The sequence below is a fragment of the Phoenix dactylifera genome, unplaced genomic scaffold, assembly GCF_009389715.1.
Source record: "Phoenix dactylifera cultivar Barhee BC4 unplaced genomic scaffold, palm_55x_up_171113_PBpolish2nd_filt_p 000089F, whole genome shotgun sequence".
Taxonomy (NCBI): Eukaryota; Viridiplantae; Streptophyta; class Magnoliopsida; order Arecales; family Arecaceae; genus Phoenix; species Phoenix dactylifera.
The window spans coordinates 555,625-699,803 of record NW_024067678.1 but is presented as its reverse complement, the minus strand read 5'-3'; the positions used below and the strand labels follow the sequence as shown (position 1 = coordinate 699,803).

General features: G+C 44.4%; 1 protein-coding gene across 10 annotated transcripts; it reads left to right on the top strand.

Annotated features, from left to right (window-relative positions):
• Positions 1 to 28,209: 28,209 nt before the first annotated feature.
• Positions 28,210 to 135,146, top strand: LOC103713540 (D-lactate dehydrogenase [cytochrome], mitochondrial). 10 transcript variants are annotated; one of them, XM_039116363.1, is made up of 20 exons: positions 28,212 to 28,616; positions 29,136 to 29,229; positions 29,317 to 29,417; positions 34,886 to 34,934; positions 35,188 to 35,280; positions 38,002 to 38,116; positions 39,462 to 39,522; positions 39,621 to 39,657; positions 39,732 to 39,793; positions 40,156 to 40,252; positions 41,971 to 42,045; positions 50,051 to 50,159; positions 68,028 to 68,137; positions 77,248 to 77,289; positions 77,470 to 77,532; positions 78,359 to 78,438; positions 78,596 to 78,726; positions 108,620 to 108,763; positions 109,364 to 109,406; positions 134,710 to 135,146. In XM_039116363.1, exons 1-20 carry the CDS (start codon positions 28,375 to 28,377, stop codon positions 134,717 to 134,719), a joined length of 1,758 nt encoding a protein of 585 aa, XP_038972291.1. In that variant the 5' UTR covers positions 28,212 to 28,374; the 3' UTR covers positions 134,720 to 135,146. The 10 variants fall into 10 exon arrangements, with proteins under 10 accessions (XP_038972292.1, XP_038972300.1, XP_038972291.1 ...); XM_039116364.1 differs by lacking the exon at positions 39,621 to 39,657 and having other exon boundaries at positions 28,210 to 28,616; positions 39,713 to 39,793; XM_039116366.1 differs by lacking the exon at positions 77,248 to 77,289 and having other exon boundaries at positions 28,213 to 28,616; positions 77,452 to 77,532.
• The last annotated feature ends 9,033 nt before the right edge of the window (positions 135,147 to 144,179 follow it).

Genomic DNA, 144,179 nt, shown 5'->3' with positions numbered 1-144,179 from the left:
TGCTTAAGGCAAGATGATAGTTAGAGAATAGAGGAGGTTCTCAATGGCCTATTAAGGCACGCAATTACTTACCTGAAAGGTCCCCAAGAGAGCGGATTATATAAATGAAGGCAAGCATCTATCGTCTACATATCGATTGGTCAGGATTGGTAGGCCTATGCACATTTCGAAATCAGGTGCGAGCATTTTTGCACAGGGATCATATTTTGTCCATCTGGGTGGCATAATTTTAGAGACCGTTCGAGATTATGACCGAGGTATCGTCGCCTGTAAGTAATTTTTAAAATTCGAAGTTAGCTGCGCGGTTTGGGGCTTGCCATATTGAGAGCTTGAATCAATTCCGAGGTTCTATGATAGGTGTTGGGGGAAAAACCCCAAATCATACCGCCACGGAGGCGCTCGGCCAAAGAGCGCCGACCGGAAAGGCGCTCGGCCAAAGAGCACCGACCAGAAAGATGTTCGGCCAAAAAGCGCCGACCAGGAAGGCGCCTGACCAGAGAGCACCGACCAGAGAGAGTGCCAAGAAGAGGCGCTCGACCAAAGGGCACCAACCAGAAGGGTGCTCGGCTAGAGAGCGCCGATCCGAAAAGGACCAACCAAAGCACCAGGTAGGGACGCTCGGCTAAGAAAAGGCCGACCAAAGGACGCCAATCAGGAAGACGCTCGCCCAAAGGGCACCGACCAGAAATACTGACTAGAAGCGACCCCGCCACAGGGCGCCCCGTCGGGCGACCGGCTCGGCTCGGCACCCCTGCCGAGCCGATGCCTTAACCAAATATTCAACTTCCGCCTAACCCTCTAAGCCTGAGGGACCTGACAACTCCACTACAACCTGCCGCTATCTCCAAGCCATCAAGGCATAAGATCTCCGCAGGTATTCGGCACGACCTGCCATTAATGCATGAGACCCCCCAAGTCTCCGATGCACTCAGTCATTTAATGAACACGGCTCAAGGCGATCTCCGGATCACTGAACCATCAAAGCGTATGGCTCTCTCTGACCGCCGGTTCACTCGGTAATAAATGGACTTACCATCCACGGACCCCAGGCCCACCACGGCCGGCGGTTCAACCACTCCAACAGGTCTGATCGACCGTGACAACTCCCTGGTTCCGGTCTGATTCGGCCTTATTCTCCACTACGCCATTAATGGGCCAAATCGTGCCCAATTATCACAAAAGAGGACAAAATTCCCCTGTCACCTCCCAGGTAACACAATATCCCTCTATAAAAGGGAACCTGGGGGAAAGGAGGGAGGGGACCGGAGGATGAAAAAGAAACAGCACAGACACAATTGAGCTTAATATTCTCTTCATCTTCTCCACATATCTCTTGCTTGCTCTTTCCACATACTAGCCCCCTCTGACTTAAGCATCGGAGGGCCGGCGCCGGAAAGCCCGGCCACCGGCTTTTTTGCAGGACTCACACCCTCCAGGAGGACGCCACCAGCCGGCGCACCGCCGACCACCGTCCCTGCGGCGGAGCTCCTCCCACGGAGGACAGGACAGGACGCACTCTTCTCCGCTCTCTCATCCCCACGGAGGACGCAGTCTGCCGGCGCACCGCCGTCCGCCCTCCCGGCAGCGGAGCTCCTCCTCCCCTGGTTTCGCGGCGGCCCCCGGGTCCAATTTCCAGTAACAGTTGGCGCTAGAGGAAGGGTCCGAGTTGCTGCCATGAAGCTAAGAAGTAAAGGGGCTTCCAACGCCTCTCGACGTCCTCCACTCAGTCCAGAACATTCTGTCCGAAACTCACCACCTCCGGCCGAGTCAGCACCTCAAGTTCGGCCGGAGCAGTTTGATGCCCTGGTGCAACAGGTGCAGGCCTTGGCCACCGCTGTCCAAAGCCTGCAACCCAGGGGCATCCCAACGGCACCACCTCCCCCGGCTCCAGTTCAACCGGAGCCTCCTACAAGCGGACTTCCCCTTCGAGGTCAGGACTCTCAAGTCCAGGCCTCCCTCTGGAGAGAGCACCCAGTCAGAGGCCACGGAGGCTGGCCTCAGCCTTCAGAAGCCGAGTCGGTTCCAGGGCAACCTGCGCCCGAACGAACCGCTGCAGCGATCCTCCAGAATGACGAACTCGACAAGAAGGTCGAGAAGCTGGAGCGCCAAATCCAGGCACTCTACGGAAGAAAATCAGGACGTGATGGCGACTTCGAGTTCACTACGAAGTCACCCTTCTCCCCGGAGATTGAAGATGAACCGGTTCCACTACGGTTCAAGATGCCTCAGGTGGAGCCTTACAACGGCAAGGCTGATCCCCTTGACCACCTGGAAAGTTACCGGGTCTTAATGGCCCTACAAGGAGCCTCGGAGGCCATGATGTGCAAGGCTTTTCCGGCGACACTCCGAGGACCAGCCCGGCTGTGGTTTGCTGGGCTGAAGCCGAGTACTGTCTCTTCCTTCGAGCAGCTCGGTAGACAATTTGCCGGCAACTTCGCCGCCAGCCAGCCCCAGCGACGGACATCCGACTCCCTCCTAGATATTAAGCAGAAGGAGGGAGAATCCTTCAAGGAGTATTTGGACCGGTTTACCGCTGCAACATGGGAGGTCCGGGAGCTTGACCAGTCCATCGCCATGTCAGCGCTAAAGACTGGGGCCCGGTCTTACAGGTTCCTCTTCTCCATCGAGAAGAATTTTCCCGCGGACCTCACCGAAATGCTCGCTCGGGCGCGGAAGTATGCCAAGGCTGAGGAAGCCGTGGCTGTTAGGCGGGGCGGGACCGAGCAGAACCCCAAGAAGAGACGCCGCGAGGAGCGCGGCCAGCCCAGAAGCCCGTCCCCACGACGAGCTAAGAATCCGCCCCGTCCGAAGAGTCCACCCCGGTTGAGGGGACCGCCGCAGCAGAGGTCACCACTCCGCCCGAGGTTCCCACTATGGGCCCGTGCACCCAAGGAGAGGTATGAAAAATACACTCCCCTCAATACTCCTCGAGCTGAAATCCTCATGGAGATCGAGGGTCGGGATCGCATCCGGCTCCCACCTCCGAAACAAGATACCAGAATCCGGCGTGATTTCCGGAAGTACTGCCGCTTCCACCGGGATCACGGCCATGATACTGAGGATTGTTATCAGCTCCGAAACGAGATCGAAGCACTCATCCGTCGAGGGGTGCTCGATCGGTTCGTGCAAGGCCGGCGTGAAGAAAAAAAGCCAGCCGAAAAAGCCGCCCAGCCTGAAGGTTCAAATGCCAACAGGCCCATTGCCGGCATCATCAACACCATCCGAGGCGGGGCCTCAGCTGGAGAAGCTTCAGGAGAAGAAACCTCCTCGAAGCGCCTGCGCGCCCCTGAAGCCATCTCCTTTTCAGATGATGATCTAGAGGGAGTCGAAACTCCCCATGATGATGCCGTGGTCATCTCCATGATCATAAATAAATTTGATGTAAAACGCATCTTGGTCGATAATGGAAGCTCGGCGAATGTTTTGTATTTTGGTGCATATTGTAAAATGGGGATGACAAATGAGCAGCTACGGAGGATGAATGCTCCGTTAGTTGGATTTACTGGGGATTCAGTCCCAGTAGAAGGCGAAATCGACCTCCTGGTCACAGCCGGGCTCGCCCCCCGTGAAAGTACCGTGGGGATGAGCTTTCTTGTAATACGCCTGCCCTCAGTCTACAATGCCATTCTCGGAAGGCCGGGTCTCAACGCCCTCCGAGTAGTGGTCTCGACCCGCCACCTGCTCATGCGATTCCCCACCAGCCAGGGAGTCGGCGAAGTTCGAGGGGACCAAATGGTGGCAAGGCGATGCTACCTGGTGACCCATGAGGCAAAACGGCCAGCCGAGGTGCCTACCCCAGCAACTGGCCAGCCCTCGACTAAGGTCATGGAGGCACGGGTCAACCCTCAGAAAGAGCGGGTAGAGCCTGGTGAGTTACTAATTCAAGTTCCTTTATGAGAGAACACTCCCAAGCTAACCGTGCAGGTCGGCTCTGGCCTCAACGAGCATGAGAGGGGTCGCCTCGTCAATTTTCTACGAGACAACATGGACGTCTTCGCATGGTCGCCTGCGGACATGCCGGGGATAGATCCAGAGATCATGGTCCACCGGCTCCAAGTGAAGCCAACCAGCAAGCCCGTGCGACAAAAGAAACGAGGCGCTGCCCCTGAACGACAGCGAGTAGCAGCCGAGGAGGTCAGCAATCTCCTTGAAGCTGGCTTCATCCGGGAGATAGCCTACCCGGAGTGGCTCGCCAACGTGGTCCTCGTCAAGAAAGCCAGCGGGAAGTGGCGTATGTGCGTGGACTACACCGACCTGAATAAAATCTGCCCAAAGGACAGCTTCCCACTCCCCAGCATCGACCAGCTCGTGGACTCCACCTCGGGTCATGAGCTGCTGGCATTCATGGACGCCTTTTCCGGATACAACCAGATCCGCATGGCGCCGGAAGATGAGGAAAAAACAGCCTTCATCACCGACGGAGGAACCTACTGCTACAGAGTGATGCCATTCGGCTTAAAAAAATGCCGGGGCAACTTATCAAAGGCTGGTCAGCCGGATCTTCAAAGACCAAATAGGCCGAAACATGGAGGTTTATGTAAATGACATGCTGGTGAAAAGCAAGATGGCGCGAGACCATATAGCCGACCTCAATGAAGCATTCTCCACACTCCGAAGGTACCGGATGAAGCTCAATCCAGCCAAATGTGCATTCGGAGTCACCTCCGGCAAATTCCTCGGCTTCATCATTACGCAACGGGGAATCGAGGCCAATCCTGAAAAGATCCGAGCCCTTCAAGAAATGACGCCTCCCAGGACGGTCAAGGAGGTACAATGGCTCACAGGCCGAGTTGCAGCTCTCGGGAGATTCATCTCCCGCTCGGCCGAGTGCTGCCTTCCATTTTTCGCAGCCCTCAAGAAGCCGAAGAACTTTTTGTGGTCGGACGAGTGCCAGCAATCTTTTGAGGAGCTCAAGCATCTCCTGGCTTCCTCTCTCCTGCTCACAAAGCCTCAGCAGGGTGAGCTCCTCTACCTGTATCTAGCTGTCTCCCCTGTAGCAGTAAGCTCGGTCCTGGTCTGAGAGGAGGGTAAGCTCCAAAAGCCAGTATATTACACCAGCCGGGTCTTGAGGGATGCCGAGACCCGATACTCCAAACTGGAGAAGACTGTCTATGCTCTGGTCATCTCAGCTCGGAGGCTCCGACCCTACTTCCAAGCCCACACAGTGGCCGTACTGACCGACCAGCCGGTCAAGCAAATCCTGCAAAGATCAGACCGTGCGGGCCGGATCACGAAATGGGCCATCGAGCTCGGAGAATTCAACCTCGAGTACCGACCCAGACCGGCGATCAAAGCACAAGCGCTCGCAGACTTTATAGTCGAGTGCACTATACCGGACGAGGTCGAGCCCGAACCTGAGCCACCAACGGAGCCGACCCCGAGTTTGACATGGACACTGCATGTCGATGGCTCTTCAAACTCGGGGGGTAGCGGAGCAGGACTTATCCTCACCGGCCCGGAGGGGGTGGTCGCCGAGCAAGCCTTGCGCCTCGAATTTCCTGCTTCCAATAACATGGCGGAGTACGAAGCGCTTGTCGCCGGGCTCAAGCTAGCCAAAGAGCTAGGAGTGAAGGACTTGAAGGCCTTCAGTGATTCTCAGCTCGTCGTCAACCAAATCATGGGCGACTTTGAAGCCAGAGACCCGACCATGCAGAGGTATCTTCAGAAGGTACGGGATCTCGCCTCGACCCTGGACTCTTTTCACATTGAACATGTTACCAGGTCGGAGAATCTCAGGGCCGACCAGCTATCAAAGCTGGCGTCCTCTCGCATGAGCGAGCTCCCCAAAGCGGCCGTACTGGAGTATCTCCAAAAGCCCAGTACAGACGAGCCCGAGCAGACCCTCTGCACTGAGTTCGAGCCAAGCTGGATGGATGAACTCATCAGCTACTTGCAAGACGAAGTCCTCCCCATTGATGAACGAGAAGCTCGCCGAATAAAGCGCTCCGCCGCCCGGTACATACTGCATGAGGGAAAGCTTTATCAGAGATCTTTCACATTGATGCCTTCGCCCAACGGAGGCTGATTACGCCATGCGCGAGGTCCATGAAGGAATTTATGGAAATCATCTGGGAGGACGAGCATTGGCCCATAAAATTCTACGCCAAGGATACTATTGGCCGACACTCCAGAAGGATGCTGTGGACTTCGTCCAAAAATGTGACCGGTGCCAGAGGAACGCCAACGTTCAACGCCGGCCCTCGGCTCTCTTAACTTCAATCAGCTCCCCTTGGCCTTTTGCCCAGTGGGGAATTGACATCCTAGGGCCATTTCCACTGGCCACCGGGCAAAGGAAGTTCCTGGTAGTTTTCATCGACTATTTCACAAAGTGGGTGGAAGCCGAGCCCCTTGCCCGAATCACCGAGCAGAAGATGCGGAATTTTGTCTGGAAGTCCATAATCTGTAGATTCGGGCTCCCCCGCATCCTTATCTCTGACAACGGTCGCCAGTTTGACAACATTCACTTCAGAGAATTCTGCTCCGAGCTTGGCATTGACCACCGCTTCACCTCGGTCGTGCACCCTCAGACGAACGGAGAAACAGAGGTAACAAACCGTACTATTTTGCAGGGGCTCAAAGCCAGGCTCGACAAATCTAAAGGACAATGGGTCGAAGACCTATACAATGTCCTGTGGGCTTACCGGACGACGTTCCGCGTCCCCACCGGCGAGACTCCCTTCAACCTAACATATGGGACGGAGGCTGTCATTCCACTAGAGATCGGACTTCCTTCTCCAAGAGTTGAGTATCACGATGCCAGCTCCAACTCTTCGCAACTCAGAAGCAACCTCGACCTAATCGAGGAAACAAGGGAGGCCGCCCGAGTTCGTATGGCGAGGTACCAGCAAAAGACAGCTCAGTACTACAACGCCAGGGTCAAAGTCAAATCTTTTAGACCAGGAGACCTTGTCCTTAGAAGAGCTGAAGCCTTCCGACCAACTGAGCAAGGGAAGCTGGCCCCGAACTGGGAAGGACCCTTACCGAGTCACGCGCATCCGCAGGCTCGGAACTTACAAACTGGAGTCTCTAAATGGGACTCCCATTCCACGAAGCTGGAGCTCTGAAAATCTCCGCGTGTACCACCAGTAGGACCCCAAGGGGTCCTCCATTATTATTCAACTATTGAATTTCATTCTATGAATTTCATTTTATAATAAGCTTATGGTCTGCATACTTATTTCAAGCTCACCCATTCTCCTGGTTATCTCATGATACCAGGTTTATTCTCCTCCCCTAACCACGGTTGGGATGCCCCCGATGTCTCGGGATGATGGAGCACTTACGAGGACTCCCTGAAGATGTTCGTGAGTTCGTGACGCGTTCTCCATCGACCAACGAGCTCGGCTCGTTCTCCTACCCCGACCACGGTCGGGATGCCCCGACACAACGGGATGCCCCGATCCGTCGGGATGGCTCGAGACGTCGAGATGCGGTCTTAAGTGACCAGACGAGCTCGGCTCGTTCTCCATCAACTTCCACCGACGAGCTCGGCTCGTGCTCCGTCGGCCAACGAGCTCGGCTCGTTCTCCTACCCCGACCACGGTCGGGATGCCTCGAGACGTCGAGATGTCCCGATCCGTCGGGATGCCCTGAGACGTCAGGATGCCCCAATATATTGGGATGCCCCGACACAACGGGATGCCCCGATCCGTCGGGATGGCTCGAGACGTCGAGATGCGGTCTTAAGTGACCAGACGAGCTCGGCTCGTTCTCCATCGACTTCCACCGACAAGCTCGACCCGATCTCCATCGGCCAACGAGCTCGGCTCGTTCTCCTACCCTGACCACGGTCGGGATGCCCCGAGACGTCGGGATGCCCCGAGACGTCGGGATGCCCCGGCTATAGGGATGCTCGAGACGTCGAGATGCGGTCTTAAGTGACCAGACGAGCTCGGCTCGTTCTCCATCAACTTCCACCGACGAGCTCGGCTCATGCTCCATCGGCCAACGAGCTTGGCTCGTTCTCCTACCCTGACCACGGTCAGGATGCCCCGAGACGTCGGGATGCCCCGATCCGTCGGGATGGCTCGAGACGTCGAGATGCCGGTCTTAAGTGACCAGACGAGCTCGGCTCGTTCTCCATCGACTTCCACCGACGAGCTCGGCTCGTGCTCCATCGACCAACGAGCTCGGCTCGTTCTCCTACCCCGACCTCGGCCGGGATGCCTCGAGACGTCGAGATGCCCCGATTCATCGAGATGCCCCGATACGTTGGGATGCGGTCTTCACTGACCAAGACGAGCTCGGCTCGTTCTCCATCGGCTTCAGCCAACGAGCTCGGCTCGTTCTCCATCGCTGGATCTCTGCCGACGTCCTCAAAGAACGGACCCCGAGCAGAGGAGCGTCTTCAGTCGCCTCGGCGTAGGAACGCTCACGGTACGAGGTACCCATTTATTTAATGTTTTTACATTATCTTACCTATTCTTGGATCTCTCTGCCGACGTCCTCAAAGAACGGACCCCGAGCAGATGAGCGTCTTCAGTCGCCTCGGCGTAGGAACGCTCACGGTACGAGGTACCCATTTATTTAATGTTTTTACATTATCTTACCCATTCTTGGATCTCTCTGCCGACGTCCTCAAAGAACGGACACCGAGCAGAGGAGCGTCTTCAGTCGCCTCGGCGTAGGAACGCTCACGGTACGAGGTACCCATTTATTTAATGTTTTTACATTATCTTACCTATTCTTGGATCTCTCTGCCGACGTCCTCAAAGAACGGACCCCGAGCAGAGGAGCGTCTTCAGTCGCCTCGGCGTAGGAACGCTCACGGTACGAGGTACCCATTTATTTAATGTTTTTACATTATCTTACCTATTCTTGGATCTCTCTGCCGACGTCCTCAAAGAACGGACCCCGAGCAGAGGAGCGTCTTCAGTCGGCCTCGGCGTAGGAACGCTCACGGTACGAGGTACCCATTTATTTAATGTTTTTACATTATCTTACCTATTCTTGGATCTCTCATGCCGACGTCCTCAAAGAACGGACCCCGAGCAGAGGAGCGTCTTCAGTCGCCCCGGCGTAGGAACGCTCACGGTACGAGGTACCCATTTATTTAATATTTTTACATTATCTTACCTATTCTTGGATCTCTCTGCCGACGTCCTCAAAGAACGTGTTTAGATGTATACCCTAGAAGCCAATCTGGCTGACACATTATTAATTCTAGGACATAATTTTTGTACTTGACCTATTTATTATTGAATAAATAAAAGGCATCTTTTCATTCATATTATTTATGTGTCTATGAATCGTCCAAGAAATTAATAAGATGATGATGCATATTCTCAAGAGTTGAGAATTTGAGCCATGCATCATTGGTGATTAATTTCTAAATGCTCCTGATCAATAGATCATCACGAGGACGGTGATCGATCTGATCAGTGCACAGATCACTTTCCTTCTGGATGGACGAGACTTGAGTCCACAGTGTAGGGGACACTGAAGTGATAGTGCAGGTGCTTGTTAGAGAACAAGGGTACTGAGCGTGACCAAAACAAGAAGTCACTTGGATGTCTATCCACTCGTCAGTGACTTGCTTGATGTTGCAGTTGTGTGACTGGTCCTTTGACCTGCGGTGCTTCGGCTACTCACAGTGAGGTTATTGTAGTTTGATTGCACACATACATGGTCTCTTAGCCATATGGGTCCATGCAGTGTAGATTGGCTGCAGTAGGTACACTGTAGGAGTAGAGTATGCACCTACAAGGAATCTATCGACCTTGATAGAAGAGGAGTGATCCTATGTGATTTGTTAAGACTGAGTTCTAAGACCTTGGCCAGGGCAGTAATATAAAGTGGAGAAAGAGTTTTTTCTACTATCGAACTCGAGTCGAAATAAATCTTGACATATGACAGACGAAGGGTTTGACGAGTTATCCATGACCTCCGTCCTGTAGGGATCCACGATAGTAGAACTGTATCACACATTAACTGCACCTAGAGGTTCATCTTTCTATTCTACTGGGTAGACCCTACACATGCTGCTAGGTGTCACTGGGTGGATGGTGGGACTCACAGGGATTATCTCGATGCATCGATAACCCTAAGAGTTGAGTTGGAATCGTTCCAACCATTGAAGGAGTTTTCAATGATATAGTGATAGAGATCACAATATATCTCACTACCAGTCAGAATAGAACCTATGGGGTCACACACACTAGAAGTATTGACGGATTCGATGGTTGAAAAGTGATTATGAATCACGAGTAATCAATTCGATTGATAAGCAAGTTGAAGAGGAACAAAGGAACATTAATTAATTGGACTTGAAACAAGAGTCCTACTTCGAGTAGGATTCCTAGAGTCCTACTTCGAGTAGGATTCCTAGAGTCCTAATTGGATTAGGACTGGGAATCCTAGTTGGAGTAGGACTGGGATTCCTACTTGGAATAGGATTCCTGCAATCCTAATGAGATTATGAGTTTTGAATCAAAATTAGATTCCTACTTGGAGTAGGATTCCTAGAGTCCTAATCGGATTAGGACTTCGGATTCAAATAGAGTCCTAATTGGATTAGGACTAAAATTAAATATGTCCTAATTTGGATTAGGGTTTCTTAAGTCACAATTAATTATTAATCTAATAAATCAATAAGACTCCTAATTGGATTAGGATTGAAGAGTTCAATTGAGTCAAAATTGATTTAAGTTCTAATTGGATTAGGACTTACCTAGATTGGATCCTAATTGGTTCACCCTTGGACTAAGCCTAATTGGATTAAGGCTTGACCACATTAGGGCATTTCAAATCCTACTTAATGTGGATTAGGGTTTACCATGAGGAGGGGGATATGCCCCTCCCTTTTCCATATGGAGAAGTGATGACCCAAAGATTGATTCATAAATTGATTTTGATGATCACAAAACCTTGAAGTATAGATACTAATGCTTATGTTGCAAGGAGAAAGATATTTATTTTGCAAGGAACATAGCAAGTTGGGAGAACACAAGAAGGCCTCCAAAGCTCTCAAGTTGGAAGAAAGCTACAATTTATTGGCCCAAAGTTTAAAGTTCAAAGGATTCAAATTGGAGGAGTAAAATCAAAAGAAAAATTCAAAAGAACAGTCTTCGAGTCGACTCCAGTGGAATTCGAGTCGACTCCGGAGAAGTATGAGTCGACTCCGGAGAAGTATGAGTCGACTCCTAGGAGTCACAGGCAGAAAAGTCAGAGAGCAGTTTTCGGGTCTGAGATTCGAGTCGACTCCAGTGGAACGCGAGTCGACTCCGATGGTTGGTAGGTCGACTCCAAAGAAAGCAAGAGTCGACTCTCAGCGGAACACAAGGAAAAAGTCAGGAGAGCATTTTTGGGACTCTGAGATTCGAGTCGACTCCCGCATTGCACGAGTCGACTCCGAGACTCCGCGACCATCAACAGACAGAAAACCAAAGTTACTGCCTCTGAGATTTCGAGTCGACTCCCAGACAGCTCGAGTCGACTCCAAGGCAGCGCTACACCAAGATGGCAGAAGGCCTGTGTTTCGCAAACTGACGAGCCGAGTCGGACTCCAAGGAAGTTCGAGTCGACTCCAAGACTGGACAAGCCAAAAGACAAAGGATCGGGAGTTCGGGCTCTGAGATTCGAGTCGACCTCCCAGGACAGTCGCGGTCGAACTCGAGAGGACAAAATTCAAAATTGGATCCACGGACTTCAGTGGATGAGCCGACTCCGAAATTGCCAAAGTCAGCTCCAGAAGTTGGCGAGTCGACTCCAGGTTAAGACGAGTCGACTCCCAGTCGAGGCAAGCACATTAATTCAAATTGGAACAGTGGCCGAGTCGACTCCCGGAAAAGCTCGAGTCACTCCTGCTACAGCCGAGCCGACTCCTGATCGCGCGAGTCGACTCCAAACCCAACGGTCATATTGTCAGGAGCTGCAGACTGGTTCCAACGGCTCTATTTTTGTCTCTAACGGCTATATTCTTGTTTCCACTCCATCTAAAGCTATAAAAACAAGAAGAGAGCTAGGGGAGAATGCATGGAAGTGGGAGAGAACTTTTAGGGAAGAGATTCCAAACAGATTACAAGGGAAATCTCCCAAAAGCACAAAAGGGCCATTCAAAGTGAAATAGAGGGAAGAAGAGCATCCAAGTGAATCCCAAAGCTTCCTCTCCATCCGTGTGCTGCCTCAGTGATCCTCCACTTCGTGCCAAATCAGAAGAGGGTCAAGTAAAGAAGAAGTCGAGCTCCTTCATCTTCCAAACTCGTTTGAGGACTTCACTTTACTCTATTTGCTTATAGTGTTATATTTGCTTGTTTAAGAAGCTTTGATTTATCTTAAACTTTGTTATAATATCTTGTAACTTGATTCAATCACGGGATTGAATCAAGGGGTAAAGGTTTGTTGGTGAGCCAAAGGGAAAACCAACGGTGTAAGGTTTGTTGGTGAGCCAAAGGGAAAACCAACGGGGTTTAGGTTTGTTGGTGAGCCGAGGGTAAAACCAACGTGTAAGGGTTTGATTGTGAGCCCGGGAAAACAATCGGAGTGGTTCTAGTCGGTGAGCCTGGGAAAACCGACCGAGTTCGTTGTGCGCTCGTAAAACAACAAGTTGGGTTGTGAGCTTGTAAAACAACCGGCTGTAATCGCTAGGATTATAGTGAAATTCCCAAGAGGTCTTGGGGAGTGGATGTAGGTGCTGGGGTGCACCGAACCACTATATTTTTGTTGTGTTTGTGATGCTCTTTGTTGACTGACCTCCTCACTCACTTACTTAGATATTAAGCTTGCTTAACTCTTCTTCGTGCATCCTTTAGTTGCAAGCATAATCAATTTACTCAATCATTAAATTGAATAGCATACTAGGGCAAAATTAGACTAATCTTTTATTGAACCCACTGCTTAATAGTTGATTAGATTAGAATCATACTCTTGCTAAGGTTAAGCTTCACTAAGCATCCATACAACTTAGCATAATTAATCTAAAAGATTAGAAGTAGTTTAAAAGGTTTTAAAAGACCCAATTCACCCCCCCCTCTTGGGTTGTCACCTTGGGCAACAAGTGGTATCAGAGCAGGTGCTCAAATATTATTTGTAGTCTTAACCGACTAGAGCCAAAGATCATGACAACTCAAATAGATAGTTTTCTAGGAGAAGGACAATCAATTGATACACCACCACTATTTAATGGCATAAACTATACACATTGGAAAATACGCATGCGCATCTTTATTCAATCACAAAACTATTATTTATGGAAAATCATAATAAATGATCTTCACACACTCTCTCAAACTTTTAATGAAAAGGATTAGCACAATTGAATGCTGATGCCATGAACCTTTTATATTGTGCATTAGATAGGAATGAGTTTAATTGCATATCTTCTTGCATGACTGCTAAAGAAATATGGAATATGCTTGAAGACAAATATGAATGCACTAACAAATCTGAAATATCATGTGTAGAAGGAGAGCAGTATCATATTGAAAATCTATGCTTGGTGGCACAAGAGGTACATGCTGAAACTGAAAGCAATTTTACATTTGATGAACTCCATGATGCCTTTTCTGATTTGTATTTAGAATATAAGAAACTTATTTGTAAGAACAAAAACTTGAAGATTGAAAATCAAATTCTAATAGATGAAAAACTGAAACTAACCAGTAAAACTGAAATCTTAATTAAAGAAAATCAAGAACTAAATCAAAGAGATCAACTTCTCACTGAAAGTCATGATAAACTTAAGAAAAACAATGAGTTACTTTCAGAAGATAACAGAAGATTAACTAAAGAAGTTGACAGATTAAAACCTGTTGTTGAAAGATTTACCCTCAGCTCTGAAAAATTGAACCTAATGATAAATGATCAAGGAGCTGAATTTGATAAAGTTACATTAGGATATCAACCTTGGTACACCCAAAAACCTTTTAAGAATATGTTTGTTAAAACAGTTTTTAATTACTCTAAAACAGATTCTCATAAACAAAAGCTAAGTAAAATCTCTTCTGTTGTCCCTAAATCTATACATTACAAATTTAATGAACCAAAAAGGGAGAAACAGAAAATTAAAAGTTTCCTACTACTCATGTTCGATCTAAGTTTGTTAAATTCAACAAGAGGATACAGAAATACATCCCTTGTAATCCTAAAATCTGTAAATTCATGGACAAAATAGCTATTAAGAGAATATGGGTTCCAAAAGGAACAATTATAGCTAACCTACAAGGACCCAAAAGAGCTTGGGTTCCTAAGTTGAAAATATGATTATTCTTTCAGCAAGCATGTCTAGCTATCCAAGGTTCTAATGAAAGATGTTATCTAAACAATGGGTGCTCTAGACATGTGTTAAAGAATTGAATTTAAAATGTAATTAAAAAGAATGATTTAAATGAAAGAAAGGATGAAATAAGTAATTCTTACATCTTCTCGTATTGAAATTACTTTATTAGTTGATTAAAACATAACTTGAAAGTATTAATCATTTTTGTGATATAAGTGATATTTGTCTTTTTGGGTATGAAAAGAAAATATATTCAAATCACTTCATTTTTTTTGTATGCTCCACTCACTATTGGATAAGTTGCTAAATGATTAATTAATTCATTAAAAATAACTCTATAACCCTCTATATGCTTGATTAAGAATTTTGTCTATGGCATTATTTTATTGATCATCAATATGATAATGTGTACTTGGTATGCTTTTGAATACCAAGATTAAAGAAACCATCCTTGGCACATAGAATCAACTCATGCTAGTATGTACTTAATATCAAAAGACCTTGCCATAGGCTTGTTTAGATTATCTACTTAAAGGTCAAAGTTTTGCTATGCATGCTAACTAAGGAAACAAACAAAAATCATTTCTAAATCTAAAGATGTTGTTTCCATCTCTAAGTCTTCAAAAGCTTACATTGGACTTGTTCTTGGAGAATAAAACTGAAGTATTTTTTCTGTATTTACTAAATCTGTAGAAGCGTTTCAAATGAAAAAGGTTTCCAAACTGTGAAGATCATGGCACAGTGTTGAAAACCAAAATCCAGATTAAGGTTATACAGAAAATAGTATTAAATTCAATTATTTCAGCTCCATGGACATCATAAGTAAAAAGGGGTTAATAGAATTCTTGAAGAAATGAAAAAGACAATTATGTATGATAGTCATCTACTTAAATAATTTTTAAAAGGACTATCAATCACTGCTTGTCATACATATGATTTCTATTAGATCTATTTCTGATGAAAATTTTGATCTTCTGAAAAAAAAATGAAAAATGAACCATTGCATATCTTTCATATTTTTCAGTCGTACATGTTATGCTTGATATGCTCTATGAAAAATAATGCCAAAATCTGATAGAGATATGTCTATCCTTGGATATCATTCATCAAGCAATGCATATAGAGTATTCAATGAAAAGTTTTTAGTTCAAAAATATCAAGGTATTTTATTCTTTATGAGACTAATGATTTATTATCAAGATACTAAAATTAAATTATGTATGTATATGGTTAATCTTTACATATAACAATCTGAAAAAACTTGTTAATAATTAGAACCAACTTGGATTTTCAGATATGCTCTTAATGAAGAAAAAGTGATGACTACTAAAAGACTAAATTAAGAAAAATGAAATAGATCTTGATGAAATTTTGCATGATTAGAAGTAAAGATCACCATCATCATTTGCTTGCTTTATGAGCTTTATAGTCCATCAATGAGTGTGTAGAATGGACTCCTATGTGCTTACTTTATAAAGAAGATATATGTTAAATAACCACCATATTTGAAAACACTCATTACAAATATGATAAAGCAATATATGATTTGATACAAGCATCAAGAGCATATATAAAAGCTTAAATAACCTTTTTGATAGAAGGTAATAGTGATAATTCTTTGCATCAAAAAATGTGTGACACCTCACTTGCTCAAAAGTATACATTAATGACATCATTCTGTTCTACTAATGAAGATTATTGCAAGTGAGTTTGAAATATGTATGATGAATGAATTAACATCTTCTCTCAAACTCCAAATTAAGACAAACAGAAAGGGGATCTTCATTGACCAATGTTAGTCCACAAGAAAACTCTCATAGAAGATTGGCATGAAGAAGGTATGTCATACCCCATCTTGTAGAATTTGAAAGAATGAGCAAAATAGATCTACTGTTTAAAGCTGTATTAAGCATGATAGAATAATTATTTTATCATACAGCTAGTAGACCAGGTTGTATGCTCATTATGTGACCTTGTGCAAGACATCAATCAACTTTAATGAATCATATTTATTGATAAACAAATAAATCATAATCTGAATTGTGATAGAAATAACTGTTTAAATAAGTTGATTAAAACTTAGCTAGCGTGCCTTATGAATAAAATCTAAACTAAATTGATTTTGAAAATAAGAAATTGATTTGACCTTGATAAATCTACCTATTGCCTCACATGCTTGTCCTTGAACATCTGATTTAATGAAACTTCTCTTTAGTTCAAGTGATATGTGCTGCTATATTTTAGGGAATCTCTGAGTAAAGTGATCAACATGCAACTATTGTCATATCTTATATTGAGTCATCTAGTTAAAAAAAATATATATGTGGATGAATGCTTGTATCTTAAAGAAACTAATGACCTTCCTCAAGAAAGAAAATGAGAAATTTCAACTTGAAGGATATCTTCATGTAAGATACACTAAACATTCACATGCAAACAAGAGAGAGGATCTTCTTCAGCCAAAATTCACACATAAGAAATCGAGTTTGCTGAAGAACATATAATGAATAGGTAATTTAGATACCTTCTCACAAATTAATTGAGCAAAGTCAATAACTTAAATCTTATTATGGATGATTAAGGTCTTTAATTATTAATTTTGATATCATGTCTATATATACATATATTGATTGACTTATACTTTTAGAAATTGTTTCATGGTTTGCCAAAACTATAATATATCTTTGCCTATGTCATAATCATAAATACACAATTTATGCATAAAATTTTGATTTAAAAATAACTTGTGAGAAGTTATGAATCCTTGAGCACAATGAAAATATTGTTTCATGATATACATCTATATGATACATAAGATTATTTCATTATTCTGTTCTTTCATGTAATTACTTGAGAATAATGAGAGAGAGAGATAAAGAAAAGAAAATGATATTACTCAAGAGATGAAAAATCTAAGCAAAGCAAGTACTCCAATCTTAAGGAAAAGCAAAACAAGCATAATAATTCGGCATATTTGGAAGTGATAAATCCATAATTAATTACACTTAAACAGGAGAGTATGAAGTGAACATTTTAACCTTTCTATATTGCTCATCATAGGGATGGTGCCAATGGGGAGCTAGTGTAGTATCCGGCACTATTTGACCCCAACTATTCGTGTAGGGCATATTAGGGACGGCACAAGAGGGAGGCTAGTGGTAGTACCTCGTGCCCCTTCCCAACTCCACCGGATAGGGAGCAAATAGAGTATAGAGCATAAGAAAGTAAAATGAAAAAAACAAAGAAAATAAAAGAATAAGTCAAATTTTTAATCACTTGAAAACACACTTTAAGGATGAAATCAGTGCAAGATTATATTTAAATAGGGGGAGTTTATTTGAAAAAATGATTTTGATCCTTGACATGCTTGTTCTTAATATTTTAATGCATGACTTAACACATATATTTTGCATATGGTATGATGTCTTGATTTATGGGTTCTCAATATTTTGTAATGCTCATACTTGGACAATTGATTGAATGTTTGAATTGCTACATAACATCTTTTGTTTGATTATTGAAAAGAAATTTCAGATTTGTCATTCACAATCATTGTTAAAATCTGAAAGCTAAATAAATTTTAAATTGTAAAAGGAGAAGAGAAGATATCTCTATTTAGGAAAAATAAATTGATTTTGATCTATCTTTCTACTGCCTAACTTGATACATAATGTCCTAATACTTGTTAAAATATCCTATTTGTATCAAAACTCAAAATTAAACACAAAGATTCTGAAAGTGCTTAATGTTATTGAAATATGTATTTTTCAATCGTAATAATTTAAGATGAGCTACAATGTGAAGATACATATCTCAAATTATGACTTGAAAGCTCTATTGAAAATCTTTATGAAATTCAGAATCTGATTTTGTATAAAAGCTTAAACTCAATATGATTCTAAATAAAATGTTAATGTAAGAAAAACAGAATTTGATTTTGATTGCTCCGATACGCATCCGAAACATATCATTTCTTATCTTCAAAGTATACTAATATTGGTCCAAATGATGTGTCTTTCGATGATCTTGATTGCAAACAAAAATTTCTAAATATATGATTTTATTTTGATATTAAAAAGATTTATTGTGTTCATGTATACATTGCTGAAAAACTATGATTAAGAAATTGAGTTCTATAAATATATATACCTCAATGATCATCTATATGTTTTTCTCCCTACATTATTAAAGACTTCCATCAATAGAGTGAATGATCTTAAAACTAGAAATATTTCAGCTCACTCAAATGATTCTAAAAGAAAGAAAATGTAAATGTTGAAAGAAACTAAGCTTCAATGAATCATTTTCTGATTGATATTTCTATACATTTTCTCTAAGATTAGAGAAAGCATAACTTGTTCTTAAAGGATTAGAAAGAGTAATTACTAAATTTTGAATAATCTAGATACTCTACATTCTCGATATTACAGAATTTCAGTGTTATTCACGTTTATCACTAATCTGAAATTCAACAATTTAAAATGATTAAAGAAGAATGCATCTTTTGAGGGGGAGCTTTAGATATTCAGTATCCTATCCCAAAGACACTTTATTTTGATGCATTTTGAATTTTATGGATTGATTTTGATGAACCTCCTTATATTGCAAGACATGCTTTAATTACCTTGAGATGAGTTCTATAAAGGTTGTCTTATCTCAAACCTTGAGTCTTATGAAAATAAGCTGAAACTTATAGAAAATATATTTTTGAGATTGACAATTTTATTGAACATTATCTTAGGATTCTAAACTCTTAAATGGAATGATCAATTGAGGGGGAGAAAGAAAATTTCAGAAGGAGAGGTCTTATGGAACTTAATTACATAAATCTATAGGAGAGGGAAAGAATACTAAATGAAAAGTGATCCTAATACTCTCCAATATGTATCATCTGAAATTTAAATCTGAAAATCTTTATGATACACCTTGAGGCGTGTTATTTGGTTAGTATATCTTATGCATCACTCATGAACCAAATTACAAATCTTAAGAGCCTCTAATTTAATAAAACAGGGGGAGAACAATGTATTAAATTTTCTTGAGTATCTCTTAGAAAATCTATTTTGAACCTCACTAATGAGTTTTAATTGGCTTGCTCTTTAGAACTTCTATTTTGTGCCAATTCATTATTTTATGTATCAAATTGTGCTTATTTTCTAAAGGAATAAAAGAAAGTCTTTAAAAGAGCTCAAAGATGTATCAAAAATTGCATAAACTCATATTTTGGTATTTGTGCCCCAATGCTCTTATTATCATAAAAGAACTTTGAAGTCATTAAGAATTAATGATCCAACATGATGATATGTTTTTCCAAATATATAAGTTTTGATCTTTTACTCTGAAAATTAATTAAATTGCTCTCATGTTGATAAAATACTTAATAGATTGGGCAAAAGGTCTTAAATGAACAAGCTTTCATACTTAGTGAAGAGAGGTTAGATTTCCACTCATATTTTTCCTTGAATATCATTTGTGGTACTTCTTGAATTAACCTAAGGAAGATTCCACCTACACTTGATTAGAAAACTATCTGTGGTATCAAATTAAAAAACCTCTTGAATTCACACTCGATGTGTTCTGCTCTGATCTTTGTACTTAATGTTTCACTATCTTTTTGATGTTGTCAAAAAGGGGGAGAAATATCTAAGTATATGCTATATACTCAGAATGCTTTATTACTTTGAATTGAATACAAATCAGCTTAAAATTTAAATATGTTGATTGTGTTAAGCTGATTAAATCTAAAGCATTATCATGAAGTATGTTTTTAAATATATATGTTTTCTACTTCATGCAACTTAGCTATGTATTACTTCTAGAAATCAATATCTTTTATATTGCATATACTCCAAGTTTTGTCATCATCAAAAAGGGGGAGATTGATGACCCAAAGATTGATTCATAGATTGATTTTGATGATCACAAAACCTTGAAGTATAGATACTAATGTTTATGTTGCAAGGAGAAAGATATTTATTTTGCAAGGAACATAGCAAGTTGGAAGAACACAAGAAGGCCTCCAAAGCTCTCAAGTTGGAAGAAAGCTACAATTTATTGGCCCAAGTTTAAAGTTCAAAGGATTCAAATTGGAGGAGTAAAATCAAAAGAAAAATTCAAAAGAACAGTCTTCGAGTCGACTCCAGTGGAATTCGAGTCGACTCCGGAGAAGTATGAGTCGACTCCGGAGAAGTATGAGTCGACTCCTAGGAGTCACAGGCAGAAAAGTCAGAGAGCAGTTTTCGGGTCTGAGATTCGAGTCGACTCCAGTGGAACGCGAGTCGACTCCGATGGTTGGTAGGTCGACTCCAAAGAAAGCAAGAGTCGACTCTCCAGCGGAACACAAGGAAAAAGTCAGAGAGCATTTTTGGGACTCTGAGATTCGAGTCGACTCCCGCATTGCACGAGTCGACTCCGGAGACTCCGCGACCATCAACAGACAGAAAACCAAGTTACTGCCTCTGAGATTCGAGTCGACTCCCAGACAGCTCGAGTCGACTCCAAGCAGCGCTACACCAAGATGGCAGAAGGCTGTGTTTCGCAAACTGAGAGCCGAGTCGACTCCAAGGAAGTTCGAGTCGACTCCAAGACTGGACAAGCCAAAAGACAAAGGATCGGGAGTTCGGGCTCTGAGATTCGATCGACTCCCCAGGACAGTCGAGTCGACTCGAGAGGACAAAATTCAAAATTGGATCCACGGACTTCAGTGGATGAGCCGACTCCGAAATTGCCAAGTCAGCTCCAGAAGTTGGCGAGTCGACTCCAGGTTAAGACGAGTCGACTCCCAGTCGAGGCAAGCACATTAATTCAAATTTGGAACAGTGGCCGAGTCGACTCCCGGAAAAGCTCGAGTCGACTCCTGCTACACCGAGCGACTCCTGATCGCGCGAGTCGACTCCAAACCCAACGGTCATATTGTCAGGAGCTGCAGACTGGTTCCAACGGCTCTATTTTGTCTCTAACGGCTATATTCTTGTTTCCACTCCATCTAAAGCTATAAAACAAGAAGAGAGCTAGGGGAGAATGCATGGAAGTGGGAGAGAACTTTTAGGGAAGAGATTCCAAACAGATTACAAGGAAATCTCCCAAAAGCACAAAAGGGCCATTCAAAGTGAAATAGAGGGAAGAAGAGCATCCAAGTGAATCCCAAAGCTCCTCTCCATCCGTGTGCTGCCTCAGTGATCCTCCACTTCGTGCCAAATCAGAAGAGGGTCAAGTAAAGAAGAAGTCGAGCTCCTTCATCTTCCAAACTCGTTTGAGGACTTCACTTTACTCTATTTGCTTATAGTGTTATATTTGCTTGTTTAAGAAGCTTTGATTTATCTTAAACTTTGTTATAATATCTTGTAACTTGATTCAATCACGGGATTGAATCAAGGGGTAAAGGTTTGTTGGTGAGCCAAAGGAAAACCAACGTGTAAAGGTTTGTTGGTGAGCCAAGGGAAAACCAACGGGGTTTAGGTTTGTTGGTGAGCCGAGGGTAAAACCAACGTGTAAGGGTTTGATTGTGAGCCCGGGAAAACAATCGGAGTGGTTCTAGTCGGTGAGCCTGGGAAAACCGACCGAGTTCGTTGTGCGCTCGTAAAACAACAAGTTGGGTGTGAGCTTGTAAAACAACCGGCTGTAATCGCTAGATTATAGTGAAATTCCCAAGAGGTCTTGGGGAGTGGATGTAGGTGCTGGGGTGCACCGAACCACTATATTTTGTTGTGTTTGTGATGCTCTTTGTTGACTGACCTCCTCACTCACTACTTAGATATTAAGCTTGCTTAACTCTTCTTCGTGCATCCTTTAGTTGCAAGCATAATCAATTTACTCAATCATTAAATGAATAGCATACTAGGGCAAAATTAGACTAATCTTTTATTGAACCCACTGCTTAATAGTTGATTAGATTAGAATCATACTCTTGCTAAGGTTAAGCTTCACTAAGCATCCATACAACTTAGCATAATTAATCTAAAAGATTAGAAGTAGTTAAAAGGTTTTAAAAGACCCAATTCACCCCCCCCTCTTGGGTTGTCACCTTGGGCAACAAGAAGGGAGAAGAGAGCCCCTCTTAGGAAATTACTCTAGGCTCCTAGATTGTAGGAGCCTAGATGGCTTTAAAAAGGGGAGCAAGGCCGGCGCCCTAAACTTGACCTCCTCCTCTTCCAACCGTGGCCACCCCTCTCCCTTCCTTGGTTCAGCCGCCATCAGCAAGGGGAAAAGAAGAAGAGGCGTGCACCTCTCCTTGGCCTCCTTCCTTGGTTCCAACGCAGGGAAGAAAAGAAGGCTGCGTGGGGATTCTTCTTCTTCCTCTTCTTCATCCTTCTCTTCCTCCTCTCAAGCACAATCAAGGGTTGATTGAAAGAGAGGAAATCAGCCATCAAAAGAAGTCTTTGCAAGGAAGCTAGCACCTCGGGAAGACAAGAGAGCTTGATCGGATCACTGCTTCGTGTGGATACCCGAAGAGGCCGGGCACTGAACGGCTTCAAGCGAACTTCATTCTAGACCACGAACTTCAGTTTGCGGTGATAATCTACCCGCACAAGGTGAAGATCTGATCTTCCTAAAGGTTAAAAAGTTTTAATTCTTATCTAACTATGAACGGTTCATAAAACAACGTTCATGCGATGAACGTCGATCCCGCTTATGCCGATTCCGCGCCATCTGATTTTTTTGAAATATCAGCGGCATGGGCGGGTTCCCAACAGAACGGACCCCGAGCAGAGGAGCGTCTTCAGTCGCCTCGGCGTAGGAACGCTCACGGTACAAGGTACCCATTTATTTAATGTTTTTACATTATCTTACCTATTCTTGGATCTCTCTGTCGACGTCCTCAAAGAACGGACCCCGAGCAGAGGAGCGTCTTCAGTCGCCTCGGCGCAAGGACGCACACGGTACAAGTACCCATTTATTTAATGTTTACATTATCTTATCTATTCTTGGATCTCTGCCGACGTCCTCAAAGAACGGACCCCGAGCAGAGGAGCGTCTTCAGTCGCCTCGGCGCAAGGACGCACACGGTACAAGGTACCCATTTATTAATATTTTTACATATCTTATCTATTCTTGGATCTCTGCCGACGTCCTCAAGAACGGACGCCCGAGCAGAGAAGCATTTTTAATCGCCTCGGCGCGAAAACGATCACGATTACCAACCAACTTGTATAAACCAAATCTGTTGAATCCCCGTCATGAGCTGACGAGCATTCGACCCATTCGTTGGAAAGGAATCCGGTCCGCCCCGGCAACGCGAGGCCCGAAGTTCACTAACTTCGCTGAGGTTCAAGTCCTAGTGACCACCTTAGAGCTCGGTCGAATTCTGGACTAGGCTCGGAAAAATTCTCCGAGCCCGAATCCCCTTAGAATAAGTATAAGCGTCGCTATACCACTGGTCGAAGGCCGAGCAATGAGCTCGGCGAGCCAAACCTAAAACCAAACCCCTGTGGCGGGCAAAGCTGAGGGCCCTAGAGCCCATATCCTCGGAACCCTAAATGGATCGAGCAGAGAAACTTGGACTACAAAGACGAGTTTCCAAAAAAGTATATTCATTTCAAAAAGCCCTGAGCTAAGTACAAAAAATTCGGGCTGGCCCTTACAAATGTGGGGACCATCCCGACTAAACAAAAAAACAACAAAAAATTTACACTCAAGCTCGAGCTCGACCACTTCGGCTTCGGCAGTGTCGGGAGCGGCGGGCTCAGTAGTCGGGACCTCCTCAATGGCCTCAGCAGCAACAGGAGCAGCCTCGGAGGCGACCTCGGTCACTTCGGGGAGGCAACGGCCTGCCTCGGCCAGACCTCCCTGGTCGGCCCCCCGGAGTTTCTGCCTCCGCCTCCGGCCTCTCGACGCCCTGCTCCCGGTTGGAGCAGGTTTACACAAAATCCGGGAGGAAGCCGCCGCATTGGTTGCGGAAATCCCGGAAGCCCTGAATCAGCCCGTTCACACCCTCCTCTGCTAGGAGGTCGTGAAACTCCTCCGATCGCGGAAAAGCTTCATCGCGGCTCTGGGCCTGCTCCCGAGCCTCGAGCTCCCGAGCCTCATGATATGCGGCCTTCCGCTCGAGGTTTTCTTAATTCCCGCTCCGAGCTCTAAGTGGCGAAGGCGGCATTCCCCACCTCCTGCTCGCGGGAGGCCAGCGCCAGCTCGGCTCCAGCCAGACGAGCTTCTACGGCGCGCAGTTCAGACCTCGCCAACGTATGCGCGCCCTTTTCTTCATCGAGCTCGCGGTCAGAGCTCGAATTCCTTCCTCGGATGCTCTCAATCTTTCTTGGAGCACTTGACATTCGGCCTCGGAGGCCTGGTACCTTCGCCTCGGCGGCCAGATACCCTCGCCTGGGCCTCCTCATAACCACGCTGGCACCTCCGGGCCGCTCCCGGTAGTCTTGGACTATGTGCATCAGCATTTCCGTCTCGTGCAAATGCTGTAAAAGAGACGAAAAGAAAAGCATAAGGCGCTACGAGTAAAATTTTTTACAAATTACACAGATGAAAAATTTTACTTATCCGGACGGCGTTGCAGCGGGTAGCGTCCATGAAAGCATTATAGCTCATGGACTGTATCCTGGCCCGGTCGGCCAGAAGCAGCGCGACTCGAAAAACTTCGCGCGCCACTCGAGGATTGTCGAGGGCTGAATCGCCCTCGTATACCGACCAGACGGGTGCAAGGGGCACCCGTTCCTCCGAGCCTGATGGGCCGGAAGGTCAGCATCGGCTGGCCTAGGCGGAGCCGACCCCGAGGCTCCCTGACTGCTCCCGGCTCGGAGCTAGGGGCTGGGGTCGGACAAGCGGCCGATCTGACTGCCGCATCGCTGAAGCGGGGCGCGCAAGCGCGAGACCCGCAGGACTTCTCCCCTGGTCGGCAACTGAAGCATCCTGCCGACCAGGAACTTGCGCCAAGGGCACCGGGCATGGGAGCACCACCGAAGCTCCCCGGGAGCCCGAGCCCCTGGAATCCGCGCCCTCCCTCTGACCAGCATCGGGGTGCGCGGGGCGAGAAGGGCCCGCCTCGGAGTGCGCGGGCGAGAAGGACCCGCCTCGGCCACTGTTGTCACCGGGTCGTTGAGGTCGCCGAGACCTTCTGCTTCTTCCTCGGCTCGGTAGGCTCGCCCGAGAGCTCAGCCGCCCTCTTTTGGAAACGGGCGTAGAGGACCTCGCTCCTTGGTCACCATCTTTGCGATATCTGCAAGGGCGAGCAGGATTAGAACATTAGAACAGTAATAAAACGAAAAAGACACTGAAACTATCCTTACCGTGGGGACGTGCCGAGTTCAGGCCCACGTTCACTAAAGCGTCCTCACATATGAGGCCGTTCAAGCAAAATGCCGTCCCCGAGGCCGCGGATGGTGTCGATGATCCCCTGCTCACGTGGAGAAAGCTGGGGGGGTTTGTTGATAGACCTGAGCTGGGCCGGCCCCCACCTGGGGTCAAACCCCCAGGACCGTTCAGAACTTAGGAAGAAGAATTTCTTCTTCCAGTCATGAATGGACGACGGGGGCACCATGAAAAAGTGGCCGATCCGCCCGAAGGGCGATATAGAGCCACTCTCCGTCTCCCGGATTCGACTTAAAGATAAAAAGTCGCCGGAAAACGTTGACAGAAGTCGGTAATCCCGTGCAGTAAGCAACGAGTGACAGGAAAACCGATCACTGTCCTCCAAGCATTCGGAGCGAGTTGCGCCGGAAACCAGCTGGCATACCGTCAGCAACTCATTCACGAAGCCGTGAAGAGGAAATCGGAGGCCGGCCCAGAGTGATTCCAGATACACTCCAATCCGGCCTACCGGAGGATCGGTTACCCGATTCCTTCGCCTGGCGGGTTCCAAACGGAACCCGTGAAGAGGGAAAAAACCACTCTTCGGTCATTTCGACCTCCAGGACGCTCATGGTAGACTCAACCTCACTAGGGATAGAACCCATTATGAGGAAAAAAGAGGTTAAGAAAGAAAAAGGGGGACCTGAGGAAGACGCCGGAGAATAGAACTTCGACTGTGAAAGGCTGGAGGAAGAAAAGCTGGAAGAAGAAGGCAATAGAAGGGGACAGAGGGCCAGGGGAGGGTTTATATAAACCTCCCCAACGGCCCCGATCGGCAAAAAAGAAAAGCCGCATTCCCGTTGAGATGGACCACACGTGTCGGTCCAAAAGACAGAACGACGCATTTAATTAGGGCTAGCGCTTCGAACGCCGAAGCGCCCCATCGGATCGTGCGGCCCCATCATGAGCCCACGACGCGAGGACGCTTCGCAAAAGGTGTCCCAATAATGAGGCTTTTCGGGAAAGAAGAGACGCCGCCTATTAAAGGCATCTCGAAGCGTCCGATAATTCAAAATGCGCAATAAATTAAAATTTTCGGAATCCGTAATGACCCAACTAAAGCTACTTCCCACGCTCCAGCTGGTAGCCAACTGGAACTCGGAAGTCGGGGGTAGTGTTGGGGGAAAAACCCCAAGTCATACCGCCACGGAGGCGCTCGGCCAAAGAGCGCCGACCAGAAAGGCGCTCGGCCAAAGAGCGCCGACCAGAAAGATGTTCGGCCAAAAAGCGCCGACCAGGAAGGCGCCCGACCAGAGAGCACCGACCAGAGAGAGCGCCAAGAAGAGGCGCTCGACCAAAGGGCACCAACCAGAAGGGTGCTCGGCTAAGAGAGCGCCGATCCGAAAAGGACCAACCAAAGCACCAGGTAGGGACGCTCGGCTAAGAAAAGGCCGACCAAAGGACCGCCAATCAGGAAGACGCTCGCCCAAAGGGCGCCGACCAGAAATACTGACTAGAAGCGACCCGCCACAGGGCGCCCCGTCCGGGCGACCGGCTCGGCTCGGCACCCCTGCCGAGCCGATGCCTTAACCAAATGTTCAACTTCCGCCTAACCCTCTAAGCCTGAGGGACCTGACAACTCCACTACAACCTGCCGCTATCTCCAAGCTATCAAGGCATAAGATCTCCGTAGGTATTCGGCACGACCTGCCATTAATGCATTGAGACCCCCCCAAGTCTCCGATGCACTCAGTCATTTAATGAACACGGCTCAAGGCGATCTCCGGATCACTGAACCATCAAAGCGTATGGCTCTCCCTGACCGCCGTTCACTCGGTAATAAATGCACTTACCATCCACGGACCCCAGGCCCACCACGGCCGGCGGTTCAACCACTCCAACAGGTCCGATCGACCGTGACAACTCCCTGGTTCCGGTCTGATTCGGCCTTATTCTCCACTACGCCATTAATGGGCCAAATCGTGCCCAATTATCACAAAAGAGGACAAAATTCCCCTGTCACCTCCCAGGTAACACAATATCCCTCTATAAAAGGGAACCTGGGGGAAAGGAGGGAGGGGACCGGAGGATGAAAAAGAAACAGCACAGACACAATTGAGCTTAATATTCTCTTCATCTTCTCCACATATCTCTTGCTTGCTCTCTCTACATACTAGCCCCCTCTGACTTAAGCATCGGAGGGCCGGCGCCGGAAAAGCCCGGCCACCGGCTTTTTTGCAGGACTCACACCCTGCCAGGAGGACGCCACCAGCCGGCGCACCGCCGACCACCGTCCCTGCGGCGGAGCTCCTCCCACGGAGGACAGGACAGGACGCACTCTTCTCGCTCTCTCATCCCCACGGAGGACGCAGTCTGCCGGCGCACCGCCGTCCGCCCTCCCGGCAGCGGAGCTCCTCCTTCCCTGGTTTCGCGGCGGCCCCCGGGTCCAATTTCCAGCAACAATAGGTTTTGGGTGGTCGACCCCGTCGCATGAGCCATGGTCGGTTCCAAAACACATCACGAAGCTAGGCGCACGCTTTGGGCTACCATATCCTGGCCTTCGTGAGAGCTATGGTCGATTCTATGACCACGTCAGATTGGAAAAGGCACAACACGCGGGAGTTTTTATTTGGAGGAACTAGGCAAAAGAAAAGAAAAGAAAAGAAAAGAAAAGAAGAAGAAAAACACCCGGTGCTTCCTCCCCGAACGAATAGACTTCCATGCTTCATCTATAAAAAATTCTTTTAGTTAGGCTGGCAGAACGTTTGTCGCTCTGAAACCGAAGCTAACATATACGACCTATCAAAATCTTCCACGTATCCAAAAAATATAAAAAATTGAAATTCCTACAACCGGGTATCGGGATAGCACTGGATATCCGTCGCCGCCTCCTGCCAGCGCTCTCTCAACACCACCACCATCCGATGGGGCTCCTGTCCACCTGGCTCTCTCGCCTCGCCTCCCCTCACTCCTCCAAGTCCTTCTTCCACAGAGCCCGGGAACTCTCCCATCGCTTCAGAGGCCCTCGCTTCTCCGGAGCCCTGCCGTCCAGCGGCAAGGAGCGGCTCCTCTCCTGGTCCCGCTCCATCGTCCCCTTCGCGATTGTGGCCTCCGCCGGAGGAGCCCTCGCCCTCGAGCTCAGCTCCACCTCTTCCCTCGATCACCGGTCATAACACTTGCTCCTCCTCAATCGATTCTTTCTTTCTTTGACGAAATGGTTCCTTTGAATAATCATACGGATAGCCTGGGGAAACTGCCGTGAGTTCACCTGGAGGCGATTATAAATGTTCTCGATATGTCCCCCCATCGTCCGATGATTTCCTTAATTATTCTCGATAAAGAACTTTGCCAGGAATTATCCCATTATTCATGTACTATTCAAGGTTTCTTTGATTTATACATGAGTCATTCACGACTTATTCGATAAGCCTTTCGTAAATTGCTATCATTTATGGCTTTTCTATCTCCTGTGCTTTTCTCGTGAACAAATATACAAAGAATTCTATTGATTTTTAGTTTCTTAGTTTTTCTTAAGTTTTAATTATCGGATTTGCTTTCCAACTTCTAAAAAATTTTTCGTACTCTTTTCCCAAATTCAGAGTCTTTACCTTGCTGAACACCTTCCCACTTTTTTTAAAAATCTGGGAGGTTTGAATAAAATTATTTCCGAACTGGGATTTTGCAGCATTGAAGGGAAAGAACAGACTGGACTATTAGTTCAAGGACCTCACAAGGAGCTTCCAGAGGAGTTCATTAAAGAGCTAAAAGCTATTTTACAAGTAATCACATCATTCTTCCCTTTTTTAATTTTGTTGAGGTTTGGACATGAGAGTTTAGTGTTCTACTCAGCAATGACGATTGTGCAGGATAATATGACATTGGAATATGATGAGAGGCACTTCCATGGGAATCCACAGAACAGCTTCCATAGAGCTGTGAATATTCCTGATGTGATTGTCTATCCGAGGTACAGATCCTTTTTCCTTTGTCCCATATTTATTCATCACACAAATAGATACAATCTGTTACTTGTTAATTTTTCTTTCCAATTTGACTGATAATTGAAATTGTTTCCTCAATAGTGTTGATTCCTAAGATAAATAGGAGGTCAAAATCAAGCATATTGGAAGGCTTATACTACTTCACTCTTGAGACCACGGTCCACCGTACCGGGTCCGGTAGGCGTACCAGTTGCCTACCGGACCGGTATGGTTCCGGTTCGTACCGAAATCGGGCGGTACGAACCGGAAAGCTCTTCTCCGCCGGAGCTGGGGAAGAAGAAGAGAACGAGAGAGAGCGCGGGGAAGAGAGGGAGGGAGACCACCTGTGACCGCCATCAGAGAGCCGCGGAGGGGCGGCAGAGGCTGGTGGGGGGCGGCGGAGCCTGGCGAGGGGTGGGGGAACCCGCGGGGGCGCGGCGGAGGCTGCGGTGTTTTAATTTGGGGGTTTTAAGTGAAGTCAGCATATCCGTTGCCGACTTCACTTAAAAATTTGGGGACTTTACTTAAAACCTCCAAATTAAAAAGTCTCGGCCTCCGCGGGTTCCCCCGCCCTCCGCCGGGCTCCGCCCCCCACCGGTCTTCGACGCCCCTCCGCGGCTCTCCGATGGCGGACACAGGTGGTCTCCCTCCCTCTCTTTCCCGCGCTCTCTCTTTTTCTCTTCGTCTTCTTCGTCTTCTTCGTCTTCGGCCGGACCGGTTTGTACCGGCCCGTCCCCGGCCCATATGGGCCGGTTCGGCATACCATGCTTGAGACCATGGAAGTATACCTTTTCAAAATAAAAAAGGCCCCCTTCGGGACGTCTCTTTCGAATGAAGTCGAAAAATTATAGGCGGAGCCCCTCCTCCAGCCCTTTGCGCCCCTCTCCGATCCTCTGCGGTACTCTGCCGGCTGCTCGCTACCCTTCCTCTCTCTCTCTCCCTCCCTTCCCCTCTCTCTGTTTTCCGCTCTTTCTTTCCCCCTCTTCCCCTCTTTTACCGGTTTCTTGATTTAAAGGATGGAGTAGTTGTCACGCCCCAAACCAAGAGCATGACGGACGCCATATGCCTGTACGACGGACCGTATGGACATGCAAGGCTACAGATCATATCAAAGCAATGATAAATCTTAAAATTTTATTAATTAACAATTTATTCAAAATAATCTTACAATAGTTTCAATGTAACAAGTGCTAACACAAAACAAATATACTAACTGGTCTAACTAAAATGCAAGAAAAATTGAAATGCACTCCCCAAGTCCCGTACGATTGTACATTTGGATCTGAAAAATAAAAAAAAACATGATAGTGAGCTACACTGGCCCAGTAAGGAACATAATACCCCAGAGTGGGGTTAAAGCATGCCAGATATTTAATTAAAACACAAAATAATGTCTAGAAAATAAATCATCAATAAACATATTTTTTTTAAAATTTATTATCATTTCATAAAAAATTGATACCAGAATTCCAATATCAATAGGCTATGGCCACATTATCCAATGGCATGGGTTGCACAAAGTGCCAAAAACTACTATTATTAACTACTGATGGCCATAGTGTCCAAATACTACTATTCTAATCACTGATGGTGCGGTGTCGAAATCAATTTCTTACAGATTATAAGTCGACAGGGCTAACGAATAATCTCCATTGGGGCCAGATCATAACCATACTGAGAATACATACATACAAAATAAATTTTTGATAATTTGCACAATCACAATTTTCAGATTTCATAATATATAACATAATTTTTAAAATAATTGTTAACATGCGTGACTTATTTTACTAAGTACAAAATAAATATCATAATTTAATCAACTAATTATTAATTTTACAAAAATATTGGAAAAAAATACACTTTGAAGTTTTAGGTTACTTATCTCTTTTCGCTTTAAATCCTACTTCAGGCAAACGGGTTAGGTGCACCTATTTAATATCATTAAAATATTATTAATTTTAATATAATTTTAGAATTCAAAATTAAACACTTTGGTCTCATGCCCCTAGATCAGGTTGGACTAGTGACAATGTTCGACTATTCAGGTCGATCCAAGCCAGAAAGATTCAATGGGTTGGGTAAAGATCAAAAGTGGTCAAATCTAGCTGGGGCTGAAGTAATAGACGGTCAACTGCCCGGGTACCGTAGCTATTTAGGATTTTCAAACTAGGTCAACTTGGATCCGAGCTACAAGAAGAACATGATTTACACTAGGATCCCCGAGCTTGTTTAGAGGGAGAAAAAGGAAGGAGAGAATTTCAGCTCGGATCTGGATTTGATCTGATCCTGGTCTTGGGCTCGGTTTGAGTGGTTTGGGTAGACCATTAGGGAAAGTCTAAGCCCACTTAATTAAAAGGAGTCAGAGACTAATTTCTTTTTTTTTTTTTTGGTCCAAGATGAACGGACTCGACCCGCATGGATGAACATAGTCCAACAGAGTTCAAAAGGAATACGGACCATAATGGATGAACAGGGCCCAACAAGGCCCAAAAGGAATACAACCCACAATGAGCATAGTCCGACAGGGTGAACAGGGCCCAAACTCGGGCCACAATGGGCACGACCCGATAGGGTAAACAGGGCCTAAACCTTGCTCACAATGGGCACGACTCAATAGGGTGAACAGGGCCCAAACTCGGTCTACAATGGGCACGACGCAATAGGGCCCAAAATATCTGAACTGGGTCCAAATTTGGCCCACAATGGGCACGACCCAACAGAGCCCAAAATGGCTGAGCTAGGCCCAAACTTGCCCAACTTGTCCCACGATGGGCGTTCTTCATCCTGATGAGCAAGGAGGAAGAAGAAAAAGAAGGAAGAAAAGGAAGAGGAAAGGAGGTCCGGCGGTGGCCGGAGGTCGAAGTCCAGTCGACGGTCACTCGACCGCAGTGGCGGCCGGCGGCCGCTGCGGTGGCTGGCGAGAAAGAGGAAAAATGGAGAATATCCTTGGTTTGGGTCCGGCTTGAATTATCTAAGAATAGAAGAGCAAGGAGAAGGGGAGCTCATCGGCGACTGGCAGAGAGGAAGGATCACAGTCGAGGGTAGTAAGTCCGGCGGGCTAGCGGCGGCGGCGGCGCTTCCGACGACAAGGTGGATCTCAAAACAAGGAAAAAACAGGGAAGAGAGATCTCAGGTGGTGGTGCTTGGCCGGGGTGGCACGCCGGCCACTAGAGGAGGAGTGAGGAGATGGAGAAGGCTTGGAGGAGGATCAAGCAATAGAGGAGGAGGGTTTTTATAGGAAAAATTCGAATGGCTCACCGCTGCGATTCTTGCGGCGGTTGAGCATGATTGGCGGCCACTCAAGTGGCCACTGGGCTACTGTGAAACAGTCGCAAGGCTGCCGCGGAACGGCCATGGCGCCTCTGCTTCCGTTTGATTGCGATCTTCTGCTCTAGCTCTCAAGGAAACCTTGGGCTGAAGTCGGTTGGGACTGCTAGCTTCATCCCATTATTCTCACAACAGCCCCACTCCGCCACTGGTAAGGCTCAGTATGCTCCGAATCAGATGGTTCGGGATGGTTCCGCTGACGCTGGTTGTATTTGTTATACAATTAATAATGGTTTTGGCACCATAACTTATTTAGGAATGTTGGTATATCGAAACCTTGATAAAATTGTTCTCTCTCGCTATATATAGACACATAAACTTGTACATATTCATATACACATACATAATACACATCTACACGCATATCAATATGTTTGTATATATTAGTTCACACGTAAAGAATATGTATATGTGTATGTATGGAAGTCCATATAATGTATTTATGTATATTGCAGTGCAATTATGTGAACAAACAAATACAATGGGAGTGAGGTGAAATTGCTTGCACTATACAGTAAAAGTGTGGTTACTTGCATCATAAAGATAATGAATAATAACAAAGGAAAAAATATATATAGTAACAAATGGAGAAAACAATGATATAGTTGTTTGCACATTTAAAATTTACTTTGTTGACCAGGTTTTGGTGAATGTCAGTTGTTTGATAATAAAGAAAGGTTCTTTGTTGCCCTAAAGAAGAGAACTTATAGAAATGCCAAGTGATTTAATGAAAAGAATAATAAAATAGATCTTAGGGAGGACACTCGGATGGAAGAAAGAAAATTAACCAACATTCAATCTTAAAAAATCATATATCTTTAATATACAAGATGATTGAAAATAACCAAGAAGAATTCTAGAGCAAGTTGGGCTTCCACTTTAGAGGAGAAAGAGAAGAAAAGATAAACCATACAGTAAGTCAGTTCTCCACCCTAGAGAAGGATCTAATATTACATCTTACGCCTAAGATAAAAGGCTAAGGGAGCCTTGTTTCATGCCTAAATATCCATGGAGATAGTGGATAGATAGTCTAGAGAGTCCGAATGAAGACCTCTTCCACTTTTTGGGTAGTTCATTCTAGCAGTAGCTTGATAGTAGTTAATATGCTTCACTACATAACAATTCTTAATTCCTTATTATGATGCATGGAAACAATTATGTGACGTGGATATGACATGACGTAGACATGCTGGTATGAAAATTCCTACGTAAATGGAACATGAATATGGCATGAGTATGCCGATAAAAAAATATTTTTATATGCATATTACACGAAAATCATTATTTTTTGTTTAGTTTTTATGGGATTTCAAAGTTTTGGACTCTTCTCTACAAGGATCGCTGAATCGGTACCGGTCGGAGTATTGGTCAGCCACCGGACCGGTTTGGTATCGGTTTGGACCTAACCGAACTGGTACCACTGGTTCAGCCTGGTTCACGCATCCAAAAGCCTCAAAAAAATTTGGAACCGGTGCGAACGAACCGGTTTGCACCAGTTCCTAGCCGGTACGGGTCGGTATCGTTTTTTAACACCGAATTGGACCGGTCAGAGATCGAACCGGTTCGGTACGGGCTGAACCGGCCGTTACGGGCCGGTTGAGCATTCTTTGCTTCTCCATGCTCTTTTTGTAGGCTCTCTCTCTTGGTTAGGACACATAATGCTGAAGCTAAAGGGGATATGTTTACCTTAAAGACCATGGATTTTGGCATTGAACATTCATGACCATACTCAACTAATAAACAAAGAAAACCCAATAATAATCAGAAAATGTTGAAAGTATTCAAACGTGTACTTATCTTATCTGATAACCTTTCTTTTAGTAACAAATGGATACTTGAGGAAAGCACCGAGCATGGATAAAGTCATATCCATGGTGTATTGGTATCTGATATGTATCAAATATGGATGACTATTTTAGGGAAGTACGCGTGCTTCATTTCTTGAGATCTTAAAAGTGTTTCAAATATTTGATGAGCTGTTGATATTAATTTAGGTGCTTAACATTTTTTTGTCAACATTGGAGTTAGGTGATTCATAGTTTGTGTTTAGACATATGCAGAACTAAAATCTAATTTTCTTTCTTTTTAAAGAATAAAGTTATACTTTCTTTAAATGGAATTGCAGGTGGCATGATGATGTACAAAAGATTGTTATATCATGCAACAAATACAAGGTATCACTTGACATCCTTAATAAAGGGCTATGGAGGGCTATAAAGGGCCATCCTTAACTGCACCACCGAAAGCTTCACATTGAAGGATTAGACTTTCAGCTTAATGCTAACATGTTCTCTATCTTTATTCATCTTTTTTGCAAATGAATTTGATTAACTCTGGTTTGGTGCTTGCTGATTTGAACCATGAAACTGCGGTTATGTAAGGTTGTCTTGATTAAGTGCTTATGGGTACTTTTCTCTTTGAAAACAGGTTCCTATTACGCCATATGGTGGAGCTACCTCAGTAGAGGGTCAAACTTTAGCTCCTCAGGGAGGTCTATGCATTGACATGTCATTGATGAAAGTATGTATCGTAACCATTATTAAAAATGTACTATTATATGAATTTGTGGCTATAAAAAAGCAATGGATGTTTTATATTCTGTTTCTATTTTCATAAATTTTATAAATGATGTTCTATGTAGACATTTGGTTTTTTGATGGCACACAAAGATAAAGTCGCCAACTTTGAATTCCAAATGTATTCTTCTGCATAAACAGAATGATGAATTATATTAAATAAAGGTGTCCTACACGGGAAAGCAAATGATGGCTATGGTTCTTCTGAAATGAAAAATCCCCAAAGGAGGTTTCTTCTTCAGATATTGTGGCCCCTAACCCACTTTTGTCACCCATCTGTTGCTTGAGAAAAGCTAGTTGTTTTGTATTTGACTACATATGGCATCTCATCCCATAGATATTATTATAGGTCCGCAACCCATGCTGTCTCTCTCCTTGCTTCCCCTCATGAAGTCCTCTTGAAGTGCCCCTTTAATGCATTGTTCTCCTTGGAAGAGCTGACTTAATTGAATGAATGAAGGTCCTGTATCTTCTAAAACTTCTATAAAGTGCTCTCTTAGTACACGGTTTTCTTTGATAGCAACATTATTTATGAGTGTCATGGACCAACATGTCATTTCATATCTGACTATCCAAAAATGCTAACACCAGGGTTCATCGTAGCGCCTCGAACCGTCTAGTTTGGGGCGTACTAAGCCGTATCGAGGGCGGATCGGCATGGTTCCGCTCTCCATTTGAGATACTGATGAGAGCGGGTGAGAGAGAGAGAGAATGATAGAGACAAAAATAGAGTTTGGTGGAGGGAGGGAGGGAGAGAGAGGCAGATGGCTGGAGGATGCTGGCGGAGGGCCGTGGAGGGGCAAGGGGCTCCGTACTCTGGTTTTTCTAGTTCATTCAAATCAGAAGTTCTGGAGGGGCCCGCTTTTTTTTTTACTTTGAAGAAATTAAGTGCAATCGACAACCCCCTTGCCAATTTCACTTATTTTTTTTCAAAATAAAAATGACTATTTCGAATGAAATAGGAAAACCGGAGGGCGAATCCCTTCCTTCACCCCTGCCCGCCCCTTCGCGGCCCTTTGCTAGCCTCTTTCGGCCATCTGCCTCTCTCCCTTCTTCCCTCTCCCTCCGCCTCCCTCCCCCTTTCTCTCTTCCTCTCTCTCGTTCTCCCTCTCTCTTGCCCTCTCTGCTGTGTCGCTATGGGCCTTGGACAGAATAGCATAGGGGCATACTAAATCGTGATATTGGGCAACCGGTATAAGCCTTGTTACTGGCACAACAATCCTTGGCTGGAATGTTTGATGTATACCATATAGACACTTTATGCTTAGAACCACATTGATTTGGTGGCACTCTCATAGGAATTGAAGTACTAATATAGGTTGACACTTGACAATAGGTTAGTACCGCTAGGTGGCCCAACGCTTGGTATCCGGTGGTGGTGTCCCATATTGGCCTATGTCGAATAGGTGCAAGACTCAGCATAGTATTAAGCTGGGAGTGTTCAAACCCCCTTTTTTATCTCAACAATGTCTGAAAAGACATGTACCTTGGTTGTACTAATTGTTTTCAAGTGCATTCTAATATTTTTTTTAAATAAAGCTATTTTGGTAAATGTACTTTGATAACTCTCATAAAGTATCCGTTCGAGTTTCAATGAACATCGATCCACATTGCTTCCATTCTTTTGTTTTCTTGATCATAGTTTGTTTAATATGTTTGATACTCATTGAGCTGTGTAGCTCACTGACCTACTTGTTATGTTTTAGAGTGAAAGACTTGTTCGCTCAGTTCGCTAAAAGGTCTAAAATACTTTTGCTGTGCATATATTCTAGCCACTATTTCCGAAAGAAACTTAGTATTATTTTGGTGTGCAATAAAGTAAGGTGTGTTTGTATTGTAGTTGTTGTCCAAGGTATGCGAAGAGTGTTCGAATGTACTCACAAGTGTGTTCTAGTGAGATGTGTATTATAAGTAAATGATCTATAACTGGACCTTATTTGATTCAGGGCTGTGAGTTCTAAATGTTTAATTGGGATCATGGTATGTTGAACCTGCCCATACGGGCTGGTTCAGCTCGTACCGGACCAGTTACAACGGTGAAAAATGGTACCGCCTGTACCGGTCCGAACCGACCCGAACGAGCCCCGAACCGGCCCCCGTGCCGGCCCGAACCGGCTCGTACCGAACCGGTCCGGTGGCCGACCGGTGCGCTTGTCGGTACCGGTTCGACGATCCTTGATTTGGATGGGATTTTAGTTTGCTTTGTATAATCGAATGGCCATTCATGTTATGATTTCATGACTTGAAGTTTAATTTGAGAACTATGTGATTAATTGAATTGATTTCAGGCCATTGATTCATTGTAATTGTTGTCAAACATTCACACTTGACACTTGGCAGAGCCAGGTTCTTGATCATGGCATTCTTTGCATGCATAATGAACCAAACTCAGTTATAAATGGATTTTCATTACCCAAAGCTTCTAAATGTGCATTTTACATGGGAGACTCCTTCCTGGGTTTTCCCCTTAACATGACTCTTTTATTTTAGTTTGTATATTTTTTTTGTAGTTTTGGTCTGTTAAGTTTGTTGTTAGTTTCTTCCTGTTTCATTCTTTTAGGTTTCATGCTAAACACAATTTCAAATTTCATGAACAATTGATCTCATCTATAGGAAAGGATAAGAGAAAAAACATACTGAATCCCAATTTTCATGTGCAATGCAGAAAATTAAATCATTGCATGTTGAGGACATGGATGTAGTTGTTGAGCCAGGTGTTGGGTGGATTGAACTTAATGAGTATCTGAAGCCCTATGGCCTTTTCTTTCCACTGGATCCAGGCTAGTAAAAATTTCTCCGAGTTCCTCTTTGTAATGTTATTTAAAATTTCTGTCAGGCATGGGAATTGTTATATATTGAAATTGTTTTTGTTTGACATGGAGCCAACAGTGGATTTTATTTTATTTTATATAGATACACTAATTTACTTGATTTGACTTTCCATTTCCAGCCATATGCTGTATTACCAGTTAATGGTCCTCTTGATGCTGGTTCTCAGCTGTCGGCTCTGCTAACTATATGTATTAGGCACATGTTCTAGAGTTTAATACAGCATTCACTTTCAGTGAGAAAAGAAAAAATACAGCATTCACTATATGTGTAAGTTGTTATTACATGCCGGCCTTTCTTCCTTGCTCTATTTCTCTTGCTTTTTTCTTCACTACAACTTTTTGATTTGTAATCCATACGTGTCTTTTATGCATCTGCCAGCTTGTAAATCTTTGAACTGGTTTGTAATCCATACGTCTCTTTTGTGCATCTGCCGGCTTGTAAATCTTTGAACTCTTCTGCTTGCTTGGTGGACCTTGTTATAGGCTGGCAAGTTGACTAACACATTGCTTACATAGGAGCTGTTACATGAAGTTTTCCTCTAAGTGCATGCCTTGATTGCAACAAGGACTCCATTGACCTAGTCAGCTTGGAGTCGATTAATCTCTCTCATCACAATGGCATTCAGGTCAAAAAAGAGAGAGAAGGAAATATTCAATTCAACAATTTTTCCTCTGAAAAAGATGGCAGCTCCATCGTTTCATTTCATTAAAAGCAAAATAAAAACCATGACCAGGTCAGCAATAAATCTGACCAATGATAGTCACCAGTTATGTCATATAATAAAAAACCCTGGAAACACCCAAACATTACCAATACGTCAAAAACACATATCATCAATCAATGTTCTATAAAAAACAGAGACAATCCCTAAAATTTAATCAATTGTTAATTTATCATAAGATGATGTTGTAAACTACTTAGCTGTCAATATTTTTAATTTAAAGTATGAGAATATCTTCATGGTGAGGATGCTGATATGAAATTTAGATGTCTTTCTTTTGATTGACTTGCTCCAATATGACGAGGAAAGCACTTACTGACATAATTTTATGATATCTTATGATATTGCAGATTAGTCAAGCATTATCCTTGTGCTTATCTTGTCAATGGATTTATGTAGAGCCACAAGTGCAACTATTCGTAGGCTTGTGGAACTATTGCTTCATTGCTTATCTTATAGATTGTGATAGTCGAGATATTCCCTCTTGTTTATCATGTTCTCTGCTAAATCTCAATCTTGGCACCATATCTCTCATATGCTATTTTTGTCATAACTGTTCCATTCACATACAGGGCCTGGTGCTACAATTGGGGGCATGTGTGCTACTCGTTGTTCTGGATCCTTAGCTGTAAGGTAGTTCTGGTCTCTGATTTTGTACTTTTCTAGCTTTATCCACCTTAAAATCAGATGTGTTATTGCCTGAATTTGAAGATTCAATAATCAACTGTTAGGTATGGGACTATGCGGGATAATGTCATTAATCTTCAGGTATTCTTGTAACTTTTATCATATCTTTATCAAACTTGTTTTTTCATATTTTCAGGTTTTATATTCAATTGCAGGTTGTTCTAGGTAATGGTGATGTTATCAAGACAGGTTCCCGTGCGCGAAAAAGTGCTGCTGGGTATGCAGAAGCTTCGTTTAGTGTATAAAATAAAAATGTCTATACTTTATATTTGTTCTGTATTGTTGATGAGTTTTTGAAATTATGTTTAGTTGCTGCTATTAAACTTGAGTCAGTTCTTCCTTGATTTTGTTCTTTTTCTAATCTTTCAAGCTTTCAAATATTCTTGTTAGTTGTTACTGAATAGTTTTCCTAGCATGCTATGATATTATTTTCCATTACATAAATGTATAGAAACAAGCCAGTTCGGTTGTAAACTAGAAACAGAACAGAAAAAACTTAGTATGTTACTATTCTGCAAACATATACTTGTTTTATGATTTGAGGTCATACCATTGACCTTGTATTTTACTGTATATTAGGTATGATTTGACTCGGTTGATAATTGGAAGTGAAGGCACCCTAGGTGTAATAACAGAAGTGACTTTACGACTTCAAAAGCTTCCTCAACATTCAATGGTACTTCTTATTCCCTTCATTTGCATCATACTATTGTGTAACAGAAAATTCTTCACATTTCCCTTCTCAATTTTATTTGAGTACTTTTTCATTGGAAACAAAAGGTATTTATTTTCTTTTTCTTGAACTTTTATCTTAGTCTCATCCATGAATTGAGGTGCTGGTCACATCTCATGGCGTGATACATATTATGCTGTGCCTTGGTGGACCACGATTTTGGCATGGTAAATGCTGCATGCTAGAACTTGGCATATACTCATGCCCAAGGTTTGCTGTGCCAGTATGGGAACCTAAGAGGGAAGGAGGTAGAGGGAGAGGGAGGAAGGGAGGGAGAGAGAAAGGGAGAGAGAGAGGCCAAGAGAAGGAGAGAGAGGGGGCTTTTGAGCCCCTATCTCCCCCAGCGCGTGAGAACAGGGGGAGCCCCTATTTTAAAATGAAAAAGGGGCTTCGGCCCCTTTTTTTTATTTTTTTCAAGTGAATTCAGCACTAAGGTTGAGCCCCTATTTTGTTTTGAAAAAAAAATCAAAAAAAGGGGCTAGAGATCCTGTTTCATTTCGAAATAGGGGCTCCGCTCCTATACTTGTGCATTGAAAATGGGGGCTCGAAAGCCCCCCACTCTCTCTCCTTCTCTCAGGCTCTCTCCCCCCCTCCTCCCCTTCTCTCCTTTCCTTCCTCTCTGCCCCTCTCCCTCCCTCTCCCACTCTGTCTTTTCCTCTCTTTCCTTCTCTCTCTCCCCCTTCCTTACCGGTTTCTTGAATTGAGGGGTGGAACCATCCCAATTTGCCCCGATATGGTTTGGTATGCCCTGAACCAGATGATTCGGTGTGGTACAACATTCTTTGCTTTTGCAATGCATGGTGTCATGCTATCCAACCATTGGCATTACAAGATACGATACATACCATGCTAGTGCTAAGTAACATGCCAGTAGAATGCGATACCTAAATCCTTGGTGTCAGTTGATTCCAAATTGCTTTTGAGAATTAGAACAGGTCTTGGTGGTTCTAAAGGATTTAGGAGGGTGGCAATAGTTTGGAAATTGCTTTAGTTTGCTTGGTATTTTATGTCCATAATTTTCTTCATCTATTATTTTCATGTTTAATTGATTATATTATTATGATTATGTGGGAAAACATAGTATAGTAAATAAGTGAAATCAAGGTCTGCCAAACAAGCACCGGGACCCATACTGGTCGGCTATTAGTTCGGTACGGTACTAGATCGATACGAGAAAAATTGGGCTGTTCACTCTAGTTCAATAGACCATGATTTAAGCCTTTTAAAAAGGTTGGAGGTTGTGCGGTGTGTGAACTGAGCAGTTTACACTGGTTCATTCCGAATTGCTTGGTTTGGGGCGGTTTGAAGCTGTTCAGGGCGATTTTGGGAGGATTTCAAAATTTTGGAGCGGTTCGGAGTGGTTTTGGCAAAAAAGTTAATTAGTACGTCCCAGAATAGCAGAGTATGGACCCATACTATACTGTACCACCCGCTAATTGGTACAGATCCCGGTATCGGTTCGGCGAACCTATTGTCTAGTTTCACATGATAGCTGCTAGTTTGGAAATGGCACCTAAATAGAATCAAAAACTTAAATAACAATTCTTGTCTGTGTGTTTCTTTCTACCTCGAAATAACAATGTTTGTTACTTTGTTACTTTCTCCTGCATTCAATTTTTTGTTGATAATCTATTTTTCCATATTGAACATTGGCATGCCAGGTTGCAATGTGCAATATTCAAACGATTAAAGATGCTGCTAATGCTGCCATTGCCACAATGCATTCTGGTATACAGGTAGAAATATGGACAGTAAATTTCTTTCCCTCTATCTCTCCATATTTTTGCTGGACTTATGTTTTTCCTACAATGTTTTATATCTATGGTTGCTAATTCTATTGAAGTAATTACACCATTAATAATTTCTTTTTTTCCTTTCTTTTTTAGTATTTATGTGTTTGATTAAACTAATTTGTTATGTAAGAATCAGAAATGCAAGCTCCCTGTATACAAGCAAACACTTTTTCAGGATAAGGAAGCTATTTGCTGGCTAAAATTTAAAACCTACTAAAGCAAAGTTCAGATTTGGACCAGCAAGAAACTTAGCTACATCCAACTTCCCTTGCTATATACTATACTCTAATATCAGCAGTAAGAAGATGAGACATATCTAGTTCATTCCGAATGCTCTGGAAGAGCAATTCCAATCCTCAATAATTTTATTTCCTTGCTGTTTTTGTAACCCAAAATAGTCTTGAAACAAGTTATAAATTTTAATGTATTGTTTTCTCCTGGATACCTCCTAACAGCTTTCACAATCTTGTTGGCTGTATTTAGTGACACAATATTAACACTATATGTTCCACAACCATGGCATAGCTAATGCATTCTCCTGAGTCTGTTCGTCAAAATTTGTAGCATTAGAATTAGGTGGATCAAGGTCTGCCGAATTGGGCCGAACTGCCCAGTTCGGGCAATATCGAGCCGACCCGGTGTGAAATCGGGTCGGCCTCGAACCGGCCGGAATCGTTACTGAACCGGCTGGAACTGGTCTCGAACCTACCGAAACTGGCCGGAACCGGCGCAAACTGGCCAGAACTGTCCGAAATCGGCTGGGACGGTTTGCACCGAGTCGACCTGATTCTAAATCGGGCTTCCTCTTTTGAGTTGTATAAAGAGGTTAATTTGTTGTCGCGAAGGCCTGAGAAGGCCTTCCTATTGGGAACCCTAGTGGTCGCATGCATATATTTTTAAAAATTTTACAGCGGAAGCATGAATTAAACTATTTAATTCCTATGCATGCTAGAGATCATATCTCTACAACAAAAATAGATCCAGAACTTTAAACATTTATCCTAAACAAGTATGCATGATTCTGTCTTACATGTAGTCATGCAGAATTTCAGCAACCTAGTTGATTTCTAATCCTAATTTCTAATGAGATCAGATTTTATACCTTTTTGCTTTGAGGACTTTGATGATGCCTTGATCACCTTATGCAGCCGCACACGCGTCCGGCCTCTACGGATAGTCCACGCAAAGCTCTAGAAAGATCCACAACTGCAGGAGTGCTAGCTCACGCAGAAGTGCTGCAGTGGCTAAACTTTTCTCCTTCGAAGCACTCAACTTTTGATTCTTCTTCGAGAGGATGAAGGATGGAGATGAAGGAGAAGGAGGAGAGAGGGCGGCTGGCTCTCAGAATTTTTCCAGAATTTAGAACCCTTTCTAAAGACCATTTCTCTCAAACCCTAGGCGTGGGGGTCTTTTTATAGCCGAAAGATCCTCCACGCCTCACACCTCTTTTAGCCAACGAATTTGGCTGATAAATTTTTTTAAAAATTCTGGTGAACCGGTAGCTAAGAGGTGAATAAATTCTCTTTTAATCTTGCGTCATGAATCCCTAAAAATCAGAGGGTTCATGCGCCCCAAACTTTAGCCGCACGCCACCCTGCTTGATGCGCTATGCAGTCCCTACAAATTAGGGATTTGATTCTTATCTTTTTAGGAAGATTTGAGGCGCCATATTTTTCTGAAAAATAGCCCCACGCCTCTTCTTTCCACACGCCAAAAATTAGCCAAAAATAAAGAGAATAGGTGCCACTAATTTTAGGGATATGGATGAGGTGTCTTTCTTCTCCAAGAAAGAAAACTAGGGTCTTAAAATTAGGGATTCTTCTTCTTATCAATTTCTGAATTTTTGAACTTAGAATTCTTATCAAATAAGGACTTTTAATAGGCTAGGGTCAAGCCCAATCCAATTGGGTCAAGTTCGATTAATTGGGTCGAGCCTAATCAACACAGATCGAGCCCAATCCAATTAGGTCAAACCCTAATGTAGCCCAAATTGAATTTTATTCAATTTGGCTTAATCTAAGCTTAATCATTCAATCAATTGAGTTCATTAGCAATCTAATTGCTAATTAATCCTTCAATAATTCAATAATTATTTTTCTGCTATTTTTGCTTGGGGTAATTTGTCAATTGAATTGACTGATGTACCCCTGGACGATTCTTAATCGTCGATCAGCTATTTGATCAATCTAGAAACTTCTATGCGTGTGACCCCATAGGTTCGAACTTAAGCCGGTAGCACAAGAACAACTTTCTGTACTAATCGAAGTGACCATCTAGCAATGGTACCCGACGTCCGGATAGGTCGAATAATCGCAAAGCAATATTCTGGAATCCTTGGACTATGGTTACCGTATATTTAAACCCTATGACTCCAAATGCTTTGGATGATTTCAGAGTTCTGTCAACTCTTTAATCAGTGCATCCAAAATGTGTTTCAACTTTACAAATCTTGTGACTTCTCACGAGGATTACCCTGGCTAAGGTTTTGCTAAATTGAACACAAGGACATTATCTCCTGTCACCAGGAGGGATCAATTCCATCTTGACTTACACACTGACTTTGCAAGTACTTGACTGCACCCAGTAGTCTTCTATCACTGAATTAGAAATTTAGATAGTCTGGTACCAAAGTACGGTGAGTTTTTTGCAAGTCACCGTGGTGATTTCAGATTTGAGGGATACTTATACCCATATCCACTCGGAACATCTCTTGACAGCAGAGCGTTCCAGATCTGGTCACGTTCAGTGAAATGTACTCCTATACTTTACCTGTATGACATATCAGTGTCTCTACACTTCTTGGTTAAGAGGACAACCAACGTATATAGCACACAACGACCTATTCTTAATAATGCTATTGTCCTAGCAATAACATATTGTTTGGTCGCGAACTAGTTTAAGAATTCGTAGATAAATCCTTGTTTATCGTTTAATAGAGTCTTAAGGACTTCATTACATTACTTGAGTTCACGAAGATGCAAAATATATAATGAAACATTGCCAAATAATTTTTATTAATTTCATTAATTCATATACAATTCAATCATCAACAGGCTGACAATTGTCTTTCAGGACGCAATTTCCAATAACTCCCACTTGGACTAAAGTCAATCGGTACAATATCGTATACCCATTTGACTTGTAATCGTTGAACTCTTTGGTGCCGAGGACTTTAGTAAATAGGTCGGCCAGATTTTTCTTTCCATCGATCTTCTGAAGATCTATATCGCATCGTTCTACTATCTCTCGAACAAGATGATATCGTCGCAAAATGTGCTTGGTCCGCTGATGTGCTTTTGGTTCCTTCGTTTGAGCAATGGCTCCAGTGCTATCACAGAATAGTAGAGCTGGACCATCAATGGAGGGTGCTACTCCAAGCTCGGTGATGAACTTTCGCATCCATACAGCTTTCTTGGCGGCATCGGATGCAGCAATGTACTCTGCCTCACACACTGAATCAACCATAATATGTTGTTTGGAACTTTTCCAACAGATTGCACCACCTTTCAGGATAAAGATATAACCCGACACTTTTGCATCATCCTGATCTGACTGGAAACTGGAATCAGTGTATCCCACTAATTTCAAGTCAGTATCTCCATAGACAAGCCACTGGTCCTTAGTATTTTTTAAATACTTAAGAATGATTTTTACAACCTTCCAGTGGTTGTTACCTGGACAGACTGGTATCTACTCACTACCCCTAGTGAGTATGCCACGTCTGGTCTGGTACATGTCATTGCGTACATAATAGATCCCACTGCTGAAGCATATTGAATTTTATTCATAGTCTCTCTTTCTTGAGGAGTTGTCGAACAATCCTTTTTAGAGAGCTGAATTCCATGGTCCATCGGAAGATAGTCTTGTTTGGAATTCATCATGCTGAACCTTTTCAGCACGGTATCTATGTACGTGGATTGGGACAATTCAAGCAACCTTTTAGATCTGTCTCTATAGATCTTCATCCCTAGGTCTAGAAATAACCCCTATGTGAGATCTATAATCCATACTAAACCACTCAAACATGGGGGAAGATCTTCAGCCATTCAAAACAATGCATGCTATTCACATAAACAAATAATCTAAACCTAGCAATCAACAAGCCTATAGTTAATAATCCCACCACACCAATATGTAGAATCCAGCAAATTGAAAGAGCAATCAGTTGATTGCAGCAACCTCTAAACCAAGGTTAATTGTACTGGTACCAGACTTTATTGGTGGTGAGAAATGCTTGCTACAGTATGGTACATTCCCCGTATTGACATAGGAAAGGGAGACTTTTCTCACATCCAGCCATGGTGCCGCCCAAAATTGGGTGGTATGGGTTTGTGCAACATGAAACTGAGCTGAACTGGTTAGTTCCACTCAGTATAGGCTGGTTTGGTCATTGCCTTTATTGAACCTTGGTAAGGTATTGGTAGCCTTGGTATGGTAAGATATGCCGGTACGGGGTGGTATGGGTTGGTATTGCCAATCATACTGTAAGCACAACCTAGCATATATATTATGTAGCCAGTCACTAAGATGTATGAAAACTAGGCCATAGGCTGGGGCTCTCTTACTTGTGTTGTTGCAAGCCTAGACAAAAGCATGGATGCAGTTACAAAGAAACCCTATCTTTGCTGTCACATTATGAAACATGTAGTATGTTGGCAGCAGCAGCAGATGACAAAGAATAAACCCCATGCCACATCTCATGTTAATACTTGACTAAATTAATGAGAATAACACTATACATGCATAGATACATAGATACATACGTGCATACATATATATGTACATATATTATATGCATACATATATCTATATATATGTATATATGTATGTATGTATGCATGTATGTATGTATGTATGCATGCATGTATGCATGCATGCATGCATATATTTGTATATAAATATATAATGTAATACATATATATACTGATTTTTGATCTTTATACGTTTTAAAATGTTTAGATCATGATCGACAAGGTGGATTCTCAATTTAAATGCCCTATCATGCATTTTAACACACTAGGAAAGCTGACACAATCCATTTTTTTGCAAGCACTTGATGCGTAGATTAGGTATACCTAGGAGATATTATTTTATGTTTCTATGCATTTTTGAAGCTGTAGATCAAAATCCATGGTTTGTATTTTAATTTGGAGGGCCCATCATCGGTATGTACATGCATATATACGTACATACACACTAGAACAATTGACACTATCCATTTTTTGCAAGCACTTCATGGGTAAGTTAGAGATGTCCAAGAGATATTATTTTATATTTCTAGGCATTTTTCAAAGATCTAGATCAAAATCAATGGTTTGTAACTTTGATCCATAAATACATACATACATGCAGGAGGGCATATGCATGTCCATTCATACATACAGAATAGGGTCTAACTTTTAAAATGCACGACCCCATGTCATGAGCATAGACATGGTGGACAAGAAACCACCAGCGAACAAGGGAATTTTATATGATTAGTCCAATCAGGGAATTCTGATCATAAAGTCAATAAAGGCTGTCAGATTGACAGCCTATCAGATCATGAAAGGCATCAGCCCTTCAAATTATCAGAAGATGTCAGGCATCATATACTTTCAGATCTGTCTAGTTTTGATATCTTGAAAACCCTACTTGGTGTCAATGCTTTAATACCATGTAAAGTCCAAGTTTAGAGAGAGAGAAATAATGAGAGAACAATATATACCTTCTGTTTGGGACATTCCAAACCCATATAAAGATGCAACAACAGCAGCAGCAACAAATACAATGTCAACAATACATATAGATATAAAGTATTTGTGAAGTTGTTTGGAGAAAGATCTTTTCCTGTGCATGATCTTGGAGGGCAATGATTTTGTATAGTTGTGGGTTCAATAGTGTCACCATATTATCCCTAGCATTGACACAACAACAATAATGAATGTAAATATAAATATAATATATGTAGATATAAATATAAATAAAAATATAGAGATAAATATAACTATAAACATAAATACAAACATAAACATAAATAAAAATAAAAATACAAATATAAATATAAATATAAACATTAAGTATATTTATTGCTTTGCAAACTGCTAAAGTGATACGTTTTTTTTGGAGAAAGTGTTTTCCAGTGTATGATCAAAAGCTATTCCCAATGACTGTGTATAATGGTGGGTCCCATAGTGTCCCCATAAAGTTATTTATCACAATTGATGCAACTTATTGACTATGGTGTAGGGAAATCAAATAGAAATGTTTGAGTTATCTTGTAGAGGGACTGACATCTCATGATATTCTTATTTTGAGGTTTTCCTAGGCTGCTTATAGCTTAGGTTCAGGGGGTCAAATCAGATTTGATAGGTCTAGTTAGTTAAGATATTGATTGGTCATACACCTGTACCTTTTGATTGGAATCATGAATCTACCATAGCTACTCTGCAAGAATTCATGCCTTGTGTATCCATAGATGCGTGGAGATAGATCAGATCATCAGACCATGTGTTTTGATCGTACGCAGGGTCTGTTGTGCCGGTACCGAGCACTGGACTGGTTGTCCGATGGCACGAGTCAGTACGGGCCCGCACCGTGCTGTGCCGGGCCTGCATCGACACAGTTGACTGTGGGAGAGAGGTAAAGAGAGAGAGTGAGAGGGAGAGGGAGAGGGAGAGGGAGAGGGAGGGAGGCCGACGGAGGGTGGCTGGGGCCGGTGGAGTCCGTAAAAAATTTTGTGATTTTTAAGTAAAGTCGGCCGACTTCACTTAAATATCGTGAAATTTTTTACGGCCAGACTCCTATTTCCAACGAAACGGGGGTTTGGCCGCGGCCTCCGTCGCCCGCACCAGCACCAGCCTCTGCCGGCTTCCTCCCTCTCCCTCTCCCTCCCTCCTCCGCTCGCTCTCTCTTTTCTTCTCTTTTCTTCTCATTCTCCTCTAGCACGGCATTTCGGATTCTTTGCCAGAACCGTTCCGATAAGCTGCTGCTATGGCTTGGGACACTCCGAACTAGGCGGTTCGGGACAGTTCCGCCAACTTTGATTGTACGTGTTAGTTTGAACCTAGACTACATATATGCTTTGCTATAGGAGAATATCTTATGTTTTTCATTAAATTGGGTGATTGGTTTTGCTTTTTTCTATTGCCTTTACTATCCCATGCTTTTAGTGAATGCGTAGAATTAGTGTCAAGCTTCATTTCCTTTGTAACTTTCTAGCAAGTAAACATAGGTACAATAATCATCTCAGTTGGGTGGCCAATCTTGACATGTTCTTATACTGATTGGTATATAATTCTTGATTGTCCATGTACTAGGGATCAAAACTCGGGAGATAAAGATTTGCCATAGCAACCCATACTGATTGTATCGTTATTGGTACGGTACGAGGTTTAGTTCAATATATGAGTCGAGCCAGTCTAGCTTGAATAGAACTACCCTGTACTGTCCTAAAATGGGATGCATACCATACTATACTGTAGTGCCTAGTTTTGAATGGTATCATGATAAAAAGTGAGAAAAAAGGGTTCGGGGCTATCCTGGTATGGGGTTTGTACTATACCATATCGACCTACCTAAACCAATAACTTACCTGTACAGTACCTGGTATCGAGATTGTTGACCTTACCTAGGGCTGTTGATATTGGTCCCATGCTTGCAAAGTAAATGATTGGAGGCCTAAAGGCAAGTTAATAGATGGTTAAAAAGTGGTTAAACATAGAAGGCAATCATAACTAGGGTTTTGCTAAATTAGTGCACTTTGACAATGCACAAATTGCCAAAAAGGACTTGGTTCCAAAAATTGCATTGTTTCTTATGGATATGATGCCATTTCCGAATTTTTCAAGAATAACAAAACTTGAAATATACACAAGAGTAATGGCTGTTTGTTTCAGAAAAGATTCTAATATCTGCATTAATTAATGATGGTACAACTTCCATCACACAATTTTTTGTCTTTATTTAGGTCTCGAGGGTGGAACTTCTAGATGAGGTTCAAGTAAAGGCCATCAATATGGCAAATGGAAAAAACTTACCTGAACTTCCCACCTTGATGTTTGAATTTATTGGCACAGGTAGATATACTGACTGCATTGCAAGCCTGTTAGTTGTATATTTCCTTGTTTTTAAATGTATCTCGGGTTATAAAAGAAAAAAAAATCAGTATAAAATAATTGATGTATGTTACATGCATTTTTCCAATAATTAAGTAAACTTTTATATATAAATGATTCAGTAACATTGATCAATTTGTTTGTCCATATAAAATTAAAAATGATAATGAAAGTCATCATGATGATTTTTTCTTAAAACTATAGCTGACTTGTTTTATTTCTTCTTATTCACTAGACCAAAATATTATGTTCATTAATTATCTAGAGTGATGAATTGAAATAAGTTTTTCAGGTGTCAAATTACTGGATGCCTGGATCTGGATCAGGGTTTGAAATACCAGTAGAATGGGGTACTTGCAGTGCCCTTCTTTTCCTCTAGGACTTCAGCATCAGAACAAGGCCTCGGTCACCAAAACTAGATCTAGATAGGGCATCTTGGCTAGAACAGGATAATACATTCTGGTACAGGCACGATGATTCTTGTTTTTCGACCAATATCTGCTTTTTAGGAAACATATATTTCTATATTAAAATAATAATAATAAAATATATAGGAATTTAGTTCGAAAAAACTGTAGCATGCTTGCATTCATGGTGTGCACATGCTACAATTTTTATGTCTGGAATATCTTGAAAATATTTATATTCATTTAACTAATATTTTAATTATGAAAATGACTAAAAAAATTCACAAGTTCTTTAAAAGTCTAAAATATTATTAGTAGATGTCCTAAGGTATAATTGTAATTTTAAATTTTGTTAACATGCATATCAGTAATTAATGAAAATTTTCTGTTTTAGATTATTTTTAATGAAAAGTAAATAAAAATTTGAAAAATATTTGCTAATGCAAATATGGACCATGCATTGATAATTTTCTGATTTTCAATCTATTTTTAAGGACAATTTAATTATAAAAATGATAAAAAACTATAAAAATGATTTAATTTTTAAAAACATGGAACATGCATTTGATAATTACTAAGAACAATTTTGAACTAATTATCTTGCATTTTGTTCATAGATTAAAATAGCATATTTTTTCAATTATTTGCAATTGAAAAAATAAAAACTATTTAGGAATCATGAAAAATGTACATCAAATAATGTTTGTGATTCTTAATTTTAGTGCATAATACAAAGGGAGCATGGATTTTTAGGGCGGTAGATGGCTTTTAGTAAGAAGAAGAGTCAAAAAGAGCCTGATATCAGGAGGCACATGGAAGGATGGGCTGGGAGAGACATCGCTGTATATGCAATTTCTACGGCATGTAGAATAAAGAAGATGAATTCATTAGAAGCTGCATCCAGCAGGTGGCAGTAGTGATGTTGGGAAGTGTACTAAGGTGCCTGGGTTGGTGAGACGGGCAATGAGGGACCATCTGTGGAAGTCTAAAAGCAGTGAAGCACAGAACTGCAGGGTAATCGAGGTTGATGATCAACATGGTAAGGATGATGAAGGCAGTGGGAGTGAACAATCTGATCTAGATGATATGGAGGCTGTTGAGATGTGGAAGGCCATACTAGGCCTCTAAGAAGGTTGAGTGGGAGTATGAGGAGGCCATGAGACATCATAAATAGTCTGTCTTCACATTATGAGAGGGGTGGTGGGTAGAGTGCATCCAGGGGAGGGCACACAACCAAGGATAGTCCCCAGGTACATAGGATCCTAATCGACTAGAGGTGATGGAGGGATCCAATCCCTATTCAATATGTTTTCAAAAGGGAAAGGAAAGAAGTAGGTCCCACAATTTATAACATCGATCCGATAGCCTACCCACTTCTAGCAGCTATGCAGCCTTGGATGGGTGACTACATCAAGAAGGATAAGAAGCATGAAATAGGACTGCCATAGCAAAGTGGTTCCGTTACAGTCAGACACTGGTGTGGGCTGCAGCAAACAGTTTCATTTGGAACATGAATACAGAAGGGAAGAAGTAGGCTCTAGATATTAAGCCTCCCTCTCATACGAGATTCATGGACCATATTTTTGGCAGAGTTTGAGGGTCTGAAGAAGTGGTAGATGGATATAAGCAGCAGTATCAATTATATGGCATAACACTGATGTGTGATGTATTGTCGAGGCCAACAATGAGCATCATCAATTTCCTAGCATATTGTGATAAGTTGACATTCTTTCAGACCTTGATCGTTGTATTTAACTGGATCCACAATTCTAACTACATCCTAGATTTGATGAAGGTGATTGAGGATATCGGGTTGCAATATGTTGTCCAGGTGGTGATAGATAATGTTCCCCAATACAAGCGAGCATGTGAGAATCTCATGTTGGACATGCAACATATTTGCTAGACATCATGTGCAGCCCATTGTACTGATTTGATGAAGATATTGAGGACCTGCCTTGGGTGAAGGTAATTGGTGGGCAGGGATAGACTATTACAAGGTATGTATGCAATCATATATGGGTCCTTACACTGCTGAGGCAGCATCTGGGTGGGGAGCTACTGTGACCGGGCGTGACTCAGTTTGCCATGCGTTTTATAGCTTTGAAGATCCTCCTTTATAATAAAGCAGTCTCAAAGCTATATTTACATGCAAAGAATGGATGATAAGTGTGGCAAGTCAGCTGAAGGCATAAGAGTTAACGGTATTATTTTGAGCAATGCATTTTGGAATTGATGTGTAGACATTATAAATGCAGTGGCTCATTTGTATATGGTGCTGTGAATGATTGACGACAAGAAGTTTCCACAAATAGGTTTTCTGTATCCAAAAATGTAGGAATGCTAAGCAGTAGATTATTGATGTAGTGTGTGAGAGGAAAGCATTCCTGTGCCTTCATATCATTGACGATACATGGGTCTTATAGATGGGCAAGGGGTTGCACATGGTTGGTATAATAGCCAAGTGGTTCTTTTGAGAAGTATGTACTTCAAGGTTTTCAAGTCCTAGCGGGACGCAGGGCAACCTGGCTATCCCATGGGATCAGGACAAGGTGGAACTTCGAAATTGATCCATGCAGGGAGAGAAGAAGAATGAGGAAAGAAAGATGAAGAAAAGGAAAAGGTGATGGGAAAGAAGAAAAAAAAGAAAGGGAGAAGAAAAAGAAAGAAAGGAAGGAAATAAAGAAGAAAAAGAAAGAAAGAAAGGAAGGAAACAAGAAGGGGAGGGAGATGTAGGATATTTATCGAGATGGATGATCGAGATCGCCACCGGGATGGGGCGGGACAACAGGGCGTCCTGTTCCATGGAGGAACCAAGATACCCCAATCCCACAAGATTTAGAACCTTGATTTACTTTATTAAAATTTCTTATATTTTTATGATTGTAAATTTGTGCTTTATTTATTATGTGCAACTACTTTTTGGATATAAAGCAAGGTTTTAAATTCCATGGGACGAGGCTGTCCCAATTTTTCTATGGAATGGGATGTGCAACCATCCCGCCCCGTCTTGACACTTGGGACAGGGGATGTCTCAAGATGTGTCAATCGGGATGCTGAGACGATAGTGGGATGGTCTTGTCTCGACACATGGGATGGTCTTGGTGTCTCGTTGGACATCTCGCCGGGACTTGAAACAATGATACGAAGTACTAGTATGAAAAAGACAGGCCTAAATGGGGAGCCGCTGCATGCAATCAGTGCAATGGTGAGGATGCTATCCCCTAATCAGGGTTGCACTGGAAAGCAATTTGTGCGGTGATATACAAAGCATTGTACTACAATTCATACTTAGATGATATTGGCACCAATTCCTCTGTATTTGATCGAGGAAAATATTCTCTAAGAGATGCAGAAGGTTTGGGGAAAATGGAGTTCAGCAGTTAATGGACAGGATGACTCCCCAAAGATTTGTTGCTCATGAAACTTATGTCACCTTAAATTGTTTCATTGCAAGGAAGGTGTAGTGTGGCATTGATGCATCTAATCAAAAGGGGATTGTCATCTAAGTTCTCTCGTAGACTATCTCATCCAATTGGCGTGAATAGAACTGGTCTACATTCGCCGTGATCCACCGTAAGATGTGGCATTGGTTGATGGCCAAGCGGCCGCATGGCTTGGTGTTCCGCCCACTATAATATGCAATTGAGATAGAAGCAGTATTTGCCGAACCGGGCAGTTCGGCCTCTATCAAGCCGACCTGGTGGGGGACCGGGTTGGTTCATTCATATTTTTCGGAACCGGCTCCGAACTGGCTGGAATCGGTCCCGAATCGCATCGACTCGGTCCGATCCAGTCAGTTCCATGCGGAACCGGTCCGACTCGGTCGGACTCGTTCCGAATCTGTCTCCCTACCCTCTCTCTTCTTTTGCTTTTAAAGATAAGTTGGGAAGGCCTGAGAAGTTGTCTTCCCAACATATCCAAACAAACTTCCCTCCGGCCAAAAATACGCCGATTCAACATGATTGAAGGAGGATTCAAACCAAAATAAGGTATGCTTCTTCTCCTCTCTCATTTCCTCTCTTTTTTTAGACACCAAAAAATGCCTCAAAATTTGCAAAATGAGGGAGGATCATGCAAAATTTTTGATTTGGTATGATTTCATGACATGTTGTAGATCTATGGATGATCTACACAATTGAATAAATTTTTTTAATTTTTAAATTATATATAATTTTTAAAATTAAAAATATATTTTTGGATTAAAATTTAAAAAAATTAAATTAAAAAAAACGTATTTAGGGGCATACAAGCTACTCTCCAGCTAAATTTGGTGTCCATTTATTCAAGTCTTGATGCAATCATGCGTATAGTGATCTAAGCCTAAATTTTACAAAAATTGAGAAATAAGTAGCCTTTGATGTATCTCTATGATTTTAGAAAAATATATATAGCATCCATGGTAGGGTTCTACATGGATCTTAACTCAAATTAATTTTTTAAAATATTTGTATTTAAAGATTATTTTTTAGTTTACATAATAATTAAAAAGATATAATTAATACCAAAAATTATAAAAAATAGTAGTACATATTACATATTTCAGAAGTATTTTCTGAAGTAAAAAATATATTTTTATGAATTTATGGTATTTAAGCATATTTTTAATTTCAAAAACTATTAAAAATATATAAATAAATAAAAATATGAAAAATTAATGCTATGTATTAGATAAGTCAGGTGTATTTTGTGAAGTAAAAAATATTTAATCATAACAAAATTTTGCTATTTTTAAATAATTGATAAACTGACGTATTTGATAAACCAACTGGAATGAAACCATCAAGAAAAAAGGAGCCAGGATGTGACAGGTTGGGATCATGGCCAAATGCTGTCGGGTCGGCACCACTGGAAGTGTAATGGGTGCAACATAGAGTTCCAGAGAAGAGGGGTGATCAGGTTGAAGAGCATCTTGCTGTTGGTTATCCAGACACATTTGTGTCGAAAAACCCGTAGAAGATTTGGCAACTGATGAAGAAATATTTCCCTGATTTCAGAGCAACGAAGGAGAATGCTGCCAAGAAGAAGGCAGAGGTGGACTGCCGAGTAGCAGAGCCATCTTTCTATCCCTTTAGAGAGTTAGAGAAGGCGTTCGCTCTAGATGACGAGGAGGCATAAATCCAGGTTGCCATTCAGGCGAGCCTGGATGATCAGTGGCAGCCGGACCATCACACTATGAGTTGGGCTCCAATTCTGTTAGTAGGGCAAATAAAGAGTTCAAGAGGACCTCCTCAGTTAGAGAGGCCATCAGCAGAGGCGGTGGCTGTATTGCATCTATACTGGAGACTTTTGGTAGAACAAAAAAGTTCTTCAGAAAGATCCAGTAGGAGCCACCATCCATGATTTAGATCCATATGCTTTTTCCAGCAAAAATTTGAAGCAGCAGAGGATTGACACAATACTAAAGAAGAATAAAAAGAAGGATATATGGCGAGCTATTAGATCCTGGTTCCACATCCTAACGAATGCAACAGACTACGTACTATATGTCTGCCATTTTCTCCATACAGGCTGTCGGTCCTGGTGTATATCCTTCAGAACCAAAGGACATCATTGGTGGGCTTGACAACAATAAGGAGTTAGAGAAATGGATTGCCTCATACAAGAGCAAGTGGCCCACATATGGATCGACAATGATGTGTGATGGTTGGACTGGTCCTACCCTATGGAGCATCATCAACTGCTTGACATATTGTAATACGAAGACTTTCTTTCATAAGTCGGTTGATGCTTCCGATCAGGTGCACGACACCATGCTAATTTTCAGATTTGTTGAGGTGATTTATTAGGTAGGAGAGGAGAATGTATTGCAGATCATTACTGATAATGAGCCACAATATAAGGCCGCCGGAAAGATATTGATGGAGCGATGACCAAATATTTTCTGGATCCTATATACTGCACATTGTATTGACCTAATGTTGGACATTGCGAAGATTCATATGGTGCAACAGAAATTGGAGACAACCTAAACCATCATAACATCATTAGATATATTTATAACTATACATGGATGAGATATGCAAGAGGAGAGATCTTGAGACCAGGTATGATACAGTTTGCTGCCAGCTACGTTGCACTTGATAATTTCTTAAGAGAAAGGCAGCCCTACGCCAGATATTTGTTAGTCTCAAGTGGCAGAAAAGCAGATTTGGGAGGGTCGGCACTGAGGGGAGCATTGTCAAGGACTTGGTGATGAGGCAGACATTTTGCCAACAAGACTGAGAATATAGTGAAGGCTATCAAGCTATTGTACGAAGTGCTTCGGAATGTGGACAGTGAGAGGTACCTCTAAATGGGCTTCCTGTATCATATGATGAAGAGGGCAAAGAATCAGATCAGGCAGACAGATTTGATACATGCCCAAGAGCACATCGACATTATTGAGCGATGGTGGGACTACCAGATAGGTAGAAACTTGCATCTAGCAGATAAATAAGAACATTAAAAATTAGATCGCGCTTATACTTGTATAATTTTACTAAAATAATTACAAACTCTATCTGCAGCTTACTACCTGAACTCGAAGTTTCAATACACCATACCTGAAATCGATATAGATGACGAACTTCTGGCTGCTTTACATAATCTGATTTATAAGATGGAGCCTGATCTACATGTTGCGGCCTTATATCTAGAAGAGGTAAGTTTAACTTAAGTGACACGTGTAAGTTAACTCATGTCTTCAATGATTAACATATTACAAGATTTTTTTTCATAGACCAAAATATTTAGAGAGGGCACTGACGCTTTAGACTCTCGGCAGCTGTCGTAACTAAGCAAAGAATGAATCCAGGTATATTATATATTAACGATAACTATTATCTGGCGTTAGATGGTCACTAATATGATACTATCTTATATATATATATTTTAATATTTTGGCAGCTGAATGGTGGATTTATTTTATTTTTTTGCGAAAAATCTTAAGTGGCTAGCTATCCAAATCTTCTTCCAGACGGTCTCCTCGAGTGGCTGTGAGCGTAATTGGTCCACCTTCGCCCTCATTCACAATCACAAAGAAACCGTTTGACACAGAAGTGCCTCAACGATCTTGTATATATTCAGTACAATTTGAGGTTGAGGCTGCAGTGCATTCAAAAAAAATTGGAGTTAAAAAGTACATAGATTCGATCTATAATGCTTTCGTTGACAATGACGATGATGATCCGATGGCTTGTGGGCAACAGCAGGAGTCGGAGCTTGATGAGCCAAGATTACCTCCACGACCGGCCAATTTCATAGCCAATGTGGCTAGGGTCAATGCAGGGCAATGGGCAGATCTTGACATTCCACGCATGCTTCTAGCTAATCAGCCACAATCATAGGGGTCACTGAGGAGCCGGTCATCACTTGACTTCTTATCCGAGATATCCTCTTAGATGAGGCCAACCCACTATCAGGTTGATTCAATCAGGAGGGTGACATCCATCCTCCCAGCATAGTCAGGCGGAGAGGAGATGAATGGTAAGCAGGCAGCTGCTCAATACAGCAAAAAAAGAAAAAAAGTGCAGCTGTAGCCCCGATAAAGAGTGTGAAGGAGTCAGTTCACTCAGATTCAGAGACCAGAAGTAGCAATGATGATAGTTTTGGTTGTCATAGATTTATTGGTTAGTGAGTGGAGGACATGAGACCACCATTTATCAGACACAACCGCATGATAGATTTCGATTTATCGGTGAGTCCTAGTTTGCGCATGCTATACAGAATAGAGACCACAGTTCATAATCTAGTAGAGCTCGAGAGTCCATGATTGCATATAGGAGACAGGCTCCTCAGGTTATTCATAAAGACACGATGTGGCTATAGATGATCTTGCACATGGAGTAGGATTCATAGACGTATTAGGTTTTAAGTTGTATACTGGATCCTATCATCCACAGCTATAAGCAGCCTATGACCCATACGAATATAGATATGGATATGTCTGAGGCATCATCTTCTGGTGGCTACCACCCTACGTAGTTCGGAGTATTTTATTAATCAGATCATTTTATGGGTCGGATTTTACTGCCGGCATATTTGGATGGACCCCTCCACAGCCGTATTATCAGCCAGAGGATACCTCTTAGAATCAAAATCTTCAGCGAGAGATCCGAGAGTGCTTATAACCCAGGGCGTGTTCTTTATAGGATGAACATACAGGACCATAATGCCGCTTAGTTAGAGCGGTTGGTTGATGTGCCTCTTGGTTATACTAATGATCTAGATATCTACGAGAGGCCTTGTCACTTGACAAGATTTTAGATATCAGTATGTATGTTGTACTTTAAGTATGCCTAATTGATCGTATTATTTTGTATTTTTCATCTCAGTAGTTGATTTTAGAATGTCATATTGCTTCTTGTAGCATGCAACATCACACTAATTATTTATTTTATATTTTGTGATGCATCATTTAGGTTATACCGAGATCATAGAAATGTAAAAAAAAATAAATTATACTTAAAATTATTGAAAAAAGTTGAAAAAAATTGATTACCAATTAATCAAACCTGAAAAGCTTTAAAAAAAAATTGGCGTGCCGGTTCAGAACCAGCATGCCCAAGCATACCGTGTTGGTACGATACTGAACCAGTACCATACCGAACTGCAGAACTGGCACGCCTAGGCATGTATTGGGACGATACCGAACCAGTACCGTACCGAACTGCCCGCCGACTGGTATGGGTCTTGGTACTAGTTCGACGGACCTTGGATAGAAGTATTTGAATTGAGACTAGGGAAAAAGGCAGGCAGACCCACAAGCAGATGGCTTCCTTTGTGACGAGGAAGATTCTATGCTTGGTTGGGTGATGAATCAGCAGTCTTGAGAGTAGGTGCTAGATGAACCAGGGGTCCTTCATGGCTGGATAGAACCATCGCGAAAGAGTTGTGGGATGCATGATGCAAATAGATGGGCAAAGAAGCATATCTTACCCACTTGATAGGAGACCATCATGAAAGAAGGGGTTGGAGGATCAATAGTGAGAAGCTATGTTCAGGGTAGGAGGATTATATGCACTCTTGGCACATTAGAAATTGAGCTAGGGGAAAAGTTTAGATAGGAGACAAAAGGAGATGGGGATGAGTATTGGGAGACTTGGGAGTGGTTATGTAGATTGGAGGGAGTCGATATTAGTGATATATCTGCTGGTGCATCAAACAGCTATAGTAGACAGTAGATCTTATCATATGCCGTTGGTCAGTCTCCAAGTGTATCAGATAGTCAGAGGGGATATTATGCTCCATCCATGTATGATTCATTGGGTTTCTTCTACTCATCATATCTCAGGAGATTTGACCTTGCACAGTATCCCTTATGGATATGATATGGCCAAGCGCAGAAGTACAGTGTTGCTTCCTATTATCCTGAGCAGTGATGGTTGGGCTCCAACAAGCACCATATATATTAACATTGCAGCTTCAATAGCCACAACCTAGTCATCATCTGATATCTTAAACTAGTAGGGATGGGGACAATATCCAAGGTGGTATAACGTTCCAAGTCCAAACTACCAGGAAGGCCCGAATGAATGGTTGGCCATACTACCTTGTTTGGGGCGTACGAAACTGAACGGACTGGAAACCAAGATGGTTCATCCTGTCGGTTTGGAAAATAGGTTGAACCTCCCACTAGTCGATTATAAACCTCTCGGCTTGGTTGGTTTATAACCCCCCACCTCACGATCGCTCCCCTCCTTTGGCATCACCAGTAAGTTTCCCTCCTCTCCCTCTCTCTCTCTCGTTCTTCTAAGGTTACGGTTTTCCTCAGCCCTTCCCCTTCATCCCCCTCCCTCCCTCTTCCTCTATTGCATCGATAGGGTTAGGGTTAGGGTTTAACCATCGACCTGCCTCCCTCTCCCTCTTCCTATCCCTCTCTCTTCCTCTATCCTTTTCTCCCTCTCCCTCGTTTTCGATATGCCCCGGAATGGCATTGACATTCTACATGGAATTAGACTATTAAATTGAATTTTTATTATTTTTCAATATTAGATTTTATTTTCCATTCTTCACTTATAAAGGTTGTTAGATGATTGATAATTGAGTGTCTGTATTAGGGTCGGCGGAACCGTCCTGAACCAGACGGTTCCGGTCGTATTGAGCCATCTTGGCAGTGGACCGGGATGGTTCTTGCAACAAAAACAAAATCCGTCGTCGGAGGGGGAGAAGGAAAGAGAGGAAGAGAGAGCGAGCGGCCAGTTCTCTCTCTCTCCTTTCTTCCTCTTCTCTCTCTTTTACTCTCTAGTTCGCCCTCTCCCTCGCCTCCTCTACTTTATCAATACAGGTCTGGCAAGGCACGATGCGAGCTAGTTCGGCTGACTTTGGTACTAGGCCTTCCCAGCAGTGAGTCCATACAGAGCCAGAGCTTTTCCTTTTTCAAAAATCCACAAACAACACCGATTCAGGTTATCAGAAGGACGAGCCAAGGCTAAATATGGTGTTCTTCTCTCCTATCTCTTTTCTTTTTTTGAGGACTTGAAAAAATAGATCAAAAATTGCAAAATAATAGGAGATCATGCCAATTTTTTTGATTTGGGTTTGTTATTTTTATATGTTGTGAATCTATGGACGATGTACACGTTGACATAAAATTTTTTAATTTTTAGATTATATATAATTTTTAAAAATTGAAATATAATTTTGGATTAAAAAGAATAATTTTTTTAAAAAACTTATTTAGGGGCATGCAAGCTACTCTATAAAAAAATTTGGTGTTCATTCATTTAAGTTTTGATGCGATCATGAACACAATAGCTTAGGGCTAAATTTGAAAAAATAAAAAAATAAGTAGCCTTTTATGCATGCCAAGGGTCTAGAGAAATATATGTCGCATCTATTGTTGGGATCTACATACATCTGAGCTGAAATTAATTTTTTTAAAAATTAATATTTAAAAAATAATTTTAAATAAAAAATTATTTAAAGTATATAATTAATACCAAAAATTATGAAAAATTAGTAGTATGTGTTACATAATTCAAAAGTAATTTTTGAGATAGAAATCATATTTTTTTGAATTTATGATATATAAATATTTTTTAAAATTAAAAATTATGAAAAATATATAAATATATAAATAAAAATATAAAAAATTAGGATTATGTATTAGATAAATCAGATATATTTTTTCAGAAAAAAATATCATCATATTAATAATTTGCTAATTTTAAATAATTGATAAACCAACGTACTTGATAAATCTGTAGAAATGGAGCCATCAAGAAAAAAGGACCTAGAGCATGATATTGGCTGAGAGCATGGGCAAATGCTCTCGGGCCGGCACCATTGAAAATGTGACTGGTGCAACACAGTTCAAGAAAGGAGTAACCAGATTGAAGCAGCACTTAGTTGGTGGTTACTCCTACGTATTTATGTGCCAGAATGCCCACAGAAGGTTCGGCAACTGATGAGGAAGCACTTCGCTGGTTTCAGAGCAGCGAAGGAGAGGGCTGCCAAGAAAGTGGAGGCGGACTGCTGAGCGACAGAGCCACCTTTCTATCACTCTAGGAAGTTAGAGGAGGCGTCCATTTCAGATGTCGAGGAGGCATAGATGCAGGCTGCCATGCAGGCGAGCCTGGATAATCAGTGGCAGTAGGATGAGGTGGCTAGACATCGAGCTCGATTTGGGCCCTCGTACTATGAGTCGGGCTTCGGTTCTGCAAGCATTAAGGCCGATTTAGAGTTTCTAAGGATCTCCATAGTCAAGAAGGCCGTCAGTAGAGGTGGTGGCCGGATTGCATTGACACTGGAGGCTTTTGGTAACAAAAAAATCATTCAGAGAGATTCCACTAGGAGCAGCAATTCATGATTGAGATCCACATGCCTTTTTCAGTAGAGATTCGAAGCAATAGAGGGTTGACTCAATGCTGAAGAAGGATAAAAAGGATATATGACGAGCTATTGGATTCTGGTTTCACTTTAGCCACATTCCAGCGAATGTAGAAGACAATACGTACTACATGTTTGCCATTTCTACCATACAGACTGCTGGTCCTAGTATACGTCCTTTAGGCTCGAAGAACATCTATGGTGAGCTTTCTTGACAGTAATAAGGAGAAGCTAGAGAAATGGATTACTTCCTACAAGAGCAAATGGCCCACATATGGATTGACTGTGCTGTGTGATGGTTGGATCAGTTTTACCAGACGGAGCATCAACTTTCTGACATACTGTGATACAAAGACTTTTTTCCACAAGTTGGTTCTTCTGATCAGGTGCACGATGTTGCGTGCATCCTCAAACTAATGGATGAGGTGATTGATCAGGTAGGAGAGGAAAATGTTGAAGATGAAATTTATTTTGATGTGCTACCCATGGATGCCTGTCATTTGCTTCTTGGCAGACCATGACAGTTTGATAGGAATGCTTATCATGATGGAAGGAAGAACACTTACACTATTATCCATAACAAAGTGAAGTATATTTTGACCCCTATGAAAGACATTCCCAATAGTGTGCCTTCTTCGAACCAGATTAGCTTTTTATCTTACAAGAAATTTGAAGAATCCTACAAAAAAGATGGTATTGTTTATGCTCTGGTTGCTGCAAAAAAAGTGAAGAACTTGAAACAGAAGTTCCGGATGAAGTTCGAGACTTATTGGATAGATTCAAAGGCTTAGCTCCTGCTGACCTTCCTGCTGGTTTACCACCACTTTGAGACATTCAGCATCGAATTGATTTCATTCCAAGTGCTATTCTTCCTAATCTGCCTCATTATAGAATATCTCCTAATGAGCATGCTGAATTACAAAGGCAAATCATTGATTTAATGCAAAAGAGATTGATTAGAGAATCACTTAGTCCTTGTGCTGTCCCTGCCCTTTTAACTCGTAAGAAAGATAAAACATGGAGAATGTGTGTTGATAGTAGAGCTATAAGCAAGATTACAATCAAGTATAGGTTTTCCATCCCTAGACTTGATGATATGCTGGATGAGTTGGCTGGTTCAAAGGTATTTTCTAAGATTGATTTACGGAGTGGTTATCACCAAATCCAAATTAGAAAAGGTGATGAGTGGAAAACAGCCTTTAAAACCAAAGATGGTTTGTATGAGTGGCTGGTTATGCCATTTGGATTATCAAATGCCCCTAGCACTTTCATGAGGCTTATGACCCAAGTTTTGAAGAACTTCATGGGGAAGTATGTTGTGGTGTATTTTGATGACATCCTAGTTTACAACAAGGATAGTGTACAGCATGTGAATCACCTATCCAATGTTTTCAAAGTGCTCCATGAAAATCAGTTATATGTGAATCTGAAGAAGTGCTCTTTCATGACTAATCAAGTTGTATTACTAGGCTATGTTGTTAGTGCAGATAGCATGAAGATGGATGACGAGAAGGTAAAAGCTATTCTTGATTGGCCTACGCCTAGAAGTCTGACTGACGTGAGAAGCTTTCATGGTTTGGCATTATTCTACAGGAGATTCATCCGACACTTCAGTACCATTGCTGCTCCAATGATGGATGTTCTAAAGAAGAAGGAATTTTAATGGACCAATGAGGTTGAAAGAAGTTTCCAAGAGTTGAAGTCCAAACTTGTTGAAACACCGGTCCTAGCACTACCAGATTTCCCTAAGCCATTCCAAGTGGAGTGTGATGCTTCCAAAGTTGGCATAAGAGTTGTTCTCTTGCAAGGGAGAAGATCTGTTGCTTATTTCAGTGAGAAATTCAGTAATGCAAAGCTGAAATATTCAACCTACGACAAGGAGCTATATGCAATTGTTCAAGCCTTGCGGCATTGGGAACATTATCTTATTGGTGTCGAATTTGTGCTCTATTCTGACCATAAAGCTTTGAGATTCTTGAAGGGCCAAAAGAAGCTGAATTCTCGCCATGCTTGTTGGGTATCATACCTTGAGAAGTTTTCTTTTGTTCTACACCATAAAGCCAGTTCATCAAACAAAGTTGCTGATGCTTTGAGTCGACGGCATAGTTTGTTGACAACACTCTCTTATGAAATTACTGGCTTTGATCTCTTATCAGATTATTATGTTGCAGATCCATTCTTTAAAAAGGTGTTGCAGAATTTGAATAATGAGAAGAGTAAAGACTATTTGCTGATCAATGGCTTATTATTCAAAGGCAATCAACTTTGTTTGCCAGAGGGATCTTGGAGATTATTTGTTATTGCAGAATTACATGCTGGCGGACTTGGTGGACATTTTGGAAGGGACAAGATTGAAGCTCTTGTGAAGCTGCGATACTTTTGGCCTACCCTGAAGCGTGATATTTCTCGGTTTGTACAAAATTGTCTTGTATGTCAAAAGGCCAAAGGGGGAGTCCAGAATAGTGGTTACTATCAGCCCTTACCAGTCCCTAATGCTCCTTGGGAAGGTTTATCAATGGACTTTGTTCTTGGTTTGCCTAGAACACAGCATGGGTTTGATTGCATTTTTGTGGTGGTAGATCGATCCTCCAAGATGGCTCACTTTATACCATGTAAGAGCTCTACTGATGCATCTCACATAGCTACTTTATTTTTCAGAGAAGTTATTCTTCTACATGGTGTTCCAAAGTCCATAACTTCAGATCGTGATGTAAAGTTTGTTGGTCACTTTTGGAGGATGCTGTGGAAACTTTTGGAAACTCGATTGCAATTCTCTAGTGCTTACCATCCTCAGACCGACGGACAAACTGAAGTAGTGAATAGATCCTTGGGGAACTTACTGAGAAGCTTAGTGGGAGAGCACCCAAAGAAGTGGGAATTTGTCATTCCTCAAGCTGAATTTGCTTATAATAGTTCAGCCAGTTGATCAACGAAGAAGCCTCCATTCGAAGTTGTCTATGGCAGAAATCCAAGTCAGGTTCTTGATCTCTTGCCACTACCAAATCAAACAAGAGTGAGTATGGAAGCTGAAGAGTTTGCTGAGCACATAAAGGAGGTCCATAAACAAGTTCGACATCAGCTGCAGCAATCTACTCAAATGTACAAGTCACAAGCTGATGTTCATCGAAGGAAGTTAGAGTTCAAGGAAGGAGATTTGGTTATGGTATATTTGAGGAAGGAAAGATTTCCTACAGGTAGTTATAATAAGCTGAAACAGAGAAAGTTTGGACCTTGTCAGATTCTAAAGAAGTTGGGTCCAAATGCCTACCGAATTGAACTGCCTGAAGGATTTTCAATCAGTCCTACCTTCAACATATGTGATCTTTATCCTTATTATGGAGATGAGGAGAAGATTGTGTTCCAACTAAAAGACTTTGAGTGCCGCTTCTCTAATCCTCCGCGTGAGTCTGTTGATGTTCTGGATGTACGTTCTATCACGACTCGGCATGGCACTTATACACAATACTTGGTCCATTGGCAAGGAATGCCACATTCTGAGGATGCATGGATTTCAAGTGAGGAGCTCAAGAAACTAGATCATCAGATTTGGGAAGACCTAAATTCTAACTCGAAGGCGAGTTCTTTTCAAGCTGGGGAGAATGATGCAGGAGCAGTAGGGGTCGACTCTTTGCTTTCAAGAGTCGACTCATGTGCAGCAGGGGTCGACTCTTTGCTTTCAAGAGTGGACTCATGTGAAGCAGGGGTTGACTCATTGCTTTCAAGAGTCGACTCATGTGTTTAGTGAGTCATCCTTTGATCCTGGCAGCATGACAGAGTTAGTTTTGAATTAATTCTGGAAACAATATATGGTTATTCAGCTAGCATGCCATATACCATTGGAAAGCTCTATGCCTCTAGTTTCCAACGCAATTGATCTCGTGCCATTTGAAGATCCCTAGAGAAAGTTATGGCATTTTTACTACTGCACATCTGGATTAGCAGTGCCCAGCGAAGTGCATTTAAGTTGGTCTTTTTCCAGCACATAGTTTCATTTCCCTAAGTGTCTTTTGGTATTTCTAAATATTGGAACTTGTAACTAGACTCTCATCAATGTGTTTTAGCATTGTTTTGTCTTACCTATGCTTGGAGGGATGTTCCAAGATAGCATATAAAGCTGGTACCGGAATGAAATGAGAATCAGAGTTGTTATTTTCATAATTTCTTTCCAGCAAGCCTTTCTTGCTTTTGTGAGTTGAGTGGCATCCTCCTCCCAATCAAGCGTGTGGCTTGGTCGCATCGAGTGGCATTTGCGATTAGTAGCGTCGAGTGGCATCCGCTACCCCTGGTTGAGTGGCATTCCAGGATTATCTTTTTCTTGGTTGAATCCTTTTGGTTTGGCCAAGACTTGCAGGTTTCAGCCTGCATCATCAAGTATTTGGCATCCATAAGGATTTTTAAAATGACTGATATACCATTTACTAGACTTGCAGTTCAGTTTCAACATATGACCAGTTAGTACTAACCATGTGTCCATAAATAGGCATTCAATACTCTCCCTCAAGCTGGAGAATAGATGTTATTTATTCCCAGATTGGAACACAAGATCTGAAATTCATGTCACCCAAATGATTTGGTAAAAAGATTGCCTAACTGATCTTCTGACGTCACATATAGCATCATAAATTCATAAACTTCATAGTCATGATAGCCAAGGTTTTAAATCCTGTGGGATGGGGGTGTCCCAGTTTCTCCGTGGAGTAGGATGCCCCATTATCCCACCCAATGCCGATGGTAGTCCTGGTCGAAAGTCCTGTAGGTACCCTTGATCTTTCTCCCCTTTTTCTTTCCTTTCCTTTCTTTCTTTCTTTCTTTTTCTTCTTTCCTTTCCTTCATTTCTTTCCTTTTTATTCTTCTAGTTTTTCTTATCCCTTCCTTTGCTTCTTTCTTTGTTTCCTTTTTCTTCTTATTTCTCTTTCCTTTCTTCCTTTCCTTCCTTTCATTCTTTTTATTCTCCCTTTTTTTCTCTCTTTTTCTTCTTTTTTCCTTTCAAATTTTCATTTTCTTCATCTTTCCTTCCTTTTTCTGTTTTCTTTTTTTTCCTTCTTTCCTCGCATGGATGGGTTTCCAAGTCTCAACCCCATCCTGTCTCATTTTCTCATAGGAATAGGACAGGATTGTCGGGACGTCCATGTACCGCCTGGACTTAAAAGCTTGATGATAACATCATTAATGAAATCTCAGTAACTTTTATGTGCTTTGTTCTTTTGTGGAGCAGAAGACTATATATGTAATTCCTTTCTAACCTGAGTGATTTATTTTAATTATCATGCATCTTCACTTGCTTTGAATTTGCCTTGTGAAAATTGTGGCTTGCATGTAGCAATGATTGGTGCTGCACAAACATGTGAAATTGCAGTGTCAAAGTTCTTACTGATGCTAATCATAGTTTTAGCATTAAGTAGTAAAATTCTTTATGAGGATATCTGGTTTAATTTTATGGGAAAGTACCTCGTTTAGTAATGTAATCAGTACGTTTTCATTTGATTCATGTCATGGAGCTTAATAATCTTTAGTCCAAAGGCATCATGCATTATGTAATATATTAAATTTTACTGTTCTTAGTCTCTGGCATTATTGAAACTTTTCCCTCTATTCAATTGCAATTTATCAGAAGCATATTTACGAGAACAAGCTTTGTTGGTTCAGAAGATAGTTTCTGAACACAATGGATCTGATTTTGTATTTGTGGAAGATGCTGATGCTAAAAAGGAGCTATGGAGGGTAAGATGGTGAATTACTATAAGAATCTATAGCTGGCTAGATTTATCCTATATTTTATCTTATTATTTTATTAGTTCCCATTTTTTGAATTTTTAAATAATAAATATGGTGATCTCCTGTTATGTATTTTTTTTGTTTGTTTATTAAAGTCCTTTCTTTATAAATATTCAACTTAAATTAAAATTTTATATTGAATAATATTGAAATACATAAATTACACTTCATATGCTGAACTATGAATAGCTTGTTTTTCCTTGATCATTGTGCAAGTATTGCATGATAATGCATGGTGTGACATCTAAATCCCTGCTCTTCACCCTTTGTTATAATTAGTTTTGGGCATGGACTGCATTCCATATTCTTAAACAAGCCCCGCCATACATTTTTGGCCCTTTGAACTAAGTCAAGTCCAGATATCAGGTCCAATCAAATTTTGGCCAAGACTCTCTTGAATAAGACGACTTGGGTTGGTGGATCTGATGATAAATAAAATGTTTACAAATAAGTTATAGAACTGTATATTCGTGTATTCTCCACTAACTCTAACCCTAAAAATCATTCACCACACCCCAATTTCTCCATATTAGTGTATGTTCCCTTGTCTCTCTCTCTCTCTTCATTGCTAGATGGCAATTCCATATTGCTTCCTTAGCTACACACCCTCACCACTTCTAGCCCTTCCCTACCTCCACCCCTGGCACTATGCATGGTACCGTGGTTCTGCTACCACTACTGCAAACATACCTTCACTCTCCTGGTGCCATGCCATCCTTCCCCACCACTAATGCCATTGGCACCTAGTTATCACCACCAGGTCAAGATCTACTCCTAGTCCCTACTTTTTCTTCTACCTCTCTTTTTAATACGTTGCAAGTGAGAGTGACGAGGTGCCATAGGACGATCCTAGGGAGATGACAGCCTAGCCCACTCAATTCCAAGGTATAATCCCAATATATCTATACACACTGAAATTAAATTTAGGAGACTTCTTAGCAGCACATCAATTTCTCGAAATGAATTGTTTTTCAACCATTGGAATAAAAGATTTTCTAAATGATTGTTGGAAACTATCCAAACCACCTAAATTTTGGGCCACAGATATTTTAAGATGAGCACAAGATAACTTGGAATATAGATCAAGTTGGATGGTTAAATTTGCATTTTGATAGGCATGATTATTATTATAACCAAGATACACTATGCTGGTATGTACCGCCTTGTACCGGGCATATTGTATATTGCCGATACCAAATTGAGACCTAGTATAGGGGCTGTACTGAGTCTTGGTATGCCACTGACCCCATACTAAGCATGCCGACACTTTATCATCATAGTGCCAGTATGGGTCCGATACCCATATGGCAAACCTTGGTTATAACCTAGAATATTTAAGACTTGGAAAGGTCATACAAGTTTATGATCGACATAGTACCTGAAACATTTTATAAAAAAAAAATTGAGTGATGCAGATCATAGTGAAAGATGTAAATCATGGAATAGATGTTTAGGTTTTCAGCACGCACTTTGGCACCATAATGTGAGCACACTAGTTATGCTATGGGAACATAAGTGCCATGGATGTTTATTAACTATTAAATGCTTGAAAATTTAAAATGGCGCCATATACCCAGTACTGTATTATGTAGTTATACATACAATCCATAAATCTAACTTCTTCACTCAAAATGTTCCTTGCATATGAATTGAGAATTTGCCTAGTGTATAAAAGTTTGTGGTGATGTTAGTCTTTTTAAGAAAAGAATTGCCTAACAAACTGATGTTACCAGATAAGATCATGATAATTATGATTGAATCAGATTCAAAATGGACATACCATCAACTATATGAAGCTTCAATTTAATATTAGTTTGTGTATCACTTGGACTAGAAATACTTGATCAATTAGAGGTGGTTAGGAGGGCAACCTTAAGATTTAAAAAATCAGGAAAAGAAGGCATATACATGTTCAGTTATGGCTTATTAGCACCATATGGTTAGAACCATGGAATGCCGTACCGGTCGGTACGGGCCGGTACGTACCGGTCCGGTCCTAGACCGGTACCGGAACCACAAGAAAACCGGTATCTCCGGTTTTCTTGTGCGAACCGGCCGGTACGGAGCCCGTACCGGCCGGTACTGTTAGATGTATGCCCTAGAAGCCAATTTGGCTGACACATTGTTGATTCTAGGGACATAATTTTGTACTTGACTATTTATTATTGAATAAATAAAAGGCATCTTTTCATTCATATTGTTTATGTGTCTATGAATCGTCCAAGAAATTAATAAGATGATGATACATATTCTCAAGAGTTGAGAATTTGAGCCATGTATCATTGGTGATTAATTTCTAAATGCTCCTGATCAATGGATCATCACGAGGACGGTGATCGATCCGATCAGTGCACAGATCACTTTCCTTCTGGATGGACGAGACTTGAGTCCACAGTGTAGGGACACTGAAGTGATAGTGCAGGTGCTTGTTAGAGAACAAGGGTACTGAGCGTGACGAAGACAAGAAGTCACTTGGATGTCTATCCACTCGTCAGTGACTTGCTTGATGTTGCAGTAGTGTGACTGGTCCTTTGACCTGCGGTGCTTCGGCTACTCACAGTGAGGTTATTGTAGTTTGACTGCACACATACATGGTCTCTAGCCATATGGGTCCATGCAGTGTAGATTGGCTGCAGTAGGTTCACTGTAGGAGTAGGGTATGCACCTATAAGGAATCTATCGACCTTGATAGAAAAGGAGTGATCCTATGTGATTTGTTAGACTGAGTTCTAAGACCTTGGCCAGGGCAGTAATATAAAGTGAAAAAGAGTTTTCCACTATCGAACTCAAGTCGAACAAATCTTGACATATGACAGACGATGGGGTTTGACGAGTTGTCCATGACCTCCGTCCTGTAGGGATCCACGATAGTAGGACTGTATCACACGTTAACTGCACCTAGAGGTTCATCTTTCTATTCTACTGGGTAGCCACTACATGCTGCTAGGTGTCACTGGTGGATGGTGGGACTCATAGGGATTATCTTGATGATCGATAAACCCTAATGAGTTGAGTTGGAATCGTTCCAACCCATTGAAAGGAGTTTTCAATGATATTGAGATAGAGATCACAATATATCTCACTACCAGTCAGAGTAGAACCTATGGGGTCACACACACTAGAAGTATTGACCGATCCGATGGTTGAAATCGTGATTAGGAATCACAAGTAATCAATTTGATTGATAAGAAGTTGAAGAAGGAAAGGGAATTAATTAATTGGACTTGAAACAAGAATCCTACTCTGGGTAGGATTCCTAGAGTCCTAATTGGATTAGGACTGGGAATCCTAGTTGGAGTAGGACTGGGATTCCTACTTGGAATAGGATTCCTACAATCCTAATGAGATTAGGAACTTTGAATTAAAATTGGATTCCTACTTGGAGTAGGATTCCTAGAAATCCTAATTGGATTAGGACTTCGAATTCAAATAAAGTCCTAATTGGATTAGGACTAAAATTAAACAAATCCTAATTGGATTAGGATTCCTTAAGTCTATATTAATTATTAATCTAATGAATCAACATGACTCCTAATTGGATTAGGATTGAAGAGTTCAATTAAGTCATGATTCATTCAAGTCCTAATTGGATTAGGACTAGCGTAGATTGAACCCAAATTTGGCTAATCCTAATTAGATTAGGATTAAACCATGAGAGAGGCACCTAATCCTTTTTGGAAGAGGATTGGGTTAACCAAGTAAGAGGGGCATCAGCCCCTCTTCACTTAGTTGGTGCGACATGAAGAGAGAAGGGGGGCCGGCGCCCCCTCTTGGAAAGTAGTCAAGGGCTCCTAACTTGTAGGAGCCCTTCATCCTTATTAAAGGAGGACTAGGGCCGGCGCCCTAGATGGACCTTTCTCCTCTTCATCACGTGGCCACCCCCTCTCCATCTCTCCTTGGTTCAGCCGCCATCAGCAAAGGGAAAAGAAGAGGAGGCGTCTCCCTCCTCTTGGTCTTCTTCCTTGGCTCCAACGCATGGAAAAAGAAGAAGGCTGCAGGGGCTTTTGATCTTCTTCCCATCTTCATCCTTCTTCTTCCTCCTCTCAAGCACAATCAAGGGTTGATTGAAAGAGAGGAGATCAGCCATCAAAAGCTATCTCTGCAAGGGAGCTAGCACCCCGGTGAGATAGAGAGCTTGGATCGGATCCTGCTTCGTGTGGATACCCGTAGAGGCCGGACGTTTGAACGGCTTCAAGCGAACCCTCTTCCAAAACCACGAATTCAGATTTGCGGTGATCATCTACCCGCGCAAGGTGAAGATTTGATCTTCCTAATAGTTTTAAAAGTTTTAATTCTTACCTAATTACGAAAGGTCTAGAAACAACGTTCATGCGATGAACGTCGAACCCGTGCATGCCGATTCCGCTGCCATCTGATTTTTGTTTTGAAATATCAGCGGCATGGGCGGGTTCCCAACAGGTACCGCTTGGTACCGGCCTCGTACCGGTGCAAACCGGCCGGTTCGCACCGGTACGATTTTTTTTGTTTTTTTATGAACCACAGCGTGAGGCGCTGTGGTTTTTGGCTCGCGGTACCGGCCGGTACTGTACCGATACCGGCCGGTACGTACCGGACCGGTACCGTACCGGTCCGGCCCGCCACCGGTACGCCGACCGGTACCGGTACGGCGGACCTTGGTTAGAACTGATGGTATTACATTTCTTTCATGTTATTATTAAGTCCATGCAACATTGTAGGAAAAGAAAGGATGACTCACAGTCTATGTCCATGCAACATTGTAGGAAAAGAAAGGATGACTCACAGTCTATGTCCATGCAACATAATATGTTATGATTGTGAATGTTGTGCACTAACTAGGGACATGGAAGGTGGTGCCATCTTGAACCACCCAGTTTCGGATGTCTCGAGTCGCATTGGGGGCCGACCGGCATGGTTCCACCCCTTTGTTCGAGAAACCGGCAAGGGAGGGGGAGAGGGAGAAGGAAAGAAAGGAAAAGAGAGAGACAAAGGGAAGGGGAGAGAGGGAGAGGGAGGGGAAGAGAGAGGCCATAAGAGGGAGAGAGAGGGCTTTTGAGCCCCCACTCCTTAGCCCGTGGCATAATAGATTCACCCCTATTACGCCATGGCCAGAGGAGAGGGGGCTCAAAAGTCCTCTCCCTCTCCGTCTCTCATCCTTTCCTTCTTCCTCTCCCCTTCCCTCTCCGGCTCCCCTTTGTCAATATACCGCGAGTTTGCATGGCACGGTACCATACTGTAACATACCGCCAGACAACCAGTACGGATCTCGGTACCCGTTCTGCAGATCTTGACTAGGCCATAATTTACTGAAAAGCCTTTGTTATATAAACAACAAACCAGAGCTTATTTTGGCTCCATTAAAGGCCCAACAACAATGGACCATGCCCTTAAGCATATGAAACACAATATTGACTTCCATAAGAGCAATAAATTAATAAAATCCTAAATCAACCTCCCCTCCGAAAGGGAAAAAGTCACTAGCTTTTGATGCATTTCTAGGTTAGTTATATGCTCTTCCAGTCTTCCTAATTAGTTTACAAACTTCAACTAATATATTTCTGAAGAAGCACCACCTTTCTAGATGGACATCTTCAATTCCAAGAAAAAATAGCAAGGTCCTAAATCTTTGATCTTAAAGCTCTGATCCAAGAACTGTTTTAGAGTGCCCATCTACACTAGATCATCTATAGAAAGAAGTAAGAACAATATCATCAATAAATCTTCTCAATAAATAGAGGGTTATCAGTTTGATTCTTCTGAAACCAAGGTCTGCTGAACTGGTCGGAATCGATCAGTCAGCCTGTACTGTACCGGTACCGGCCTCCACCGGTACGGTCTAGCTATAAAATTCGGTTCGCACTGGTACTGACGGGGAAGAAGAAGAGGAAGAAAGAAGAGGAAGAAGAAGAGAAAGAGAAGAAGACTACCTGTCGAAGGAGGAAAGAAGACCTCTCTTGCGGGGAAGAAGACTACCGGGCCTCTTTCTTGCTTCCGAGCACCTCGTGGGGAAGAACACCTTCCTTACTCGCGGAAGAAGGGGAAAGAGAGGAGAAGAGAGGAGGAGAGTGGGGAAGGAAAGAGAGGCTCAGGAAGAAGAAGAGAAGGAAAAAAAAGAAAAAGAGAGAGGTCGGGGGAGTAACCCCGCATGCGGGGACGTGGGCGCGAGTGGGGAAACGCGTCTCTGACTCGCCCCCACACGTGTTCCACGCAATGCGAGCCATGCGTCCACGCGCGGAGAACCATGCGGGCTCGCCGCGCGGGGCAGCAAGCCCATGCAGGGCAGCCCGCATGGGCACTCTGTGGCATAACACGGATGCGCGCGCGTCCGCGTAGTTTTTTTTTTTGAATTGGTTCGGTACCGGTTCCAATTGGTACCGGTCTCCACCAGTACGTCAGTTCGGTCGGTTCCGTGTACTTTGCCTGAAACCAAACATAAAAGAAGAATGGTAGGACTTAGCACATTGAGATGAATTGAATCCATAAAGCAAGTTCTTTGACTGACACAAGTTTCATTGTACATAATTCATTTTGTTAGGTGGAACAAAGCATGAAGATTTGTTCATGTAAATTCTTAAGAAGGCATCATGTACCTCAGGTTAAAACATGAACAACCATGTCACGACTCGAGACTCAAACTTGTCCAAATATCATGGCATGACAATCATAGTGAATCGAAAGTAACATTAGCATTTGATCATCCTTAAATGAGACCATATGATTGAAGAAAGCAAAAACAAGGTTATTTCAAGACATTAGTCTTCAACAAAAACCAATTACAAAGCTTGCACATAATACTATACCTTTATGATATGACAACAAAAGAAAGCTACAATATTTTTCATGTTTCTTCAATAGTCAGCAGATCCGAAAGATAAAGTCAATAAGTAAATTACTTCAAAAAGGTCCATTACAACCTATTGTTTATCACTCTGAAAAATACTATATAAATGATGGGAGCTACATAGGTAAGCAAATTAACCTCGATCATGTTTAAGGAATTTTAAATGTTCACCAAAAAAATGACCTTTGAAAAGTAATGCATAAATCCAAAATCCAAGTAAAGTTTTGGTTAAATATATTATAGTGTAATCTCAAAATCTAAGTTTTTCCACTAAGGAATAAGATACTATAAAAGTTTTAGAACACAAGTTCAGAAAAGAGTCAAAGAATTAATATGAAATATTAGGTCAACTGTTTGTTTGGAATCAAATGACAAAAGCATAATTTGTATTTCAGATAATTCTTATATTTTATACAGATTCATATTTTTCTACAACAGTTCACTTGCAACCTCGAGGCCAAATAAATTCTTGCAACTGATGTAGAAGAAGCCACATATATCCTCATTAGTGCTAGCAATGGTCAAGTCAATTCAGGTTCTAGTCGGGTTGAGATGTGGGTACTAGGGAAGACCTAGTAACCTGGACAGCTGAACCTGACCTAACTCACCTAACCTCTTTAATAAATTGGTGGGATTAGGTCAAGCATATGATAACAAGTTAGACAAGTCTTAAATGGATTAAACAGGTCTTGAACATTTTAAAGGAGCTAAACAGATCTTAAAAGGGTCAGGTTGTAACTGTGGTGATTTGACCCAATTATTTAACACGTTGAAACAGGTTAGATGGATCAGGATTCTAAACCTGAACCCGACCCATTTAAAAAATGGATTAAGTCAAGTTCAGCAGTTTATAACCAGGATCTGTTTATGTTAAACTCAAACTTTCATATCTTAGGTCGGTTGCCAGTCAGGTTTGTAGGTTGGGTTATAAATAAGCCATTCCTAATCCTAATCCTAATTGGTAAATTTGATGAGGCCACATAAATCCTAATCGCTAAAGCAAATGTGGCCACAAATATTTTCACCTGTAAAACTGGATATGGTTACATAAATCCTTGAAATCCACATATAATGCTTGGCCAAGGATCCAATATAAATCCTTATTGGTAAGTTGAATGAGGCCACATATACCATTGTGCCAAGCTCCAAAAAATTCTCATTGATAATCCATATGCAACCAAGTATACCACTGGGTAGAGGTCCACTTATATATTTGAAGTACAATATTGTTTTCAGATTTGGGAGAATTTCATGAATGCTACTGTTGAAAAGATTCTTTTAAGAACCGAATGTTAGGTCGTAACACATATATGAGTCCTTAATATATATTCAATCATTCAAAACTTAGTATGCTTCTTTCATAATATCCACTTTAAAAATAGAAAGAATAGATGCCAACTAATATATCAACACATTTTCAAAGCATGAAAATTCATTATTTGTACAACGAATAACTGATTCAAAATACTGAACAACTTTAAACTAAAGACACTTGTAGAGTTCAAAAGTGAAGGACCCTAATTTTGAAAATGTACCAAGCATGGTCTGCCGTACCTGTCCGGACCGGCCGGTACCGGATCAGCGTGGAATCCGGTACCAGTAGTTTATTGTTGAAGAACCGGTACGGGACCGGTTCGGACCGGTACGCTGCCGGTACGGACCGGTACGTCGTCGGTACGGACCGGTACGCCGTCGGTACGGACCGGTACGGGACGCCGGTACGCCGTCGGTACGGACCGGTACGGGACGCCGGTACGCCGTCGGTACGGACCGGTACACCGACCGGTACCGGTACGGCGGACCTTGGTACCAAGGTTTATCATATAAGTTCAAATTTTCAAAGTTATCAAATAACTTGACTATTCAAAGGAAGTACAGCTTCAAAGATACAAAATAGAATTTAAATCCAAGAGATATGAAAAGGTTACTCAGAGGGGAAATCGTAGATTTTGGAAAAGACAATAAAGTTTAGAAATTCAAAATGATGCATAGATCATGTGACTAAAAACCAATCAAATCTGAAATTCAAAGGCATGAAGAAAGGTTTACTTACCAAATGAAGAAAATAAAACCTCAAAATCCTTGTTTTTCTTCTTCTCCTCTTGTCTTACCAGCCCCTAGCCACTATGTATAGTCATGAACAGTTGTTTAGTTTTGTAGGGCCCACTGTTTAGCCTACTTGAGTAAATCGGTTATCTAAGTCTATTTCCCTATGTACTTCGGTTATGATTGGCAGGTTGTGTCGGTGCTTCAGACAATATTCAAAAAAAATAGCTGGGTCAGGTTCAAACTTTATTCCTGTTAATAAGAGATCGACACCTTTTCAGATGTGTCATAGTATTATGATTTCTTACCTTAGTCCAATGATATACATGGTAAAAACTTGTTAGGTGGAACTGGGCATGGCATCCTTTTTTGGGTATCTCAATACTCTTATCAGACCATTCTTTGCTTGCAGATAAGGAAGGAGGCACTTTGGGCTTGCTTAGCAATGGCACCTAATTTTGAAGCATTAACTACGGTTTGTCTCCTGATGGATTTTCTTTCTGTATCACTTGTTTCTTAAATTGCATGTCATTGTGAATCCACCTTTCCTTTTACAAATTATCTTCTTAAGGAGAAAAATTAGAAAAAATCTTGCTCCTCTAACCAAGCAAAGGAAACAAAGTCAAAGGATAGTTATCAATTAACCTAGAATTGAAATATATTTTCTAGTTTGCGTTGTAGGTGGGTTGGCAAGAGTTATATGGTTAAAGCAATGGACCATGCAAAAACACTATTTTGTTAAATGAATTTGATAGAGATGCATCTATTTCATGTTCATCTGCAAAATCCTTTTTATTACATTTGTTTTCCCAAGCACTTTTAGTGCAAATGTGGATCCATGTATTGAGAAAGCAGAATATAAAAGGATGTGCTGTTGGTTTTATTCGAGAAATTATATGGAAATGGTTCAACAAACAAGAACTAATTGATTTTAAAAGACCTAATAGCAGTGATTGATGTAATGAAAATGAATTTGAAAATATGTGCACTAGCAGACATGGCACTTGGTTGGAATAAAAGTTTAGAAGGTTCATTAAGGGGCTCCTTATCATTGTGATACTGGCAACTTTTTATATTTTTGATTGAATTGAACAGTCATAGATTCAAGAGTACTTGATGGAAGTAGTTTTAGAACTTGCGAGCATTAAGAAGTATAAAAGGGGGAATGAAATTTTCTTGCATATTATTCCCTCTTGGAAAAGACGTATTGCAGGAAACAAGTCTACTGTTCCAGATAACATCTGAAACTGAGGTATGCAAAATTTTCTTCTATTCCTACTCACTAACATTTTCTTTTGAAGGATGTATGTGTTCCTTTATCAAGGCTTGCAGAGTGCATTTCAAAATCTAAACAAGAGCTCAATGCATCACCATTGTTGTGGTATGTTGTTTCACTTACCTGCTCTGCCAAATTGGATTAAATATATGTTAACTATCATGTACTTCAATGATGAATCTTGAAGAAGTTATGTTGAATTTAGTCGACATACGGGCACAAATTTCTAACATTGTATAAATATTCTGTGTATTGTTGCTAGCATGGTTATTGCTCATGCTGGTGATGGAAATTTCCACGCATGTATTCTGTTTGATCCAGACCAGGAGGAACAGCAGCAAGAAGCAGAGAGACTGAACCATTTCATAGTTCATACTGCCCTATCAATGGAAGGTACTTCGTGAAAAGCTTTAAAATGTCAAATTTCAATAAATTAGTATCAAATATAAACTTGAAAGAGATTATATCTTATTTGTATATTGCATCTTTAAGTTATGCACTATAGACTTGGAATAAGTAGTTGTCATATTTAGCATTTGTGGCCTGTTTTTTGTTTGAAAGTCAGCGCTAAATAAAAAGATACATGTGCTCCTAACATACTAATCCTTGAATCAACTTGTTATCACTGCATGACATTACAGAAGCAACCATGACATATTGTTATATATATAAATGAGGGTTGATTGCCCTCAATACGATTGTTTTCAATCAGGAATTTTGTGTTGGCCAAATTCCGGTTGAGTTCAAATAACTAACATGCGAACCTAAACTATGTGTACCAAACTGATACGGAACCCTTAACGCCCGAGGGCCTATATTCACCGGTGAGTCCTAATTTACGCATACTATATAGGATTGGAACCACGGTGCACGATTTGGTAGAGCCCGAAAGCATACGATTGCATATAGGAGACGGGCTTCTCAAGGTCATTTAGATGTATCAAGTTCCGAGTCGTATACTAGATCCTACTACCTGCAGCCACAGATATGGATATGGTGTGTTTGAGGCATCTTCTGATAGCTACTACCCTACGTAGCTCGGAGCATCTTATGGATCGAATTTTTCTGTCGGCATATTTGGATGGGCCCCTCTACAGCCGTATTATCAGCTAGAGGATACCTCTCAGAGCCAGAGCTTCAGCGAGAGATCCGATAGTGCTTATAACCCGGCGCGCGTTCCTTATGGGATAAACGTACAAGACTCCTGTTGCCCAAAGTGACAAGCCAAGAAGGGGGGGTGAATTGGTTTCTCTAAATTTTTAGTTCCTTAACGAAATTGATAGATGATTGAATCGCTTAGTTAATACTAGTTAAGTGCGTGTAGTGAAAATAGAAAGACACACAAGAAAACACACAAGAAGTATAGTGGTTCGGTGCTCTCCTAAGCACCTACGTCCACTCTCCAAGCGTCCCCTTGGAAATTCACTATAATCCTGCGGATTATAGTTGGATTTTTTTCCGGGCTCACAATCCAAAAATCTTTACACTTTGGTTTTCTGGGATCACCAAAAACCTATGTTGGTTTTGCGGGCTCACCAACAACCTACACCGTTGGTTTTACGGGCTCACCAACAAACCTTACAAAGTAATTAAGAAGAAAGAATTTGAAACTCCTAGATGAGCAAATATAACAATTTTACACTAAGAGAAGAGATGAGAAAATAGTTATCGCTTTGAGGATGCTCTTCTCTTCTTTGCTAAGGTTACTTCACTTCACAATGGATTGGTGGAGCTGTTGAATGTACACTCAGATTGCTCAACCACCTCCTTTTTGAGACTTGAATGAAGAACCTTAATAAAGAGCACTTAGGCTTGCTTTCTCTTGAATATGCTATTAATTTTTGCAAAAGATACTTTTCTCTGATGAATAGTGTCTCTTTAAATACTTTCCAACTTATATTAGTCGCTCCCCATTGGTTAGATTTGAAAAACTAGCCGTTACTAGCCGTTGGGAACTCAAAAAGCACTTCTGCAGAACTAGTCGTTATGCCCTTGCCCATGCTGGGGTCGACCCAAACTTTCCTGGGGTCGACTCAACTTACTGTTCATTAGACTTGGGGTCGACTCAACCTTCTCTGGGATCGACTCAAACTTCACTGGGGTCGACCCCTGCTATAGTGGGGTCGGCCTTTTCAGGAACCACAGAACCTTGTATTTTCGGCTGTTTTCATTAGAGTCGACTCAACCTTTCTTGGAGTCGACCTATGCTACGGTGGGGTCGACTCAAGCTCCATTGGGGTCGACCCTCTCAGGGATTCCAGAGACATGATTTTGAGCACATATTCTTGGGGTCGGCTCATGTCACGCCCCGTCCCGAGATCGCGAGCCGGGGTCGCGCCAACCGCCGCACACCCATAGGAAACTCTTCCCACGAGCATGCAAGGCATCTTAACCAAACATCTCAATTATAAAAGTCAAATAATTTAACTGAATGAATGAAACTAACTCAAGTCATAAGGTTTCACAGTTCAAAATACGCAACGGAACAATAATTTACCAACATGCAGAAACCTAGTTCTTAAATAACAAAACCTTGCAATGTCCAACAATCATAATAAATGTCCAAGATAACATATCAACTTAAATAACCCTAATCTAAGATAACTTATGCCATAGTCCTTCTAGTTGCTTTCCCATTTTGGAACCCCAATAGACTAGTTTTTGGAATCTGTAAAACAACAAGAAATTGTATAATGAGCTAGACAGCCCAGTAAGTAATAAACACTCTAACTAGATAAATCAAGCAATAATATGTGGAAAATAAATATATACGCAGTTCCAAAGTACAAGTCAAATATTTCTTAAATTTATAAGATTCTTTTCACGGTTTCGAGATTCTTTCATATATTCAATTCAACTTGTCGATCCTAGACTATGACCACATGTTTCCTATGGCAGGGTCATCAACACCGACTAATCTTCTTACGGTGAGTCCCTCAGGACAGTCAATTGCCAACGTATTTGCCCCATTAGCGGTGTCCTCAACATAGCCAGGTCGAAGTTCAATTAGTTCACTATTTCATATTTCAGTCATGAAAACATGCAGTATCAAAACCAAATAGTGCAGCGACATCCAAAACCTAAGATAGTGCAGCGACATCCAAAAATTCAAAATCAAATCAACTCTTTTGTTATTAAAACTTGCCGAATTAAAGGGATAATACTTCCGACCAACTTAGAAAAATAGTTCAGACCACTACGCTTTCGCTGCGCACTCTGATTCAAACTACCAAAATTCTTTTGAATTCACTAATAACTTTTTTTTTTATAATCAAAATACTACCTTGTATTTTGAACTAAGGAGATCCAAAATTTTAATTCCAAGTAAAGCCCAAAAAGAACTTTTGATTTCGTCCTCTAACTGCCCCCGAGTACATCCATCTACACTGATCCTCGAGTCAATTGATACGTTTAAAAAAACACCATATAAGCTAGTTACTATAATTCAAAATAAATTAAATCTTAATTCTCTTCATCTACTCAACTAGACGATTCCAAGTCAAACACTTACAAGTAAAATAACTAGAAAAATTTTCTCAATGCTCCACCAAGTTAGAAGACCTTAAATCAATAGATATAAGTAAATTGACTCGGCGATCTCTTCTAGAGTTTTCTTCATTGAGATCTATAGCATTTATCAAAAATCTTCTATGATAATCATGCAAGCCTCAAAAATTCAATTTTTTTTTCTTTCACAAAACTAGATTTCATCAGCAACCTCAACAATATTGGCAAAAGATCTCTAAGTCAATCTATAAGCCCAGCTTTGAATTGAAGTTTATTACACACCACATAGTCTCCGATAGACATAAATAAGATCTTTTATTTGGATCCAAAGATGATAATTTAAATTATTAATAATTCCACTGAGATGAATACTTTATAATCTCCAATAAAATTATTTCTTCAAGATTGATAATTATTCCTTAATTCTTTCAAAAGCATAAGCTGCAAATTTAAGAGAAAAGAGATCTATGCTAAAACATTCCAAATCCAAGATCAACTAATGCAGAAACCATTAATCCTAGACTTGGATGCCAGATTCTCTCTCTCTCTCTCTTTTTTTTTTTCTTCATAGCAAATAGAAGAACCTACTAATAATACGATAATATCCATATTGGTCAAAATCAAAAGCACTATTCTTTTCATTGACAACGAAATTCTCCTTAATCAGGAAACCCGTTAGAAAATATTTCTCAAATTCACAAAGTTTATATCGTTGACCATCTTAAAAATAATTTAAACAACCAACATTCTCATAATTTACTAAATCACTTCCAATCAAAATACCAATTTGCATTGTAATTTGAAAAGATCTAAAGTTTCAAATTCTAGGTAAAGCCAAAGAATAATTCTAGAATTTCATTCCAAATATATTTCCATCTACATAGGAGTTTCATACATGATCCACATATAGTTTTCAAATCCTCGAAGAATATTTCAATGAATATCATCATATATATACTATATAGTATATATTTAGCCCAAACCTTAAACAACATTTCATATCTGAACCTTAACTTGTCACCAAATTAATTAACTTCAAGCTAGAAGTAACATCATAGTACCCGATATCAATTTGAACATCCAAAATACTTACATTGCACGATAATATTCCAAGACTAATACTCTTTCACTTAACTTAGTCAAAATCCATTAATAATATCTTGGAATACAAATTACTCCACCAAGAAAACTCTCAAAATAGTCTATTCATACTTTGGCTATAAACACAGTTAGCTAGCATTCTGATTTCAGTATCACAAAATTCAGATAAGATAGCACAAATTTACCACTAACAAAAGTAAACAAAGATATTGGTCTTCTTACCCCATCTCTCAAACTTTTCCGACAAATTCTCAGATCCTAAAAGCTAAGCTCTGATATGACTAATCATGATTCCCAAGTAATCTTAAACCTAGGCTCTGATACCACAAAGTTGTCACGCCCCCGGTCCCGAGATCGCGAGCCGGGGGTCCGCGCCAACCGCCGCACACCCGTAGAAAACTCTCTCCATGAGCATGCAAGGCATCTAAACAAACATCTCAATTATATAACTAAAATAATTCAGCTGAAATAAATGCAATCTTATTCCATTGACTGACACAAATTATAAAGTCTCACAGTTCTCAATACGCAGCGAACAATAAAGATAGAACATTAATTTAAATAAAACCTAATCTAAGATAACTTGTGCCATAATTCTTTTATTCGTTCTCCGATATTGTAAAATTCCCGGATCGAGCTAATTCTTTAGATCTGTAAAACAACAAGAAATTGTATAATGAGCTAGACAGCCTAGTAAGTAATGAACACTCTAACTAGATAAATCAAGCAATAATATGTGAAAAATAAATATATACGCAGTTTCAAAGTACAAGTCAAATATTTCTTAAATTCATAAGATTCTTTTCACGGTTTCGAGATTCTTTCACATATTCAATTCAACTTGTCGATCGTAGACTATGACCACATGTTCCCTATGGCAGGGTCATCAACACCGACTAATCTTCTTGCGGTGAGTCCCTCAGGACAGTCAATTGCCAACATATCTGCCCCCATTGGCCGGGTCCTCAACATAGCCAGGTCGAAGTTCATTAGTTCACTATTTCATATTTCAGTCATGAAAACATGCAATATCAAACCAATATCGTTCATATCTTAATTTCTTTCAATTTATCAGATCAACTCAACAGCCAGGAACTATGACAACATGTTTCCCTTGGCAAGTCATATCACCGACTATTCTCTTGCGTACCATGTATTAGCCCCCATTGGCAGGGTCCTCAACATGCCTGACTGCAAGTCTGAATCTAGTACAAATCATTATCTTTTCTTACATTATGTTCAGTGTTTCAAGCCGAAAAATACAATGTCAGAGCAATTAAATACAATTCGAACCAGAAGCAAATACGTTCAATCAGAATCATACAATCTTCTAAAAATATACATATAATCCATGCATCAAATTCGTAATCACAAATAATTCGATTCGTAAAACAGATATTTAGTTTGCTGATAAATCTAGTAAAGAGGTTACATCACTTACCTTGCGAACGCGATCCATAACAAATCCAATTAATTCCGCAAATCCCTCGCAGAACCTAATATTCAAAAATCATATTCTTCTTTTAAATTCGGATTCATACCCGTAAACCATCCCTCTCTTTATTCATTTTTTTCCCTTCTTCTTTCTTTTTCTTTTTCTTTCCTTCTTTTTCTTTTTCTTTTTCTTTCCTTCTTTTCTTTTTTCTTTTCCCTTCCTCTCATTTTCTTTTTCTTTTCTTCTCTTCCTCTCCAGAAACTTCTCCCGACTTCTTTCTTCTTCTCTCTTCTCTGTTTCTTCTCCTTTCCCCGCTTCTTCCTTTCTTCTTTTCCTTTTTTTTTCCTTCTTCCGTTTCCGATTCACCTTCTCTTCTCTCAGCTCTCCCCTTCTTCTTATATTCTTCTCAACCCTCCCCCTTTCTTCTCCTTTCTTCTCCCACGGAGGGAGGAGGCGAGCTTGGGAGGGGCCAGGCCATGACCGGCAGTGCCTCCAGCCGAGCCCGCTGCGCCCTCGATCGCGTTTGCAGCCGACGCTCGCGGCCTGCGCGCACGGCCGAGCCGAGGCTGGCGGCTCCCGTGATGTCCGTGGATGCTCCCCGTGATGCCGACGAACTCGCAGCCGCACACGGGTAAGCCCCTCTTCCCTCTCTTCTTTCTTTCTCCTTTTCTTCTTCCTCTTTCTTTTCTTTTCTTTTCTTTTGAATTGATCTATCCTCCCGAGTGGATTGGGAGGAGAAAATGCAGGAAAGGGAAAATGAGGTGGTTGGGAGGCTTACCTGTTTTGGGGGTGAACTGTGATGACCCTCTCCGGCGGCTCTCTTCCTCTCCGGCGGCAGTGGAGTTTTTTTTTTTCAGCGGCAAGAAAGGAAGGTCACCCAACCGAAAGGGGACTCGGCGTGGCGGCTCTACCTCGGGTGGCTTTCAAATGAGGAGAAGCCCTAAAAAAATAGGGGTTTCCGTCTTCCTCGGGCGATCGCGATGAATCCCCCTTCATCGTGTGCCCTCACGTGCGACACACGTGAGGCCAAAAGGCTTGGGTCTCACAGCTCATGTTCAGTTGGGGTCGGCTCCATTGGGGTCGACTCCATGTGGGGTCGGCTCAAGAAAACTTGGGGTCGGCCCTCTCAGTAAATTCTAGAGAGTTGTTTTCTTGATGCTTCAAACTGGGATCGGCTCAAGATTTTTTAGGGTCGGCTCCTCTCCTGGGGTCGGCTCAAGGATACATGGGATCGGCTCCACTCACTGTTCATCTGTGCCATTTTTGCAGGGGTGTGCCAGATGGTTCAAGGTGTGCCAAGGTCGACTCCACTTCCTCTGGGGTTGACTCTATCCACACTTTTCTGCATCTTAAGGTTAGACTAATTTATATAATCAAAGAAACATATTTCAAGTAATTTTGAGTGTATGCCACGATAGAGCTACATACCCTTAACAATGAAAAATACTGTTTTGCCCTTGAGAGTATATTTCACTTGAAACTTTGCTGAATTAGATTTAAGAGTTCTCTATCACTTTTCTACTAAAAATTTTATCTCGTTGTTAATTATTGGAAGACGTCTTGATCTCATTTTCTTAATGTATCATGAATGTATCGAGGGTGTCGTATTCATTAGTGATGTATCACGTTAAACTGTATTATTAATTTGATATTCCCTCAATGGTTGTGTTAATCATCAAAATAACACTATCATCCTCAATCTTCCTCTTTTTGATGATTACAAAACATTGAGCATGGGCAGATTGACGCTTGTATTAAAATTAGGAGTTTTGATTTAGAAATAGCTTGAGTTGCTGAATTTTAGTTTTTCTAAATTTGAAAGTGAAAGCTCCCCCTTTTTCATCCAAATATTGCCAATTTAAACTTTTGATTTTTTCCCCTTTTCTCTTGTATTTTATTAAAGATGAAACTTTAAAAAATTTGAGATAAAGTAAGAGTTTCAGGTTATGTATCGAGGCATGAGGAGTATGTGCCAAATTCAGAAATTTTGATTGAAAATTCAGATTTTTTTGTTTTGAAAATTTTTATTGTTACATATTGCTCCCCTTAATGATATAACCTCTTCCTGTTTTCTCTCTCTTCTTGCTCCCTCTTCTTATAACTTCTCTTCTCTCTTTCCCTATTTAATTTCCAAACTTCTTCTCCCCCTATATCGCAACTTCTCTCTTTCTTACTTGTCTCCCTTTTTGTTATCATCAAAAGAGTGTATAGCAATAGATAAATAGAAGCAATAAATGATAAATCCAAATTTCATTGATCAAAATGAAACATTGTAGTACACTGATGCCAAAAGTACAATGTTCATCAAATAAGGTGCAAAATACATCAACAAAGTAAAATGCATATGAGAACTAGATAAATCCTAGGCATAATTGTGATGTACTCCTATAGTGCTATCATCGAGCCTAGAGGGAATCTAAAGGCTGTGATCTAGTCCTCATCCTCCTAGCATAAGTGGCGAGGGAAGGTCTGGCCTGATGGACTGAGTCTGTCGTGGACCTCTATGAGCTGGATGACTCTGTGCCGAAACTTCTGACTCAGCTGCTCGGGGCACATATGGACCATGAGCCTCTCTCTCTAATGCTATCACCTGGTCTCTGAGGCCTCTAATTTTAGCAGTCATACTGTCCATCATGCTCATCATGCCACAGAGAGAGTCCTCACCTGAGCTGACACAAGCTCAGTCATCCTACTCCAAAATTCTTTTGTGCATCCCGTAGGTGTGGATGATGAAGGTCCTGCCTCTGAATGTGCTGAGGATGATCCGCAGGTATCTCAGGCTCAGGGATAGAGTCTCCAAGCTTTGGTGCATCAGCCTCTGGTGCATGTACCCTTCACCTCCACGCACCCACTGACTGTCCACCTTCTCATAACCCATGCGCACTAGGGACCGTGCAGTGTAGGTCGGTAAATAGCAAATGCCTGGATATCTCTCCTCTACACATATGTCATGATGCCTGAATATCAAAGTGAGTACCATATCGTAGGGCAAGGAGACTCTCGATTTGCATATGGCCTCATGCATCTGCCTAATCATAGCTGGAAGATTCAGAGGAATACCCTGAATAACATGCTCCATAATGGCCAAGTCTCGCTCAGATATATGATCAAATCTTCCCCTTTTTGGAAATAGAATCCTACCTATGAAATTATGCAATAGCCTCATCTCAGCTGAGGAAGAACTAGCTATTACATTTTCTGAGTAATCAAAATCATCTCTTTCAAAGATCAGCTGTAGAGCTCTCATCTTGTTCTCTGGTTTTTCTGGTGTGGCTCCTTCGCAGGGGAGATGAAGCAACTCACTTAGGCTTTCCTCTGAAACATGAACTCGTACTCCTCGGACTCAGACACAAGCCCTCCCGGACCGACTTTTAGAAAGACATAGAACTCACGAACTAAGCCCGGCTAGGTCACTACATCTAGGGAGCACAGATACTCCCATCCTTGCCTTCGGATCCAACCACCCAACCGGAATCCTTCTTGATCCAAAAATTCGAATGGATCCTTCTTCCCGTGGTTACCGGTCTTCCCGCATATTTAGCAAGTTGAACTGAAGGAGAAGGAGGTGGAGGAGGCTCAGCACGTGTCTACCTTGTGGAGGCACTGTAGAAACTCTCTAGAACGTCCTTCTACAATGGTTGGCCGTGAGACTCTCCCGGATCTCTTAAAACGGCTCGCTTGGGTCCCATTTTCACCAAATGCTTCCTTAGGTCTTGATCTAACGGCTTAGGGAAGCAATCTACACTGTTTGGAGTTGATTGAAGGGATTGGAGAGTGGAAAATAGGGTTTTAGGAAGGAACAAAAGGAAAGAATGCCCTAAAGTGGCTCACGGGTCCCCTTTAAAAACAGGGGTCCCGCCGTTGGGTCGACCCCAGCTTTTGCTTGGGTCGACTCAAGGAGGGGTCGACCCCATTCTGGCTCGGGTTGGCCCCAGTTCAGGCTTCCATTTTTTTTTTTTTAATTTTTCCTTCTTTCTGATCTTACTAAATCTTTATGGGACATTGAAATATGAGTAAGGAGTCTATAAATGAACAATTTTACTAATGTTTCATGGGTTTTCAAAATGGGAGGAGAGTATCATAGACAACCTTGTTCCTTTCATTTGTTTTTCAATCAAAGGGATCACATATGCCTAATTCCCTCCTAAGCATGCAGAATCTATCTTCACTTAGAGGTTTTGTAAATATGTCAGCTAATTGTTTCTCGGTACTCACATGCTCAATACATACATCCCCATTTTGCACATGATCTCTAATGAAGTGATACCTTATTTCAATGTGCTTTGCCTTAGAGTGTTGAACAGGATTTTTGGTAAGATTAATGGCACTAGTGTTATCACATTTTATAAGAATGTTGTCTAGTTTGATTCTATAGTCCTCTAGTTGTTGCTTGAGCCACAACATTTGAGCACAACAACTCCCGGCTGCTATGTATTCGGCCTCAGCCGTTGACAATGCTACTGAATTTTGCTTTTTGCTAAACCATGATACTAAGTTACTTCCTAGAAATTGACATGTCCCACTAGTGCTCTTCCTATCTAATTTGTATCCCACAAAATCCGCATCAGAATATGCAAGCAAATCATGACAAGAGTCTTTAGAGTACCATAATCCTATATTTGTGGTTTCTCTTAGATATCCAAGGATTCTTTTGATAGCACTTAGATATGATTCCTTAGGGTTTGATTGGTATCTAGCACATTCCTATATTGAATACTATGTCAAGCCTACTGGCAGTAAGATAAAGCAAAGATCCAATTAAGCCTCTATAGAGTTTCATATCTACACTTTTTTCTTTTTCATCTTTGTCTAGCTTACTAGTGGGGTTCATTGGAGTGCCTATTTCTTTGTGATTTTCATTTCCAAACTTCTTTAGTATTTCCTTTGTATACTTAGTTTGATGAATAAAAATTCCTTCCTTAGTTTGATTTGTAATCGAAGAAAGAAATTTAGTTCTCCCATCATACTCATCTCAAATTCTCCTTACATTAATTCAGCAAATTATTTACAAAGATTATCATTAGTGGCACCGAATATGATGTCATCTACATATATTTGTACCACTAGCAAATTTTTGTCTTTTCTCTTAAGGGAGAGTGTTTTGTCTACGTTTCCTCTACTAAAATTATTATTTAACAGAAATTTGCTTAATCGATCATATCATGCCCTAGGTGCTTGTTTCAATCCGTATAGTGCCTTATGTAGTTTAAATACATGATCAGAAAATTTATGATTCTCAAAACCAGGGGGTTGCTCTACATATACTTCTTCTTCCATATAACCATTTAAGAAAGCACTTTTCACATCCATTTGATATAATTTGAAATCCATAAAGCATGCAAAAGCTAGAAGTAATCTAATAGCGTCTAATCTAGCCATGGGAGCAAATATCTCTTCAAAATCTATCCCTTCTTCTTGATTGTATCCCTTAGCAATAAGTCTAGCTTTATTCCTTATAACTACTCCATTTTCATCTAACTTATTTCTAAGATCCATTTTGTTCCAATTATAGAATTATGCTTTGGTCTCCCAATTAATGTCCATACATTGCTTTTTTTAAATTGATTCAATTCTTCTTGCATAGCATTAATCCAATTTATGTCATGCTCAGCTTCTTCATAAGTTTTAGGCTCTATTTGTGAAACAAAAGCAAGATAGTCATTCAAATTTCTAAGAGAGGATCGAGTTCTTACCCCTTGAGATGGATCGCCAATAATTAAGTCTTTGGGGTGACCATGTGCGTACCTCCATTCTTTTGGCAAGTCTTGAGATTGTGATGGCACAAGATCATCTTCCTTTTCCTTTTCATCTCCCTTTTCTTGATTTGGCAAGTCATTAAGATTCAGATTTTCAAGCTCAAAAATTCCTGCATCATCATCAAAAGTACTTTCTCTTCTAGAAGACTCACTATCAGACTCATCAAAAATAACATTAATTGACTCTTCAACTACAAGAGTTCTTTTGTTGAATATTCTGTATGCCCTGCTAAAAGTGGAATATCCTAAGAAGATACCTTCATCTGACTTGGCATCAAATTTGCTTAGATCCTCCTTGCCATTGTTTAAAATAAAACATCTACACCCAAATACTCTAAAATATTTAGCAGTTGATTTCTTATTCTTCCAAAGTTCATAAGGAGTTTTCTTTGTTATAGGTCGTATTAAAACACGGTTTAAAATATGGCAAGCAGTATTTATAGCTTCAGCCCAAAAGTACTTTAGAAGATTTGACTCACATAACATCGTGCGTGCCATTTCTGCCAAGGTCCTATTTTTTCTTTCAATAACCCCATTTTGTTGAGGCATTCTAGGTGCTGAAAATTGATGTGAAATATCATTTTCATTATAAAATTCTTCAAAGTATTGATTTTCAAATTTAGTTCCATGATCACTTCGAATTGCAATTAAGGTGAACTTCTTTTCAGTTATGATTTTTATAATATTTCAAGAATGCTGAAAATGCTTCATTCTTCTGTGCAAGAAATGAAATCCATGTATATCTTGAAAAATCATCTACTATTACTTAGTCCATAATTTTTTTCTCCTAGACTTGTAGTTCTAGTAGGTCCAAATAAATCCATGTGTATGAGTTCAAAAGGCCTAGTGGTTGATACTACATTCTTTGATTTGAAAGATGATTTTGTTTGCTTTCCTAATGTGCATGGCCCACAGATTTTGTCTTTTTCAAAAATCAATTTTGGCACATCTTTTATCAAATCTTTTTTGACTAGTTTTGATATTAAGTCCATACTAGCATGTCCTAGTCTACAATGCCAAAGCCAACTTGTTTCATTTCTCTTTTCTTAATTAGTGATTAAGCATAACCCATTTTTCTTGGCTAAGTCATGAAGATCTACTATATAAATGTTTTCATGCCTGTCCCATAAGTACAATGGTATTGTCTTTAGGATTTGTGATTATGCATACTGAGGCTTCAAATGTGACCTTAAGACCTTTATCACAAAATTGAGTTATGCTAAGTAAGTTATGTTTCAAACATTAACTCATAAAACATTTTCTATAAAACTGGATGGAGTAATACGAATTTTATCCTTTTCAATGATAAGTCCTTTTCCATTGTCTCCATATGTTACCACTCCACCCTCCTTAGATTCCAAAATGACAAATTGTTCTCTGTCACCTGTCATGTGTCTTGAACAGCCGCTATCTAGATACCATCGTCTATCCCTTTTATTGATTGCAAGACACACCTGCAATCAAAATTAAGGATATATTTTAGGTACCCAAACTATGTTGAGTCCTTTACGGTTAGTCTTTAATGTTCCTTTTGGAACCCAAATTTTTTTGTATTTTAGCTTGCCTTTATCACTTAACTTGTTATAGCTGAATTTTCTAAATCGCATTCATATGCTTTGTGTCCTGTTTTATTGCAGCAATAACATATTGTATTTTCATTTTTGGCTTTAACGAATATGTTCTTTAAGTATTTTTGCTTTCTATTTGTTTTATATCCTAATCTTACTTTATCATATACAACTTTTTGACTATCAAGAATCATATTTAATTTAGTTGAGCTAAGCGTTTATTTGTCCACTAAGGATTTATATTTTTCATCATCTTCCTTTAGTTTGAAATTTTCAGTAGTTAGACTTTTAGTTTTATTGGTGAACTTCCTACTTAGTGTTTCATAGTCATTAGATAGTTTCAGCTTTTCTTTCATAAGAGATTGGTTTTCATCTTTTAGATTTTTATTTTTAGTGATTAACTTTTTGTGCTCTTCCATAAGATCTAAAAATGCATGATGTAGTTCTTCTACTATAAAATCACACTCAAGTTCAGAGTCTACCTCATCATCATTGGCCATGTAACAAATTTGGGCCGTCTCTTGTTGCTCTTCCTCTTCCGAGCTTGATTCTTCACTTTCACTCCATTCAGCTATGAGAATCTTCTTTTTAAGTTTTCTAGCCATCTATTTCAATTCCGGACAATCTATCTTGAAGTGCCCGAGCTTGTTATACTCATAGCAGATTGGTACTTCTTTTTTCTTTTTTTGTCTTTTTCCCTTTTCCCTGCTTGAGCTATCTTTGAGGAAAGGTTTTCTTTTATGGAATTTTCTTCTTACCTCTCATGAATTTTCTGAATTTTCTGCAAGCATGGCCATTCCTTCTTCATCATATTCCTCCTCATCATCAGACTCCTCTGATTCAAATGTCTTGTTTTGGAGTTGTGGACTTCAAGGCAATGCTTTTCTTTTTCTTGACCTCTTCTTCTGAATTTTGCTTCAATAGTCAACTCATGGGTTATGAGTGATCCTAGAAGTTCTTCCAATTGTAGTGTGTTGAGGTTCTTTGCTTCTTGAATTGCGATTACCTTGGCCTCCCAAACTCTTGGTAGAGACCTGAGAATTTTTTGCACCAATTCAGAGTTAGAATATGATTTTGCCTAAACTCTTTAATCCATTTATGATTTTAGTGAATCGAGTGAACATTTCAGTTATGGACTCTGTGGACTCCATTTTAAACAATTCATACCTATCGTACTAACATATTTATTTTTGACTCTTTAACCTGATTAGTTTCTTTATGTGTGACCTCTAGCTTATCCCAAATTTCTTTGGCGGATGTGCATGTAGATATTCTATTGAATTCATTTACATTCTAAATGAGCAGTAAAGTACATTAATTGCTTTAAGCGTTTAATTGTGCATTTGTGCCTGTCTTCTATCACTATCATTCCAATCCATTTCAGGTTTAGGAATGATTGTGCCCTCTATACTAATTGGGATGTGGTGTCCTCTAGTTATGATACTCTACAAGTCATAATCTAGAGCTTGAATGAATATCCTCATCCTAGCTTTCCAATATGTGTAATTAGTGCCATTAAACAGAGGAGGTCTATTTGTGGATTGTCCCTCGCTCAATAGAACATCCTACTTGGGTTGTCATGATCTTTGACTCTCGATCGTAAGATCAACAAATACTATGAGAGCACCTCGCTCTGATCAACAAAACTAGTCGTTACTAGCCGTTGGGAGCTCAAAAAGCACTTCTGCAGAACTAGCCGTTATGCCCTTGCTCGTGCTGGGGTCGAATCCAAACTTCCTGGGGTCGACTCAACTTACTGTTCCATTAGGACTTGGGGTCGACTCAACCTTCTCTGGGGTCGACTCAAACTTCACTGGGGTTGACCCTGCTACTGTGGGGTCGGCCTTCTCAGGAACCACAAGAATAGAACCTTGTATTTTCGGCTGTTTTCACTAGGGTCGACTCAACCTTTCTTGGGGGTCGACCATTGCTACAGTGGGGTCGAGCTTCCCATTGGGGTCGACCCTCTCAGGGATTCCAGAGACATGATTTTTGAGCACATATTCTTGGGTCGGCTCATGTTCAGTTGGGGTCGGCTCCATTGGGGGTCGGTTCAAAGAAACTTGGGGGTTGGCCCTCTCAGTAGATTCTAGAGAGTTGTTTTCTTGATGCTTCAAAACTGGGGTCGGCTCAAGGTTCTTTGGGGTCGGCTCCTCTCCTGGGGTCGGCTCAAGGATACATGGGGTCGGCTCCACTCACTGTTCATCTGTGCCATTTTTGCAGGGGTGTGCCAGATGGTTCTAAGGTGTGCCAGGGTTGACTCCACTTCCTCTGGGGTCGACTCAATCCACACTTTCCTGCATCTTAAGATTAGACTAATTCATATAATCAAAGAAACATATTTCAAGTAATTTTGAGGTGTATGCCACGATAGAGCTACATACCCTTAACAATGAAAATTATTGTTTTGCCCTTAAGAGTATATTTTACTTGAAACTTTGCTGAATTAGATTTAAGAGTTCTCCATCACTTTTCTACTAAAAATTTTAATCTCGTTGTTAATCATTGGAGACGTCTTGATCTCATTCTCTTAATGTATTATGAATGTATCGAGGGTGTCGTATTCATTAGTGATGTATCACGTTAAACTTGTATTATTAATTTGATATTCCCTCAATGGTTGTGTTAATCATCGAAATAACACTATCATCCTCAACTACAACGCCCACTTGATTAGAAAGGTGAGTTGATCTGCCTTTTGATTATACTGATGATCCGGATATCTACGAGAGGCATCGCAACTCGACCCGATTTTAGATATCAATATATATGGTTGGACCTTTAAAAGTATATAATTGATTGTATTATTTTTTAATTTTCACATCACTACTTGATTTTGAGGATATTTTATGTTCATTTTATGATTTTGTATTATTTTAAAACAATAAGATGCATCATCTAGGTTAAACTAGGTTCGTAGAAACACCAAAAAAATATCAAGAAACATCAAAAAATATCAAATTAGACTTAAATTCATGGAAAAAAGTTTGAAAAGAGCGATTACCAATTAAATTTTTTTGAGAACTCCAAAAAAAAAATAATTAGGGTGTGCTAGTGTATGAACCATGCCACTCTACCGGTTTGGTTCCGCACTAAACCTGTACCGAACCGTACTGGGCGTCGACTGGTAGGGGTCCCGGTACTGGTTCGGCGGACTTTGGTAGAAACCATGGTATACTGAACCAGCCTGTACCGGATCGGTCCGGTCTCTGACCGGTCCGGTACAGTGGTGGAAAACGGTTCCGACTCTATAGAGGCCGGAACCGAGCAATACGGAGGGCATACCAGTGCGAACCGGATCGGTACAAGCCCGATACCGCCTTGTACCGATGCGAATCGGACCGGTTCGCACCGGTACGAGCGCTCTGTGGCATTTACCGGTCGCACCGGTACGGGCGCTCTGTGGCATTTATCGGGCGGGCGCTCTGTGGCGTTTAAAATGCCACTGTGGCATTTTTTAATTCCACCTTGCGGCATTGTCCACAACATGCCGGTGCGCTGTGTTCTTGGTTCGATATCAGTCGAACTGGTAACGAATCGGTCTAGTAGTCGACCGGTACCGAACTGGTCCGGCAGGCGACTAGTACGCCTACTAGTACCGGTTTGGTATATCTTGGTAGAAACTATATAAATCCTGCTATGACTAGAGTACTCGCCCCACTATACCCCACATATTCTTCTGCATTCAAACCTCTCTAACAGCCACACTCTTTTACTCAACGACAACCATCGATGATACTTTAAGATATCTTATTTATAATACAGTACAAATGAGGTTATCATGGTCCGACACTTGAAGATTGGTATAATTAGGATTTCTTGCAAATTTCAAATCCATTAAACCAACACTGAAGCACCCATAAAAATTCCTAATATAATTAAGAATATAGCAATGACTAAGCCAATTGGCGCAACTCAAACTTTTAACTAAATGCCTAATCTCAAATCAAGCCTAATTCAGTCTATTAGCTAAAGCCTACTGTAATTAATGTCAATGTAATTTTTAAATTTTAATTATTTTTAATAACAAAAATGTAGGCTGATATGCTAGGACCATCACCTTTCACCTCAGATTATTTTTATCAAGTATAGATTTGTTGTACAAATAACTTTGTTTTACTTGGTAAAATTCAGGGCACAAACTTATTAAACTTATTTAAATGAAGAGGACTTAAATTTATTTTAAACATGACAACTTCTAGCCTGATAATGCCATAGCTTGCTTGTCATGAAATAGTCATGAACATCATTTCGTGTTTCTATTGTGCCAATTATGTTAATAATTTGTATTTGCTTTCCTTTCTAACTTTTTAGTTAAATCTTGGAATTCAGTTTTTTTTCTCAAAATTTATTTTGTCTAAATGTCTTGCCTTGTAGCCAGCATGGATGCAATGTTTGCCTAAATGGTTGTGATGTGTTCAATTGTCATGCCATGATGTGACTAAGTCTAGCTCATCTTGATTGTCACAATTATGATTCTCTCATCTTGTATGAGGGGGTTGCCTCCAGCTTTCCCAAATGTCAGATCTTACAAAAAAAAAAAAAAAAGAGCAAAAGCTATTTGTTTAAGTTGCCTTGTTTATAGAACAGGAGATGGAGCCTAAGAAAGAAGGGTTTTATTAAGAGAATTTCTCAGGTTCATTTTATTTGTGGATGTTGAGGAAATGTTTGCTCGATGCTCAGTCATATGTTACCATATTGAACACGCAGTTTGGGCCATCCAAGCAGCTCCTACAACCTATAAGTTTTTGTTTATTGTGTTTGCATTGTTATTTCATGGCTTAAGAAGACTTTTGTGTGTCAATTTTTTTGTAGGTTTTTATTATTATTATAGGTTTCATATTAGTTTCAGGGTTGAAAAATATAAAAATAAAATGAACTATGATTTAAAATTTGATAGAAATAAATGCAAATCAACAATTAAAAGAGAGAGTAATATCCACTCACTTCTAATTCCATGTAGACTCTGTGGCCTTTATAGACATCTGGATCTTCAGATCTTGTTACCAGTCTGGCCCTTGGATCCGATACCTACCTAGATATGTCCAGCCATCACAGTTCAAGGAAATAGGTGGAAGCGTACTGCATTCTTGGAATATATGTCCTCGAAGGAGGGTAGGGTTGTGGAGCATCATATTGGATAGAATGTGAAGGTTGAAGTGATGTATATGTGTGCAGGTCATACATTGAGGTGGGGCCATAGCACTTGTCATAGGTTTGCCAAACTGACCTGAACCACAAAGTTCGAGGCTTCGAGCCGTACCGAGCTGAACAAGCATAGGACTGAGTCAGTTTGGGCCATAATATTCGGAAGCGGTCTGGAACCGGTCTGAGCTGGTTCCCCTCCCTCCTCTTTGTTAAGTAGTGGGAAGGCCTGAGAAGGCGTGGTAGTGGAAAGGTCTTCCAAGCTTTTCTCAGGCCTTCCTTCAAGATTTTTTGAAACCCCCTGGTCCAAAAAATGTACTGATTTCAGCGATTCAAAGAGGATCCAGCCCAAAACAAAGTACATTCCTCCTCCACTACCTCATTCTTTTTTTTTCAACATTGAAAAATGCCAAAAAAAATTCTAAAATAAGAAGTCATGCCAAAATTGACAACATTTTAATTTTGGCATGATTTTAAGATATGTTGTAGATCTATGGATGATCCACACAATCCCACTAAATTTTTTATTTTTTGAATTTATATAATTTTTTAAATTAAAAAAATATTTTTTGGATTAAAAATTAAAAATAAATAAAATCCAAAAAATAACTGTAAAATTAGAAGTTATTTTAGAGTCATGCAAGCTACTCTCTAGCTAAATTTGATGTCCATTTATTTAAGTTTTGACGTGATCATGCACATAGTAGCCTAGGCCTAAATTTAAAAAATTGAGAAATAAATAGCCTTTGATGCATACCCATGGCTTAAAAAAAATATATGTAGCATCCATAGTAGGGTTCTACATAGATCTCAGCTGAAATTAAGTTTCTGAAATATTTGTATTTAAAAATTATTTTTTAAATTTTAAAATAATTAAAAAATATATAATTAATAAAAAATAAAAAATTAGTAATATGCATTACATAATTCAGAAGTATTTCTTCAAAATATATTTTCTAAATTTATGATATTTAAACATATTTTTAAATTTAAAACTAATTAAAAATATATAATTAATTCAAAAATAAGAAAAATTAGCACTATGTATTAGATAAGTTAGAAGTATTTTTTGAAGTATATTTTTTTATTGTAATAAAATTTGCTATTTTTAAATAATTTATAAATTGACGACTTGATAAACCTACAGGAATGGAACCATTGAGAAAAAAAATCTAGAATATGACATTGGTTGGGATTATGGACAAATGGTCTTGGGTCAGGACCACTGGAGGTGCAACTAGTGCGACATAGAGTTCGAGGGAGGATAACTAGGTTGAAGCAGCATTTGGTTGGTGGTTATTCTGATGTATGTTGGAAATATCTATAGAAGGTCTAGCAGCTGATGAAGTAGCATTTTGCCGGTTTCAGAGAAAAAAAAGAGTTACCAAGAAGGAGTTGGACCGTTGAGCGGCATAGTGATGCAGGACGATAGAGAAAAGGAAAGAGAAATAAAGAAGAAGGAAGGGAGGGAAAGGAAGAAGAGAAGAAAAGGAGGCTGTTCATTTTATCAATCATTCATTCATTAAAACTCTAAACACGAACATGGACTCATATGTATATGGTTACAAAATTAACAAAAGACCCTTGCAAGAAAAACAATCCCATAAAGTCCTAGAATAACAATATGTAAACAAGCCCATAAAATAAAACAAAATAACATAAAATCAATCCAAAATAACATCATAAGACTTGAACTGGCTGGACCCTGTGAACTGGCTGGACCCTGTGGCGATTGTAGACTCGAGTGATGGCTGACCTGGCACTAGTGTCCACACCAACTCTCCCTATATGGAAAAAAGTCGACCTTGACGAAAGCGGCTCGATATAGCTCTGATAGTACTCCAACAAGTGCGGGTCAATCGGGGGTAGCTTCTTGCGCTGGATCCAAGTGTAGCTGGACTTTGGTTGGCCTTGCCAACGAACCAGAAAACGCTGGATGCCTCCATCACTGGCAAAAACTATTTACTCGGCTAACATAGAATCAATAAACTCTTTTTGTGCTCGATGGAGGAGAAAAGAAGATGAAGATGGCATGTAATCAGTAATAGGATAAGCGATTGGCGCAGGAGGGGGTTCAGCAAAAATGTTATCAGAGTTTGCAACCAAATCTTTAATAGTAAAAGTAAGGCTATGACCAAAATCAAATGGAAGATCAATGGCATAGGCGTCAGTGCCATTCTTGTGCAACACCCTGAATGGTCCAATACTAAGAGACTGCAATTTCTTTAATACGGATCATTACGTAACCCCAAGTTTGAAATCTTTAGTATGAAAATCAGGCCTGCATCTTATATTGAGCAGTACGTGCATGAATGCCCTTATGGATTTCCTAATGCAACTTAGAAATGTGTTGTGCAAATGCATATGCAGACTCAGAAATCCTAACATCAGTTTCGATGGGTTGTGCGAGGGCACATCTAACTACAATCATGGTGGACTGGTCAGACTTTCTATTTGACTGTGCAAGCGAACTAGGTGTAGTGCCGGACTCTACGGTTTCAGGTTCGTCATCACACTCTTTTTTCAATGTCCTGAATATCATCAAGGTTTGGTTCATAGATTTGCTTCTCTAAGTCATCTGTGTCACCTCCCTGCTCTTGTTGAGCAATAACGAAAGATTTGTTAGCACATTGGGAGCAACGTGACCAAAATCTTGGTATTTGTAACACTGAATTTTGGAATGTAGTTTGGGAGGCTCACCAAGGATTCCCTTGCTGTTAGTGTCTCGGCTTGGGATAGGGCAGTAGGAGGGGGTCTAGGGGTAGAGGGCCCTACAAAAGGTTTGGATCCTGAAGAATTAGGGCCTGTGGAAGTGCTCCGTGTGTCAGGGCGCCTTACAAATATGGACTTAGTGTTCCATTGGTTAAGAAGATCGTCTTGGGGGCCAAGGGCAAGTATTTTTTTTTAAGTTTTTTCTTCATTTCTGTCCAATCAGTTACTCTCTTCTCTTTACCACGCGATAGGTCAGCGAAGCGTGAGCGGGCGCGGAGAAGGAAAGGCCAAACACTTCGGCCTAACGGGTCCTCAACAAGTGCTAGCGCATAGCGGGTACTTCTGGATTCAAAGGCACAAGAAGAGGTACACAGGCTGACATCTCCTAGCCAAAAGCTGTTCGGTGTTTTGCCAGAAAAGCTTAGCTCGACAATGAGCTTCATTCTGGCAAACCGGACCTTCTTGTTGTCAGACAAATTATACCACTCAAAGAAGTGGTTTCATTCGTGTAGCCAGTCTGAAAAAAAATTTTGGGTCAAGACGACCATCAAAAGTGGGTGCTTCAACCCTAATGCTCTTAAACACATCCTCATTATGATCACGGGGCCCTCTGGGTTCTACGTTGTATCGATAACCCCTATTGACATTAGGAAAAAGGACCATGTCCTCTATGATGAGGGAAGGTTTGAGGATAGCCTGGGAAAGAGCTAGTGTCGAATTGACCCTGTTGGACCGACCCTGGATGGTCTAGGGTTTCATCTTCGATCTCTGGGCCTTCCAAATGAGAGGCACGACCTTCTTTGTATCCCATAATTCTCTGAAGGTTAAGCCTCAATTGAGGTTAGGTCAGGCATGGGCCTAGGTGGACACTGTGGTTAAGTTTTCGATTGCCTTTATTAGGGTGTCGATGCGGGCATCCATGGTCAGCTGGGACTCGAACTGGGGAGACAACACGACCACAATGAAGGTGCATATACCGAGGTGCTAAATAATGCTGGCCCCTTAATGCTAAGATAGTGGTGATTCCTAGGCAGACCTAATGCATGAAAATGATGTCTACAATGCAACGTATATGCTTAATATAATTGGAAGCTAACTTTAGCAATTGAAATCAGCATAGAATTACGTAATAAATCCAAACAAGTAGTTGCAGTCAGATAGTATTAATTTCAGTGTGTTGCAGGGGTTGCACAGAGCCTTAAAGAACTCCGAAAGATTAGATAGCCCTACAATTAATAACAAAGATAGGCCACCACTAGGGTTTTGGTGTTGTCTGGAGTGGATGTGTTGAAATTTTCAAGGAGTAATATCAATAGAGCATTTAAGAGTTAATTGATGCTAAATTTAGACAACCAAATAGAATTTCCAGAAATAAAGGAAACTGACCTGGGTTGGGCGACAGCCAGAAGCGCTACGCAGCAAGTATGCTCATCAAATGGCTCCAATTGGGGCTAATCTCAGCAACTCGGCAGGTCGAAATGGGCTCTACGTTGTATGCCGGTGGGCTTGGGCCCGGTGAGGAGGAAATCGGGTTGGGCCCGATGTTTAGGGCCTGAGAGTCGGGCAAGGTGGGTTCTTTGGGGGTGCGGGCTTGGGCCTGATGAGAGAATCGCCCCGAGAGAGAAAATGAAGGGGGGGTCGGATGAGGTGGATGGGGGGGTGGTGGACCAGGTTCGGTAGGACCTTTTGGGCCCGAAGTTAGAGAGGATGGAGGGGGTGGGAGGTGAGGTGGGTTCAGCCGTGAAGGAAGAAGAAAGGGGAGGAGAGATGGGGTTACCCTTGATCCCATAGAGGGGAGGGGGGGTGCGATCAGTGGAGGAAAGAGGAGGGAAGGATGAAGGGGATCGTGGAGAAGAGGAGAGGTGGGAAAAGGGTGGAGCTCAGGGAAGGAGTTCGGAGGCGGAGGCGGCCGGTGAATGAGGGGAAGGAGGGAGGTGGAGGCCGTGGGGTGCGGCATTGCGGGGTGGCGCGGAGGTGAAGAATAGTGGCGGCGCGTGGCGGCAATGAAGGCGATAGCGGCCGGGGATAGGAGGCCACGGCAGGAAGAAGGAGAAGCAGGTATTTTATTATTATTATTCTTTTTTTCTTTTTTTCTCTCTTTTTTTCCTTCTCTCTTTTTTTTCCTTTTTCTTTTTTGGGCAGCATGTACAGGTCATGTGCCTTCTTTTTTTTTTTGGAACGGACCGGGGCTAGCGGTTTTTTGGGTTTTGGAACTTATCCGTGAAGCGCAATCCGTCTTCAATCGCTCGACAGGTTCAGGAGGGCGTGCCGATCTTTGCGGCTGGGGCTGTGGGACGGGGTTGCGGCGGCGGAAGAAGGTGATGGGGCGGTGGGTTCGGCTGCTCTCCACCTTGCTTCGGCCGCGGACGATGACGGGAGAACGTAGCGGTGCGTTCGGCTGCGACGGTGGGGCGGGGAAAAAAGGGGCATCAGGTCACTCGGGATTGGGCGTATTTTTCTTCTTGCACCCGATCGCCGGCCTTCTTCCTCGGGTGCCGTCGGTTCGGGTTCCGGCCGAGGCCAGGGAAGCAAGGAACCCCACCTCAGCCGGACGAGAGGGGCTTTGGACGAGGCGTCCAAACCCCTGCCTTCTACTATTTTGTTTTTTTTTTGTGTCTTTCCTCTATAAAGCCTGAGGCCCACAAGGTGGCCACAGCAAACAACAAATGGTGTTTGTTGATGACGGACTCTACTTTTGGCGGTGGCTCCTTGCATGGTTTTGAGCGAAGATCGCGGAGCTTTGGCGACGGAGGCAAAGCTCGTGGCTCTGATACCAAAGTTGATGCAGGACGATAGAGAAAAGGAAGGAGAAATAGAGAAGAAGGGAAAGGAGGGGAAGGAAGAAGAGAAGAAAGGAGGCTGTTTGATGCAGGTCGGCTACGAAAACGGGAGGAAAGGAAGGAGAAAAAGAGAAGAAGGGAAGGAAGGAAAAGGAAGAAGAGAAGAAAGGAGGCTGTTCATTTTATCAATCATTTATTCATTAAAACTCTAAACACGAACATGGACCCATATATATAGGGTCACAAAATTAACAAAAGACCGTACAAGAAAAACAATCCCATAAAGCCCTAGAATAACAATATGCAAACAAGCCCATAAAATAAAACAAAATAACATAAAATCAATCTAAAATAACATCATAAGACTCAAACTGGCTGGATCCTATGGCGACCGTAGGCTCGAGTGATGGCTGACCTGGCACTGGTGTCCGCACCAATAGCCACCTTTATATCACTCTAGGAAGTTAGAGGAGACGTCCACTCTAGATGATGAGGCATAGATCTAGGCTGCAATTTAGGTGAGCCTGGATGATTAGTAGCAGCAAGATAGGAAGGTTGGGCATGGACTTGATTTGGGCCTTCACACTATGAGTCAGGCTCTGGTTTTGCGACCAGCAGGGCAGATCGAGAGTTCAGGACCTTCTCAGTTATGGAGGTCGTCACTAGAGGCGGTGGCTATATTGCATCTATGTTGGAAGCTTTTGGCAGCAGAAAAAAGTCCTTCAAGGAGATTTTACTAGGAGCCACCATTCATAATTTATTCTACATGCCTTCTCCAGCAAAGATTCGAAGCTGTAGAGGGTTGACACCATATTAAAGAAGGATAAAAAGAAGGATATATGGAGAGCTCTTGGATCCTTATTTTACTTCAGCCACACCTAGTGAATGTAGCAAAGAACGTGTACTATAGGTCTGCTATTTTCTCCATACAGCCTGCCGGTCCTAGTATAGGTCCTCAAAGACCGAAGAACATTTATGGAAACCTTCTTAACAACAAGGAGAAGCTAGAGAAGTGGATTGCCTCATATTAAAGCAAGTGGCCCACATATGGACTGACGGTGATATGTGGTGGTTGGACCAGTCCTACCAGATGGAGCATCAACTTCTTGACTACTATGATACGAAACTTTTCTTCTAGAAGTTAGTTGATGCCTTCATTCAGGTGTGCGATATACATCCTCAAATTGATGGAGAAGGTGATTGATTAGGTAGGAAAGGAGAATGTTGTGTATGTCATCATTGATAATGGGCCATAATATAAGGCTGCCGGAGAGATCTTGAGCAGCGGCCAAATATTGTTCGGACCTCATATGTTGCACATCGTATCGACCTCATGTTAATGGACATTGCGACAATTCGTAGGATACAGCAGATTTGTGAGGGGCGGTACTGAGAGGAGCATTGTGGAGGACTTAGTGACGAGATTGATATTCTGATAGTGGTCCGAGAAGATAGTGAAAGCTATCAAGCCATTGTAGGAAGTGATTCGGACAGTGGATAACGACTGGTATCTCTACATGGGCTTCTTGTATTATATGATGGAGAGAGTAAAGAATCAGATTAGGGAGGTAGATTCGACATATGCCTAGGAGTACATCAATATCAGTGAGCGGTGGTGGGGACTACCAGATGAGTAGAAAACTTGCATCTAGTAAGTAAGCATGAACATTAAAATTAAACTGCTCTTGTACTTGTACAATTTTACTAAAAATTACGAACTCTATTTACAGCTTACTACTTGAACCTGAGTTTCTAGTACACCGTACATTGAATCAATATGGACGACGAACTTCTGGCCGCTCTGCATAATGTGATTACAAGATGGAGCTTAATGCAGAAGTTGTGGCTCTATGTCTAGAAGAGGCAAGTTAACTTTAGTTAACTTAAGTTACATCCCTGATGAAAAGTGTGGAGGAAGATTTAGTTCACTCAGATTTAGAGACCAGAAAGAGCAGTGATGACGGTTTTGGGGGTCATAGATCTAGTGGCAAGAGAGAGAGTGGAACTCTATCTACAACTTACTACTTGAACCCGAGTTGCTAGTACACCGTATATTGAATCAATATGGACGACGAACTTCTGGCCGCTCTGCGTAATGTGATTTATAAGATGGAGCTTAATGCAGAAGTTGTTGGCTCTGTCTAAAAGTGGCAAGTTAACATTAGTTAAGTTACATCCCTGATAAAGAGTGTGGAGAAAGATTCAGTTCACTCAAATTTAGAGACCCAAAAAAAGTAGCGGTGATAGTTTTGGTGGTCATGGATCTAGTAGTTAAAAAGAGAGTGGACATGAGACCACCGTTTATAAGATACAATCGTAGGATAGTCTTCGATTTTTCGGTGAGCCCTAGTTTATGCTGCCGCACAGGATAGGGATATGGTGCACGATCTGAAAGAGCCTGCGGTGATATGATTGTATATAAAAGATGGGCTTCTTGAGGTCGTTCAGGAGGACACGATGCAGCTGTTGATGATCTTGTATGTTAAGTAGGATCTATAAACGTATCAGATTTCAAGTCGTATGCTGGATTCTATTATCTGTAGCCATAGGCAACTTATGATTAATATGGATATGGTACATCTGAGGTATTGTCTTTCGGTGACTACTATCCTATGCAGCTCGGAGCATCTTATAGGTCAGATCTTGCTACTAGTATATTCGGATGGGCCCTTCAGCCGTATTATTAGCCAGAGGACATCTCTCAACGCCAAAGTATGTTCTTTATGAGATGAGTGTACAAGATTACAATGTCGCTTGATTAGAGGGTTGGCCGATGTGTCTCCTGATTATACTAATATTCGGATATCTATGAGAGACATCGTCATTCGATGAGACTTTAGTTATCAGTATGTTTGTTGTATTTTAAATATATGTAATTGATTATATCATTTTATATTTTATATCACACTAATTGATATTAAAATATTTTATTTTGCTTCTTCTAGCATGCAACATCTCACTAATCATTTTATGTTTTTCATCACTGTAGAACATCAAGAGACATCATTTAGGATGTATCGGAATCATAGAAACATCAAAAAACATCAAGAAACATCAAATTATACTTAAAATTATTGAAAAACTTGATTACCATTAATTCCACACTTAAAAGACATTAAAAAAATGGCGTGCCGGTTTGAAATTGGCATGCCATTTTGGTTCCATGTGTCGGTGCGCTACTGATTGGTACTGTATCGAACCCGCCGCCGACCGGTATGGGCTCTGGTCCCGTGTCGGCACACCTTAGTGCCTACTCTGGTGGTTGGAGATGATGAGGAATCGCCATATGATGATTTCATGTGAATTAGCCCCATCCAGGAGACCTACTCGACATGTGAGATCATTAATATCATCAAATGCATTGGGTGCTTGAGATCTCCTGGCTCTCCTATGGTGTTTGCCAACCTCTTCCTATGTGATATCATTTCCTTCCATTGTTGTGCTTATGCTCCATGGCCCTAACCCTACATGGCATGGTCATATTAGGACTTGTCATCAAATGGACTAATATCCTAAGTCGCCCGCAACCCCACCCTAGCCACTAGAGCATCATTAACCGAATTATTATTATCATGGTAACTATTATCGTGAGATGATCTAAGCAAGCCATCATCCATTTCATCCAAGGGATCCAAGGCATCTTTTTCTTCTCGTTTAATGTCTAGATGCCTTTCTGACTAGATGTCTAAGGTATCTTACCATTACTGGCACCACCCTTTTGTCTCCCCTGACTGGCTTGCATGTGCCCTTGCCTCCTTCGTTGGCCTTCGGTGCTCTGGTTGGCCCTTGAGGCTTACGTGTAATGATGACCACCAAGGTTTAAATCCCATGGAATGGGGCCATCCTGGTTTTTCCATGGAATGAAATGCACTCCATCCCAACATTCGGGACGAGGATGTTCTAAGACTCCCCAACCAAGATGCTGGGACAATGGATAGACGCTCCTATTTTGACACTTGGGATAATACCTCATCCTGTAGTGCTGTGGGATGTCCTACCATGATTTGAAGCCAATGTAACCATCTATTCCCCGCATCTCTTAATCATAGCAGTCATTCAAATCCTCTGATTAGTCATCATTTTCTTCTTCCCCTCTATTCCTACCTGCCTCCCACTACTTTGGTGGGCAACTTGTGAAGATAACATGTTCTATTTTGCCGACTGATCAACATTCATGCCTGCTAGCTCTACTAGGAAATTAGCTAGTCTAGGAGGACTACCTGGCTCATCCAACTCCCGCTAGCTATTCTAGGCCTCAAGCTAGCCTATCATAGGATCTTCTTCATTATGAACAAAGTTTTTGTACAACGAATCTTTATATTTCTTCTCTAACTCCTGCTTAATGATCTTTAACCTTAACCATAGATTATAGTGGACGTAAACCAAAGTTCCAGTCTTTTCTGATGTAAATCGATTCCTCTACTTGCTATGGATGAGTGCAAATGTCGTTTAATTGCATTTGCAGCTACAAGAGGTGACTGCCTCTGAGGTATCTATTTGAAGTGCTATAATGAGTCAACATGTAGCTTAAATTACTTTTCTTTCAGAAAATTCATATTTTGAGAAAAAAATTAAAATATAGTGACAAATGGAAAAAAATTGTGGGCATTGTGTAGATTTAGTTAGGACTACGACATGTCATGAAATAATGCCAAATATAAACTTTGGCATAATTTCCCCTTTTTGATGTTTCCACTTTAAAAAGAGGAGAGGGATCAGTATTTACCTCCATGGATGTTGATCCAAGCATGGTAGGAGGTAGATTTCTCCATATTTTTGTTTGTTAGGCAGGTTCAGTCAGAGCGAGCGACAAAATATATGTGCTGTTTTCTATCAGTCCCAAGCAGATACCTCCTGCTTCTACGGTCTGCTTACCAAGGAAGAGATGCCGGAATACCTGGGGCTAGAGGAAGTTGGGATGGGGTAGAGTCATTTTAAGTTGTAGCCACTCTCTAATTTCCCTAACTTTGTCCTAGACTTCCTTCTTAATTTCTTGACTTGGATCTCACAGCGAGGTAGATCCAAAATAAGCACATCTATGAAAGGATTGCAACTGAAAAGATAAAAATCTTAGAATGGCAGTCCACCTTGATAGAGAAAAAGGGGTAGATTTATCCTTAAAGTGCACATAACTGCATGATGAAAAGAAAGATGAAGAGCTTTAAAAAAAAAATTTGGTGGTCTTAGTGGGACTTTAGAAGTGTTGTTATCTAAGGCCTTTCAACTCCTCGGACATTGTATCTATTCCCACCTTTTCTCGGTTGCCTTTTAGATGGAATTTTTTGTTGTTTAGGATTTTAAGGTCAGACCATGTTGACGGGAGTCCCAGGATAATGTTAGTAAAAATGATAGCTCTTTTAAGAAGGAAACATGGTTTGTGGTTGCTTTTGTCTCCAAGAATTAGGTACCAAAATCCATGTTAGGTGACAAAGTTTGAAGAATTTCGAGTAATTTTGCTTCAGGAGAAGAAAGGAACCAACATTTTTTGGCTGTTTTACTTCTTCCCTTTTCTATCACTCTCTTTATGTATGCTTTCCTCTAACATTTCTCCCTGTACATTCTTTTTCTTCTTCTACTGTTTATTTTTCACTGTTGTTTTACATTTGTTCTTAATACAACTAAGCTTATTTTGATTATATTTAGAATAAATCTTAGTTCTGTTCCTCACTTTTTTAGTCTCTCTTATTCTCTAGAATCCTTGCAAATTACTATCAATTGTTGTTAAACAAAGAAAACCCATATATCCTTGTCTCTGCCTTTTACTTTCACAAGATTTTTATGAAATTGTTGCATTATTGCAAAAATCTGTTCGCCAAAACCTGATATCTGATTTCAGGTCAACAACCAACCTTCATCCCATGCCCTAAAACTTGTAAATTAGCACTCATAGTATCCATACCTACCCTCTAAAACCCTGGGGCAGACCCTCTAGGCCCCTTGTTTCGCACGAGATCTGATGGCAACTCTTTTTTTCCCTTTGTGGCCACCAGACAGCATGCACCTGGAGGGATCATAAACCCAGGTGAATCCCTTCCCTAGGTGCACCCATGCAGTTAGGTGGAGCTCCCCCTAATGGCCCTGCATCATATGCTATCAGTCAATCCATTTTATGCACCTCCGACACCCGGTGGTGTAACTAAACCTAGTTGCATTGCTTCTAAAAGCATTTCAAAGAATATACCAATTTTAGGTCACCCACTTTGCATGCCTAGTACCATAACATTGACCCAGTAAGTTAATTGATTGTGTCATGTGGACTAAGACAAGGTTTTAATACTACAGGATGGAGCAGTCCATGTTTTTTCATGGAATTGGAGCGTGGGTGTTGCAGCCTGGGGATGGTAGATGTCCAATTCCATCCCTTTCCATTTCCTGACATATGCTGTCTTGACACTTGGGACATTACACTGTTCCGACGCTCTAGAGGTGTGATGCCCTGCCATCCCACTAGCATTTAAAATCTTGGACTAAGATATGAACATAAAGGGTTGAAATCTCATGTGTACCGGCTCTCTACCACCATGGGCCAGAATAGAAGGGGCTAGTGTGCATTGATATTAGATGAACCAGGCCCATATCATACCGTATCGAGGTATATCAAGCATGTAGATCTCATACTGACCCCATAGCGCTTTGTAACGCCTCTTTTTTCTTTTTCCTTTTTTTTTGCTTATTTATACCGGGACATATTGAGGCATACTACCCTGTATCTAGGATCATAACATGCCGTATGGCCATCCATACAATAGCTATCCTTCAGTTTTGAATCCTTGCTCAGCATCTACAATCTACTTCAAATAGCCTACTTTCTACCATATAAGATATCTTAGGGTGATCTCGATGAGTAGGTTCTATTTCCTATGTTATCTTTATCTATATCGGCTTTCAATTTGAAATTCTGCCAGTATGGTGACTAATCGATGGTTGAAGAATTTTCAAGAACTAAAGTATGGATATGGCATAATGCTGCAGTTACATGTAGTAATTGTAGCTTGTCTTTATTTTGAACTGTCCTTTTGTGAACAGGAACATGTTCCGGAGAGCATGGGTGTTGGTACTGGCAAAATGAAGTACACGTTCCTAGCTTTGTTGAAGTTGCTTCATTTGAATCAAAATAATCTGCCATATGCCCATTAGATAGCATTACATTTAATATTACATTATTTGGCAGAACAGGTGCATAAACATAGGGTTTGGAATTTAGAATTCATGAATGTTATTGAAACTTGGAATCAAGGGATGCATGGAAGAATGTTGCCGTGCAGGAAGCAGACATGTTTTGCAAATTTAAAATGTTGTCAGTATTTATTGCCATAAAGCATTAAGTGATGTTGGCCATAATTATTGATCAAGACTCGAGTAACTGCAAATACTAGTTCTCATGTAGTTTACCAGTGCCATTATTAGTATAACGCAAGGAACAAGGATTATGATTAAAGTTTTGTCACCTAACATGGATTAGCGCCTGGCTTAGCGCCGGAAGAATTCCCTGAGGCCTGGCTTAGCGCCGGAAGAATTTCCTGAGGCCTAACCCTCATATACCTGGCCTAGCGCCAGAAGAATTTCAAGAGTCGGGAGTCAGCGAGACGCTACCAAGAGTTAAAAAGAAGAAGGACGAAAGTGAAATGAAGAAACTCTATTTGCATTAACTTTCATTGTTTCAGGGCCGAGACCCATACAACTTGGCAAAACGCCAACACACAAAGAAAAGAACAAAAATACAGAAGGTCAGCTTGGAGGAACCCCCGGGTCGGGAACGCCGGGCACGTCCGCAGGGGGTAGGGAGGCGGTTGGAGAATCAGCAGGCAATGGCGCCGGAGGAGGAGTCTAGAAGAGAGATCCCACTCAGGTCAATTTCGGGGTACTTAGCCGACACCTTTGTCAGGCCTTCCTCGAAGCCTAAGATAAAGGAGTCGGACCCCGCGTCCGACATGTCACGGACGAACTCGTCAGACTGACGATAGGCCTGTACCGCCTCCGACATATCACGGGTGAACTCGGCGGACTGACGATAAGCCTGTACCGCCTGACGCCCGATTTCCGCACTCTTCTCGGCCAGCGCCGCCTCTGCCCGCTCCATAATCTGAGCTTTCGCCTCCAAGACCTTCGCCACAATCCGGTCGTCCGCCTCGGAGGAGATCCTCAGCAGATCAGCCTGAGCCTCCTTGTGCTTCGCCTCGGCAGCAATGCGAGCAGCCTCAGCCTCCTCCAGGCGCGACTGAAGCTCCTGGTCGCTCGCGCGGGACTTCTCCAAGGCCGACTCCAATTCACCCAGCTTGGCTTCAAGAGACCGGGTTCGGTTGCGGGCGTTGTCGGCTGACCGCTGGGCCTTCTCCCACCTCTCCCGGGTAGTCGGCAGCCTTCCGGGACTGCTTCTCGGCCCGCTCCTCCGCCTTCTTGATCTCGCCCTCGAGACCCGAGGCAACCTTGAGTTGCTCCTGAGCCTCCAACAGTTGCTTCTCGAGGGTGACGAAGCCGAGTGCCCGCTCTTCGGCCACCTGGAGCCTCATCTCGAGGTCCCTGGTCGTCCTCCCCGCCGCAGCCTGACCTCCCTCCTCTACTGCCTTCAGTTGGCTCTCGGCCCTCGCCAGAAGCCTCGCCTGTTCCTCGTAGCACTCCTCCAGGCGGATCATGTACTGGGCGAGCTAAGAGATAAGGAAAAACGAGGGCGTCAGGCGGGGATCAACAGAGCCTATAAATGATGAAAGCGACCAAAAGAACACTCACCGACATGAGACAGACGCAGCTGGCAGCCCCAACGTCAGGGACCCTCATCTCCCGGACCTGCCTGCGGTCCTTCTCCAGCAGCACCGTCTCGATGAGGTTTCGGGCGCCGGCGAAAGTGAAGGCCGACCCCGACTTCTCCCCGAAGTCGGACGGTGGTTCTGCAGCCTTACCCTTACCCATCGCTTGGGAAGAGTTATGCTGACCATGCTCGGGGCGGGGACCGCCCCTGGAATTGACAGGGTCCCGCTCGGCCGGGCCTCGGCGCGTCCCTCCTCGTATCATCCGGAGCCGATCGAGTCGAAGGCTGGGCTGGGGACCGATCACGTCCGACCCGTCCATCTCGGGCGCGCCCGGGTGATGCCTCCGGAGAAACGGTAGTCTCGGGCATCGGAGGGCTGATACAGCGTCAACTCCCGGTCCGCGCCCGCGGCGTCCCCCTGATCGGTGGGTCCGGACCCGTCTGTCGGCGTCGGAGTCGCCTGCCGGCGGGACTTCTTCGCCGGTGGGGCCCCCGCTCGGAGGAGCTCGTTTCTTCCTCCGGACTGCTTCCAGTAGGGACGTCCTACCAACAGCCGTTGCCTTGTCCGACCGCATGACGTCGTCGATCTCTGCAAAAAGGACGAGTGGTCGGAGGTTGAGAAACTGAAGGAAAAGAACGAGACGAAAGAGGAGAAAAGAGCTAAAAAAGAAATGGTGGCGGGCTCACGGTCAGTGGGGACCGAGCTCAGACCAACGTTCACCAAGGTATCCTCGGAAATAAGGCAAGCCACCGGGGGGAGCCGGCCCTCGGCAACCAACCCCTTCAAGACGGCGACGCCATCGGATTCCTCCCTCGACAACCTCGATAGGCCAATCGGGGACTTCATCGGCGTCTCCCAGGTTGCCCTGATTCCCCAAGAGGGATCTACGTCAATGAAAAAGAAACGCTCCTTCCAGCCATGAATGGAGGAAGGAGCCTCCTTGACGAGGCCGCACCCTCGCCGCGCTGCCAAAGCACCACCACCCTTTGTCCTGGGGGTGGCCGCTCAGGCCGTAGCATTCCCAAAAGACATTCAGGGTGGCGGGAACCTCGTGCATGCGGCAGAGAACCTGGAAAGGCCGTCAGGGCGCGCCATGAGTTCGGCACCAGTTGCGTCGGCGCCACTCTTAAACCCCGAAGCACCTGCACAACTAAGTCCGAGGGGGGAAAGCGAAACCCGGCCTGAAGAATACCCTCATTGATGGCGACCTTCCCTGGAGGAGGATGGGACATCCTCTCCTCAGGCCCCGGGAGCGTAACATTGCAGGGCCTCGGGAAGGTGGTATCGAGCCACGAACCTATCTAGGTCTTCAGCGACCAGCTCCGACTTAATGCGGTCTGCTCTCACTTCGCCCATCCCTAATGGCCAGTGAATCTACGGTCAGGACGGGGGTCAAGAAGGGGAAAGGACCGGAACGACTGGAGTACCCTAATACAAAAGGAGAAAGTATGGAGAGCCTTAAATTGAAGAATGGGGCAACTCACCGGAAGAAAGGAAGAACGGCTCCGAGAGCGTCAAAGGAGGAGCAAGCGAATAGTCCGACGGCAATGACGGCAGCGCAAAGGAGAAACTCGGAGATGTCTGTAAAGAGAGAGGCGGACGGAGGAGGGCCCCGGTTAAATAGGCGGAAAGGTGGGTGACGCCACGGTGAGGACGCCTGGCTGCCGAAGGGTCGCTCGCGCCCCAAAGGCGAATCGACGCCATTAAGGAGGGATGTCCGCCGAAATCCTCAGACTGCCAGGTCAGCAACAACCGCCATACGCCATAAAGAAGGCGGGGAGCTCGAAGCGCGCGCGCCTCTCCGAGGGATGGCGGCAATCACGAAGCATCACTCCCTTCACCCGTTCCCCTTCTGGTTCCAGGCTCGGAAGTGGGGGGCTACTGTTACGGGGGAACTTAGCCACCATGCCCCACGTGACCGGCACGCGCACCCAGGAAGACTACGGCAGCCCCTTGATCCAGCAATCCGGACCCCGAGTCGGGACATCTTCGGCTCCGCAGGCCCGACCCCGAGTCGGCTGCCCCTTGATCCAGCAATCCGACCCTGAGTCGGACATCTTCGCCTCCGCAGCCCGGACCCCGAGTCGGCAGCCCCTTGATCCAGCAATCCGACCCCGAGTCGGACATCTTCGGCTCCGCAGCCCGACCCCGAGTCGGCTGCCCCTTGATCCAGCAATCCGACCCCGAGTCGGACATCTTCGCCTCCGCAGGCCCGACCCCGAGTCGGCAGCCCCTTGATCCAGCAATCCGACCCCGAGTCGGACATCTTCGTCTCCGCAGCCCGACCCCGAGTCGGACATCTCTCGACAACGGACAGGCTATTCCCCAGAGGGCACGCCGCAGCCTCCTGCTCCACTACTCCCTGCAACGGTTGTATCTGGCGCTGCTCCACGATCCCCTGTAACAGCCGTACAAGGCGGAGCTCCACTACGCCCTGTCACGGCCGTACCCAGCGCTGCCCCACGACGCCCTGTAACGGCCGTGTCAGTGGCAGCTCCATCGTGCCCCACGATGACGAACCCCCTGAAAGACCCCCCAGCCTGGTATATATGCGGCTGGGGGGAGAAGGGGGGGGTAAGCAAGAACTTCCAGAGCATTCTCCTACTTGCTACTATTATCTCTCCTTCTCCTCCAATCTCCTCTGACTTGATCGTCGGAGGGCCCCCACTACCCCAGTGGTGGTGCGAGGCTTGCTTGCAGGTTTTCCGGTGGAAGGTGGAGCGCAATCAACACCAACCAAGGCAACTCAAACGGAATCCCGTTCACACCGCTGTGCCAATCGTTCTCGGTTTGGACCACCAGCAACAGTTGGCGCTAGAAGGAGGGCCCGAATCTCAGAGCGATCGTAATGGCACGGCGAGGTGGTCGTGGAGCTTCCAATGCCTCCGGTCGCGGGGCCTCTCGCGCCTCCGGCCGGGAGGCCGCTGCGTCTCCAACACATTCTCAGCAACACTCCACCGCTCCACCTCCCATTCAGATGGTCGAAGCCGCTCAGTTCGACCAGTTAGCCCAGCAGGTTCGCACCCTCGCGGAGGCAGTGCAGAACCTGCAGGGTGTGATGTCTCGGGCGCCGCAGCGGGCCCAGGAGCCGCTGCTCCCTGAGCGCTCACCTGTCCTCCTCAACCCGCGCTCCTTCCTCTCCCATGGGGAGGAGCGCCGGCGCGAGGAAGATTCTCGAGCACGGTCCATTCTGCCGGGACCTTCCCATCGGAGCTGCGCGGGGTACGAGAGGCGGGCCCGGGCGCGTTCCCAGACCCCCCAGTCCTCAAGGAACCCGCGCTCCAGTCGGTCCCCCTCTCGGTGCTCCTTGTCTCCCACCCATCGGTCGCGCTCCCTGGACCGGCGGGTGGACGATCTCCACCGACAACTCCAGGTCCTGAAGGGCCACTCCAAAGATCCCTTCGCCGACTTGGAGATCTCCTCCCAGCCGGCGCTTGCCTCGAGGATCCTGCGGACCCCGAATCCGCCGGGGTTTAAAATGCCGGCGATCGAGCCCTATGACGGGGCGGCGGACCCGCGGGATCACGTCGAGAGTTTCAGGACCCTTATGCTCCTCCACGGAGCATCAGATCCTCTCCTCTGCAAGGCCTTCCCGGCGACCCTCCGTGGCCCGGCAAGGGCGTGGTTCGCCGGCTTGGAGGCTAACTCAATCCAGTCCTTCGACCAGTTTACTCGCCTCTTCATCACCCATTTCGCCGTCAGTAGCCGGCGGCGACTGGTCTCCGACTCCCTCTTTGATGTCCGGCAAAACGAGGGAGAAAGCTTGCGGGATTATCTTACCCGCTTCAACAAGGCTACGCTGGAAGTCCGGAACCTGAGCCAGGAGGTGGCTCTTTCAGCCCTGAAGCGTGGCTTCCGAAAGGGCAGACTCACCTTCTCCCTGGACAAACGCCTGCCGCGGAGCTTCCCGGAGCTGTTGTCCCGGGCGAACCAGTATGCGGACGCCGAGGAGGCGGCCGCCCACCGGAGCAAGGAGGCCGCCGAGATCCCTCCAAAGCTCGGGAAGAAAAGGCGAAAAGAGGCACGCCAGAGGAGGAGCCCGACGCCTCAACGTCGGCGCAGAAGCCTGTCGCCGGCGAGGAACCACGGCGCCCTACGCCCTCGTTCTCCGCCCCGACGTTTCAACCGGTACACTCCTCTCCTGACTCCCCGGGCCCAGATCCTCATGGAAATCAAGGGGCGGGAGGACCTCCCGGTCCCGAGACAGATGAAGAAGATTCCTGGGAGGAGGCCCTCTCGGGCGTACTGTGAGTACCACCGGGACCACGGCCACGACACCGAAGACTGCTTCCAGCTTCGGGACGAGATCGAGGCTCTCATCCGCCGAGGGCGTCTCGGTCGATATGTGAACGACCGACGTCCCCCCGCAGACCCGCGTCCGGCCGACCCGGCCCCTCAGGAGCCTCGGGAGCAGAATCGACCCGTCGCGGGCGTGATCCACACTATCACTGGGGGCTGCCCCCGGCCCGAGAGGAACGCAGGGGGCTCGACTGAAGCGTCAGGGGCAGCCGTCGCAAAGAGGCAGAGGGTCGGTAATGTAATCACTTTTTGTGATGAAGATGTAAAGGGGGTTCAGACCCCCCACGATGACGCCATGGTGATCTCCCTCACTATGGCAAACTATGATGTAAGGCGTGTTCTTGTGGATAGTGGAAGCTCAGCTGATATTTTGTTTTACGAGGCCTTCCAAAAGATGAGCTTGTCCAGACAATTGTTGCACAAAACATCCACCCCCCTCATAGGATTCACTGGTGACGCTATCTCGGCCGAAGGTGTCGTTGAGCTGCCTGTGACTGCGGGCGTTGCACCCGCAGAAGCCACGGTGCGGCTCGGGTTCTTGGTCGTCCGTGTTCCCTCGGCCTACAACGCTATCCTCGGACGACCCGGACTGAACGCCCTTCGCGCGGTGGTCTCTACGTACCACTTGCTCATGCGGTTCCCCACGGCGGCCGGGATTGGAGAGGTCCGAGGTGACCAACCGACCGCAAGGCAATGTTTCCTAGCAACTCTCAAAGGGAAGAAGCCCGTAGAAGCCTTAAGCGTCGAGTCCCTCGACGCCAGAGACGAGGTGGCCTTGCGGCACGGGGAGCCGGCCGAGGGTGTGATCGAAGTTCCCCTCGAGGAAGGTCGCCCGGACAGGACGATCCGGGTCGGCGCCAATCTCGACCTGGGAGCTCGGGCCCGGTTGGTGGAATTCCTCCGAGCCAATGTCGATGTGTTTGCCTGGTCGGCGGCCGATGTACCTGGGATCGACCCGGAGGTCATTTCTCACGCCCTCAACGTCGACCCGACCCACCGACCGGTAAAACAGAAGAAGAGACACTGTGCCCCGGATCGGATCCGAGTGGTCGACCAGGAGGTAGACAAGCTCTTGGAGGCAGGATTCATAAGGGAGGTCAGCTACCCCGAATGGCTGGCAAATGTCGTACTTGTCCGGAAGGCGAGCGGAAAGTGGAGGATGTGCGTCGACTACACCGACCTGAACAAGGCATGCCCCAAGGATAGCTTTCCGCTTCCGCGGATAGACCAACTGGTCGACGCGACTTCCGGATATCAGCTGCTGTCTTTCATGGACGCCTTCTCCGGCTACAACCAGATAATGATGGCTCCACAGGACGAGGAGAAAACTGCCTTTATAACAGACCGGGGGCTGTACTGTTACAAGGTAATGCCCTTCGGTCTGAAGAATGCTGGCGCCACTTACCAGCGCCTCGTCAACAAAATCTTCAAAGAGCAAATCGGCCGGAACATGGAGGTGTACGTGGACGATATGCTGGTGAAGAGCCGCCATGCAGACCAGCACATCGCGGATCTGGAGGAGACTTTCGCCACCTTGCGGAAGTTTCGCATGAAGCTGAACCCAGCGAAGTGCGCCTTTGGCGCTTCGGCCGGGAGGTTCCTCGGTTTCATTGTCAACCAGCGGGGGATCGAAGCCAACCCGGACAAAATCAAGGCCATCCAAGATATGTCCCCTCCGACCAAAGTGAAGGAGGTTCAGGAGCTCGCTGGGAGGGTCGCCGCGCTCGGACGATTTGTGGCAAAATCGGCCGAACGCTGCCAACCTTTCTTCAAGGTGTTGAAACGCCCGAAAGACTTCCTCTGGACGGCCGAATGTCAAGCAGCATTCGACCAGCTCAAGGAATACTTGGCGTCTCCTCCCCTGCTGTCCAAGCCGCAAGAAGGGGAGATGCTCTACCTCTATCTGGCGGTCTCCCCAACCGCAGTCAGTGCGGTACTGGTTCGGGAAGAGGCAAAGCTCCAGAAGCCTGTGTACTACATCAGCCGGGTCCTACGGGATGCCGAGACGCGGTATACGAAGGCTGAAAAGATCGCCTTCGCGCTGCTGACCGCGACCAGGAGGCTTCGCCCCTATTTCCAGGCCCATTCTGTCACCCTCTTGACCGATCAACCGCTGCGGCAGATCCTCAGCAATCCTGAGAATGCGGGACGGCTGGTGAAGTGGGCAGTAGAACTTGGTGAGTTCGACATCCGCTACCAGCCCCGACCCGCCATCAAGGCCCAGGCGCTCGCGGATTTCCTCGCTGAGTGCACGGTGCAGGAGGCGGAACCTAGGTCGCCGGAAACACCCAGCCTCGACCTCCCGATTTGGACGCTTCACATCGATGGGTCGTCGAACCCCGAAGGTGGAGGGGCCGGGCTGGTCCTTACCAGTCCTGATGGAGTGATAGCCGAGTATGCCTTGAGGTTCGGATTTCCAGTGACCAACAACGAGGCGGAGTACGAGGCCCTAGTCACGGGACTCAAACTCACCAAGGAGCTCGGCATCCGGCGCCTGAAGGTCTTCACCGACTCCCAGCTGGTGGTCGGGCAGGTCCGTGGGGAGTTCGAGGCCCGGAACCCGACCATGCAGAATTACGTCCGGAAGGTGCAAGCACTCATTCCCGACCTCGGCAGTGTCGACATCCAGCAGGTCCCAAGAAGTGAAAATGCCAGGGCCGACAGGTTGTCCCGCTTAGTGGGCGCAGACGCGCACAACTTGTCGAGGGCGATCTACCTGGAGACCCTGGATGCCCCGAGCATCGGCGAGGCTGGAGCGGTGATGGCGATTGATCCGGAGCCGTCTTGGATGGACCCGCTTGTCGCCTACCTCGCCGAAGGGATCCTCCCTGAAGACGAAGATCAAGCTCGGCGACTTGTTATGAAGTCCGCCCACTACGTACTCTATGAAGGGAGGCTGTATCGGACCTCGTTCACCGCCCCCCTCTTAAAGTGCCTCCGCCCCTCGGAAGCGGCCTACGTCCTCGGCGAAGTCCACGAAGGCGTTTGCGGATCACACTTGGGGGCTAGGTCCTTGGCGCACAAGATCATGAGGCAAGGCTATTATTGGCCTACCTTGTTGGAGGACTCAAAGGATCATGTACGGAAATGCGACGCCTGCCAGCGCCACGCCAACGTCCAGAGAGTCCCTTCTGTCCCCTTGGCACCAATCACTGCACCCTGGCCCTTCGCCCAGTGGGGAATGGATATCCTCGGACCATTCCCCGTCGCTTCAGCTCAGCGGAAATTTTTGATTGTTGCAATCGACTACTTCACCAAGTGGGTGGAGGCAGAGCCGCTGGCCACTATCACGGAGGCGCAAGTCCGGAAGTTCGTGAAGAAGAACATCATTGTCCGATTTGGGGTACCTCGGGTCCTCATCTCGGATAATGGTCGACAGTTCGACAACAAGCATTTCCGTGACTTCTGCGAGGAGTTCGGGATCGAGCATCGGTTCACATCTGTGTCGCATCCCCAAACCAACGGCGAGGCCGAGGTCACAAATCGGACAATCCTCCAAGGAATCAAAGCGCGAATCGGTCGGACGGGGCAAGCTTGGGTCGAAGAACTCGAGAATGTCCTTTGGGCGTATCGGACCACGCATCGGACCCCTACCGGGGAGACGCCTTTCAGCCTAACCTATGGCACGGAAGCCGTTGTCCCCGTGGAGCTCGGACTCCCCTCACCTCGGGTGGCCGCGCACCGACCCGAGGCCAATTCGGAGCAACTCCGAGGGAACCTGGATCTCTTGGAAGAAGCGAGGGAAATGGCGCAGGTTCGGATGGCGATGTATCAGCGGAGGGTGGCCCGATATTACAACTCCAAGGTCCGACCGAAGCTTTTCAGAATCGGAGATCTGGTGCTAAGGCGAGCTAAAGCATCTCAACCTGCGGAAGGTGGGAAGCTAGCGCCAAATTGGGAAGGCCCGTATAGGGTTCGCTGGGTAAACCGACCTGGCTCCTACCAGTTGGAGGCCCTAGATGGTCGAGAAATTCCAAGGAGCTGGAATTCCGCTAACCTGCGGATGTATTACCAGTAGAACGACAATGCCAGAAAGACAGTTCAAAAATGTATAACACTTTTCATTTCAATAATTTCTGGTTACAATGGCGTGCTCGTGTGATTACAAGGAATTCCCAGAGGGGAATTAGGGTGTAAAGAAAGTAAAGAAGAGGTGGAGACTCCGAGGAGCTGAAGATCTGGGATCCCGAAACCTCCATCCGAAGCGGCTGCAATCCCACCGGAAGTGGGTGCTTCCAACCGGAGGCGCCATCGACGTCTCACGAAAAAGACGAAGAGCCGGCGCGGATGAAGAAGAAGTGGACGAAGGAGAAGTCCACACTGCTCCTACCCAGAGGCGCCATCCACGCCTCACGAAAAAGACGAGGAGCCGCCGCAGAAGAAGCTCCCGCTGCCTCCAGGGGAACGCCACCTCCAAGGGATATTCCGGTCCTCCCCAGTGTTAGGGGAGAGAAGGAATACAAGGGAGAAGAGCATATGGAGGCGCGGTCCCGGATCAAGCGCCTGGTGCGGAGCTCAATCGGGAGGCCGAACTTCAAGGAGGGGAGACGTGATCCCGGATGAAACGCCTAGAGCGGAGTTCCGCCGGGGAGAACCTCCTTGTTGATCCCAGATGAAACGGCTAGTTGGCGGAAGTCGCGAAGGGCGCGCCTCCCGTTCCTTCGGTAGGGGTCTCTCAACCATGCGCCGGAGAGGAGGCCCACGATCCATGGCAACCTGAACAGCTCCGGCTTGGCAGGCTCCATCGCACCTGCACCTATATTTATAGCCAAACTGCGGCCCCCCGGTCGTTCCGATGCGGGTGGCTCCAATAAATGCGGGCGCATTGAATCCGGAGCCGATCCGGCTCTCGAGGCGTATCTTCCCGCGATTTCCTAAGCGTTATTCTCCTTAATCGCATTCTTTGTGCAGGACACTCCGGGTGGCCTGTACCCCTAGGTCCACATATCTCCGCTCGCGCCCAGGCCGCATCCGCCTCGAAGAACGCGCGTATCGCGGCCGCTTAACTGACACTCCTCGCAAGCAGCAACTGGCGATCCGATTTCCCAGGTAACCCCTCAATTAGCATTTAATGCCCATCTGGTGTTCCCCAGGCGACGCTTGGAGAGGAGGAGAAACACGATCGCAGCTGGCCACGGAGAAATCCCGTCGGGCGGCAAGCGACAGGCGCACGACCAGCGAGCGGAATTTCCGAGGCTCGGCCCTCGGATGCCAGGCTAACCCGATGATCATCCCGGGAGCAGACTAGCCTGAAGCCCCGACCGGTCGCCTCGGCTTGCGCCAGCCTTGGCCGACCAACGAGCGGAATTTTCCGAGGCTCGGCCCTCGGATGCCAGGCTAACCCGATGATCATCCCGGGAGCAGACTAGCCTGAAGCCCCGACCGGTCGCCTCGGCTTGCGCCAGCCTTGGCCGACCAACGAGCGGAATTTTCCCGAGGCTCGGCCCTCGGATGCCAGGCTAACCCGATGATCATCCCGGGAGCAGACTAGCCTGAAGCCCCGACCGGTCGCCTCGGCTTGCGCCAGCCTTGGCCGACCAACGAGCGGAATTTTCCGAGGCTCGGCCCTCGGATGCCAGGCTAACCCGATGATCATCCCGGGAGCAGACTAGCCTGAAGCCCCGACCGGTCGCCTCGGCTTGCGCCAGCCTTGGCCGACCAACGAGCGGAATTTCCCGAGGCTCGGCCCTCGGATGCCAGGCTAACCCGATGATCATCCCGGGAGCAGACTAGCCTGAAGCCCCGACCGGTCGCCTCGGCTTGCGCCAGCCTTGGCCGACCAACGAGCGGAATTTTCCCGAGGCTCGGCCCTCGGATGCCAGGCTAACCCGATGATCATCCCGGGAGCAGACTAGCCTGAAGCCCCGACCGGTCGCCTCGGCTTGCGCCAGCCTTGGCCGACCAACGAGCGGAATTTCCCGAGGCTCGGCCCTCGGATGCCAGGCTAACCCGATGATCATCCCGGGAGCAGACTAGCCTGAAGCCCCGACCGGTCGCCTCGGCTTGCGCCAGCCTTGGCCGACCAACGAGCGGAATTTCCCGAGGCTCGGCCCTCGGATGCCAGGCTAACCCGATGATCATCCCGGGAGCAGACTAGCCTGAAGCCCCGACCGGTCGCCTCGGCTTGCGCCAGCCTTGGCCGACCAACGAGCGGAATCTCCCGAGGCTCGGCCCTCGGATGCCAGGCTAACCGATGATCATCCCGGGAGCAGACTAGCCTGAAGCCCCGACCGTCGCCTCGGCTTGCGCCAGCCTTGGCCGACCAACGAGCGGAATCTCCCGAGGCTCGGCCCTCGGATGCCAGGCTAACCCGATGAGTCATCCCGGGAGCAGACTAGCCTGAAGCCCCGATCCGGTCGCCTCGGCTTGCGCCAGCCTTGGCCGACCAACGAGCGGAATCTCCCGAGGCTTGGCCCTCGGATGCCAGGCTAACCCGGATGATCATCCCGGGAGCAAACTAGCCTGAAGCCCCGACCGGTCGCCTCGGCTTGCGCCAGCCTTGGCCGACCAACGGAGCGGAATTTCCTGAAGGCCTAACCCTCGGGATAGCCTGGCTTGAGCGCCCGGAAGAAGTCCTGAGGCCTAACCCTCGGATGCCTGGCCTAGCGCCAGAAGAATTTCCTGAGGCCTAACCCTCGGATGGCCTGGCTGGGGGATTTGGGCCTGTAACCCTCGGATGGCTAGCGCCGGAAGAATTTCCTGAGGCCTAACCCTCGGATGCCTGGCTAGGCCGGAAGAATTCCTGAGGCCTAACCTCGGATGCCTGGCTAGGCGGAAGATTTCCTGAGGCCAACCCTCGGATGCCTGGCTTAGCGCCGGAAGAATTTCCGAGGCCTACCCTCGGATGCCTGGCTTAGCGCCGGAAGAATTCCTGAGGCCTAACCCTCGGATGCCCGGCTTAGCGCCGGAAGAAGTTCCTGAGGCCTAACCTCGGATGCCTGGCTTAGCGCCGGAAGAATTCCCTGAGGCTAACCTCAGATACCTGGCCTAGCGCCAGAAGAATTTCAAGAGTCGGGAGTCAGCGAGACGCTACCAAGAGTTAAAAAGAAGAAGGACGAAAGTGAAATGAAGAAACTCTATTTGCATTAACTTTCATTGTTTCAGGGCCGAGACCCATACAACTTGGCAAAACGCCAACACACAAAGAAAAGAACAAAAATACAGAAGGTCAGCTTGGAGGAACCCCCGGGTCGGGAACGCCGGGCACGTCCGCAGGGGGTAGGGAGGCGGTTGGAGAATCAGCAGGCAATGGCGCCGGAGAGGAGTCTAGAAGAGAGATCCCACTCAGGTCAATTTCGGGGTACTTAGCCGACACCCTTGTCAGGCCTTCCTCGAAGCCTAAGATAAAGGAGTCGGACCCCGCGTCCGACATGTCACGGACGAACTCGTCAGACTGACGATAGGCCTGTACCGCCTCCGACATATCACGGGTGAACTCGGCGGACTGACGATAAGCCTGTACCGCCTGACGCCCGATTTCCGCACTCTTCTCGGCCAGCGCCGCCTCTGCCCGCTCCATAATCTGAGCTTTCGCCTCCAAGACCTTCGCCACAATCCGGTCGTCCGCCTCGGAGGAGACCCTCAGCAGATCAGCCTGAGCCTCCTTGTGCTTCGCCTCGGCAGCAATGCGAGCAGCCTCAGCCTCCTCCAGGCGCGAATGAAGCTCCTGGTCGCTCGCGCGGGACTTCTCCAAGGCCGACTCCAATTCGCCCAGCTTGGCTTCAAGAGACCGGGTTCGGTTGCGGGCGTTGTCGGCTGACCGCTGGGCCTTCTCCCACCTCTCCCGGTAGTCGGCAGCCTTCCGGGACTGCTTCTCGGCCCGCTCCTCCGCCTTCTTGATCTCGCCCTCGAGACCCGAGGCAACCTTGAGTTGCTCCTGAGCCTCCAACAGTTGCTTCTCGAGGGTGACGAAGCCGAGTGCCCGCTCTTCGGCCACCTGGAGCCTCATCTCGAGGTCCCTGGTCGTCCTCCCCGCCGCAGCCTGACCTCCCTCCTCTACTGCCTTCAGTTGGCTCTCGGCCCTCGCCAGAAGCCTCGCCTGTTCCTCGTAGCACTCCTCCAGGCGGATCATGTACTGGGCGAGCTAAGAGATAGGAAAAACGAGGGCGTCAGGCGGGGATCAACAGAGCCTATAAATGATGAAAGCGACCAAAAGAACACTCACCGACATGAGACAGACGCAGCTGGCAGCCCCAACGTCAGGGACCCTCATCTCCCGGACCTGCCTGCGGTCCTTCTCCAGCAGCACCGTCTCGATGAGGTTTCGGGCGCCGGCGAAAGTGAAGGCCGACCCCGACTTCTCCCCGGAGTCGGACGGTGGTTCTGCAGCCTTACCCTTACCCATCGCTTGGGGAAGAGTCATGCTGACCATGCTCGGGGCGGGGACCGCCCCTGGAATTGACAGGGTCCCGCTCGGCCGGGGCCTCGGCGCGTCCCTCCTCGTATCATCCGGAGCCGACCGAGTCGAAGGCTGGGCTGGGGACCGATCACGTCCGACCCGTCCATCTCGGGCGCGCCCGGGGTGATGCCTCCGGAGAAACGGTAGTCTCGGCATCGGAGGGCTGATACAGCGTCAACTGCCGGTCCGCGCCCGCGGCGTCCCCCTGATCGGTGGGTCCGGACCCGTCTGTCGGCGTCGGAGTCGCCTGCCGGCGGGACTTCTTCGCCGGTGGGGCCCCGCTCGGAGGAGCTCGTTTCTTCCTCCGGACTGCTTCCAGTAGGGACGTCCTACCAACAGCCGTTGCCTTGTCCGACCGCATGACGTCGTCGATCTCTGCAAAAAGGACGAGGTGGTCGGAGGTTGAGAAACTGAAGGAAAGAACGAGACGAAAGAGGAGAAAAGAGCTAAAAAAGAAATGGTGGCGGGCTCACGGTCAGCGGGGACCGAGCTCAGACCGACGTTCACCAAGGTATCCTCGGAAATAAGGCGAGCCACCGGGGGGAGCCGGCCCTCGGCAACCAACCCCTTCAAGACGGCGACGCCATCGGATTCCTCCCTCGACAACCTCGATAGGCCAATCGGGGACTTCATCGGCGTCTCCCAGGTTGCCCTGATTCCCCAAGAGGGATCTGCGTCAATGAAAAAGAAAGCGCCCCTTCCAGCCGTGAATGGAGGTAGGAGCCTCCTTGACGAGGCCGCACCCTCGCCGCGCCGCAAAGCACCACCACCCCTTGTCCTGGGGGTGGCCGCTCAGGCCGTAGCATTCCCAAAAGACATTCAGGGTGGCGGGGAACCTCGTGCATGCGGCAGAGAACCTGAAAGGCCGTCAGGGGCGCGCCATTGAGTTCGGGCACCAATTGCGTCGGCGCACTCTTAAACCCCGAAGCACCTGAACGACTAAGTCCGAGGGGGGAAAGCGGAACCCGGCCTGAAGAATGCCCTCATTGATGGCAACCTTCCCTGGAGGAGGATGGGACATCCTCTCCTCAGGCCCCGGGAGCGTAACATTGCAGGCCTCGGGAAGGTGGTATCGAGCCACGAACCTATCTAGGTCTTCGGCGACCAGCTCCGACTTAATGCGGTCTGCTCTCACTTCGCCATCCCTAATGGCCAGTGAATCTACGGTCAGGACCGGGGTCAAGAAGGGGAAAAGGACCGGAACGACTGGGAGTACACTAATACAAAAGGAGAAGTATGGAGAGCCTTAAATTGAAGAATGGGCAACTCACCGGAAGGGAAGGAAGAACGGCTCCGAGAGCGTCAAAGGAGGAGCAAGCGAAACAGTCTGACGGCAAATGACGGCAGCGCAAAGGAGAAACTCGAAGATGTCTGTAAAGAGAGAGGCGGACGGAGGAGGGCCCCCCGGTTAAATAGGCGGAAAGGTGGGTGACGCCTCGGTGGACGCCAGAGGACGCCTGGCTGCCGAAGGGTCGCTCGCGCCCCAAAGGCGAATCGACGCCATTAAGGAAGGATGTCCGCCGAAATCCTCAGACTGCCAGGTCAGCAACAACCGCCATATACCGCCATAAGAAGGCGGGGAGCTCGAAGCGCGCGCGCCTCTCCGAGGGATGGCGGCAATCTCGAAGCCATCACTCCCTTCACCCGTTCCCCTTCTGGTTCCAGGCTCGGAAGTGGGGGTACTGTTACGGGGGAAACTTAGCCACCATGCCCCACGTGACCGGCACGCGCGCCCAGGAAGACTACGGCAGCCCCTTGATCCAGCAATCCGACCCCGAGTCGGACATCTTCGGCTCCGCAGCCCGACCTCGATACCACCTTCCCGAGGCCTGCAATGTTACGCTCCCGGGGCCTGAGGAGAGGATGTCCCATCCTCCTCCAGGGAAGGTTGCCATCAATGAGGCATTCTTCAGGCCGGGTTCCGCTTTCCCCCCTCGGACTTAGTCGTTCAGGCGCTTCGGGGTTTAAGAGTTGCGCCGACGCAATTGGTGCCGAACTCATGGCGCGCCCTGACGGCCTTTCAGGTTTTCTGCCGCATGCACGAGGTTCCCGCCACCCTGAATGTCTTTTGGGAATGCTACGGCCTGAGCGGCCACCCCCAGGACAAAGGGTGGTGGTGCTTTGCGGCGCGGCGAGGGTGCGGCCTCGTCAAGGAGGCTCCTACCTCCATTCACGGCTGGAAGGGGCGCTTCTTTTTCGTTGACGCAGATCCCTCTTGGGGAATCAGGGCAACCTGGGAGACGCCGATGAAGTCCCCGATTGGCCTATCGAGGTTGTCGAGGGAGGAATCCGATAGGCGTCGCCGTCTTGAAGGGGTTGGTTGCGAGGGCCGGCTCCCCCCGGTGGGCTCGCCTTATTTCCGAGGATACCTTTGGTGAACGTCGGTCTGAGCTCCGGGTCCCCGCTGACCGTGAGCCCGCCACCTTTCTTTTTTAGCTCTTTTCTCCTCTTTCGTCTCGTTCTTTCCTCAGTTTCTCAACCTCCGACCACCTCGTCTTTTTGCAGAGATCGACGACGTCATGCGGCTCGGACAAGGGCAACGGCTGTTGGGTAGGACGTCCCTACTGGAAGCAGTCCAGAGGGAAGAAACGAGCTCCTCCGAGCGGGGCCCCACACGAAGAAGTCCCGCCGGCAAGGCGACTCCGACCCGACAGACGGGTCCGGACCCACCGATCAGGGGGATGCCGCGGGCGCGGACCGGCAGTTGACGCTGTATCACGCCTCCGATGCCGAGACTACCGTTTCTCCGGAGGCATCACCCGGGCGCGCCCGAGATGGAACGGGTCGGACGTGATCGGTCCCCAGCCCAGCCTTCGACTCGGGTCGGCTCCGGATGTAACGAGGAGGGAACGCCGCGAGGCCCCGGCCGAGCGGGACCCTGTCAATTCCAGGGGCGGTCCCCCGCCCCGAGCATGGTCAGCATGACTCTTCCCAAGCGATGGGTAAGGGTAAGGCTGCAGAACCACCGTGCCGACTCCGGGGAGAAGTCGGGGTCGGCCTTCACTTTCGCCGGCGCCCGAAACCTCATCGAGACGGTGCTGCTGGAGAAGGACCGCAGGCAGGTCCGGGAGATGAGGGTCCCTGACATTGGGGCTGCCAGCTGCGTCCTGTCTCATGTCCGGTGAGTGTTCTTTTGGTCGCCTTTCATCATTTATAGGCTCTGTTGATCCCCGCCTGACGCCCTCGTTTTTCCTATCTCTTTAGCTCGCCCAGTACATGATCGCCTGGAGGAGTGCTAACGAGGAACAGGCGAGGCTTCTGGCGAGGGCCGAGAGCCAATGAAGGCAGTAGAGGAGGGGAGGTCAGGCTGGCGGCGGGGAGGACGGACCAGGGGACCTCGAGATGAGGCTCCAGGTGGCCGAAGAGCGGGGCACTCGGCTTCGTCACCTCGAGAAGCAACTGTTGGAGGCTCAGAAGCAACTCAAGGGTTGCTTCGGGGTCTCGATGGGCAGAGATCGAGAAGGCGGAGGAGCGGGCCGAGAAGCAGTCCCGGAAGGCTGGCGACTACCGGAGAAGGTGGGAGAGGCCAGCGGTCAGCAGACAACGCCCGCAACCGAACCCGGTCTCTTGAAGCCAAGCTGGGCGAATTGGAGTCGGCCTTGGAGAAGTCCCGCTGCGAGCGACCAGGAGCTTCAGTCGCGCCTGGAGGAGGCTGAGGCTGCTCGCATTGCTGCCGAGGCGAAGCACAAGGAGGCTCAGGCTGATCTGCTGAGGATCTCCTCCGAGGCGGACGACCGGATTGTGGCGAAGGTCTTGGAGGCGAAAGCTCAGATTATGGAGCGGGCAGAGGCGGCGCTGGCCGAGAAGAGTGCGGAAATCGGGCGTCAGGCGGTACAGGCTTATCGTCAGTCCGCCGAGTTCACCCGTGATATGTCGGAGGCGGTACAGGCCTATCGTCAGTCTGACGAGTTCGTCCGTGACATGTCGGACGCGGGGTCCGACTCCTTTATCTTAGGCTTCGAGGAAGGCCTGACAAGGGTGTCGGCTAAGTACCCCGAAATTGACCTGAGTGGGATCTCTCTTCTAGACTCCTCTCCGGCGCCATTGCCTGCTGATTCTCCAACCGCCTCCCTACCCCCTGCGGACGTGCCCGGCGTTCCCGACCCGGGGGTTCCTCCAAGCTGACCTTCTGTATTTTTGTTCTTTTCTTTGTGTGTTGGCGTTTTGCCAAGTTGTATGGGTCTCGGCCCTGAAACAATGAAAGTTAATGCAAATAGAGTTTCTTCATTTCACTTTCGTCCTTCTTCTTTTTAACTCTTGGTAGCGTCTCGCTGACTCCCGACTCTTGAAATTCTTCTGGCGCTAGGCCAGGTATCTGAGGGTTAGGCCTCAGGGAATTCTTCCGGCGCTAAGCCAGGCATCCGAGGGTTAGGCCTCAGAAACTTCTTCCGGCGCTAAGCCGGGCATCCGAGGGTTAGGCCTCAGAAATTCTTCCGGCACTAAGCCAGGCATCCGAGGGTTAGGCCTCGGAAAATTCTTCCGGCGCTAAGCCAGGCATCCGAGGGTTGGGCCTCGGGAAATTCTTCCGGCACTAGGCCAGGCATCCGAGGGTTAGGCCTCAGAAAATTCTTCCGGCACTAGGCGAGGCATCCGAGGGTTAGGCCTCAGAAAATTCTTCCGGCACTAAGCCAGGCATCCGAGGGTTAGGCCTCAGGAAATTCTTCCGGCGCTAGGCCAGGCATCCGAGGGTTAGGCCTCAGGAACTTCTTCCGGCGCTAAGCCAGGCATCCGAGGGTTAGGCCTCAGGAACTTCTTCCGGCGCTAAGCCAGGCATCCGAGGGTTAGGCCTCAGGAAATTCCGCTCGTTGGTCGGCCAAGGCTGGCGCAAGCCGAGGCGACCGGTCGGGGCTTCAGGCTAGTTTGCTCCCGGGATGATCATCGGGTTAGCCTGGCATCCGAGGGCCAAGCCTCGGGAGATTCTGCTCGTTGGTCGGCCAAGGCTGGCGCAAGCCGAGGCGACCGGTCGGGGCTTCAGGCTAGTCTGCTCCCGGGATGATCATCGGGTTAGCCTGGCATCCGAGGGCCGAGCCTCGGGAGATTCCGCTCGTTGGTCGGCCAAGGCTGGCGCAAGCCGAGGCGACCGGTCGGGGCTTCAGGCTAGTCTGCTCCCGGGATGATCATCGGGTTAGCCTGGCATCTGAGGGTTGTCAGGCCTCAGGAAATTCCGCTCGTTGGTCGGCCAAGGCTGGCGCAAGCCGAGGCGACCGGTCGGGGCTTCAGGCTAGTCTGCTCCCGGGATGATCATCGGGTTAGCCTGGCATCCGAGGGCCGAGCCTCGGGAAATTCCGCTCGTTGGTCGGCCAAGGCTGGCGCAAGCCGAGGCGACCGGTCGGGGCTTCAGGCTAGTCTGCTCCCGGGATGATCATCGGGTTAGCCTGGCATCCGAGGGCCGAGCCTCGGAAAATTCCGCTCGTTGGTCGACCAAGGCTGGCGCAAGCCGAGGCGACCGGTCGGGGCTTCAGGCTAGTCTGCTCCCGGGATGATCATCGGGTTAGCCTGGCATCCGAGGGCCGAGCCTCGGAAAATTCCGCTCGTTGGTCGGCCAAGGCTGGCGCAAGCCGAGGCGACCGGTCGGGGCTTCAGGCTAGTTTGCTCCCGGGATGTCATCGGGTTAGCCTGGCATCGAGGGCCAAGCCTCGGGAGATTCCGCTCGTTGGTCGGCCAAAGGCTGGCGCAAGCCGAGGCGACCGGTCGTGGCTTCAGGCTAGTCCTGCTCCCGGGATGATCATCGGGTTAGCCTGGCATCCGAGGGCCGAGACTCGGGAAAATTTCGCTCGTTGTCGACCAAGGCTGGCGCAAAACCGAGCGACCGGTCGGGGGCTTCAGGCTAGTCTGCTCCCGGGATGATCATCGGGTTAAGCCTGGCATCCGACGGCCGCAGCCTCGGGAAATTCCGCTCGTTGGTCGGCCAAGGCTGCGCAAGCCGAGGCGACCGGTCGGCGGCTTCAGGCTAGTCTGCTCCCGGGATGATCATCGGGTTAGCCTGGCATCCGAGGGCCGAGCCTCGGGAAATTCCGCTCGCTGGTCGTGCGCCTGTTGCTTGCCGCCCGACGGAATTTCTCCGTGGCCAGCTGCGATCGTGTTTCTCCTCCTCTCCAAGCGTCGCCTGGGGAACACCAGATGGGCATTAAATGCTAATTGAGGGGTTACCTGGAAAATCGGATCGCCAGTTGCTGCTTGCGAGGAGTGTCAGTTAAACGGCCGCGATACGCGCGTTCTTCGAGGCGGATGCGGCCTGGGCGCGAGCGGAGATATGTGGACCTAGGGGTACAGGCCACCCGGAGTGTCCTGCACCAAAGAATGCGGTTAAGGAGAATAACGCTTAGGAAATCGCGGGAAGATACGCCTCGAGAGCCGGATCGGCTCCGGATTCAATGCGCCCGCATTTATTGGAGCCACCCGCATCGGAACGACCGGGGGGCCGCAGTTTGGCTATAAATATAGGTGCAGGTGCGATGGAGCCTGCCAAGCCGGAGCTGTTCAGGTTGCCATGGATCGTGGGCCTCCTCTCCGGCGCATGGTTGAGAGACCCCTACCGAAGGAACGGGAGGCGCGCCCTTCGCGACTTCCGCCAACTAGCCGTTTCATCTGGGATCAACAAGGAGGTTCTCCCCGGCGGAACTCCGCTCTAGGCGTTTCATCCGGGATCACGTCTCCCCTCCTTGAAGTTCAGCCTCCCGATTGAGCTCCGCGCCAGACGCTTGATCCGGGACCGCGCCTCCATATGCTCTTCTCCCTTGTATCCCTTCTCTCCCCTAACACTGGGGAGGACCGGAATATCCCTTGGAGGTGGCGTTCCCCTGGAGGCAGCGGGAGCTCTTCTGCGGCGGCTCCTCGTCTTTTTCGTGAGGCGTGGATGGCGCCTCTGGGTAGGAGCAGTGTGGACTTCTCCTTCGTCCACTTCTTCTTCATCCGCGCCGGCTCTTCGTCTTTTTCGTGAGACGTCGATGGCGCCTCCGGTTGGAAGCACCCACTTCCGGTGGGATTGCAGCCGCTTCGGATGGAGGTTTCGGGATCCCAGATCTTCAGCTCCTCGGAGTCTCCACCTCTTCTTTACTTTCTTTACACCCTAATTCCCCTCTGGGAATTCCTTGTAATCACACGAGCACGCCATTGTAACTGAAATGAAAAGTGTTATACATTTTTGAACTGTCTTTCTGGCATTGTCGTTCTACTGGTAATACATCCGCAGGTTAGCGGAATTCCAGCTCCTTGGAATTTCTCGACCATCTAGGGCCTCCAACTGGTAGGAGCCAGGTCGGTTTACCCAGCGAACCCTATACGGGCCTTCCCAATTTGGCGCTAGCTTCCCACCTTCCGCAGGTTGAGATGCTTTAGCTCGCCTTAGCACCAGATCTCCGATTCTGAAAAGCTTCGGTCGGACCTTGGAGTTGTAATATCGGGCCACCCTCCGCTGATACATCGCCATCCGAAACCTGCGCCATTTCTCTCGCTTCTTCCAAGAGATCCAGGTTCCCTCGGAGTTGCTCCGAATTGGCCTCGGGTCGGTGTGCGGCCACCCGAGGTGAGGGGAGTCCGAGCTCCACGGGGACAACGGCTTTCCGTGCCATAGGTTAGGCTGAAAGGCGTCTCCCCGGTAGGGGTCCGATGCGTGGTCCGATACGCCCAAAGGACATTCTCGAGTTCTTCGACCCAAGCTTGCCCCGTCCGACCGATTCGCGCTTTGATTCCTTGGAGGATTGTCCGATTTTGTGACCTCGGCCCTCGCCGTTGGTTTGGGGAATGCGACACAGATGTGAACCGATGCTCGATCCCGAACTCCTCGCAGAAGTCACGGAAATGCTTGTTGTCGAACTGTCGACCATTATCCGAGATGAGGACCCGAGGTACCCCAAATCGGACAATGATCTTCTTCACGAACTTCCGGACTTGCGCCTCCGTGATAGTGGCCAGCGGCTCTGCCTCCACCCACTTGGTGAAGTAGTCGATTGCAACAATCAAAAATTTCCGCTGGGCTGAAGCGACGGGGAATGGTCCGAGGATATCCATTCCCCACTGTGGCGAAGGGCCAGGGTGCGGTGATCGGGGCCAAGGGGACAGAAGGGACTCTCTGGACGTTGGCGTGGCGCTGGCAGGCGTCGCATTTCCGCACGTGATCCTTCGAATCCTCCAACAAGGTAGGCCAATAATAGCCTTGCCTCATGATCTTGTGCGCTAAGGACCTAGCCCCCTGCGTTCCTCACGGGCCGGGGGCAGCCCCCAGTGATAGTGTGGATCACGCCCGCGACGGGTCGATTCTGCTCCCGAGGCTCCTGAGGAGCCGGGTCGGCCGGACGCGGGTCTGCAGGGGGGACGTCGGTCGTTCACATATCGACCGAGACGCCTCGGCGGATGAGAGCCTCGATCTCGTCCCGAAGCTGGAAGCAGTCTTCGGTGTCGTGGCCGTGGTCCCGGTGGTACTCACAGTACGCCCGAGAGGGCCTCCTCCCAGGAATCTTCTTCATCTGTCTCGGGACCGGGAGGTCCTCCCGCCCCTTGATTTCCATGAGGATCTGGGCCCGGGGAGTCAGGAGAGGAGTGTACCGGTTGAAACGTCGGGGCGGAGAACGAGGGCGTAGGGCGCCGTGGTTCCTCGCCGGCGACAGGCTTCTGCGCCGACGTTGAGGCGTCGGGCTCCTCCTCTGGCGTGCCTCTTTTCGCCTTTTCTTCCCGAGCTTTGAGGGATCTCGGCGGGCCTCCTTGCTCTGGTGGGCGGCCGCCTCCTCGGCGTCCGCATACTGGTTCGCCCGGGACAACAGCTCCGGGAAGCTCCGCGGCAGGCGTTTGTCCAGGGAGAAGGTGAGTCTGCCCTTTCGGAAGCCACGCTTCAGGGCTGAAAGAGCCACCTCCTGGCTCAGGTTCCGGACTTCCAGCGTAGCCTTGTTGAAGCGGGTAAGATAATCCCGCAAGCTTTCTCCCTCGTTTTGCCGGACATCAAAGAGAGAGTCGGAGACCAGTCGCCGCCGGCTACTGACGGCGAAATGGGTGATGAAGAGGCGAGTAAACTGATCGAAGGACTGGATTGAGTTAGCCTCCAAGCCGGCGAACCACGCCCTTGCCGGGCCACGGAGGGTCGCCGGGAAGGCCTTGCAGAGGAGAGGATCTGATGCTCCGTGGAGGAGCATAAGGGTCCTGAAACTCTCGACGTGATCCCGCGGGTCCGCCGCCCCGTCATAGGGCTCGATCACCGGCATTTTAAACCCCGGCGGATTCGGGGTCCGCAGGATCCTCGAGGCAAGCGCCGGCTGGGAGGAGATCTCCAAGTCGGCGAAGGGATCTTTGGAGTGGCCCTTCAGGACCTGGAGTTGTCGGTGGAGATCGTCCACCCGCCGGTCCAGGGAGCGCGACCGATGGGTGGGAGACAAGGAGCACCGAGAGGGGGACCGACTGGAGCGCGGGTTCCTTGAGGACTGGGGGGTCTGGGAACGCGCCCGGGCCCGCCTCTCGTACCCCGCGCAGCTCCGATGGGAAGGTCCCGGCAGAATGGACCGTGCTCGAGAATCTTCCTCGCGCCGGCGCTCCTCCCCATGGGAGAGGAAGGAGCGCGGGTTGAGGAGGACAGGTGAGCGCTCAGGGAGCAGCGGCTCCTGGGCCCGCTGCGGCGCCCGAGACATCACACCCTGCAGGTTCTGCACTGCCTCCGCGAGGGTGCGAACCTGCTGGGCTAAACTGGTCGAACTGAGCGGCTTCGACCATCTGAATGGGAGGTGGAGCGGTGGAGTGTTGCTGAGAATGTGTTGGAGACGCAGCGGCCTCCCGGCCGGAGGCGCGAGAGGCCCTGCGACCGGAGGCATTGGAAGCTCCACGACCACCTCGCCGTGCCATTACGATCGCTCTGAGATTCGGCCCTCCTTCTAGCGCCAACTGTTGCTGGTGGTCCAAACCGAGAACGATTGGCACAGCGGTGTGAACGGGGTTCCGTTTGAGTTGCCTTGGTTGGTGTTGATTGCGCTCCACCTTCCACCGGGAAACCTGCAAGCAAGCCTCGCACCACCACTGGGGTAGTGGGGGCCCTCCGACGATCAAGTCAGAGGAGATTGGAGGAAAAGGAGAGATAATAGTAGCAAGTAAGAGAATGCTCTGGAAGTTCTTGCTTACCCCCCCTCCTCCTTCCAGCCGCATATATACCAGGCTGGGGGGGTCTTTCAGGGGGGTTCGTCATCGTGGGGCACGATGGAGCTGCCACTGACACGGCCGTTACAGGGCGTCGTGGGGCAGCGCTGGGTACGGCCATGACAGGGCGTAGTGGAGCTCCGCCTTGTACGGCTGTTACAGGGGATCGTGGAGCAGCGCCAGATACAACCGTTGCAGGGAGTAGTGGAGCAGGAGGCTGCGGCGTGCCTCTGGGGAAATAGCCTGTCGTTGTCGAGAGATGTCCGACTCGGGGTCGGGCTGCGGAGACGAAGATGTCCGACTCGGGGTCGGATTGCTGGATCAAGGGGCAGCCGACTCGGGGTCGGGCTGCGGAGCCGAAAATGTCCGACTCGGGGTCGGATTGCTGGATCAAGGGGCTGCCGTAGTCTTCCTGGGCGCGCGTTGCCGGTCACGTGGGGCATGGTGGCTAAGTTCCCCCGTAACAGGTACATTATGCAATCTAAAGTATCCATGTTTCCTATGCTACCATTGGCGTTGATATCATATCTGTTTTACATTTATCTATGTATGATTTTTTTTTTTTTGGTATATATTTCATAGTATCTGTTAAGTACCATCAATGTTGCACATGTTTCCCAGTCCACTTATTTTTTCTGATTAAAAGAATACCAGGATTTTTAGTTAACTATTATATAAAATCCAAATAAATTTAGATCCTCTAATATTTTCCTTAATTTTTCATATTTTCTCTTATGAGCATCAATTGTTTAATTTCAGTTATTGCTCCAAACAGCTTGATATTTTCATGAGACTTGTATATGCTTGTTTTTCCTAGTACCTTGAAGAAGAGCTTGGTATCGGAGCACTGATAACCATGAAAAGAATAAAGGCTGCATTAGATCCCAACAATATTATGAACCCAGGGAAGCTTATTCCTCCTCATGTCTGTTTTTAATTACCCATATTTGTTCAGAGTGATTTCAAGAAGAAATACTTAAGTACTATTTACAAATACAGATAAAGACTTTGGGTAATTGGTGCCATTATCAGTTCTAGTCACATGCAGCTGTGACATCATTCTGTATTATCTTTCCATCCCTGGGTTTTCTAGAGAGCCAGAATGCTCCTGTCTGTGATAAATTAATTGGTTCCGGTCAGTTTCTGTCCAGAATATGGTTAACTGAGATCAATGATATTGGAGCAAAGAGTCTTCTGTAAGCTTTAGAACAATTTGTTGTTTCTAATTTAGTTTATTTTCTTGTTATTGTTTGTTCTGATTGCACTGAAGCAGCTATACAATCCTAAGATCTAATTACATGGAACTAACATGGTCGTACTTGGTCCTAGTTGTGCCAAATGGCGGGACAATGTCAAACTTCAGTACCTTGCTAACTGTGTGATTCATGCTACCCTAAATTACATGGAAATAACGTGGCTATTCTTGACCCTGGGTGTGTCAAATTGCTTGATGTGGTCAAACTTTGGTAAGTTAAACTAAGCGATTCATGCTACCTATGCCAGCTTGAACTGAACCATGCTAACCAGCAACCAATTGAAGTATAGTGTTTTCCTGCACCTACTTGAATCGAACTGTTGCATCGATTCGAATCAAAATGTTCTACTACTATGTCTAACCCCACCTTCAGGAAAACCGAATGGGATGTGAACGAGGCACCTTCTCTGCCTGGAAGGCTGGCAGCATTGGAATCAACCAGAAGGTCAACTAAGGTTGGCGCATGTCTGCTTTAGATTTGTTTTGAAGTTTGTAGGATTTATATTAACTTCAACCATGACCAATAAGCTTGTCTCAATTAGCGGACGAGAAGTGATTCAGCATTGCAGGAATCTAAAGTAGAAAAATAAAAGCAGCCGATATGTTACTTTGTTATTTCTCAGTTGAGCAGCCTCTACTGTTCTAACTGGGCTATGCATATTAGATATGCCATGCATGCACCATGTAAAAATTTTGTGGTGCACTATGGCTGCTCGGTATGGCTTGTCCTTGTGAATCATTTCTCACTAATCATTTTTATGGGTTTGAAACACTAAAGAGCCTCTCCACATGCAGGGTGAGATTGCATAAATTTGGCCCTCTCTAGATTTTGCAATAATACGAGCCTCGTGCACTGGATGCCAGTTTTTTTATTTTCACGTTAAATTCAAATATGTTAATAAAGCTCTATTTGAGTCCTGTTTATGATTAGTTACGTCTTTTCCAAGTTTCATCCAGTAAGAGAATTTATCCAGAACTAACCTTTATGTTTTGATATTGCAATTTTCTCTCCTTTTTGACTCTGAAATGGCTTAAGCCTTTCACACTATAGGATGTTTATAAGTATTTTGCATAAATAACTGGTTATATTTTCAAATTTGCAAAAATAGCTGTTTCTTTTTTTTTCAAGATCGGTTTTTTCTTCTATTACTCTGACCAAATAACCTTGATGCCATGTTATGTGATACACGGACCGAGGGGAACTTTTGTATATATTATGCAGAGCATACATCTAAGCTAGCATGCCATGACCCCAAATCCAAATTTATTTGAATGTGTTAGCTTGGACAGATGAAAATATAACAAAATTTTAACACCCTCAATAAAAGAAATATAATATATACCATTGATGACTGAAATATACAGTATAATCTTAATGCAAATAAAAATCTATTTACAAATCTGATATATCATATTTTACTAAATATTATACTTTCAAAAATACATGCAACTAAATACGAACTGAGATATTGATGACATGATTTTGATATTCATTAAATTCATGAATGCAATTTAAAATATTGAGTTTGGTTTCTCAAATAAGTTGGCTAAGGCTCTCAGTAAGTACTCTAAAAGATTGTTCAAAATACAAGATGAGCTATGACACTCAGCAAGTGAATTTCTACCTTGATCGAATTTAAATTTTCACTAAGAAATATATCTCTTAAATTGTGAGACATGGCACTGAAAATATAAATACAGTGTATTGGAACTATATTGCAATGAAATCTAGAAATTAAAGCATTCCACAAGGAATAAGGTACTATTAGAGATCCATTACATGGTTTCAGAAAAGGGCTCAATAATTCATGTAAAACCATAAATCAAATTGTTATTCAAAAATTTAGGCAAAGATTCAAAAGTTTCATAAATCAAAATTCTTTAAAAAAGAAAATATATTTAATTGAGTATTATATTATTTCACATTCCCTTATAATTCACATATTCCCTTGAGCTTACTCATGTCTTCTTTGCAAATACAAGTGAAGTCCTTCTAATTCAAATAAGGCCACTCATACGGCATGGTTAAGGATCCACATATACCGCTTAGCCAAAGGTTCCTCATCAACATTTGAGAGAGGTCATTCATTACCACCTAGCTAGGTGTTCATATAAATCTTTGTGCATGCCTTAAAATCTATCTGCATGTAATTGTAAATATATATTCATGGTTTTTTTCCTTTTAGATCATACAAATATTATAGGGTATGTGTCATATATCGACTTTAGAGACAGAAAAGAATCCATGAGTATTCCAGAAGGTATATCTAAGTGGTTGGAGTGTTTATCATAGTGGATTGGATATTCCCGAGTACTTGAAATATTTCATGGCAATGGGTGAACAGTGATTTCATGGAGTTTGTCCTTTACCAAGGTATGACCTTGCACTGACATTAGGGTATGCTATCACATTAAATAGCCAATGTTGCAATCCATTTCGCAAAGAACTATCAAAGGCTGAGGAGTGAATCAGGTGCACAATTTACAACCCTTGACTTAAAGGATAAGATACCTTGCTGTATTTTGAAGGTCAATAAATTTATGAACTAACTAATGTATTTGTTAGTCCCATGGTTTCAGTAGTTTAATATTTGATTTTGATGATAATAAACAAATGAATTTCGTTCATTATTATGATTATAGCAAATGAATGAAATTTAGGAATTGAAATTTCTTTTGAAAGCAAATACTGGAATTCTGAACTTGTGTTAGTATTTTTAGCATACCTTTTAATTGAAATATAATATTAATACAATTCTTGATGATATGGAAAGAATACTTATTTATTTAAAACTTTTATAATAAATATAATTTCAAATTTGAACGTTATTTATAAGTAATAGGGTCTGCAATTTATCTATCTATAGCTGTAATTCGGAAAGAGATAGGTTTTCTTCATCTGCCTCGGAGCCTGAAAAGAAAGAATCTCTCAATCTGCCTACTTCTATGTTTACTTTTTTAGTTGTAACTTTTCAACCAATTGTACCTTTGAAATGATTATTATCAGGTTGGAAAGATAACTTAAAAATCTACAATGTTTATATTAAATATATTTTTAAATTTGAACGTTAGCTATGAGTAATAGGGTCTACAATCTATCTATTTATAGCTATAATTTAGGCTGATATATGTTTACTCTTTTAGCTATAACTTTTCAACCAAATGTCCTTTTGAAATGATTCTTATCAAGTTGGAAATATAACGTAAAGAGCTATAACTTTTATGTTAAATATATTTTTAAATTGGAATGTTATTTATGAGTAATAGGGTCTGCAATTTATCTATCTATAGCTATAATTCAGGCTGACATATGTTTAGTCTTTTAGCTGTAACTTTTCAACCAAATGTCCTTTTAAGATGATTCTTCTCTGGTTGGAAAAATACTTTAAAGGAATACAACTTTTATATTCAATATATTTTCAAATTAGAATGTTAACTATGAGTAATAGTGTCTGCAATCTATCCATAGCTATAATTTAAGCTGACACATGTTTACTCTTTTAGCTGTACCGTTTCAACCAAATGTCCTTTTGAGATGATTCTTATCAAGTTGGAAAGATAACTTAAAGGTCTACAACTTTGTCTCCAGCTACTAAGTCAAATTCAACCTTTTGATTTGTTAAAAAGGTGCTACAAAATAGGGAACCAAATCTGACCCGAATCTACCTACATTAAATATGTTGAAAAAGGGTTTCTAAAGCTTCATATTATTTCAAACAGAAAAATGACTTCTCAAGCCCATAAATAGAAGTTCATACCTCATATTGCAGCAAGGAAAAAGAAAAGGAGGAGAGTTGCATAGGATAGAAGAACAATCAAGAGAGTATTGTGCTTACAAGTAAAAAGTCTTTCTTGTTGAGAAATTGAGTGTAGTGCTTTCATTCTTATAATTTTGATTAAGTATTGTAAGAGGGTTATTGAGCTCTTGTTAGCTTGAGTGATAGAGAGAATTGCTTGGAAGGATCATACTCGTGATAAATAAAAGAGTGTTGGAGGGAGTAGATCAACAAAGGGTTAGCTCGGATTTCACCAGGTGTAAAGGTTACTTGCATCCAGAAGTCAAGCGGTTTGTAAAGCTTTGGATAAGCATAGTGGATTAAATCTCGAAAAGAAGTCTTCGAGAGTGGATGTAGACTCACAAGGAGACCGAACTACTATAAATTGTCGCGTATTATTTTTCTTCACTCTTTATTTTCTATACTTAGTTGCATATTTGTGATTATTACTTGCTATACTTGTTGCATCTAGTTTATTTCATTAGATTCAAAAACTTGAGGGGAATTGATTTTATTTCTGCAAAATTTATAAAATCCAATTCACCCCTCCTCTTAGGTTGCCTAGTTAGGCCAATAATTGGTATCAGAGCAAGGCTCAAAAATTATTTTGAGACTTCATCGTCTTTTGAGAAAAGATCTATGACAAACTTTTTGAACTGGTATTATTGAAGGGCATTCTACAAATAAATATCCATTTTTTCAATGGCTCAAACTACATGTATCGGAAAGCCTGTATGAGAATCTTTTTTTGTGCTCATAATGTAGAAGCATGGAAAAGTATCATGGTAGGTTATAAGCCACCTAAAGAAGGAGTTATTAAACTATTAGAAAACTTAGTGAAACCGAGCTTAAGGCTTGACAAAATAATTCTAAGGCCATGTATTCTTTGATTTGTGCTATTGATGTTGATGAGTATAATAAAGTCTCGGCATGTGAAACTGCTAAAGAAATATGGGATAAATTAGAGGTTATGCATGAAGGAACCAATCAAGTGAAAGAATCAAAAATTAGTATGCTTATTCATATTTACGAGTTGTTTAAAATGAATGAAAATGAATCTATCTCTGAGATGTTTACTCGTTTTACTAACATCACTAATAATTTGAAAGCTCTTGTGTTGCCTAAGGTGACAACCCAAGAGGGGGGATGAATTGAGTTTTCTAAAAATTATGTTTCCTAATTAACTTTGAATTGAATACAGCGGATGTTGGGAACCCGTCTATGCCGCTGATATTTCAAAACAAAAATCAGATGGCAGCGGAATCGGCATGCACGGGTTCGACGTTCATCGTATGAACGTTGTTTCTAGACCTTTCGTAATTAGGTAAGAATTAAAACTTTTAAAACTATTAGGAAGATCAAATCTTCACCTTGCGCGGGTAGATGATCACCGCAAATCTGAATTCGTGGTTTTGGAAGAGGGTTCGCTTGAAGCCGTTCAAACGTCCGGCCTCTACGGGTATCCACACGAAGCAGGATCCGATCCAAGCTCTCTATCTCACCGGGGTGCTAGCTCCCTTGCAGAGATAGCTTTTGATGGCTGATCTCCTCTCTTTCAATCAACCCTTGATTGTGCTTGAGAGGAGGAAGAAGAAGGATGAAGATGGGAAGAAGATCAAAAGTCCCTGCAGCCTTCTTCTTTTTCCATGCGTTGGAGCCAAGGAAGAAGACCAAGAGGAGGGAGACGCCTCCTCTTCTTTTCCCTTTGCTGATGGCGGCTGAACCAAGGAGAGATGGAGAGGGGGTGGCCACGTGATGAAGAGGAGAAAGGTCCATCTAGGGCGCCGGCCCTAGTCCTCCTTTAATAAGGATGAAGGGCTCCTACAAGTTAGGAGCCCTTGACAACTTTCCAAGAGGGGGCGCCGGCCCCCTCTCTCTTCATGTCGCACCTAATCAAGTGGAGAGGGGCTTATGACCCTCTTACTTGGTTAGCCTAATCCTCTTCCAAAGAGGATTAGGTCCCTCTTTCATGGTTTAATCCTAATCTAATTAGGATTGGCCAAATTGGGTTCAATCTATGCTAGTCCTAATCCAATTAGGACTTGAATAAACCATGACTCAATTGAACTCTTCAATCCTAATCCAATTAGGAGTCATGTTGATTCATTAGATTATTAATTAATTTAGACTTAAGGAATCCTAATCCAATTAGGATTTGTTTAATTTTAGTCCTAATCCAATTAGGACTCTATTTGAATCCGAAGTCCTAATCTAATTAGGATTTCTAGGAATCCTACTCCAAGTAGGAATCCTATTTTAATTCAAAATTCCTAATCTCATTAGGATTGTAGGAATCCTATTCCAAGTAGGAATCCCAGTCCTACTCCAACTAGGATTTCCAGTCCTAATCTAATTAGGATTCTAGTAATCCTACCCGAAGTAGGACTCTTGTTTCAAGTCCAATTAATTAATTCTCTTGGTTCCTTCTTCAACTTCTTTATCAATCAAATTGATTACTTGTGATTCTTAATCATGATTTCAACCATCGGATCGGTCAATACTTCTAGTGTGTGTGACCCCATAGGTTCTATTCTGACTGGTAGTGAGATATATTGTGATCTCTATCTCAATATCATTGAAAACTCCTTTCAATGGGTTGGAACGATTCCAACTCAACTCATTAGGGTTTATCGATCATCGAGATAATCCCTGTGAGTCCCACCATCCACCAGTGACACCTAGCAGCATGTAGTGGCTACCCAGCAGAATGGAATGATGAACCTCTAGGTGCAGTTAACGTGTGATACAGTCCTACTATCGTGGATCCCTACAGGACGGAGGTCATGGACAACTCGTCAAACCCCATCGTCTGTCATATGTCAAGATTTATTCGACTTGAGTTCGATAGTGGAAAACTCTTTTTCCACTTTATATTACTGCCCTGGCCAAGGTCTTAGAACTCAGTCTAACAAATCACATAGGATCACTCCTCTTCTATCAAGGTCGATAGATTCCTTATAGGTGCATACCCTACTCCTACAGTGAACTTACTGCAGCCAATCTACACTGCATGGACCCATATGGCTAGAGACCATGTATGTGTGCAGTCAAACTACAATAACCTCACTGTGAGTAGCCGAAGCACCGCAGGTCAAAGGACCAGTCACACTACTGCAACATCAAGCAAGTCACTGACGAGTGGATAGACATCCAAGTGACTTCTTGTCTTGGTCACGCTCAGTACCCTTGTTCTCTAACAAGCACCTGCACTATCACTTCAGTGTCCCTACACTGTGGACTCAAGTCTCGTCCATCCAGAAGGAAAGTGATCTGTGCACTGATCGGATCGATCACCGTCCTCGTGATGATCCATTGATCAGGAGCATTTAGAAATTAATCACCAATGATACATGGCTCAAATTCTCAACTCTTGAGAATATGTATCATCATCTTATTAATTTCTTGGACGATTCATAGACACATAAACAATATGAATGAAAGGATGCCTTTTATTTATTCAATAATAAATAGTCAAGTACAAAATTATGTCCCTAGAATCAACAATGTGTCAGCCAAATTGGCTTCTAGGGCATACATCTAACAATCTCCCACTTGCACTAAAGCCAATTGGTCATATATCTTAGGCCCATCTTCTCAAGGTGGGCTTCAGTCTTTTGCTGACTCAGCTGCTTAGTGAACGGGTCTGCCACGTTATCCGCGGAGTCTACTCTCTGCACCTCTACATCATAGTCGCGTATGAAATGGAAGCGCCGTTCTATGTGCTTGGACTTCTGATGAGACCATGGCTCCATAGCTAGTGCTATGGTGCCAATGTTATCGCATTAAAGTGTTATGACATCTATTGACATTACACCTAACTCTGCAATTAACTTTTAATCAGAAGGTTTCCACTGCACCCTTAGATACGGCTTAACATTCAGCTTCTAAGATAGAATCTATAATGATCGGTTGTTTGGAACTCTTCCAATTTACTGAATCACAATTGCACATATTCTGATGTAGACTCTCTATCATCAATATGTGTGCATCCTTCTACCTTCAACTCTGATCTTCTTCCAAAGACTAAGAACATGTCCTTAGTTCTTCTCAAGTACTTAAGACTGTTCTTCACAGCTATCCAGTGCTTCTTACCTGGATCCGACTGATATCTGCTTGTGACACTCACAGCAAGAGCTATATCAGGTCGTGTACACAGCATGGCATACATGAGGCTTCCTATTGCCAATGCATAGGGAATCTTGCTCATGCGTTGAATCTCTTCAGATGTGTTGGGGCACATCTTCTTGGAGAGATGAATTCCATGCCTAAGGGGTAAGAGACCCCTCTTGGAGTTTTCCATGCTGAACCTCTTCAGCACCTCCTCTATGTACATCTTCTGTGACAGGTCAAGCATCCTTTTAGATCTATCTCTATAGACCTTTATTCCCAAAATATAGGATGCTTCCCCAAGGTCTTTCATGGAGAATTCTTTTGACAACCAGACCTTGACCGAGGTTAGCATGGGAATATCATTCCCAATCAGGAGAATGTCATCTACGTACAGTACGAGAAAAACGACAGCACTCCCACTAACCTTTTTGTAAACACACGGTTCCTCTTCGTTTTTGATAAAATCAAACGTTTTGATTGCATCATCGAAACGAGTGTTCCAACTCCGAGATGCTTGCTTTAGTCCATAGATGGACCTTTGCAGCTTGCAGACCTTGTGATCTCCATCACTGGAAGTGAAACCCAAAGGCTGTTCCATATAGATATCTTCATCAAGATATCCATTCAGGAAAGCAGTTTTCACATCCATCTGCCAAATTTCATAATCATGAAATGCTGCAATGGCAAGCAATGTTCGGATGGATTTTAGCATGGCAACAGGTGAAAAGGTCTCCTGATAGTCAATGCCTTCGCGCTGACTATACCCTTTCGCCACAAGCCTTGCCTTATAGGTCTCTACCTCTCCATCCGAACCTATCTTCCTTTTGTAGATCCATTTGCATCCAATAGGTACAATACCTTCTGGTGGATCTACTAAGGTCCAGACTTGGTTGGAATGCATGGAGTCTAACTCTGACTTCATAGCTTCCAGCCATTTCTCGGAATCGATATCAGATATCGCCTCGTTGTAGGTTTTGGGATCCTGTATGTGATCCCTATCTCCCACTAGGAACATTTCCTCGGTATCCTCTTCTAGTATACCTAAGTATCTATCGGGAGGATGGGAGACCCTACTAGATCTACGAGGTGGTTGAGGGACATCATGTACTGGCTCTTTATGAATGGGTTCTATAGGATCCATGAC

Coding starts and splice junctions, on each gene's coding strand:
- LOC103713540 (XM_039116363.1), top strand. CDS start 28,375: ATGGGGCTCCTGTCCACCTGGCTCTCTCGCCTCGCCTCCCCTCACTCC. Junction 68,138..77,247: donor CTAAAAAGGAGCTATGGAGG/GTAAGATGGTGA, acceptor TATGATTGGCAG/GTTGTGTCGGTGCTTCAGAC. Junction 108,764..109,363: donor ACTGTTCCGACGCTCTAGAG/GTGTGATGCCCT, acceptor TTTTGTGAACAG/GAACATGTTCCGGAGAGCAT.